Source organism: Salarias fasciatus, chromosome 12 (assembly GCF_902148845.1).
Source record: "Salarias fasciatus chromosome 12, fSalaFa1.1, whole genome shotgun sequence".
Taxonomy (NCBI): domain Eukaryota; kingdom Metazoa; phylum Chordata; class Actinopteri; order Blenniiformes; family Blenniidae; genus Salarias; species Salarias fasciatus.
Genome location: NC_043756.1, coordinates 20751043 through 20895221, shown reverse-complemented (window position 1 = coordinate 20895221; position 144179 = coordinate 20751043). Strand labels below are relative to the sequence as shown.

Here is a 144179-nt window from a genome sequence, read left to right as displayed (position 1 = left end):
GAGAGACGTCATGCAGAGGAGCTCAGATAAAATAATACAGAGAGATTCGATGTGCAGCACAAATACTTATAGCAAAGTCTCAGCATTGAAATGTTCATGGATATGTGGATGGGCTGTTATTGAGTTGGCAATGAAGCAATGAAGCAATGATGAATTCTGATTGGTCATTTGAATGAAAAAGACTTGAATCAATCCAGCTTTTGCCAGATTTCTTGTGTGGACGAGCTTTATGACTTGCTGGCCGTGCTGAATGGCAGAATAAGATCTCTGAAAACATTAAAGAATTTAAAAAACAAACATGCAGACAAACAAAGCCAGATGCACAGTCATCATACTTAATCATAACATTACTATATATTACATCCTTTCAGCAATGCAGAATGTCAATGAGGGAGTCCAAACTGCACCATGCAGTGAAAGTAAGAACACATTATCATTTGGTGTTTCTCAAAGTTCAGTGATAGTTTCTGAACTTATTTTAAATTAATGCAAAGCTCCTAATATTGGTTTGTGTTCTTTGTATGTCTTGTCATTTTTCAAAGTATCTGCTGGACATTTTTGAAAAAGATTCCTGGAGCTCAGCTCAGATCAGTGACCGTATGTTTCATCCTAACCATCGGTAGAGTTGTTGGTTTTTCATTTCACCATCAAAAAAGTCTGCCGTCTCCAAGAAGCCACAACAAACAACACCCTTCAGAATGGATGAAAGGTAATAGAGAGCTTTGTATTTAGCTGTGACAGGCCTGTGCTAACGTCTTCTTGATAGGCGATGTGTGATGCACCTCCTCACTTTGTTTTCTCTGTGTTGAGTTCCCTCTAATGTGGCAGGAACATTGTCACAACGCAAAACAACACACTCAGTGATTACAGAGAAATAACCCAACAGCCTCCCTTCAATTTGTTAACCATAAAACAGAAAAAATACATTTACAGAGTTTGTAGGACCTCTCCTCGACCCTGTCCCTCAGGAAGTGATTCACATCAGATTTCTAACGCTTGCAGCAGCAAAGGTTACTTTCATATAATCAGATTCCACAACATTCGCCTTTCATGGTATAAAATAAATAAAAATCTGCATACGTTGTCATACACACCTTTTATGCTCATTCGATTTATAGATAAAAAGTGTTAAATAAGTTTATTCCATTTACCATTCTTAGCTGACCTCTGTTTGGAAACAGACATTGGATAATTTTTCCTGTTTTAAATATTCCTCCAGACTTCACTCAGCTTGTCTTTTTTTTTTTTTTTTTAAACACAAAATCTGAACCTGGCAGCTGGAAGCATGTGCCAACATGTGAAGGACTCCTGCAGTATTTTCACACAACCTTTAACACTCAGATCATCGGTAATTCTCCCAGGGAGTGTGCGCATTTTACAGTTTCTATTTTTAATCTAGCAGCACATGGAGCTGCTCTCTCCAACCGCTGTCTGTTGTCATGTTTACTTCAGTGGCAGGATAATCCTAAATTACGATGAATATAAATAAAATCAATCAGGTTTCTGGTTCAGATTCATAAGAAAAAAAAATCAGCATTCTGCCTGTAATTTGACACCAACCTCAGAGTCCAACATCAGATGCCACTGATTCTGATTTCATTTAAAAGCATCTACATTTTTAGCATTGACATTTAGTGCTTACAGCGTTGGAGTCTGACAGTAATGGGTGTGCATCTTTACAACATACAGTAGGCCTGTATATCGGCTACATGAGCCACTGTTTGTGAATAAAACTTGAGCTCAAAACATTGAGAAAATATAATGTGAATTATGTTCCAGACAGTACACAATAAGTGATGGACTTCATACCTAAAAGGACTTGACCTGTAGTGGAGCCAGAGTGGAGGCAAGGGGGCGGTCGCCCCAGGGCCCACAAGGTCATAGGGCCCCGTTTCATGTGATGTGTTCACATTTAGTCGGAAAATAAATTATTATAATAAAATGTGCAGTGTGTGCGAGAAGGTATACGCATATGATTGTGGGCTCCAATGTGCCAATTCTTACATTACGACTGTCCATGAATGCATCAGAGCTGTAAGCCAGCGCTGATTGGCTGTGCGGCGTTAACGAGTTTTTTCTTTGCACATGTTCTGGACTCTTTGGAGGGAAGTTAAACAGCTAAACACTGCTAGCCGCTAGCGGTACTACCCAAAACCAAACATCGGAGCCACTGGTGAGTCAGTGAAACCTTCAAAAATATTATCTTTATCAGAATGCTGTGGTCTTAAACACCTGCTTATTTGAATGTGCCTTGTGTTGCTCTCAACTATAAGAGATCACCGAGTCTATTTTTTTTTCTAATATACGTGAATTCCAAAAGATATAGATAGCTTTGTCAATATCTATCTGAATAGATTGTATAATTTTAGACCAGCTGTGTTCATTTTATATTCAAGCTGTATCAAAGATGGTACAGATTTAGCCAGTGACTTTTTATCTGAGATTTCAGCACCATGGACAGCGGACGCTCTGCGAGTGACACCGAGGCTGCGTTTGTGTTTGTGTGTGTGTGTGTGTGTGTGTGTGTGTGTGTGTGTGTGTGTGTGTTCTTGTATTTCTATCCTTGTCGGGGCCAAATGTCCCCACAAGGATAGCAAAACGTGGAACGACGTGCCTTGTGGGGACCTTTTTCCGGTCCTAAGTAGGAGAAACAGTGTTTTCTTGACCATGTTGTTGTTACTGAAAAAAGTAAAAGTGCAAAAACATTTCTTTAGGGTTAGGCTTTATTGTGGTGTGGGTTAGGGTTAGGGTAAGGGTCAGGGTTAGGGGCTAGACATGAATGGGAGTCAATGGACGGTCCCCACGAGGATAGAAATACAAGACTGAGCGTGTGTGTGTGTGTGTGTGTGTGCGCGCGCGCGCGTATTTGTATTTACTCTTCAGAACAAGTTTGTGAACTGGTTTGTGACTTTATTCTGCTTTCTGAAGCATAGAGGTTTGCTTGGCTCAATAAAAGTGAGCATTAGTGTGTTGTTTGATGGCAGCATGAGGGATTGTTTCAATGGTAAAATTACTATCATGAGGGCCCATCGAGAATGCTCCGCCCCCTCTGTACTGAGACCCACACCCCGCCTCTGGACTTGACTGAACCATGGAAAAGGAAAAACACCTAAAGAATTGAAGTCATTGTATTAATATTTTACTTTATTTTTTTTCAACATTGAAATTGAAAACATATATAAGCTTGTTCCAGTATCACTTCAAATAGCAGATATGATCATGCGACAGAATTTTTATTGGTGAATCATATTTAGAAAAATACATTCAGTGGTTCAGTCTATACGTCAAGTAAGAGATCGAAATGATCTTTCTATGCATACACAAAAGACCGTAAAAGAAAGTATTGTGGAACATATAATGAGACATGCACAATTCACCGGCACCTGCTGTAGATTCCAAGTAATGGAGAGGGAACACGGTCCAAAAGCCAGTGAACCAGATAACACATGAATAAAGCAGCAGGGAGATGGATGGAGCGGGGTCTCCAGTCCTCCCTCCCCTCTCATTTCCTTTGGAGCAGGTTGGGAGGCATCCTTGGCTTTAATCAGGCTCACCTAAGCATACCTCAGCACTGCTGTGGAACGATGATGGATGGCCCGGAGAAATACGTACCTGTAATGGCAAGCTCCGAGCTCCACTTTGTATTTGGTGAAGCAGGCGCTCGCTCGCTCGCAAAAAAAAAAAAAAGTGCAGCGGTGAGTGAGCCCTGCAAGAGATGAAGACAGCTGAGCTGCGTGCCGAGTCCTACACTGTTTTTAACATTTTCACCCCCGTTAATTATTGCAGTTCCCCACTGTGCCGTGTCTGTATCTGGGGGAGATAATCAACTTTAATGCTCCAGCCTGATGCCTTGAAGAAGGAACGCAGCTGAGAAATGCAGGCTTTCAGGGCATTTGTGACATTTTGTGAGATCCAGCACGCCCCGCTAACGTGTGTGTCACTCCGTCTCGCCTCCGGACTGACATCGTGTAGGAATGATAGAAAGATGTCTTTTTTCTTGCCTGTGCTTCAACGATACATTTTGTTCTTTTGAGCGGCGCCAATGGCTCAGTTTAATCTATCCGCACCTCTTTTTCATGGTGTTGCCTTAAAGGGCCGAGGCTGCCGCTGCACACTGAGCAGCTCTTGTAATTGTAATAAATAATGTATGATTAATATGGCTGATTAAACAGTCTGGGAATCCTCTCCCTGTGGGCGACACTACTTCTAGCAGAATAACAAAGATTACCTTGGAGCTTTCCGCTCCTGTCATGCGATTGTCTGATGAGGAGTCAGACAGCCGCTGCTGATCAAAGAACACCTTCTCTCAGAGAACCGCGCAAGTTCAACTTCAGTCCATTTGGAAGTCCTGGTAAGCTGTGGCATTTCACGAAGAGAAAGTTTCTTAGCAAACCTTTCTGAACTAAATTGAAAGACACGGGTATTTTTACACCACCTCTATTTGAAATCACTGGCAAATCAAATCAGTCTTTTAAAGTGAAATATAATGCCACTTCAGTATCGTTTTTCTTCAATATGATGAGGTAGTGTTTCCAATCAACACGTCTGCAAAGCAGTTTTCAACCAGAATGAGTCCATAAAACTGACAAGGTACGCAAACCAATATTTAATTGATTGTCACTTCTGGCTTCTTCAGCATAATTAATATTTTATGGGTACATGTCAGCGCTCACAGTGTGACATATGATAAGTCCGTTGAAGTGCGGACAGGCTGGATTCAGCTCTGCAAGGCATGGGGCCGAGCTGCTCGCTTCCAGAAGAAAAACTGACCTACTTCTTCTGCTTTTGTGTTGAGTTAAATCTCACTTAACTCTGACAAACACACCCATGACTCTCTTCACCATGCAGGCTGTGTGAAAAATGGATTTGATCATTGTGTGGGGAAATATTGACCGCTTGTGGTTTGGGAATAATATTTATGGTGACCTCTGGAAGTATGTGAAACCAAAGTGAAATGACGTTTATTTAGATGCATATAATTTGTGTTTAACACAATTGGACACAGTTACATAACGAAAAATATAAAAATCATGTTTTAATAATGATGTTCCTCATAAGCTGCACAGAATTTCACCTGTTTGAGAATACAACCTTCTCCTGTTTCCGCAGGGTACACTGGTTTCCTATCAAAATGTACATGCATGTACAAGGCAGTATTTTTTTTCCTTTTATAATTACAAAAAGCAGCAATACTATCTGTCTTTTCTCAGTAGAGAGAGAATGTTTCAGAAAAGACTTCACATGCCACAACCTTGTTTTCCACCTGAGTCATCCAGGTATAAAGAACTGCTGCTGTTAAAGAAGAAAGAAAGACAGAAAGCATTTTAACACAGCAACAAATGTGAGTAATGCCTCATTTTACATCATTTAAAGGTTTGGCATTGACTTTAACACATGTAGACATGTTTTAGGTTTGTAGGGTACACCGTGTCTGACTTTTTCTAATCCACTTTAGGAGTACTCACTACCATTTGTAGTCCAGTAACGGCACTAGAAATCCTTTTTATTCCCTCCCTGTTGAAATCACCTGTTAGAAAATTGCATTTAGCCACTTCACTCTGCGGGCCATCTGCCTCCCGTCCACCCTTGAGTCTGTCCTTCTCCTCCACCCGCTACTCCAGGCTTCTCCTGGAAGCGGCAACACATCATCATTACTTGCTCTGATAGAAAATTTTGGGCCACGTTTCTCATTTTGAGATATATTTTTCATAGCGGGAATCCTGGAGTGCCCCGCTCTAAAAGCCCTCCGATATCAGGCGCAAAGTGTGAAAGATTTCATTTCCTGCTACCTGATGGAAACAGCACTGAAACTTTCTGGTGATAAATTCTCCTTTAATGTCAAATTTCCAAGAGTTTGAGACAAGGTCAGAATCTTTGTCCACAATGGGTCCCTGATGTAGGAGGGGAAAATGCTATTACAAACCCAACATCTTTAGAGGGACATCGCCTGTCTGTAGTTGGGCTAATACACCTGACGGGACCACTAGAGCAACCGGTCAAGCGAGTGAACAAATGGCGTATTTCTAATTTAAGTGCCATTGTCTCTGACAGGCACTGACCTCTGGCAGATAGAGGTCCTTAGACACTATTATAGGCTCTTTTTTTTTCCTCCCCCAGGAAATGGAGGTTGTTTAGCTTAATGTGTGCACAGGTACTCTCAAACACAGAACACTACAAGCTGTTCTCAACACAACTTATTAACAAATGCCTGTTGTGTGATCTCTCGCTGAGACTACAGCAATTCAAAGTGATCTTGGGGCTCGAAGCTGAAGACCAGCTGTTTGATTTATGGTAATTGAGCCTGGTTACCTTAAAGGTTTCCGAGGGAAGATCAGTTTTTTTTCCTGCTGAGAATAGCGATTATTAGGTTGATGCTCCAAAGTGAGGCCAACACAAATGTTCAAAGAGATATTTTAGAAATCGGACACTGTTAACAATACTAAACCATCAAGAAGAATGAATGGTTGAGAAGCTTTACTCCACAGTCACCAGCTAACCACTGAGGGTTTTCTTCCTCGACAAGAACAGACTCTTCATTTCAGCTCTTTAAAAAAATGACAAATCAAACATGTATAATTATCGCAAATTTGACACCAAACAAACAAAACACAATTGTCATTATTTATCTTGATTAGTAAAGTGATTAACGACACAGCCACAGCTTTAGAGATTTCAATTCTTCTATTACAACAAACGATTAATTAAGATGAATGTATTAATTTCTATTGCCCGCAAGAATTTTGCAAATGGATTAAAAAAAGAAACAAAGAAATATTTGTTTTTCTATTCACTAATTTAAAAAAAGAAGAAAGAAACTGCCAGCAACAGATTAATAAGTAATGTGATCAGAATATGAAAACTCTACTGTGCGACTGAAAGAAGTGGCTTGCTACTATTAAACAGGTTGAGACTGCAAATGCAAATATTTTTCATAAATAAACTACTTGTGAGAGTCTGTGTGAAGTCCAGTTACTGGTTGCACATAAATCAGGGTGTCTTGTCGTGGTCCTGGAGGGCCGCCAGCCCGCCATCCTGCATGTTTCAGGTTTCTCCCAGCAGTAAAACACCTGATGGCGACGACATTCTCCTTGTTGGGCTTTTTCACAAACTTTGATGACGACATCCTCATTATATTGAAGAGTGCTGAAGCGGTGAGACATCTAAAACATGCATTAAGGTGGCCCTCCAGGACCAGGATTGGACACCCCTGTCATAAATCATACTCAGAGACAACATGCCATCCATCCTTCCTCGGTGCTGCTGTGTGCAACTCATCGCTGGAGCCGATCCCAGCTGACAGCTTCTGCAGAGGCAGGTCAGACTGGATAGATCACAGGACTAAGAGAGACAGTCACACCAGATCTCTGGGTAACTTCAGAGACGCCTATTAGTCTCAAATGCATGTTTTTTGACTGTGAGAGGCAATAAAATCTCTACACAGAAAGGTCAAACCTGGATTTGAATTCATGACCTTTTTGCTTTGAGGCAGAAGCATCACTGCCCCACTGTATGACCCTCACAATGAAATTTAAAAATCCAAACTTTTAATTGAGCAAGGATGATTTTCCTCAGAGGATAAATGTGACAACAGCCTATATATATTAATAAATATCTTATTCCCCAACACAGCCCATTCAATATGAGTGGGCGTGTTTGGGATCGCTTTAACAAAACTTTACTCACAATCTTCCATCAACTTTTCATAAAAGTGTTTATTTTATTGAGATGCAGAGAGGCTGCTTTGTTGCTTCCTGACAGCACATGAATACTGTGATACAATGACTGATGCTTTCCAGGAGCAAGCTGATCTCAAACCAAGCTCCAAAGAGGAACATCAGATTAGATAAACCTTTATTAGTCCCACTAGTGTATAAAAAAGTGTCAGAAAAGGGTTGAAAATCTGGCAGATACTGTTGCATTTCTTTACAAGACAAAACTATAAGTGAATCAAGCACTGAAGATGAAGAATGTCTGTGATCTTCTTAACAAACACCAGTGACATGACTGCAGCGAACCTTTCTATACACTAAATTATTCATTCCCTTGTTTGTTTGCACAGGCTTGAAATATATTCATGCGTGCACCGGGAGAGACTCCAGCTAATAAGAGCACTGGTGCAGATTGACAGTCTCTGAAAACTCTCTGTTTTGGACAAAATGGTGATTCTCTCACAAGCAGCCTGCATGTGTTTGGATGAGAGCCAAAAGATATCCACACAATTGTGGCAAAATATGCAAATGTGGTGCACTAACAACTGATCCACCATGTCACAATTTTACATAAGCAACCACTTAAAGTTGGGGTATGTTTTTTTTTTTTGGTACAGCAAATTCTTTAAAAAAATTCTATAGAAAAACATGAAGGACGGCAACAAGGTTAACGGCCTGACTTACTATACAACTCAGCAGGATGATTAGTTTTTGTGGTAATTTGCTGTTTATATGAATAGTAGAGCCTATAAATAGTGCAGCCTTGCAGAGTGACAATGTGATTATGGCTTTGGCAACTCAAGATAAGCAAATCGTGTTGCTCTAAGTAAAAGCTTTCCAGGGCTTCACTTTCCTTGACCTAGAAAGTCCCGTCACTCCCACTCATCCACACTCTTATATTTCCCGCAGGATGGTTAAAGTCAGCCAGTTCTGCTTCGAGGCAGCAGGTACGTCTGTCCACGGACAACCCGAGCAACCCAACAGTTTTATTTATTTATTTTTTTGTAAATAACATCTACTTGTAGATACTTGCATCCACTCACTGAGGCGATGATATCAGAAAGGCAACATATTACTGAGACAGCTTAGTTCAGGCTGTGTGTTATTCAGTTTGTAGTTGAGGGTGCTTGTCAGACAGTCTGAGCACAAATCTGCGATCTGGGGCTTGCTTGTGATTGTCAGAGAGCATTGACAGTCCGATGCTTGATAGACACACAGTTCTCAAAGAAATAAACTCAGTGTTTGTTGCTGTGAAGGAACACAGAAGCCACGAGTGCAGCATCTCGTTCTGGGCTCAGACTGAAAAATCTCTGAGGTTTGGTAATTGCAACAATGTCCTCCAGAGGACGAGTCGGATCACTTTGTCCACTGCACAACAATTAGGTGCAGTGAGTGACGTGTTCTGATAACTGCCTGATGGATGACGGCTGTGAAGTTTGGTACAAACGCTCCGGTGTCATTATGCACCAACCGGTGATCGCTCACTAACCCAAAGGCGCTCGTGTTTCCATGGGGTAAAAAAAAAAAAACCTCTAAATTAAGGTCATTAATCAATAGATTTTGAGCTGATGCGTTTTAGGGTAGACTATAGTTGGGGTTTTATTGAGACTCTGCAGGAAATTAATGTTAGTTAATGTAATATCTCTGGAAGGCATGGGAACGTAAAGTGTGTGTGTGTGTGTGTGTGTGTGTGTGTGTGTGTGTGTGTGTGTGTGGCCTTGTTCTTAAATCCTGATGGGAACCTAAAGCCATGGAGACTCATGTCACAGTGGGGACAAAAACGGTGGTCCCCTTGAGGTAAATCATTAAATATTTAGGTGAAGACGTGTTTCGGGCCCGGGCTATGATTAAGCTTACACTGGACAAGTGGTGGATGCAGGAGAATTTAGAGTAGGTCTGCGGGAAAGGATAGAAACAGAGCGAGTGTGTGCGTGCATGTTAGTGCACGTGTGTGTTCAAACCGCAGCATATAGTCAACCCGGCAGAGCTGCATTCATAACTCTTGTTCTTGTTAAATGACTACTATTATCCCGCTGTGCCACATAACTGTAAGCGCTCGGCTATTACTTCACTCCAGACGCTACCTGACCTGTGAAACACAGGGAGGAGATGTGCTTTAATCAGGGAGAGGACTCTTCAGGGCACAAACTGTTGTGCTTGGAGAAAAAAGGTATGAGTTTATGCGTCTATTAAGAGAACAATGCTTCAATTTCCAGTGTGCCTTTAACCAAGGCTAACTCAAAGTTGTTCAGCTTCTGAAACACATTAGCTCCGTTTGGAGTTAAGTGTCTGGTTGCTGCGAAGAAGCTTATTGGCGTCTACCATGTTATTAATGACAAACTGTGGAGCCACAATAGCTTGATTTGACTTGGTCCTCTGAGAAACATGCACGATTTTCATAAGACGCCGTGCATTCGTCTCTAAAGTGAAAATCTTCTCTCTCATCTTGGATCAGAGCAGTTATATAATAAACATGAAATAATTATGCTGCATAACTTAAAGACTAAAACTTAGTGAGCGGGCTGCATAAATGCAGCGCCGCTCGGCACAAGCACACTTTAACATCATTGATCATGTTTCTGAGTCAGAGTGCTCTCCGGTGCAGCGAGCTGCTTCTCGTCGTGGGATTTGTCCATTATCTGTCGCTGCTGAATCTGAGCAGGGTTGTGGGGGCAGCGGAGTCTATCTGAGCTCAGTGCTGAAATGACACCATGGAGTATTACATGAAAGAGGCTGACCATGCCTCGGGTTTTACAATAAACTCAGCACCTCAGGTTGGAAACACATTAAAAATCTGCTCACAGTGGAGTGAATCCATTCACTCGGGGAAGGGGAATCCTAATGAGCTGAACGATGACTTTACTCACTGTGTACATATTCACAGTTAAACATTTTCTTTCCATAATATTGCCATAAAAAATTCACTTTAATATTCAGCACCACATATCATTGCTACATTTCAATATGTGCACGCTGTCTGCATGGGGTATATAGTCCATCATTATGTTTGTCAGCATATCACAAAATAAAATGTTATATATTTCAAAGCTAAAAGTGAATTCTTTGCCTCAAGAATTTGTTTGAGACCATCAAATGTGCTGTATCCTGACACAGTACAGGACTACTAAGATAATAAACATGGAGTGAGTATGATGGGATTGAATCAAGGCACCTCTGTGCAGAGTTTTTATGTTCTCCTTGTGCAAGAATGTTTTTTTCCCCCCAGGTATTCATGCTTGTGGGTGCAAATGTGTGTGTGTTTGACTGTCAGATTTTCTGGTTTGTCCTGTGATGGATGACAGCATGCCCAGGGTGTATTCTGTGGTGTTGTGTTTCTGCCGAAATTACAAAGAAAAGTCAGTAAATTAATACAAATATGTGATATATATATTTTTGCTTTGTTTTGGTTTGTAGAACAGGTGACTTAAAGGTGCTGTAGGCAGGATTTTGCTAGTCAATGCTAATTTTTCTGTGTTTTCTTTGGATTAAATGTTAGAGTATCCATTGATAATCCTTTAGGAGTGTAGCATAATTGCACTACCACGAGGGCGCAGCATTTCTATCTGTCTCTGTTCTGAGCTGAAAAGGAATCTCGACAGCTCCAGGTATCTTTGACCAATCAGAAGAGCCCATGAGGCTCTAACCGTGATTGGTCGAGGGGCGTTCATCACACGTTCTTGTGGGAGGGGCTTAACTTGCGTAAGGGCGTGAAGTCAGAGAAAACAGGACAGAATTGGCTGTGCTGGGTTTCAAATCACCATCTTAGATGGGTCAAATCGCCATCTTGCTTAGGTAAACCTAAGCAAGATGGCGGCGATGCAGAATCCTGCCGACAGCACCTTTAAAACAAGTGAACAAAACACAGAACAATGCAGATGAAATTCTGATAGTGTTGATACTTAGGTCCAACTAAAATATTGGTGATGCCTGTAAAATCCTTTCAGTTGGTCTCACAGTCTTCTCATGTTTTAATGTATCTCGAAATATTTTTAACAGCGGATTGTTGGATTCCAGAAGACACTCTGTGCTGTGTGGACTTACTTTATGCTCAAAACGTAGCTTTTAAAAGTGTTTCCTTAATTTGCATACAAAACACAAGACTGTCTGCCAATCAGGCATTATATGTGTTGAATTGACGCGAAAGTGTGACAAAAACCTGAACATGTTTCGAAACCTAGATTTTTGTGGGAGTGCAAAAATGTTTCACAAAAACACTTGAATCTTTTTTTTTTTTTTCCGAGTGGCTCTTCAAGCGTCTACCTGATGAGAGTGGAGTGATCAATCTGCCCCCGTGTTGGTTTTGCATCTGTGACAATCTCCCAATCATGGTCCCTAAATGACACCCACAGATGGCAACTGTGTTCCAGAGCTGTTTAATGTGCTGTTTTACAACCTTCCCCATCAGGCTTCACTTTCCATCAGTACAGTTTTCAGACGAGACAATTAAATGGAAATTTGCCCGCTGGATCAGTCCACCTCTTCTTAGATGTGGATGAACCTGATTGCCAATGACGGCACTCCGAGGACATTTAAGGTCTCAGGGTATTTGAATGCATATTTTTGCAGCAAACTTCATTGGATTGCGCTTTTTGTTTTTAAGCCAGGACCCATTTGTTTCATAGCAGTGGCTTTTAAGTCAGCTTTATTTTCACACTACCAATTGGTGAGTTACACAAACTCCCCTCCCTGCAAACGGGACTCATCATTATTCTGAATGCCCTCTATCAGTTTTGCTGCTTGCAAATTTAATGATGCAGTCCTGATCATATTTTGCAATGCAGTCATGAGTGAAATGCGAATATAGGGAAGTGAAGTGAGGCTGCACCTCTGGGGTACACCTGCGTTCATTACCTCTGCAGCTGAAGTGAAATTATTTCTTCTCAGCTCTGTGCTCGTCCAGTAAAGAGAGGAACAAAAGGTTTGTGAGTGCTGTGATGTACGGAGATGGTGTGTATTGTGTAGTCAAGTGTATGACAGATGTTACGTCTGTTTGATCTTTAATGGAAGAACTATCAGTTCAATCAAAATGCCGATGCATGCACGTATATGTAATATATTTTTAGAGCATATATTTCTAATACACACACTAACAGACCTTGAAGATGCATGTTGCAGAGCAAAATACATCCATCAATGTTCACCTGCAGCAAAACATTCTGAAAATAGTATCACATATGACATTTATATGTTTGACAGGACGAAATTCAAATACTGGTAGGTGATAATGTGATTTTTCACGTACGACTCCATGCAGTATCCCCTCTTCCTGGCCCTCCATCCCTGATTGATTGCAAAGGGAGTTTTGTAAAAAGCTACACTTATGCCAGTCGCAACCTCCAGGGGTCACAGTAATTATGAAGTAGTTAAGGAGTAATTAAGTGAAGTGATGGTTTCTAATGAGCAGCAGAGTCCATGTAAGATGGATGTTTAGGATGCCTGGATGGAAAATAATCCAGGGCTTAATATAAAGTGTCTGCAGGGTGTGTGGGGGACAGAAGTCAACAGAAATCTAAAAATATACATTTTGCACAAGTTTTGGCACTTAAGCCAAACGCTGACATTTTTCAGTAATGATTGCAAGAGACACTTTTACACATTTCCAGATGATTTAACTGTTGTGTAATTTTGTTGAAAGTACATACAGGTTATTTAGAGGAGTTTGTCTTGGCTGGTGTTTTCTGACCCTAAGGTGGCGTATGTTTGTTCTTTTCTTTAATCCATGTATTTTGCACTATACTGAAACATTTTCTGAATTTGATAAAAATTACTATAATATAAATATTCTGATTGATTGTGCATTCAGCTGAAACTGCACATCCTGAGTTTATTTTAAATTAAATCTCAGTTTTTTTTTTATCTGACTAATGAGTTTGGTTAAAAACAAACAAACCAAAAAATGTTAGAAGTTACTGAATTGAAGAGTTTGGTTTAATTAAATGCAGCTAGTTGAGCGTAACAGAGAATATTTTTCTCTCCGGTTTCCTTGTTTTGTTTTTTTTTTTTTTAACTTGTTCTTTGTGGTTGTATGCTGTTTTACTATTTCAGGTTCAAACTGCACCATATTTTCACTCAATACATTAAAAAAATTGGTGCGATTTGAAAGTTTTTTTGTCACGAAGAGGTGATGGGACTGAAGACAGACAACTGGACAAGTTCTGATTTTAAAGAACTATTGAGCTCATCGATGGTGTTTCGGGAGAGCACTGGCCTATAATCTTTGCCACTGGAAAAATATAAGCAGCACCATCATTATTCCTCCAGGAGATCCCTGGATGAAAGTCCACATCAGACTACGGGATCTCAGATGGCTCCTTTCCTCATTTTTGTGATCAGTGATGGTGAACCAATTAAAAAAAAAAAAAAAATCAATGTAACATTGATTTTGCAGGTGATGCCAGTAGGAGGGTTATTTTTTTACCACTTTGAACAAAACATCAATATTAATTACTCTGTAATTACTGTATCACTGATTGAAGTTCAAGATAAAATAAGAGATGCATGCATATTGGTTGAATGTACCTTGGACACATTGGGCTAGTTGTTTTCCATTGATCAGTTGACAAAAGAAGTTTTTCCTGGCAGTGTCACTATGACCAAACTTTCAAATCATTCTTCTACAGACATATCAGACAATGAAGACTAAAGTAAAACCAGACCACTGTTCAATCCACAGGTTTCTGATGGTGACCGTTCATTGAGTTTTCATCGAGTCATACAGCAGAGTGTTGACATAAATCACTGAGTCTGACGGTTAATGGATTCAAGTCCTTTCGGAAGAAACTAATTGAACCCACCTCAGTAGGAAACAGTCACAAAGTCACGTAAAGCTGCTAATTTTCCAGCTCTGCATCAACGTCACTCTTGACAGAACAATATAAGGAATTTAAAATGAGTTGATAAAAGTTTTATGTAGCTCCTGAAAGCCGCCCAACATCTTTGTAAGGAAGATAGCGAGCTGTCTCTGGGATTGCAGGTGATAGTTTGTAGAGTAGTATTTTATAATATGACATCCAGAAACACTAATCCAGGAAGCTTGAAACCATTTAACTGGTTCCATAAAAGACTGTCTCAATACAATCAAAGAAGTTAAAAAACCAAATCTGATTTTGTCATCTTGTTTAACTATGATGCTCTATTTTGATTTTAGTCAAGAAAAATGACATATTTCATGTATTTATAATAGATCTCTGAATTCATTTTCACAAAATTTTGAGGGTCACAGATAATTTTCAGTCTCATATTTCTGATAAGAACTCTGAAGAGCACACTGTAAAGTAGGTACAATAAGTCATTTTGCAGAAAGCTTTTGAATTTCTGGACAATTTTACATCTACTGAACTCTAAAATATATTCAAATGAGTCACTCTGGCGGGGAAAGATTGGAAGCAGTGGTAACTCAGCCACATGCTGTGGAAAGCAGGCTTTGCTGGGTGAAAAATGAATATATTAATCGGATGGCTCTGGAACCGAAGAAAGAAGGTGTGTCGGCAAGCGAGCCAAGCAACAGTGTCATGTTGAAGATTGCTGCATCTCAAGGAAAACAAGGCTTTGTCTTGTTTTGAATCTTTGCCACGATCTTAACTTCGTCTCTCTTTAGATTTCTCTGGCTTGCTTCCGACATAATTTCCACGAGCTCATCCGAACCAGATGTCGCACCCTTAGCAAATGTCGTTGCTGCAAAAAAAACTCTCAATATCACTCAGAGCCAATTCCAGGTTAACAAGGAGATCGAGGCCTGCATGGGATGATATTGTGGGATGAAGCCAATTTTCCTATATATTGCTATTTTAATGCCAAAAAGCTCCATATTGCAGCTTTAGCAAATGTTGCTCCTGGCTCAGCCTTGGCCAATCTCCAGATCTTAAAAATAAGGGGAAAAACTGTTTTCTCAATGGTGAGAGCATCAGCACGCTGAATCCAGGAGAACGGCTCCAAGACGTCAAAAACTGGCAAGAAATTTGCTTCACGCATCAGTTTACATTTTCCACCTTCCATCTTCTCCGTGGCCGGCCCACAGAAACAGCAACATGCCGCACAGAGCCAGCCGGCCTCCAAACCATTGATTGACCCGACATCCTGAGCTCCCCGTCCTTCACCTCCCACTGCAGATTTCCCAGCCCCTAATTGGGAGGCCGGAGCGCTGATGGCACAGATTGAGCCAATCAGGAGGGCTTCTCCTCCACAGGAGAGAAGCCCGCATGCTGGCTGTGGGGCTTGTTAAAGGGTAGTCACTGCTGGCATTGTGGGAGTTGGAGGGAACACACACACACACACACACACACACACCACCAAGCACTAGGTGGAAATTTAATGTGGTACATTTAAGATATAAGTCCATAAAATAATCATGAAACAGCTTTATAGTTGATCATATCACCTTTAAAACTTCATTTATTTTCAAGTCAAACCAACATTTCACGATGATGGACTTGAATACAATAAGGGAAAAATGAAATTCCTGTGACTTTATATCTCAAAAAAATATCATAAAATGATGATCAAGACTGAACGCTGCATCCCAGAACACTTCAACTCCGGAGTTATTATTGTTTCACCAGCTCTACTTCATGGCCCCATATTCTCCCTATGAATCAAGAGCGCTATCTAATGACTGAGAAAATGAGGATAACAGTGAAAATGAAGCATTAGCATTTAAAGGAGGGTGTGTTAAGTGACTGAGTTTGGTAGAGTTGATGAAAAAGCTGGATTTCAAGATGACTGACGTTTGTGTCCAGCTGAAAATAAGCTGTTTTTCTGTATATTCTGAAACAATTTATATTAAATGTCATTGACGTTATTATCCAAACTTGATAAATGAAGTGCCACAACTAAGCTGAACTGTTTGTGTCAAACCTCTGACAATATTTTCATTAATATTTGCTACCTACACTGACAGCATTTTTGCTTATCCCTCACATAGAGATGAAAATGTTTGCACGATAGGCTGATGCACAGTGTTTTCTTAGATGGAACATTAAATATTATTTATATTTTACACAAAGAGCTAGCTCAGCAGTAGCTTTATAGAAAAATCTATGTTGTTGGTTTTTTTTTAACAAGTGATTGTTACTGGGAAACTGGTGACTGTGACTGTGGTGAGCCTCGTTTTGAGGAAGAAAAGTTGTTCCAAGATACGAGTTCTAGCTTCAATTTAAGACAAGTTGGACCAAAGAGAGAGACTGTGGCTCAGCTCTCGTCAGATTTCACTGTCTGAAAGAAACAATGAATTACAAAGACCAGTAATGAAACCTGTGTCAACTCCTCTACTAATCTATTCACCCAGTTCCAACATTAAGAACTGGCTATTCAATATCTCATTATTCCAATATAGAGGTCATTGTTGAAGAAATAGCATATAGGAACTTTAAAAGCTCTAAAAAAAAAAAAAAAAGAAAAAAAAAAGGATCATTTAAGGGTGATAATATAGGGGGAGCAGAAATTACAGTATTGGAACAACGAAGGTGTGATTTTAATGAAGGGGTGAATTATTCCTCCATGACTGCAGACACTATGCAGAAAGACACACTAATGGATGACAACCTCACAGGTCCAACGTTTGTTAACAAAGTTTGTTAGAAGTGGATTAGCTCTTTTAATCATGTAATTTCGAGTGATTTTCATAATTTCATAACACTCAGCAGCTGGCACAAGCCTACATGTGGTGTGTTGATAACTTTGACTATTTAGCATAATGCATAACAACCCTGGAAGCAACAGGGAGGCCAGATGTCTCTCATGATATGAAATAACTACCAAAGACCATGGGGATACTTTCCGCTCTCCAGCAATTATAATGTGGGTGAACTTTTTTCAAAAGCAACGGTCTAACAGCCGCACGCTTTTAAAAATGGAAATGAGAGTAGTGGGCTAAACTCTGCCATACTGTATAACAGCGTGTTGCAGCACATTTGAGAGCTGGCTGGTGGGACGTTTGGGAGCGGAAATAGTTTCTGGGAACATGTGCGACGCGCAAAGTGACTGGAGCTGGGAAATCCACTTAGTTTTCAAGCTTTCATTTGTCTCGCAGGTTGTTGTTGGTGTTTTTTTTTTTAAAATGAACAAATTAAATTAAATTTTTAGCTGTGAATTGGTTGAGATTATGAAAGCAGCGCCCTTTGACATCATGCACTGGACAGTGATACTTTTCTTTCTCTGGTAGCGGTTAACACACAGCTCTTAGAAACATCTCAGAATCGAGTCTGCTTTATAGTTTTGATGCTTAGCCCTCAGTGCTTAAGTTGTAGAGGTGGTACAAGTCATGTTCAAGTCAAAGTGCAGATACTTGTTTAAGACAAAGAAAAAAAAAACCTTGGCAAAAGTGTGTATTCAACTTCTTTGCTTAAGTAAATAAAGCACAAGGTTAAAGACATACTAAAGCAAGCATAAAGAAAAATTTTTTTCGGTTAATCTTTGGTAATAACAGAGATCATCACTAAACTTGAGTACATGACTACAGAATACACAGACAGAGATAAATGTACATCCTGGGCCCTCTACATTTCAGAGACAAGTGTTATAGTGTATTACACCCAGTTAGAAGTGTTTCTTTAGCCGATCATTAGGTGTACAGGAACCTCAAATTCGCTGCTTCATTTTTCACATTTTTTTTTTTTTTTCCCAGTACATATTTACTTTGGGAACAAATACATTATTCTGGCATGCAGTTACATTTGTGTAATCTCTTTGACACTCATACTAACAGTTACAGGAGCTGCTCGCAGATCCTGTGATGAAACTGTTCCTGCAGAAATCATGTGTCATCAGACGCTCTGCTTTTGGCTTGAATTGTCCGTGGCAGCCAGTCCTGAACAAACTGGCAGCCACTTAAAATCCATGCCTCTTGTCACCGATTTTCTGTACCGGCCGAATGACTTATTTGAAGCAATTTGGGAATCTTTTTAAAATCTCCTGCCAGACACCTTTGGCATCCGCAGTCCCGTTTCTGGAGTCCTTGAAGAGCTTTTTAGATCTTGGCATGATGATAGCACAGACTTCAATTGCAATGAAAAAAGGAAACCTATATGTCAGAGGTTTAATTGAGATGGCTCCACCTGTCACTTCCTGCAGAGAGCCTCCCTGAGGACAGTCCAATCACTGGCACATTATCTGAAAATCCAGTCGTTTGATTTTAGAGTCTGATGAGTGAAGGAAGAATGTACGAACTTTTCTGGGTTGTTCGTCGAATTTAAAATTTGTTTCTCAGAAGGTTTAGAGAATGTGTATAAAATTCTTTTCTGGCTTGGGCTGGCTCTGCCATATGAATACAACCCAAAGGGAACTAAGCATGCCAAATAGAACACAAAGTTATAAGCGACCTGTAAGCTGTTATCACTGATAAACCTTACTTTATTTCAGGATCGTCACCATTAAAGGGTGTGTTGATCGTCAGGTGGAAACCGGGAAACTATCGATGGTCTTCTCAATGGTATTTTCAGCGGTCAGCACTGTTTCCTGCCATACCTGCCGGGCACTGTCACAATGAAACATGCGGGCCATAAGAAGCTGCTCCCACTGAGTTATTTATAGGAGGACAGTGGCGCTGAAACAGTAAAGCTTCAGGCTGGACAGCTAATCGATGAGCTGAAGCTCACTGTAAAGTCAAAGGGATTAAAAAAAAAAAGAGAGAGATATATATTAAAACAGAAAAAAAAGCAGCTATCTTCACAATGCTGCCATGTTGGCATTTAATAAAATCTTGGTGTTTTGGATGGTATTTTAGTTAGCTCTATCTCCACATGCACTGGGGTTTTCCAGTTTCTCCAGTTTACACCCACAGTCCAAAAACGTGTGTTTGTGTGTATTTGTTCGCTACATGACAGGGTGTGAACATCAGTGTGTGTAATGTGTTTTTTTCGGTGATGAACTCAGAACTCATCCAGGCTGCTTCCTGCCTTTTGAAGCAAACGAGCACTTTATTAAGTCATCTTTACAAAACCTTCAGTTTTGCACATTGTTAGTCTTCATTAGATGCAGATTTTTTTTTTTTTTTTTTTTTTTTTTTTTTACCTTCCCTGAAACTGGATCAAAAATACACGGGAAGATTTGACACCATTAGCAGCAACATTAAGTGTTAACATTGAAAAGAGCTAATTAAAGTCTGTGTCCTTCCAGGCAGCGGCTTTCAGACACAACACAGGGAGGAGAGGGGCCCTACTTTACGAGTAGCAACTTTACTGCATCTTAAAACTCTCAGCCTCATTAGCGCTCTCCCAACCCGGGGCTTTTTTGCACACTTTCAAAAGGCAGTCATCATTTAGTCTTGCGTGACAGATGTCTGCACAGGGCAACACGTTGCACACAGCACAGTTTATTAGAGCCCCACCGCTCCCAACACTGAGCCGATCCCTCTCTACACAGCATCTGAAATGTAGCATGACCTTTCCGGTCCCATCAGAGCGCCGGGCTGTCTGCTTGATGTGTTTAGGTCCAGTATGTGCTGACAGGAAACCGGAGGAGGAGCAGAGCGGAGCCAAATCAGAGAGATGTGAAGGTACTTATTCAGATCCTGCCTGTTGTGACAGTCTCTCTCCCCTCCTGTGCCCCTCGATTCGGGGTTCCTCTTTAAAAGTCACCTTGCTTTAAATGTCCTTTGACGTTGAATGATCGGTATGTAAAGGATTCAGACGAGTTGGAGCTGAAGTCTTTGATCAGGAATTGAAGAGGATTGCTCATGTATGATGATCCATGAGTTGTCAGCGATGGTTTTGTAATAAGTGACTCATTTTATCTCTGAGTAACACAACCAAAGTCTTTAAAGGGCACCAAACAAAGATAATCAACATTCACAGAGCATGCAAAGTACAGCCTCATTAGAGTCCGTCTTACTTTATGTGTAAAAATAATGGGTGAGCACACAGACTGTGTCCATGTTTAATTTGTTTAATTTAGGTGTTTTTTTTGTACTTGAGGTGTTTGGTCACAGGCTGTTTTCAAATCTTGTTTACCAGATGATTACAAATTATGCAGAACAAATATCTTATCAAATTCAGCATTTCAATATTATTGCTCTCTGATTCAAAATAAAGATCAGATTTGCTGTGTTGCCACCTAAATTATTAAAATCATCATCAAAGATGTGATGCAAAATGAGAAATGACTGTTATTTTTATTTATATTTTCCAGTGTTTTCTTTCTCGATGAATCTACTTGTTTCACTCTTTTTTTTTCGTCCTCGTGTGCCCATATAAACCGATTTAAAGATGGTTCTGTTCAGAAAAAGACGTCAATCGAGCTGCTTGGGGGCGACAGGAACGAGCTCTTGATACTTGATTATGTTGACTTGTCCAGTGTTAGTGCCAGCTTTCTGTGATTTATTGCTCGGTTCTGTCTAATATGGTTGAGAGGAGTGCCAGTAAGGAAGAGACTCTGCCGCCTCGCCTCTGTGTGTCAATGTCATCAGAGCGATAGTAACACACACACAGAAGCACTATAAGAGTCCACTTCATTTAAAGTCAAAACCTTACTTAAGCTACTTATTCATCTTATTTCCACCTCGACCCCTGACACTTAATTTTTTTGGTCTCCTATCTCCCGACCAGCATTTGCCAGCTAACCGGCAGAAATGATTAAGTATTCAATTAGATCAAACTTTCACCGTGGTCTCGCAGTTTGTCCTTAAAGAAACACACTGAAGGCTAAACGTGGCTTATTCATTTAACGTGTTTCTTTCTCTTTTTTTTTCCCCCCACACAGTGTTTGTCAACCAAATTATTTGAGGACAGGCGCATGAGTAGAAATAACATATATTATATCTAATAATAGCTATATTATCAGACAATGGGACCCCGGGCACAGCTGAACTGAAATTCCCCCTCCTGTCTCCTCCGTCCCGGAACAGCAGGACAAGCAGACGGCCCACATGTACTAATATTGAGGGGAATGACTAAGCTCTCTCAGTGTGGAACAGCAATTCAAAATAACAGGACGGGAATCTTTGAAAGGGGTCCGTAGATTTGATTTCTACTCAAACTAATGTATGTTTCTTCAACAAGATGGTGGAATCGCTGACTGAATCATCCTCACATCCATGCAGGCTAAAAGCTTGTGAGAAAAAGAAAAAAAAGAAAATTCACAGTGGGGTTTGACCGTGTGCTAAATTGACTCCAGATACAACAAGGGGTCCTGAGAGACAACAGGAGCAGCGTGATCTGGCCTGGGGATCTCGCTCCGCGATATCGATCGGCTGCCCACCCAGAGCAAGTGACCAGCAGGTAGTAAGTTGTACGGCGTGAACCGACTGCCAGCGCGGCGATAACTAGACAGGAGAGAGTCTGTTCGACACTGTTCTGTAAGGAGGTTTGAAGCTCGGCAGACTTCCTCCTCCTCCTCCTCCTTAATGTTCGCTGCAGACGGTTTTTTGTTTTTTTTTTCCCCCAGTACAATATTTAACCTCCAGCCCTGAACTCAGCGGCTGAGATAAAACTAAAGAGTCTCCACTTCCCCTTCAGTCTCTCTGCTATTCGTTGCCGCTGCTAAAGAAGAGCCTCACCGCCGGCTGATAAAGCCTCGGGAGCCGGCGCAAACACATCAGTGGTCTTTTCCACGTTCCTAAAGTCCTAATCTTCTTCACTGGCATTCACTATCATTCATATTCAAATTACAACTTTATGTTGAATTTCTAGCTTGTTACCATTTGAGGATTGTGTGAGAGATGAGTGATATAATGATAAGAGAGTAGGGAAAGTCAGTATTTTTGCTCCAAAATAATTTACTTGGGTTCAGGTTTTGACCTTTTTGAAAAGTTTGCGATTCGATTGATGAGATAAACTCCTTATTACATTAATGGAAACTAAACTAGCGTCATCACGGACCAACGTTTCCACCCCTGAAGTACATCTGGACCCATGAAATACCCTCATATTTCCTGGTTGCTGTGTATTCGTGCAGAACAAACAATGGAGTTGATGACTCTCACCAGATGGATGCTCAAACCAACACAGAAGTACCCTCATGGCGAACGCTGGAAAACAGACATCATAGTTTAAATGCATCCTTTGGCTACCTTCAAAATCAAAACTCTGCGGATGAAAGGATGAGTCATTAGTTCCTCCTGCATGAGTGTCCCTGGGCCTCTGCTCCTCAAACTGCGGCAGGCAACGCTGTATTGACCTTGTATACGAATGATCTTCAAACTCTTTCAGCCCAGCTTTTGGATGCTGTGAACATGCAGGTCCGGTGACACTGAGAATGAAGGACTGAATGAAAATGAAATCAGAACAGTCGTTTTTCGACAAGGTGTTTTATCGGTACTGTCATTATTTTGTAGTCTGTAATTTTCAAAGAGAATGTGTTTTATATTGCATGAAAACATGTTTTCCTGCAATTCCAGAGGAATATTGCTCCTCCTCATCATGCCTTTCTGCTAAACTCTCACAAAATAACATGAAAACTGCTTGAAATGACTATGATTTTTTTTTTTTTTTTTTGTATTATTGCTTCTTTTTCTCTTTTTTTGCTGTTTCGACTCACTTGAGTTCTGAATTGTATTTTCTATTTCATGAAGCTGAGAACATGCAAAGCATCTTGTTTAGTGGAGCTTCTGACATTTGAAACCAATATTCAGTTTGTTTTTGATAAGTATGACATCTTCAAGTCTCCATTCCTTACACACATTTGTTTTGGCACCTTGCTTGTTTTGTTTTGTTTTTTTTTTAATTGTGTAACTTCAGTCAGTGAAAACTTACATCTCTGAAGGGAGAGACTGTACAAGCATGAATAAGCTTCCCACTATAGTTATTAGGAAGTTTTGCTTGTTTTACAATATACATTTTTTTTTTTTGGGGGGGGGGGGGGGCAATTGATCTATAAAATGACTTGACATCTTCATTTAATAAGAATGAACTAATTTTCATTTGTTTTCCTCAAAAGGCTAATAAAACTTCATTAAATGCCTAAAATCAGTTTACAGTGATTTGAATAACTGGGATAGTAATGCCAGTGTGTGAATATTAACTTTTTTTCTTAGTTTCTTTCTTGATATTGAAGTTAGCTTGTAAGGTTGATGAGAAATATATAAATAATGATATATAAATAAATAACATTAGGAATACCCCCTCATTAAAAATGCATGTACGACTACTGAATTTGATATATTCATATATCAAGATGAGCCTGAGGTGAAATCTCTCCGGTGAAGCACCATCATCACATCCATCCATCTATTGATTAGCCATTCATCCATCTGAAGATGCCACTTCGTCCAGATCAGGTTTGCTGGGGCATTTGGTCTGATCCCAGCTGGCATGGGACAAAAGACGCAACACAACTGGCAGGATAATAAATCTGTTGTGTGAATCCTTCCTTTCTACTGAATTATTTCAAAGGCAGAGAGGTAGAAAATGATTACCTCTACTACTGAAACATAAAAAACTGAATGTATTTTTTTTTTTAGATTAACATCAAGCAAAACATATAAGGAAGCTTGCAAGTAGCCTACGATTCTTCTCCTAGTAACTCTGATTAAATGCTGGGCGTGTGCTTTAATAAAATGAATATTAGTCTAACCTTCACCTCACCCCCACCAGCCTTCAGATACATTATGATTTCCTATCTATCCCATCATCTCCATCAGTCCATCCTGTTGCTGTTAAAGCAAGATCGCAACAGCGCCTTGAGGGAATATCCGAACTGATGTAATGATGAGAATGTGGCGGACGGAGTTCAAGGTCGCGTTCTGCGCCACAAAAAATATGATACAAGTCTGGATATTTCCACCCGGAACGCCAGCTCTGTGCTCAAAACTGAAAGATTTACCCAAAGAAAACAGCCATGCAAAGAAGCCCGGCTGAAATACAGCTCTTGTGCTGAAGCTTATGGTGTTTCACAGTAATAATCCTGTTATGTTAGTCAAGAATCCATGAATACAAAGAAGGTGCTTGCTTTGATTTCGAGTGCGAGGGGAGCAGTGGGATATCTACTGTTTGAAATTTCAATATCTGACACCTTGTCATTTTGATGTAATTTGTGTCATTAAGTACAGTCACAGGCCTTTCCTTCTCGCCAAGGGCTGCACTCGGCACCTGGAATATATGGAGGCTTAGATTACATGACTGCACATTACTTGGTTCTGTTATTGAAGCAGCAGCAACTGGAAAAACAGACTTGGTCACAGTCTATTTATGTATTTCAGTGGCAATTTTTTTTGCACTTTGATGTATGATAACATTTTTCCTTATGCATATTTTTCACCATGATGCCATCAAGGATTGATTCCACCACCAAGAAGCTTAACATGGATAAAGGAAGTACACACATGATGATAAGATTTATATTAAAACGAGTAATAAATAGTGTCTTAAAAAATGAGGCTTTCAAAGAATGACAATTTCAGTTTATACTGACAGGATGAAAGCTATTAAAGTCTTTCATATTAATATAAAATACTTAACATCACAAAATGTTATGAGAATGAATACTCAGTATTTGCTTTATGTATGGATCTAACCGTTAAATTGTTAGCTTCAGTTTCAGCCATAGCTTTATATATCTCCCGTTTACTGGCAAAACGCCCCATTACTTCTGAACAAACTCCTACTGACAGTCAAATGAACAATGTCTGATTGTAAGAAACATCTTTCACACATTTAGCCCATTAAGAGCAGCCTGCTGGAATCGGCATGTTGGCTGTTGTTATTTTCGCTGCTTTATTGCTGCTGCTTCTTGTAGCCATTAGTTCGGAAATCCATTTCTTTCCAAGCACAAGTGTTATGTATGACTGCCGAAAATTGTATCTCTGTCGCAAGAGCACTTATGGTTGAATGCAATGGATGCTCGCTTAAATCAAAATAAAATATCTGCGCTGTCATTGGGCTTCCAACTAACTGATGTAAGTCAAACAGGAATAAATGAGTGAATTGCTGCATCCTTTTTCTGTAACTTGCACGACATTTCATATAAAGGAAACAAATGTATTATTTATAATTGTTTCTGATGAGAGAGCCGTGTTCGTGTTCTGGCTGCTCTTTTATATTTAGTAACACCCATGTACCGACATGGCCTTTCTTGGTATTTTCCTTCCTCAGAATGGAGAGAATAAGAAGGCGAGTTAATGTAAGGATTCCAAATGGCCTGCAGTGACCTCATTCCATCATATTTCCGAGGCTCAGCCCGACACCGCGGGTTAAGAATTGAGGCATAATTAGCTGCAGCAGTGGCAGCTTCGGTGAAAATCCTCTGTCTGGCCCACTGAATATATATTCAGCACCAACAAGGCCTGAATGACGAAGTGTTGTCATTTGATTGGTTGATTAGCATGAGAATGTTTTCCGGTATGTGCGTGAACTATAGAATTCATGGTTTATGACTTTTTATCAGAGTAATCACCGACTACATTTGCATGTATTAAACACTGTTTCTACATATATTTGACGGCGGTGAGTGACTAAATGAATTTGCTGACATTTTGGGAGGCATTCAGTTTGGTTATTCATAAAAACAATGTATTTGTTTATAAAAGTTGAGTCTGAATTGACCTCAAAACTGTAGAATATTGTTTTGTGCTAAAGCAGTTTTGAAATATATATTAAAAAAAAACTCATGCTGCTGATGTGCCCCTCTTGAAGCTCTTTACCAGCCCCAAAGGGGGGCCGACGGAAAACTCACAGGTGTGTACTAAACCTGACTTTCATTTACCTGGATGTAAGTTTGCATTCAAGTTTGAAGAGAGTGGTTATCTCAATACCAGAGAAGAGAATCTGGCTCTGTTCCTTTAAGGGTTGCCATTATTCCTTATCAAGACAGCTTGCAATCTCCATTTAGTTAGCGGTACAGTGTGTACATTCACTACCGAAAGAATGCTTTCATCTTTTCTGATATAATCAGAAGAAAAAAGCGCTCATGCGCCGGCAGAATGATAAATACGGAGCAGCTACAGATGGATTGTATCAAAAAAGGGACTATAGCAGACGCTCATAAAAGTCACGCAGTCCTTCTTTTCCTTACATAAGAAGAAAGAGGCTACATATTGACAATGTGCTGTGAAGCTGCCTTCACACCGCCGCTGAGGAGGAGAATTATTTATCCCTGGCACTATTCCTGGGAGGATACTGTTGACAGCGTCTCATCTCACTATCTGAGAACCACTGGCTTCCATTAGGGAGAGGAATTGCATTGCGATGTCTTTGTGAGCGAAGTCACCGGTTGAGCTACTTTAAAAAGGCTCGGGAAGCAGCAGAGTCAAAATTTCTGAGGCAAAGAAAGAAAACATTTATTGTTCATGAATGTGGTGTCACACAGATCCTGTCAGAAAAGAACAAAGAGGTGAGGTCTTGGTTTGAGGTCTCTGAAGTAATCCTGCCTCCCCTCGTCTCTTTCGACAGGCGGCCGGACTTTGGAGTTGCTCCGCTCCCGGGAGCAACCAGCACATTCGTGTAAAAGCGATACATTGCGATTCGCAAAAAAGACGGTCTAACATTCCACATGACGACTAACTTTTACATTTGTGATGCCACTGTAGTTTATATATCCATATAAAAATGTACAGAATAACATTTTTGTGTCTCAGTGCAAAAGATATATTCCAAAAGAATTTCAGAAAAGCCGTGCCCTTGGTAAGTGTCCACCCGTGTGCCCCTTCCCCTGACCTGTGCCCCTACGGTAAAATAACGGGCCTGTTTACAAAGACCACCAATAAATAACCAACAGAAGCAGTTTTACAGTCACCGTCAGATAGCAGCAGTGTTTCAGCTTTGACTTTAAATACATATTCACAAACGACAGTGTGACACTGTACACCCACAATTCATCTGAACTTTAACTAGAGATAATAATTATAATTACATTTGTATTGATAGTAATTACCATGACAATATCAACAGAAAAAAAAAAAAAACTCCAGTGTGTCACATCGGCATTAAAGTATTTACATTGCTATTTCAAGTTCTGTGGCTTCATTTCCCATGTGTGAATTTCCCAAGTAAAAGAAGGCAATGTAAGTGTCTGTAAGGTAAAAGGCTGGGAGCGGGGAGTCTATCAGCTGGTACAGATGCTGTTGATTGAGATGATGGCCGGGTCCACCAGGCCCAGCTCCTCGTGCTCGTTCACGCACAGCTGATAGCCGCAGCCCCGCCGGCGCTTCAGCGGGGTCACCTTGGCGTCGGGCTTGGCGCGCGGCGGCAGGAGGAAGCCCACGCTGCCCGCGATCAGCATGTGCCAGATGCTGTGAATGTAAAAGTAGTTCTCCTCCGTCTCCACGAAGGCGTAGAGCGCCACGGCCGACGTGGCGATCATGGTGCCCGGGAAGAGGAAGAACACCCAGCGCTTCCAGGTGGGCGGGTAGCAGCGGCGGCGGCGGATGGTGCGCACCGTCTGATGGACCAACACAGACAGAAAACAGCGATTTCAGTGCCTCTATTTCCATCTATTCTTTAAGTAACACAGTGGAGTTTGAAGGTACTACGTTTTATTGCAGTGTCTTGACACGTGTCCGTACCTCGAAGGAATGTGCGTCAAAAATCAGAAAATGCAGCCTTATTGTCTTAAAACCTGGTTTTAGTTTGTAACAACTGCATCAGTCTGAGCAGCAGTGTGTCTGTTGGACTGAAGCATTTACTTCTCGGCATCGATGATGTCGCTGGTTCAGTTTTTCTTCCTTTGTGCCACTTCTAACACTGAAGTGAGGGAAAAAAAACACTCCAGATGAGCTGTACATTGAAGATGCTCTGATTCAACCTTCCAGCTATAACAATGTGACCCTCCTCAAACGGAATCTGTCTTTTCTTCTTCGAGGTCAGTGTTCATCTATTGCCTAATATATACCACCCTGATCATTCCTCCACCTGTCGGTGGTCATAATGTTAAATATTACGGCAGCACAGGAGCCTTCAGCGAACCGCCACCTGAAAGAAACGGATTTTTCTTTTTTACGCTTCCTCACTGTGTAGCACTAAACATTTTCTGTATGAATCACCTCCAAGGCCACATATTTCAAAGCTCTTACTGCTTTAATTTAATGAACACCTTTTTCTTTCTTTTTTTTTTAATGTAGAACAATATTTGGTTTGGGCGCTCTCACAAGGACGAGCCGTTCAAAAATAGACACGGACGGGTTTTCACCGAGGAACCGGCAGGCACCTCGATTTTATTGGAGGAACACGATGGTAACGCTCTTCATAAATCTCTGCTGGTTTTACTGTCTGGTCTTTGCCTTCGCATCTTCACGCCGCAGTAAAACTCCATCACACTAATCATACTTAGCTGATAGACTGGTGATTGGCCGCTGACTGCTTTGTCTGTCTTCTTATTTATGCTCATGTTCCTCTTGGCAGTAACAAGCTATGATGTCTCTGTTTGTTAAATCCACAGAATGTGCTCATTCTCTCTGTAAGTATCCCCAGAATGGCTCCGAACGCGGCACAAAGAGAACCCGGCGTTTCGTTTCATTTCATTCCGTCACTATTTTCATCGCTTCATAAACACTGATTGCTCGCATTATACTTCTTCCCTTCAATTGCAGACTTCCTGCTCCACAGAGGGAAATGGAAGCCGTTGAAGAATGGCAAAAATAATTACATGTATTCGAGCAGTAAATGGCTTTGACGGAATTATTTAGCTGCATGCATTTTTAGATTAAAAACTAACCTTTTCTGTGAAGACAAGTAAAGATCAACATGAACTGTTGGTTTCCTGTCTCACCTCCTTCCATTTTTTTTTCATGGCTTTGTTTGGTTAAGGCAAACAATCGCACAGATAGACCATCTTTTCGTGAATCGGGGCCCTCGTTGAGCTTGCAGAATTACGTACGTGTGGCATTGACAGATTTGAACTTCTCCCCTTCCTCTCACTGCTAATGACACCCCTGCACGGCGGCAGACGCTCTGTGCCCTCCGCTTGACTGATCTAATTCGGTTGTGTCTGGGAACATTCAGAATGCCAAGCTTTGCAGAAACATGACAAGCTGAAATGAAAAGGCTCTTGTAGAAAATGTGCGGCTCTCGAACCCGGCGGCGCAGCGCCGAGGAATGGATGTCGAAACGCAGACAAACGCTACCGAGCCGGTGATGAATTATGGAGTGTCAGGCAATCAAAGCGTGAGCCGAGGTTTACCTTTAAAAACTGCAGCATAAGCAGGAGGTTTAGGGGATTTCGTATAAGGGAACCCGCGGTGTGCAGTTTATTCCTGCGGCTAAGTAGCATGGAAACATCATAAGAAGATCAGACGTTATCTGTCTTTGTTCCCATTTATCACAATGTTTTACAGTAATGAAGAACTGGATTATTTATGACTGAATTCCCACGAGGGGAAAGTCCGACTTCACTGCTCTGAATAGACTCACTCTTGAGATGAAAAATCTCTGTGGCCCTGAGAGCTGCTATATATCCACTGGCTGGTAGGGTCAAAAATAAGCATCCTGGACTGAACCTCCACACTTTATCCCACACTTCCTTGAGAATCAATAATGGACTGTAAGATACCGGACGGCACATTGCAATACAACATGGATGAGAAATGGAATTGGGAGGAACTGGTGCCTGCTGAAAGTGTCCTTTTGAATGATTCTGTCCTGTGAGGGAGAGAAAAAGAAAAAGGCCGCAAAAAATATTGAAAAAGACAAGAAAACCAGGGGAAGGCTTGACCTGTTTATCGTCCACAGCCGACTCCAAGGTTCAGCTGAATGTAAAGGAAACTGACAGTCCTCTATTGTTTAGGCTCACATCAGACAGTACAATGAATGTAATCACTTTATAGCCAAAAGCATAATCACAAATGTTAATTTCATTTCATTGACAAGTAGAATTTATAAAAACATACAAATATTTATCATTTATTACTTATTTGGCATTTTTTTATGTTTTCTATGTTGCTTTATACCGTTTTAGGTTTAAAAAAAAAAACTAAACAATTGTTTGAAAGAAAGAGTTGCTATTTTGCAATGAAACAAAACATGTTACATCATCATTAGTTTTCCATGTAGAGTAGAAACTTTATCAATCCCGGGGGGGGGGTGGGGGATCATTTACAGTAAATAGGATAAAAAGGATAAGATATTTGTTATATTGAATTATAGAATACAGCAGAAAATACAGTAACATTTGTGAATTTTAAATATGTTTTAATATCTAACAGCATGACAGTAAATAATGAAAGAAAAAATAAAAAGATTGTTTACAAAGAAGAGTTGAAAACATCCGTCGTTTTCAAAGAAGTGTATTTTCACTTACTATAGAAAGTGGTCTGGTGGATGTTTGGAGCTCATGCTTCAAATTATCATTGTAGGTATGAATTGTTTAACACACACTCACACTTAGGTGCAATTTAGGGTCAGAAATTAACCTCACATGCATGTTGTTGGTCTGTGGGAGGAAACCCACAGCAGCATGGCGAGGAACACACACGCTCCACTCAGAGAGGCCCAGGATGGTGTTTGAACCATCCTGCCTTAAAGCTATTCAGAATAAGCTTTCAATGTAAATTTCTTTCTTTTTTTTTTAAGTAAACCATTTCATAATATATACCGTTTTACCATGAGATTGCTCCCCCAAGAACCTGTTACAACCAACACTGTCCAGTTTGCAACAACACATAAGATTGACAAGACTGGCTTATTTCAAACTGTGAAGGCATTAAACTGAAAGAGGTTGAAGCTTCTGAAATACATTGATTAAAATGCCACAGTTGTCACCAGTTTCGCTACATCAGATCATAATGTCGTCAAAGGGTATATGTCAACAAGCCAGTGTTGATTTTCAAATCTGCAAAAGCCAAAACAAAATCAACCAAATAGCAAAAAGCCAGAGGGTTTACAGGAATCTCCTCGAGCTGTGTGCATTAAATTTATGACATTGTTGGTAATCAGAGAGGAAAAGCTTTTTCACTGTGGTAAAATATACTGTTCCCGGTTTTTTTTTTTTTTGGTTTTTTTTGTGCTGAAGCTGGAGGGTTTACATGGTGGAATTAAACAGCACTTCATCCTGCACTGTTTCTGCAGGATCCTCCGGCTCACAGAAAGATAACTCTCAGAGCTACAACTCCCACACTTTATTCAACGCAAAGCTTTCTCCAAGGAAACCACAAACCTTGTTTTCAAACTCATGTCAGAGGTTTGGTGTTAAAGGCTTTTTTTTTCCCAACAACCTTGCCTGAAAGACTATTATTTTTTATCTTCTCAGTTCAGGGAGCACATTATGACTCGAAGAAGAGTCAGTGAAAGTACAAGCTGAGTTATAATGGAACTACAACCCATGACTAATACCCACAGGCTGCAAAAACTTTTAAAGCCCCCTTTCTGTGTTAATGTAAAATGGCTTCATTGGTCAGAAAACCACAATTTCATTCCACGCACGTGTTGTGGACCCTCTGTTTGAGTGACAGATTAAATGCCTTGACACTTATTGGCATGAGGAACAACAGACGAGCAGTTCAGTCACATTACATATGTATGTTTGAACAAACTCCTCCATGAATGTTAAACACACATTTGAACAAAAATCATTAGTTTTATCTTGTGTCAAATAGCCAAACTGAATGAAAATACAGAAATATTCTTCCACCTTGAAAAATGAAGGCGAACTCTTTCAAATTGAATTTTTTTTTGTACATGCTTTCCCTGTTCGAATATCTTTTCTCAGCCTGTGAACCTGTTGTTTAGTGCAGAAGCAACATATCCGTTACTCTTCCAAGATTAATTACGATTTGTTTGAAGAGGCTCTGCTGTGGACTGCTCTCCTGCAGTGTGGTGAGAAGTGTGTGTTTCTCTTACCCAGGCCACGGCCATGATGCCCAGAGCAAACAGGCTGGGTCCCAGCAGGTTCCACAGACCGTGACGGTCCAACTGCAGAGCCATGGACAGAGACATCGCCCCGAGCAGATACAGCACCTTGACAAAAACCAAATGGATCCATGAGTGGCCTCCGTAAACACTGACACTCCTGCTGCATCCCTCAGTAAATGCTTGGGCTACTTTGTGTGGTCAAGCAACAACACTCCTCCGCGTTTATTGAGCTTAACATCAACTATTATCTCAGTTTTGATGAAAAACCCCAGCACAAAAAAGAGGCTCATAAACAGTCCAATAAAAAGTATTTATTATAATACTGAAAAATGCAAAACACCTCATGCTGTTCAACTATAAATATGAGCGTAAGGACTGTGCAATCTGTTGCTGGCGTTGTGCTTCCTGCTCATTCAAAGTTTCAGTTTTTCTCTTTTTGACAGAAACAGTACAACTGAAGATTTCCTATCTTCTGAGGGAACATGCAGATTTGGAGTGAAGCGCCAGAACAATGTGTTCTACATTGGTCTAGTTATCCAATTCATTGATAATATATGAGACATTAAATATTTCCAGCCTCATTCTGAAGCAGTTTGTGATAAAAGGTGAAGTCTTACAAGGAAGGATGCCAGCAGTTACAAAACAGTCAACACAGACAGCATAATCTTATTATTTTGTGAGAAATGAAATAAGATATTTTTAACTATTATTGGAGTAAATCAATGGAATAAATCAGGTGGTCTGGGGATGCCTTTCCAGCAAACCTTCTTTTTTTTAGCTACGTTATGAGACAAAATCATGATACAAAAAAATCAATGGAGGGTAAAGCTAATACGTGTTTTATTCAAGCAAGGTGAGGGTGGAGGCACTCATCCTCCCACACTTCGAAAATCTCTGTTGTCGACACACTACACAGCATTAACTCTCTGTATGAGCGAGCGCCACAATATAACAATGAATACTCAATACCAACAATAGAGCTTTATGCTATAAATAATACCATTTATATATTTTGCCGTGCTCACAATCGGACATAAAGCCACGGGATATAAAGGAGACAAAGCGAGGGAGAGAAAAATCAATAAGCTCTGCTACACGTGCTTTGGGAGAACTTAAGACTGTCCAAGAAGCCTGGGGTGTGCATTCTTCTGTCTGGTGGGCAACCAGACAGGAGAAATTGGGCATTTTTGAGCCGGGAAGCGATGACCCGCCTGCAGGAGAATAGGACTAATTGGCACAAGCCAAGGAGGAGCGGAGCAGCATGGTGCAGCCTGAAGACTCGGTGCAGCCACAGTCATCAGTCATTCTGCACGGCCGAATCATACAGCGGCGCCTAAACATGAATGCACTGTATGCAAGGCATGAATGCACCGGCACTCTCAGGGAGGGGTTTGGCTGTAATGAATCATTACGTGTCACTGTGACAGACGAGCTTGGAGGAATTCTGGGAGGAAGTCTATTTTTATCTGCCACATATATTTTCACGCCTTCCAAAATGCAGCAATAAGCTCATGCTTCATTTGTGTGGATTACAACGTGCCTATTGGTGATAACACTGAGCAGCCCGACAAGGACTGAATAAACATGCCTGAAATTAAGATCATTTAAGCACGGGCACAATTTCAACCACTTTAAAAGAGTATAGCATATTCAACAATAAGAAGCACAACTTGGAAAACAGAAAATGCTGCTTTTCCATGAGATCCAGGGCACTATTGTCATGTGACAAGGTCAGACTCACATGAGTAAATGAAGGCTGGTCCCAGGATGGTATTTTGGGTTGCAAGCTGGCAAAAAAGGCTCTGCTATTGGGCAGGAAGATGGATTGATTAACCTGTTTTAGTTCCTGTTGTGTATGCAGATCCTGGGTCAAAAAGGGGCCAGCTGAGTCTCTTGTAGAGCAGCAAGGCTTTCTTTATGGATTTGCATGAGAAGGTCGTGCAATCTTAACCAAAATAGATAAAGCTGCTACTAGAAAATAACTGAGCAATGCCGATAGAATCTGTCTAACAGGTATATATTACAGCGGGCTCAGTTGGAATGGGTCGTCCTCCAATCCCGCCTCGTCCTGTTCATATCTCTGCGTGTGAACGGGTTAATGCGATTTGTAACTGCTGAAGCGGTGAAACTTTATGTAAGTAAAGTGCATTTTCCATTTGAATCAAGAAGCCGGCAGCTCTCACAGGTGAGTTATTGCAGAGCGGTATGAGGCGGTACTTTGCCATTTTAATTATTTTCCCGGAGTAATCTCCTCTCATTGTTTCCTAATACACCCTGCAGTAAAGAGGGGCGAAGGTAAATCCCAGTTGCTGTCTGCATAAATGTCTCACTTCAAAGAATCATGAGCCTCAATAACACCTCCAAACCATTGTCTTGGGTGACATTTTTTAGCTTATAAGTAGACAGAATTCCACCAACCTATAACCCAGAGGCACTAACCCAGTTTCTTAATTAAAATAACACAGTCTTTAAGATTTTTTAGACAGTTTGCTTTTTATAGTTTATGTATTGGATTCAGCATTGGAGTACGAATTTCTACTCACCTTTTAAATACACCTGATGGATATTTGTCCAATTCAAGACAATTCAAGTGTTTTTTTCCTATGTTTTTATTCCCTGACAAAGTGGTAGAGAAAAGGTTCATGTCTTACTGTTGTGGGAACAATGCGGGGTCCAGTGCACGTCTTTCTGAGCCCTTAGGTCAGAGACTCGCATTGTTCTAGAGTCTAAACCACATCTGTACATTAAACCAAACCAAACCATAATAAGTCACTTAATTATTAAGAAAAATACACTTTTTATAATCTGGAGCACATGTAGAAAACTTCCCAATGCTTTATTTGGAACGCTCCTTATAGCAACCAATAACGTAATGCCTGCCAATAATGATAAAGAATACTGCATAGCAGAAATCTTCAATGAATTAATATGACTTCCAATTTACCTTTTTTGATGAGTAAACAACAATAAATACTGCAAAAAGCATCTTTAATGTCATAGTTGTGTTTTTCTGAATCATTCGGTGCATGATTTTTTTTTTCTTGAAATAAATATATTAACAAAATCTTTAACTTAGGCTTTCATATACTGAAATATTCAGTTGTACTCCTGCACAGTCTTATGTATACCCATATATCTGTATTTTCAATTATATAAAATAGGCATGTTATGGGGAAAAAAATATTAAATTGATTTTTAGTGATACTTCTACAATGTATTACATTTTTGGCAAAACATTACTACAATACTGAATCAAAAATTTGATTATGTTATTGGTCTTATTATTTTAAAGTGATCCTGATTATTATATTATTGGTAGTTATTACATTACTGGACATTAAAAAATAACCAACGCTCATGTTGGTGAGAGCGTTAGCGGTTGCTACCATTTGGCTTTCATAATGTTTTGGCAAATCAGAGATTGGAGACACGAATCCGACGCCTTTCCAAGAGGGAGTCTGGATGGGTTTCAAGGAGGAAAGGTTAGAAACTACAATCCCATTGCACCGAAACTCCCATTTCAGTGAGGACTTTGCACAAATATTGATAAAATGCCAAAAGCTGCAGACATTCAATGAAAAACATGATTTTCCTTTCAGGTGATTTATATGATTCAGATACGATAACCTTCAGCAAGCTGAGACTAATAAATCTCATCAAGTTCTTAAGTTTTGTGACCCATCACGGAGTCCTTGGAGCTTTTTCTGCTGACCGATCTGTGAGGGCTGAGACCTTCGAAGGTCCAAAAGTCACATCATACTCACACAATATCAAATACTTCTGGGTGTTTCTTACTCTAGAGTTGTGGCCATGCACATAAAAAAAAAGAAAAGAAAAGAAAAAATCCACACACCTAAAGAAAACAAACCAATACATACACACAGTGTGTCTCCACAAACACACACAGCTCTACTTGCCAGTCCCGTCATGTGCGATTTGATTAGCGACCGCGGACTGCAGTGCTAAGCAAAAATGAAAACTCTAGAGGACAGCAGATGTTCGTATACGCTCCCTCCCTCGCACTACTCCGCCTCCCCTCTCTCTGTCTCATTTATGGACGTGGACACATACACTCACTCATACACATACACTCACACACATACACACACTTTTCCTGAGACTGCTCCATCTTGGTGTGCAGCCAGAGAGTGACCCAGGGAGAAGGTGCACCTGTTAGTGTTTACCGTTATCCACTGCAATATGTCCACAACCGGAGAATTCACTGTCTCACACTGCTGATTACAGCATGTTGATCTTTTCATTTATAAGTAAAACACTGAGGCATATGCGGTGCTCATTTTTAGCTCTTCTGCTCGGCTCCACAGCTTCCCAGTCCTCGAAACGGCTCTCTGCTTCGGGGCTTTTCACAAGTTGTCACTCACGACTACTGGAGCTCTCAGTTTCACGTGCTGCCAGACGGCGCAGCAGCAGACACGCGAGGACGCCCGGTTCCAGATGTCTGAACTGCTGCCCACATCGAAAATAGTGACAAGTAAATCAAACAGGTCGAGGTGATCCCCTGAATGGCTGCTCCGTTCGTTTAGCACCGTAACTCAGACAATCAGCACATCCGTGGGTGAAGTCGGAGGTCGTGACCTCTGCGGCGCTCCAAAGAAGCTGAGCCGATGTGCCGCTTGTTAGCTCACAGCTTAGGGCGGGAAGAAATGGCGGATTGCAGCGCAGGCAATTTATGAGGTGACAGGTAGGAGCAGCTGACGATAAAACAACGGGAGGTTGTGAAGATGGTGTGAGCAGTGTCGGCACGACAAAGCCATGTTGAAACGCGTCTCCACAAATGGTGAATCACTAAATTTCATGTACGGTATATAACAATAATATTTCATCATGTGAATAAAAGACAACGTACAAATATCAGAATACATTTCGATGTGGCTATGATAAGACTTTCTTTACAAGAGGAGAGTAAACCTACCTGTTTTATGATGGATTTTAGCCGGGCCATAGCGATGACAGTGACCCACACTGACATCAGTGACCCAAGGAAATCACAAAACTGGAGAACATCGTACTCCATGATGCAGAAAACCACAATACCCGGCTGGTCACAGGCATGATAGAACTGTGAGGGGAGACGAGGAGGAAAGCAGATTAAAAAAAAAAAAAAAAAAAAACTGTGTTAGTAAAAACCAGAACAGATGGATGTGCTTCAGCCTTTTTCTTTGTTATCCAGCAGCTAAGCTATTAGGCACACCGCAGTGTGATGAGTGGTATGTGTTTTCTTTGTTATGTTGTATATTGCTCAACCGAGCCTGGCTATTTGCATGGTGAATAGAAGAACAATCTCCCCCAGTAAAGGGAACTGTTTATCATGTCGTAGAAATTGTGTGCTGACCATTTCTTTACAAACTTTTGTCTGGGAAAATAACTAGAGAAGGGATGAAAACTTATGTTTCCCAAGTATAAAACAGCACTGGCTGAAGATTGCGTGCATTAAACTCCAAGGACTAGCAAACTTTCTTCCCTGGTTTTCATGTCTCTTAAGACCAAAATACACAAAGACAACATGATGACATTGTTTTTCCATATATTTTATAAACGACAATGATAAATCTCATTTGAATGATAATTGAAAACAATCAATAGTTTAATCAGCTAAAACTGGTAAATGTAAATAGCAGGGAAAAATGATCAAATAATGAATCACCAAGTATTGTGCAGGTTGACTTAATAAACATCTATTTTATAAGATCTTTGAAGGAAAACAGGCAGCAATGCACCTATCAAATGCAATAATAGAGGGAAAATATTCCATTTTAAAGTTTAAAAATGCTCACTGTAGATGTCAGTAGGCTTAATAATTTTTATCTGAAGGTGAATCTAGAATGAGAATTCCTAAATAGGACTAAGTCATCTGCATACAGTGAGATCTTCCTTATTATGTGTCAACAATTTTAGTCAACTGGGATTATTTTGAACCCTTTCTACATGATTTATATTTTGAAGCTGATTTAAAAATTATTGTCTGCATTCCTCTTTCTCTTTATGATTTAAACAGCATACAAAATCCAATCAGCTGGATTCCTATAATAGCGACAGAATTCTGTGTTTCATTTTATTGCCTACTCACTCATGGTCATATGTGTTCATATACATAATCGACATTATATCACTCACATTGCATCATGAACAACAGTCACAGATGAAGCAGCTATGCAGTTTCTAAGTGATCTGTGCTGGTTTAAGACATGAAAATATTCTTAGACCGGTCTAGCAGTGACTCACGGTGGAGAAAAACATGGTGAAGATGTAGACCGAGGCCTCCAGGAGGTAGTGGCTTCGAATGGCGATGGCAACGGGTGGGACAAACATCAGATTACTGAGGCAGAGCAGCAGGGTGGAGAGCAGCTGGAAACTGTAGGAGTAGGCCTCTGAGTTGTCTGTGCATCCCCAGCCATCCCACCCTTACACACACACACACACACACAAAACATACACACAGAGTGAATAGCCTTGACTTCAGAAAAAATAGATAATGTGTTATTTTGTGTTGATGGGATTCATAGATTGTAAGAAAAAAAAAATGAAAAAGAGTAAAATAAGTCCTGTCTTTGTTGAACTCTGAATGAACTTTAGAGCAGACATTTGAAATATTTCAGTTGAAGAGTGAGGGGAAACTCTCTCACAGATGAAACCATCTTATCCTTTGAATTTACTGTATCTCTCGCACTGTATGAAATATTTATCTCCTGACAAGATGAATGCTTCATCAGCCATCTCTCACCAGCAGATTTTTCGCTTTAGAAAAAAAAAAGGGAAGAAGAAGGGGTAAGGAAAAAAAATGTTTGAAGTTGTTTATCCTGCACAATGGAGCCTCCTGGTGAGCGCTCCCTTCTATTTTAAAGCACCCCCACTTTGCCACATTGGATCCTTATCAAGGGGTGTATTGGATGAGACATTGTGAATTAGATATTCGTGAGCACCGCTGAACAGAGGTTTTGCTGTGTGAGACGGGGCCAAGGGCAAGTGCTGAATGCAAAGAGCCTGCCAGGAAGCAGTCACACATGTGAAGTATGACAATGAATTTAGCTGAAGAGAAACCGGCTCCGATAAAAGAAGATCAAAGGCAGGATTTTAAAAAGCCTCAGAGGACATGCTTTGTTTGGTTTCATAAGCTCATCTTTTATTGAAAAGCTGCTCGTAATTAAGACCCTGTTTTATTGTCTTATTCAAATGGCGTGTATTAGAAGATTAATACCGGGCTGCTGAGTGACTCATTGGCTGGTGGCATATATGATCTCATTGCAGAGCTGTCAGATCACTCATGGGGTACGACCTGTGCTGTCCCACCTGCCTCTCTCCCATTTTCTTGTCACTTTGCATGATGTATTTTCCAGCAAATTAGCAATTCTTTGCGGCGGTGATGATAACCTCATTCCCCCACGGAAAGTTTAATCTTATCTTGTATGTAAAAAATCCTTTTGACTGGTGAAAAGGAAGTCTAATCATCATTTCATAGTCACACTTTCCACTAATTATTAAACACAAATTAATAAATGAGAAAATTATTCATTACATAAAACTGCAGTTTTACAGTTCTATTAAGTAGCTTGGAGCTTTTTCTCAGTAATAGATTGATATTAAAAAGAATATTATGAGAACATTAGTTGACCACCTAATCACAATTCAGATCCGTGTGCATCCATCCATCCATCCATCAATCCATCTTAGTCCTCACTCACATTCACATCCACAGGCAAGCCTCCAACTGCCTCAAATGCATGTTTCTTGGAATATTCAAAGAAACTACAGTATCCACAGTAAAAAAAACGAAAAAAGTCATTCACGACCAGGGAGAACATGCAAACTGCCAACAGAGAGTCCTCCAAGCCCAAGTGGTTGAAATCAAATGGAACAAGTAAAAGAGCTCTACACTGGCACCTGAAAACTACACCAACAATGCACAATAGTACCTGATTTGCTCTGATTGTGCTAAAAGCGTGGTAAGGTGCACTTCCACCTGAATAGATTGCACTTTCAATTTGCATTTGCTTTGTGGGTGATTTACTCTGAGCAACAGTGAGACATCTCTTGCAAACAGCAGTATCTCAATGACTGTTTTTGTGTGCTTCTGACGCTGTTTACATGAGAATGATCTGCTGGAAGAAGCAGAGCTCCTGTGCACATTTGCTCGCAGTCAACAGTGAGAGATTTGATGGCACTCTGAGATCCTGCTTACACAAAATGTGGAGTTGCACATGTAGATGGAGAAGGATACCAAACTTATTCTTGGTACGTTTGTCAGACCCCATCATCGTCTTAAAATCACAACGTGCACAATTTCACATTTGCACCTTTTTTTTTTAGATGTGCAAATCTTTATTAGCGCTTACCTGCTTTGCATTCACATGCAGCGTAAAGGTAGTTGTTGGTGCGGAGGAGTTTGCACTGTCCGTACGTCCCACAGTCGTTGATGCATGGAGTCAGGTAGGAGCGCATGTACACCTCTGCAGTGATATTACTGCACGCTTCAAACCTGGAAAAGCCACAAACAGGCAGTTAAATGGGAGTTTCATCTCTCTTTGGGGGAAAGCTACTTGCATAAAGTACGTTCAGTGTGCACATACACTCACTGGCTAAATTATCTACAGTACAACTGCGATAAATTCTTCCATTACAAAGATAAATATGTTCAAGATGTGCTTCAAAAAGGTTTTAGTTAAAATATATGTACTGTGACACAATAAACTCCACACTGTCTTGTGTAGGTAATGGAGCAACCTGCTAAGGCTGTACTCCATTTGCCACCATTAGCTGGAATTGTCTCCACTATATGTGATACTTGGATGATTTTTACCTGGTCCACAACCTTTTGACCTTTTGAGAGTGAGCCTGAAGCAGATCTCAGAAGCTTTTTGCAGTGAGCTTTTTGCAGTGAGCTAAGACTGATAAACACATTGCTAAACCTCTCATTTCTATTAATGCAGGGCTAAAATATTCACATCAGTTTTACTCAGTTTTTTTTAGGAACAGCTTGCGCGCTGTCCCAGCTGTTTTGTCAATGGAGTTACTTGTTAAAAATCAGTGTGCTGGCATCGCCACGCTGGCACACTTCACTCGGCGCCCTGGCAAAACCCAGACTGCTGTTTTAGTGCCTGTAGGCTTTCGCTCTCTTTGTTTTGTATCCTCGGGCACAGTCGTCGCCGCAGCACATCAGAGATTAAAAGGTTGTTTTAGGTCTGTCAGATGTCAGCAACTTCATTAGGCCTTAGCTTCCTCCAACTTCACAAAAGCAACTAACAAACTTTTATTTTTCTTTCCATGGTGCCTCCACAGATGCTTTCACAGACCAACAAGAACTGTGTGGCGTCATCATTAAATTTAATTTGGTAATTCACTAAGCCCATTGGAGTTTTTCCACATCACTTTGCTTACAGAGAAAATATCTTCCTTACTTTTGTTTCTCAAGCAATTTCTTTCCAGAGAAAACATGCAGTCCTTAGATGTCACAGACTGGGGTCATGTTTTATGCAGTCTTCAAACTAACAGCGAGACGCGGACCTCCACATAATTTGCTTATTTCTGATACAGCCCAGGAAGAAATGAAACAACAACCTTGTATTGAATCTTTCTTAATTACTGGCTCCCACTATCAATTACAGAGAACGAAGCTCCAGGAGGTAACAAATGTCTTTCTCATCTTTTCCCACAACACATTATTTTAATTGACACAGCTGCTCGTTTCTTTATTTCTATGTTGTATCAATCAACTTAATTCTTGCTTTGAGGACCACCTGTCATTCACACCACAACTTTCACTCTCTAACAAGACCAACATGATTTATTATGTGCATATGTGAGGAAATCTGACACACGGCAAACTCGACGTTGTCCACATTTTCCTACCTCCACCAAGCCTTTGGTGTGAGGACGGCTTCGTGTCCCACGCCATCTGTTATTATCTCTTATTCGAATGCAATCCGAGCTCCCGATTGGCCCCAGAAAAATCTGCCTAATTTCATTCTGTCCACATTCTCGTGCCATTAAGCGCTCAGAAAAACAGCTCAATCTGCTGAATAGCTAATACTTATGAACTTGTGAAAATCACTGCTTTGGACAACTTAATGGGAAACTTCTTTTAGTGACATTTCCCACAATGACTCTAAACAACCTGAGAAGGAAGGTGGTGAATTTATTGAATTCATTTCCGGATAAGAAATGTGTCGGGCTGGAGATTACAAGATATTTTCACGTCCAAAAAGGAAAGAGCGGTGCCCTTTAAGAAAGATGCATCGTGTTTAGTGGCTATAACACGTCATGCTCTGCTTCATGTGTTGTAGCTGAAACCTCAAAATAATGAATATTAATGGGAAAAAATTGGCACGAAACAATATGTAAGTATCTCCTTTCATACTTCAAAGGAGAGATATTGGAGGAGGAGCAACCCCATGCAGCGCCTCCCCACCTCTCACATCACACATGCAGTGCCAAGCAGTACTTTCTGGTTTTATGCCAGATTTAATAATGTCTTTCACATTGAAAAAACACTATTATTATTGAGTATTGCGATCCATAGGCAATAAAAATCATACCTCTTCTGGTATCACTTGGATGCTTTTGATTACAAACACCGAGTAGAATTTACAAAAAAAAAAAAGAAAAAAACCAATCACAAAATTCAGACCTTTAAAACATCTAAATCCCGTTTTCCTTCATGTCATATGTTAGCTTGCCCTGGAAGCACGTATGTGAAGCCGGAGCCAAACCGGTCCGCTGAGTGGCAGATGGGAGAGGATGTGGCAGCTCGGGGGCGGCTGCACCGTCCAAACACTGGACAGCCTTCATTTGGCCACTGAATTATTGATTTTGGTGAACAAACTAGAAGTTGTTTGCGAAAGATGAGTTTATAAGAAATATTGAATATCCTGTTTTGCACTTGTCTTCCTGTAATTGGCAGCAAATATTGTCTCACGGAGTTTGCTGTGGGGGGCTGGGACCGAGCCTGAAAAATGATGAGACTTTAAAAAATTTATGAGAAACAGCCATTCATGTGTTTTCTGCAAAATTCTTCTTGTAAACGATGTTTCCAAAACTTCCTGGCTTGAGTGCTCCAGAGAATACAGTTTACACAATTGTTTCCAGTGGAGAGATACAACCACACATCTGATAAAATATGATTATTTCATTCATTGTAAAAAAAAAAAAAAAGTTGGTAGAGATGACAGATGAACCTCCTGTGTAGTGAAGAGATTTTCTGAACAGAGATAAACAAACACAAGTTTTAGCTTAAGAATAAAAAGGCTACTTAATCATTTGTTCACTTTTACAAAATTAAATTAATTTATTTCTCTTTTTAAGTGATTGTATGTTCATAACACTTTCTTACAAGACTATTACTCAGTGACAGTACAATTAATATTAATGATGAGGCTATAAATTGCATTTCTACATCAAACACAATGGGTCATAGTATTTTACATCTGAGACTATGAGGATCAAACATCTACTATGCCTTTATCACTGTCTTCAGTTTTTTTTCTTCCTGAATCATAAAAAAAGGGGAAAACATCCAATCCTTTCCTACATGTTATGACTGGATTACTGCTCTTTTGCCGGAATATTTTTTTGATCAACTTACTAAAGAGCTTCACCTGACGTCGGATGATGCTACTGGCACACTCACTTGGACTAGGAAATGTGAGCATATCTCAGCTGTACTTGGCCGTCTGTACTGGCTGCTTGACAAAAATGGAGTTCATTTCAAAGCACTTTTAACATTTGAAACACTAAACAGCCTTTTTCCTAATTCCCTCAAGAAATTAATTGCGGCCTATACCCACCGAGAAGCCTTTGTACGCAGAGTGCAGGTCTTCCTTTGATACAGAGTTCATCAAAGAGCACGAGAGGAGGGAGATGTGTTTATCATCAAAGCCCCTTCTGTGGAAGAATCTCCCTCTCCACCCTCAATTAGCAGACCCCCCTTTTTTTTCCTTCAGGATTCCTTCATTGTGCATCCTACGGTTGTAAATAATACATCAGGATCTGGCACCTGTCAGCCTCTCCCTCTAGATAAAGAGGTAGACGGCACACCGCAGTGACGTGCATGTCAAATCCTTTGTGTATAACTGATATTTTGCCCATATTTTTTTCTCATATTGTAGGACACGTGCCTGCTTGTGGTGAGTGAGTTGTCTTCTTGGCTGTAACACTCTCAGAGGAAGCCAATGTTGTAGGTTTTGTGAGTATTTTCAAAGCCTCTATAGTATCAGCTCCACTGTGCCACCATGGAGACGCTCATCTATACAACTGTAGTTTCAAAACCAAAGGTCCGAAAAGTCATGCCCCCCAGTTTTTATTCTATTAGTTGAATAAATAATGAAAACTGAGCTATTGGTGAAGTCTTTTTGATCTCCTAGTGAAAACCCCTGGCCCACCAACCTGCTTTATAGTAATTTGCTAAATAGCACATACACTGAATGATTGGTCATACTCACACATTTGCACGCACACACTCCAATGCTGACAGGTGGGAGCAATATGAGTTTAGTGTCTTGTCAGTGGAACAAGATGGGAGATCAAACACCCAGCACTGGCATTGTCTCGTTCTTCCAACGGGGCTCCAGTCACCATCAGGTATCAAACAATGGTTGTCAATTTCAGCACCTATTTCTGTACAACTTTGTTCATTTTCCCTCTAATTCTCTCTCTTACATTCTCAACACGTTTTTTTGCCTCTATTTGCTAAGCAGATGTGACGTATCCCTTCAGAAGCTTTGTCCTGCTCAAGCTTTCTTTCTGTTGAGAAAAATGAGTTTTCTTTCCTCTCCCACCTTTGCTTTGGTATTTGCCTTTGTGGTATCTTGAGATAATGCCTGCTGCAACTGGCACCGTATGAATAAAACTGAATTCAATTGAAGATTCGCAGCAGCATAGAATATCTACATTAAGCTAATTTAAATGTCTTCAAGTGAAAAAAATTGGATTTAAAAGAGAAAAACCTCCTTTTTTTCGTCAGCAGATAAGTGAAGAAGGATTGTGGCTCTCACCCGTGTTCTGTGGCGCACAGAGAACGCAGACTGAGGTACCAGGTGCCTGTTTGTGGGTAGGGAATCCTCAGCTTGGTGATGTTGGCGGAAGCGTTCACAGAAAGGAAAAATCCGGCCACAGATTCTGCAGAAAACCGAAGAAGAGGAAAATGAGGCAACTCTACAAGAATGTTCGCTTTTAAATGGACACAGTCTGACATACCTGACTCGCATTTCAGCGATGAGTTTTCACGTAAGAAGAGAGGCATCCCGTGGTTCAGGCAGCCGAACACCGTGACATTCGCTCCTTTCAGCGTCGACTGCGGGACGAAGCACAAGCGGGCGTCATTCATCTGTCCAGCCATCAACCATCTGCCGCTACCCCACCGGTGAGCTCACTCCGCTCATCATTACCTCAGGTCTCCCTCTCCCCTCAGCCGTAAGATAGTAAACTTTAAGAACTAACAAATCAAGTGAAACTGCATTCTCTCAGCCTGCCTCAGGCAAGCAAATGAAGATGTTGGCAGTTTATCTCCTTAAAGCATCAATTATACATTAACATGCTCATGCATTGAAAAAAAAAAAAAAATCCATGAGAATTATTCAAGCGTTGGGAGCTGCATATGCTTATCCGAATTGCCTCATTCTGCAGGGGTGAACAGAGGCCACTGACGTCCAATTCAGTCTATCAGTAACACAACAGCAGGAGGACAAACAGCAGATAAACATTTGGTGAGTCAGAAGCATCAGGAAGGATTCAAAGACCTTCCCAAGTATCTAAATTCCTTCTGACTTAATCCATCAGGAGCACTCAGTCCTTTTGAATGAAGGATAGCTGCAGCTGGACGTGCGGAGGTTTTGTAGAAATGGCCCAACTAAATTATGAAGTAGAAAGTACACTGTGGGTTTCGTTCTGTTTCATCCTACTAGAAGAGGATTCAGTCCATTACAACCATTTGCTTTGTCTCTAAAGGGAGATCCACATGGCGGTGAGGGTAACTTGAGGCAATTATTCCTGGAATAAATAAGATTTCTATCACCCCCTTAGCACAAAATGAGCATAATGTATATGCAGGGAGTTGGCAAAGTTGTTGATTAATGCAGTGACGAACAAACACTTTGCCAGGTGCTGAGATTTCAAGCTTCCTAAACTCACCATCTGGCATGCACTCTCTTGATAGTAAGACTAAATCACGCCCACTGGCATTTTCAGATCGTCAGCCCTCCCTTCTTCCCCCCGTTCGTCCCCAATCTCCCCTACATGTCTGAAGTTGAAGGATTAGAGGAGAAACACCAGTTTGAAAAACTGCAACACCGGGAAGTGATAAAAAGGAAGAAAGATGGACAGCGAGGACTCGAAACAGGTCTGTGCTATTCACCGTAGTTCTAGTTGACGTTTTTCCGAGAACATGGATATGGAATGAAAAGTCTTTATCCGTCACACAGACAATGTATCACAGTTCAAAAGTTACCGAGACAGAACCTTTGCGAGCCCAGAGAGAACATGCAAACTCAATCAAGACAGTTCCCGGAGACCACAGCTGAGTCCGGACAGAGACGGATGGAGCCACTGAGCAACACTGTGGCCCTGCACACCAGCTTTTATCGTGTTTTATCCAAGCCAGAGTCAACAGGGCTGGAGATGATGACAGCTGTCAATCTGCAGAGGCGGGGCTCAACCCCGGACGCGTCGCCAATCCATCACAGTTCAGACTGAAGCTGTTAATAACCTGAAACACCTTCTCAGACCGTGAAAAGAAACTGACAGTCTAACAACTCACAACAGCCAGAGGACAGCTGCTGATGGGAATCAACTCACACATACATCCTCTCAGATTTGACATTGATATCTTGGATTATCAAGGATTATCAGCAGGTCAAGAAAGACAAGAGGAAGTAAGCTCAAATTAATGCCAGCTGTTAATTCATGATTCGACTGTTTCTGCTTCCACACTGTTTTGCAATTTGCAAAAACTAGAGATGGAACTAAACAGCTACAATGATATTGTAATAACAGCCACTCAGTCACCAGGGGCTCTGCTCGCAGCTAAAATGTAGTTTGTCAAGGTTTAGTGAGGATTGAGTTGAATGTCATCCCATAAAAACTTACAAATCCCAATCTGGTGTCCCTGCCCCACCTCAGTGCTGCTACTGGGACTGCTAGTTGGTTAAAGTGTGTTATTTTGGCTTTAATCCACATAATTCTCACATCTTTACACTCGACTGAGCCAGTGAGGAGAGGAAACCTATGTCACCAATAAAATGTAAGAGTCTACATTGATGCAGTATTTAATTATGTCATCAAGGCGATTGGCTTTATCTCAGAATTAAACTTTGACTGCAGTGTAAAAAAAGCACTCATCAGAATCAGTTTTTTTTTTTTCTTTTTTTCAGGGCTGATGTTCCTCCCCACCTGTAATTTTATAATGAAGGATCATTACTCCTTGTTACCACGTTGACAAATGCTCCCTTTCGTTATTTGCCCGTAAACATCCTGATTCCCCAGGAAATCACGATGGATGGAAGAAAGATTATCTTGTGATGGAGATGATTATTTTGTGATGGGTCACGATCCCGTTTCACATCTATCATCTCAAACATTTGTGTACCGGTGAAACCAGGAAATTCCTTTGTTTCCTCTGCTGCCTGTGCCTCTCTGATATATCTGCGCGCGGCTGAAATTAAGATTTTGCCGATAACTTTTGAGGCTCAATCTGTTTCCCTCGTCTGCCTCGTGTAATTTCCCCCACAAACTGGATGCCAGCTGCTTCTCAGCCTCTCTGCTGTCCAAAGCCCGGCATTTTAAAGGAGATTTCAATCACCTTCAGTTGCATAATGGGAGCTGTTGATAATTAATGTTTACTTCTTGTTCCGTGTTAAGCCTTAATTTAAATTCATGTCTGGAATTTTAATGTTAATTTCCTATGAGTTTTTATTTACTGCCTTCAGGTGTAAAGCACTCGGTAACATAGCTGCGAACACTGCAATATTAATCATGCTTAATGTCATGATTTATATGCCTGTTCCATTATACAGCTGTTAGTTGTGGCTGGTGAATGTGAGCGGCAGAGGAGTAATTCAATCAGGAGAGCTATCTACCAACAAAGTAATGCTCAAGGTTATATAGGGTCAAGAAAACTACAGCCTACTATTGCAAACATGTTTTTTTTTTAAAAAAGCATCACTACACCAGCATCAACTCTCCATGTAAAACAACAACAACAAAAATGGATGGAAAACTTTCAACGCATGCCAGCTTGTCACTGTTTTGTACTGATGTGCCTTTTTGCTTTGATCCGCGTTCCAGGAGTCACGCTCATTGCTGTATGCCAACGAGGACCGAACGCCAACTGATGAGAGCCGAGATGAAGCGAACATATGGGCGGCACATCCCTCCGCCGTAACAAGATTTAGCCCTACGAGGGCCTCCGTGTTGACCTGTGAACTCTTTAGCTTTAGGCACACAGCTCACCAACTGAACAATAACAACATTTCAAAACCATGTACATCTCTTTTTCGATTAATTGTATTGCAAAAATATGGATACTTATGTATTTTAAAGTAAAAGTTTGTTTTTTGCGTGAACGTCCAAGTTTCTGACTACTTCCACAAGAGATTGGTGAAGCTGATCTGGCTGTATGAACGCTCCACACCTGCTGTCACTCACGATCAAGATAACAACTCACAAATCCAAATCTGGTATTGGAAATGCATGAGGATATAGTTATTTGGATTCAGTCCACATAAATCTGACATTGCATCATTAAACTCTACCGAGAGAAAGTGGGAAGGAAAACTATGTGGCCAATGAAAAGTAAAAGTTAAACTACGTAGTTCAGGTGATTGGTTGACAGCTAACACAGCCATGTTAAGATCTGAGATGAAGAATAAGAAAGAACAGTGCTTCAATTGGTGTTCTTTTAACAGGGCTCTCCTGTTATTGAATCAGATATAACATTAGTGGAATCATGCATCACACAACAGATAACAAGTTACTTCAGATTAGATGAGTTGACTTTTCTTACATTGTGCGTTTTACTGCTGCAGTAGGTTTAACATACTTTGCATGGTCCATCACGTTCAGCCATTCACACACTGATGGTGACGGATGGCATGTACACCACGCCACAATGTGAGCAACTTAGACTTCAGTCTCTCGCCAAAGGACACTTCCCTTTGACAATAGGCCATAGTTCATGGATAAACTGATATATTAAGTCATATTTTAATCCTAATGTGTAACTTCACCTTTTTGATATTAGTATGCATTGGTGATTTATTGATGTTTATGTTTAAATTTACTTAGTGCAATACTGACTATGCAATCTACACATAAATCCACTTACATTATAAAACACAATATATGTAAATGCATGCACAGCCTCTTCATCATGCTCATTGATCTCATAACTTATTTCACTATTCACTTCTGAGCGCTTGCATTTTGAGTATGGTTCCTTGTTGAAAAAAAAAAAAAATCAAAGAAAAAGGAGGACTAACACATAAAGGCAAAACATCAAACACTGATATGGTCTCAAGGACTAACTCCCATTATAGTGCTTACAATATCACTTTCTGCATAAGCCCGAGCAAAGGGAAACTTTGAAAGATGGCTCTGAAGCGATTAAATCGATATGCTGCCAGCCGAGGTATCAGTGGAAATAAAAAGCCATATGCATTCCTTTCACACTCTTGCACAGAGAAGTGATGCAAGGCAGACAAGCAGCTCCAGCCATTGTCTCCTAAAGCCCCGCAGATCTGCCAGAGTCCCGCACTGGCTGACTGGCCGGATCCTGCATTTGTGACAAGTGACAGATCATCGCCGAGGGGGAGGGATCCGCCCGTAGCACACACTGTGGCGCTACATGTTGCAGATCCTGCAGTGATGACACTGACAAGGGGTCACCGAGGCATACGGCCGTTACTGTCCTGCAGAATGCCGCACCTTAAAACCCCGTAATCATAACCACACTGACCTGAATGTGAAAGGCGGAACAGATCAGATCTAAGCGTGCACGCTGAGGCCCTTGTTTTCTTATTGCAGGGCTAAAACAAGTGAGTGTGTTGGATGATGCACACATGCATAAACATGAAGATCCAACAGTAGAAGCACCAGGGAAGAAATGGAGGTGGCCACATCAACCAGGAAGTCAAATACCCTGTTCAATAAATTACAATCAGTTATTTTCATTTCCTTAAGTCTATTGTGTGTGCTACTCTGTGACATTTGGGAAATAACACTGTGTGTTTGTGTGCTGGGGATTTGATGAGACGACTGATCATCAATTTCCTCTCTGTGAGTTGAATAGAGATGAAGGGTGTGTTTAGCTTCGCTCACCATAGACTCGAAAACGTCAGGGAGAAACAGCATGGGAGCTGAATTTCAGCAAATATCTCACAAGTGAGGCTGCAACTCAAGATTATTTTCATTAATAATTAATGTGAATGATTAACCCACTGATCATTGTGTCCATAATAGCTGGAGCCAGGACTTTTATGGTAAATTGACTTGCTCAAGGGCACATTTCTCTCCAGTTTCCAAAAGCCCGTGTTTCTCCCTTTGTCAGCACTGTAGGCTATAAATGTCCTTGACCAAAATCTTTCCGAATGCAGACAGATGAAACTGATATCAATCTATCTCAGGAAGGAAGAAAAAAAAAAAAAACTGTCACATTTCCCAAAATGTCAGGATATTTCTTTGAAGCAAACAATCAAAGATATCTCTTTGGATTTGTCACATCATCATCTAGTATTTCCAACACTGTCTGGCTTGCTTTCTATGAGCAGTGAAATGTTTAACAGTCCACCTGGCAGCCTGCAGCTCTCCAGCCTCTGCCTCCCTGCAGACCCTCCAGGTGCAGTCCTAATGTCACCACTGTCTAAAGGACAGATCAACAAAGACATATCAAATCCTGCTTTTGCATTTTGTTCACTCTCAATTAGAGACATATGCCACAAGCCCGGGCGCTGGCGCCGGTTACGCCGTGAACTTTTTCAGCTCCCACAACAAAGTCCGCGACCATACGCACATCCATATTTAGCAGGAGAGCTCAGCCAGGAAGTTTGTGGGCCCAATTACGTGCTGGTGCTAGGTGGGGGGATTTCCTCCCCACTCACTGTTGCATATTTACTTTCTCTGATTGCAATCTGAGGCCTGGCAAGGGCGAAGCACGCCGCATGGGGATGGTCATGGTGGGAGCTGATCCTGACCAGCATCTTGGACCGAATGCCGTCGTCAGAAAGCAGTTCAGGATTACAATGGCGAAAAAATAATGATAATAAAAAAAGAACGGTAGAAATTTGTGTTTGGGAGATTAATAAATAGCACACTATTAGGATGAGTGATTACCTCCCCTCTGAATGATGGCATGTCTTTGAGGGATAAAGATTTGTGGGATGAGAAGCAGAGCTGAGTATGTGGGCTGCACTCATAAAGAAAATGATCAAATATTTTCTGACAATGCCACACAGCTTATTCTGTTATCTGCTACTATTTGCAAGACATATTGGCAATTTAACAATATATTTATTTCACAGACAGACGCCTCAGCAGTGTGTAGAAAGAAAATCTACACAGCCTGGCGCTCGCTCCTCGTGCTGTTCATCAGCCAGCGTGCACACTGCCGGGGGATGGCGTCCCGTTCTCCAAGCTGAATTCGCCTCAGTGTGGTTGTGTTGGTCATTTTGGTGCCTCAATAACAATGGCTCATTCTTCAAAATCTGCTGTTCTGCTCATCCTGCAGATGCAGCTTCCTTACAATTAATTTTATAAGAATAGGAAACACACACTCATGCAGCAGCTGTCTGATCTGCGGGACTCACAATGTTGAGTTTCAGCTCCATGTTGAGGACTCCTCCGCTGTCCAAAACCGGCATCAGGTTGATGGCGAACACCGCGGCCCGGTCCGGCGGGATCGATATATTCGGACCGAAGAAGACGTAGAAGTGCACGGAGAAGGTATCAAGCTCATTGCGCAGCGTGGGGCGGATGGGCCAGCACTTGTTGGGGTCGGCGGTGGGGGCGAGATAGACGATGCTGTCCTCCGAGGTGTGCAGGTGGCTGGTGTTCTGGGACAGGCCGGGCAGGGACGCCATCAGGAGCGTGTCGGACAGGGAAAAACCCATCGCCGTGCCAAAGGACTGGGGCATGTTCATGGAGGAGCTGGGCTGCGCTTGGTCCTTCGACAAAGTGGGTTTGGAACAATCTGTTCAGGAATGAAAAGAATTTGATTCACAAAGAAAATCAATTGAAGAAATTTGTGTAGGAGTCAAAGATCTTGGTGAATGTACACCGGCTTCAGGCTTGCAATATCTTGTGAAATGTATGCATTTGCTTAAGATTCATACGATAAATCACCACAAACAAACTGGTAATACCCAAGTCAGTTATTTTACATGTGCCATAATGTATGTTAAGCGCTCCGTTCTTTGGCAGATGTTCGAAATGATCCCCGTCGGCTGGCTTACATTATGTACACAGCGAGGTTCGGCACCATACGCTGCTTTTTAATGAGACAAAGATTCACTGTAATTGCAAAGGGTGCGCTTTCACTCAACAGAGAGCAACTCCCTGCAAAATGGCCATTGATGGCAACCGGCAGAGTGCTATCAAATACAGCCAATCCCCGAGGGAAAAGGGTTTCAAAGGCTTTCCTAGCCTTGTTTGCATAGCGTTGTCTCTGAAAGGGTTTGAAGTAGTTTGATGTCCATTCAAAGTGCCGAGGCACTCCTAAAAATACCCAAACACCAGACAAAAGTAACTTTGGTGGGGAAAATTGGTTTAAAACCAGTCGAGATCTGCATAAATAGTCCTCATGTTGGCAAACAGGCGTGTGGGTGGTGCAAATATCGTGATTCACACCATTCATAATCCACAGAATTAGCTTTCTGCTTCCGTCTTAAGACACGAGGGGGGAAAATGTTTTCAATTTCCCCTATTTTGTGATTTTCAATTTACTATGCTAGTTATTTATTTACACTTTTCGATATCAATTTAGATTATAATTCATCAGCGCGTCTGGCTGTAGTGCAAACAAGACTATTTTATGGGAAAAGACAAACTGAGAAGATATAAAAAATGGAAAATAGACGATGTTTCTGAACTGAAAAACAGTCTGTGTGATAAGAAAATCAAATCATTTGCCTTTTTCATTGGTTTGGGTCAGCATGGTGGTGAAAGGATCTGAGCTTGAATCTCAAACTATATGAAGGCAGTCAGAGGCACAGTTCTGGTAACATGGGTGTGTTGTGTTTCTCTTAAATCTCTTAAAGATTTATACTCTGTGGGCAGTTTACTCCCATTAAAATAAAAGAAAAAGATCTTCTCTCATTCAGTCCTGACCAGCTTTATAAATCAGAAAAAGGAAAATGGAAGAAAAATCAATGATGGCATTCAAATAAGAAAAGAACCCCAAAAAAATCATAACAGTAATAGCAACAATGGATGAATTTCTGACTCCACTTCTCAGAAATTCCTCTTATTGCTGGAGCAGCAGCATCAATTCATAAAGAAGAATGAAACATTTCCAGCAATTCAGAGGACACAAATCAAGGTCTCTAAAAGTCTCTGCAGGGGATTCACAGTGTTTCGAGTGCGACGGTCACACAGCAACAAGTCCTATCGATTTGAACAAAGTTCTACAGGAAATTTAATTCTTAATTATGATTTAAGCAAAAACATGTTTATTATAACTGGGTGGGAGGTGGGGGTGTATTATGCAGACTCATGACCTTAATAAGTATGATAAACCGATTCAGGGCAGAGGCTCACTGTTTAACCAGCACCTGTTAATAAATGTCATTTCATTTAGTCCCCTTTGGCTCAACTAATCAAGCAGAAGGGGATCGTCCAAAGAATCAGCAAATCATAGCCTTCCAGTGCAAAAAAAGAAAGGAAAAAAAAAGCATGAATATGGTCAAATTGACACACTTTTTTCCAGTAATCAGGGAGGCTAATTCCATCCTTTCTGACAGATCCCATCTCCGATCATGCTGAGGTCCAGTTTTTAACCTTCTGGCTTTCGGATGACATCCCCTTACGTGAAGGACAACAGGTACAAGCCTTCCTCCTTTGTCTCTAAAGCCGTTTCCCTTCTAAATTCAGGACAGGAAAGGAGGAATCGTGCCTAATTTGATTATGTGACTTCTAACAGGTTGGCAGGAACTTATAATATGCACTGATCAGATTTTCCTGATCTTGTCTTATGGAGGTGATAGGCTGTTAGAGCTGACCTATTCTGTTTTATTTTACGATTCTATTGAGTTGCTGCTGCCGAAGTTGTTCCGGCACACTGCATTATCCCTCCCTCTTGGATATTTAACCGTTGCATCCCATGTATCTTTTTGTATGCCACGTGTGTATATATATATGTGCGCTCCTGCAGTTTTATACTTTGCTGCAACACCAATTGCCCCATGGGGACATAAATAAAAACTGAACTGAACTGATCTGGAATCCTACGCACAGGATTTCTGCAGTGTTGTTCACATGTTGTACAAATTCACCCTTGTGCTAATTGGTGCTAATTTTCACTTTATTATCACTGTTCTCCTGTCAGTGAGCATTGCTGTATCCAAGTGTCAGTGTTAAGTTCTAATATCTACTCTGAAACGCTTTTTTAAATGCAGTTTTTGGTCTTTGCTATTAATGCACTCTCCGTTGGGTCAGTTTTGGTTCTCGGGCCGCATGTTTGGAACCCTTGCTGTTCGGCGCTCAATCATCTCCTGGGGGTCAGGCACCTTTGCAGAAGCTGCTGTTTGGACAACAAACATAAATAATGAAGTGCAACCTAGATTTACCACAGTCTGTCTAGCCAGCGACCGTGATACTTGTAAATTGGACCGAATTCAGAACAAAAGCAACGTATTCAAGAGGCGGCTCGATAACAACGGCGCCGGGCAGGAGCGCACCAGAAGGTGAGGGACTCCAGATGGTCCTCTCCCTGAACCTGAGGTGTTCCTTCAATTTAAATCCACAAAAGGTCAAGTAAGATCTGCCTGCCAGGCTGGAGGAGAGACAGAGTGTGAATAATTAGTGTCTGCGTTGCCATGGCGACAAAGTGCACTATACAGTGTTGAGCGGAGAGAGAGAGAAAGAGAGAGAGAGAGAGTGAGAGAGAGAGAGAGAGAGAGAGGGGGTCGCTGCACAGGACCGGACTTCCCACAGACTTGTGAGCCATCCCCGCGGAGCGAGCACGAAGAATATCTCGACTCTCTGCAGCCCCAAAACAGCAGGCAGCACTTAAGCGCGGTATCACCGGCCGCTCCGCAATCCCACATGAATCACCTCCGTTTGGGCTCCAGTCTTTTCTTCAACAAGCCTTTAAATAGTCCGACTGTGCCCGGCTTCTCTCTTCCCATCGAAACACATGTCCAGAGAAGCCAATTTCTGCACAAGCCTCTTGGATACGCTTCATAAGAAACATGGTGTTTCTTTTTTGCTTTCATGTAACAAGAACACCTATAAAGCTTTTTTTTTTTTTTTTTTCCAGGAGCACCTGTGCAAATTGGAAGCTGCCATCTTTTTGTATTTTGCCTGATCCGTTTCAGATTCAATATGTGATACACTGCAGAGATCTACTCCCAGCTTTTGTGCGGCCTAATTTATGAGTTCTCCGATTTTCAGAAACCTCCCTACCATCATCTTAAATTACACATCCAGAGCAGCAGGAGGAAAAATAATTTTAAAAAAAAAAGTGCTGAAAGCAGACAGCTCTCAGATTGAGGTATTAAACACCACCACAATTTATGCACAAAGTAGTCAAAGAAAAATAAGAAATAAAACACACTGCCTTTGATAAATTGGTAAATAATTTGGTTTAATTGGCTAAATTGGGAAAATGCTCTCATTTACAAAACAGTTTGCGCCTCAGTATGAAAAACCCTGGTGGGAATAAACCAACCACAAAAAAACATTGCCAGTAATCTTCAAATTATGACAAGAAGCAAAACCACCAGTGTGGTAAAATATCTTTACTCTATTACGATAAAAAAAATGAATAAATGGAGGATAATATTCTGTTCAGGGAGTCTAAGTTTTTAATTTGGCAGTTAAAAATGTAAAACTCCCTTACTTTCCTAGCTCTTCTTTAACTAAAAAAAAATCTTGGGACAAGGATTAAATGCTTATAAACATGTAATAAAAGATTTTAAAGCACTAATGAGTGGGATAATTTTCTCTACTGATTTTGAAGTCTGGTTAACAGTGAAAACAAGATGTTTTGTCCGGAAGAGTCTGATCATACTGGAGTGCTTCCATTCTTTCATGGTCTGTAATATGGTCTGAAAAATTGCAGAGTGGTTTAAAGCTTGAAAAATGTTTATATCATAATGTCTAACAATAACAATTTATTGAACTCTTGAGTCAATATTACCCTAGTCTGTTAAAAATGGATTCAACTGAAACACAAACTCACAGGGTGATGGAATCCCGCTGAAGACTCACCTGTGACCTGCACCCCGATTCGGAAGTAGACGTCAGAGTTGCTGAGGTATCTCTCCACCAGGATGTAGTACCACTGCTCCCAGGCCGGCACCAGCGTGACTAATTCACAGGGGTTCCACTCCCTGCAGTCGAGGGCACTCGAGTTGTGCACCGGCGGCGCCCGCGCTCTTATCTTCAGCACCACGGGACAACTGTCGCTGCTCTTGTTCTTGGTGCTGCAGTTCACCAGCTGAACCTTCACCTTCGATATATAATTGGGAATGAAGACTCTGCACAGGCACATGGAGAGACACCTGTTTCAGGCACTGCACCGTACAGCAGGAAGAAGCACGCTTTAGTGTGAACCTTTCTAGGGTTAATTGGATTACAGACTGGTAAAAAAAAAGTCAAATAAATAATTTTATTGGACACTGACCTGTTAATACAGGAATAAACTTTTGCAACAACTTTATATACTGTCAGTTTGACTTGGGGAAAATATATCTTTTGGATTTTTTTTATGCACTGCGATAACAAAGTTATATGATTTCCATATAAACACATGCAGTTCCTATACAACCAGTTTTTCATGGCACATTCACAGTATACCGCCTTTCATTTCCTGATGTACTGCAAAGGCAAAAAACGAGAAAAAAACATAAAAGCCTTAAAAAATATATATATTCAAATCGCACTGCTACCAAAGTAGAAGGGGAGGCAGTTGATAAAGGTATGCACGCTATAAGCACACAATGAAATTGCATCTTTTCAAAATGAAAATGTGAGATAAGCTCAAGGAGAAGGCTCAAGGAAAATCACAACTCAAGAAGCAGCTGAGGGAAAAGAGCAAGGAGACATACCGCGTGAAATAAAATCCACTTTTCTCTCCATGTGGGAGATTTCAGAGTAAACTCCTCCTGACTCCGAAACTCAGACAGACTCACTTGTAAAGTGCAGATCTGTTGTGGACCGGAATCATCTGGTCAATGAAGTATCCCGGATACAGCACAGAAATCCCGATCAGCTTCTGGACGATGAGCTGAGGCTGGAACAGATACTGGCATTCCTCAGAGAGGCCCTACGGCGAAGATAACAGGGCAGCGGTTTACATTTTTTGCGGTTAACTCAACAATATTTCTTAAAAGCTGGTAAGGAGGACATTAGATATCATTCAGACTGACTGAAAAGTCCTAATGGACTGTGTGCATTAAGCCTGTCAGCCTCCTGGAGGAACATCGCTCCGTCCTCCCCCTCCCTGCCAAACAGCGTAACATGCACCCACTATTTCACTCGTTCTGAGCCATTACTGCTCGATGTGCATTACTTTGTGAGATGAGCCGAGCAGACGGAATGACTTAGAGCCCGGGAGAGCGTGTATTGTTTCCACACATGATCTGCTGTGAAATTTGTTTGCAGAAGGAAAAAGGAGCCTTGTGCACTTGATTCAAAAGGACAGGTGTGAATGCTAAATTAGGTCCTTCATTCCTGTCAGCTGATCACTAACCTCTGCTGCTCGGGCCACAATTACCGTGGCATGTCATTAGTCCAGGAGCTGCCGGGGTGACCCTTTGATTTATTACAGCCTGTCAGTTGGACCTGCACATGCGTCTCGTGGAGCGACTTCGCCTTTTAATTAAGGCTCCACCATCGTGAGTTTTTGAAGACCGATTCTTTCACGCCGAGCACTCAAACAGCCTTTGACGGAGTTCAGTAGCTTTTAATTTGACCATCTTCACACCAAAAAAAAAAAAAAAGGTTATTACATTAATTTCCCCCAGAATTTCTGGTCTTGGTGAGATGTTAAAGCCTGTAAAAGTCAATTGAAGCCATAAAGCACTCAAACTCCCCAATGAAACCTTGACTAATTGCTTTATTTTAGCGGCCTCAGTCAAATTTGCCAGCAGAGACGACGCCATTTTAGGGTCAACTCGGGGGCATACAGTGCGTTTCTGGTTTATTACGTATACCTGAAGAATCTAATGCAATCCGTGGCAACACCGCTGCAATAAATGCAACCTGAAGCTCAGCTCTTTTGTTTGGACTGGCTGTTGTACAGTAACAGTGGTTAGTAGACTGCTCTACAGAAACATGCAGTGATTATAACTGTGGATCAATTCATGCATCTGAGATGGATCCAAATGGAAATTTAATACATTGTAGATCATTTGTTCCGCAACCATATGTTTTTTTTTTTTCAAGAGTTCAGTCCAAATGCCAGACTAACTCACGAACTGACATGTTTCCATGACGACAGTTCATGTTGACATGGGAGCTGCACGTTTTCATGGTTACTACCTGGTTCCCCCCCAGACCACTTTGTGCTATTTATCAAACCACATTTTCCTTTTCTGCACCGTTACTTCCTCTTTTATTAAAAGCATCATGCAATTAGATATATTCTATATTCAGCTCTTTGTCTTTAGTTTGGTGCGGTGTCCCGTCACAGGATTCATGTTGAAACCAACCGTGCAACAATCCATCCCAAAATTCAACATGCTCCACCTACAGTGTCAAAGCACGAAAAAGAAATATTGAACAAACAGCGATGCACTAGACTGAAGTAAATACGTGAGCTTATTGTGGATTTTGCAGCTTCAGACAGTTGAATGCGCTCACTTGCCAATTTTTTTTTTTTTTTGATAAAAAGCCAAAAAAACAAAGCTGATTTCAACACTATGTCAAACCCTAATTTCAATAAGCGTCCCAAAACACTGAATCATATTTAAATAATGAATAAGCGAATGAAATAAACATAAAATCGGGTTTAAAAAACGCTGTAGTGGTTAGGATTCTGTCCTCACAGCAAAAAACAGCTCCGGCCTTCTGTGGGGATTTTCAGTGTTGCTCACTGGGTCTGTGTAGGTTTTCTTCCACAGTCTTAAAACATGCATTTGAGGTTCATTGATGACTCTCAAACTGTCCATAGGTGTGAATATGTGACGATCTCTGTGTTTATCCTGCCCAGGGGTCATCAGGGATATCCTACTTTAGATACAGTGTTGAAAATGAAATATTACCCCAGGGAACTTCCTGTACCTGCACCAATCTGAAAAACAACTGGAGCCACGTTTTTTTAAGTTGTTAAAGTTCTATTAAAGAGGAGGTTTAGTGTTTCAGTGACTGAAATGGATCTTTTATCTGTGTCGGGCTTCATTTGTGTTGTAAGCAGTTTAGCAGAGTTGCAACGAAGAATTGTAGAGCAGCCTTAATACTATTAGTGTTTCCTCAGGCTGTTATTTACTCCCTAATTAAAAGTTTTGATTAGGCAGAAGTGAAAAAAAAAATGTTCAATTGTTTCAGATCTCACTCTGGACTGCTAATAGGAAAAAGAAGGTATTTTGGTTTTTAAAATTCCCCAATGCTTTGTTCATTTGCAAAACTCAAATGTTCAATTTGGAGAAGTCACTGGCTGAATTGGGTGACGGCTCAATGGAGGTATAAACATCAAAAAGAAAGACTATTCATATAAATGGAAATATGGATCATTTGAAAGGATTGTGTTTTGATTTCATTTGTTTTCCAACTCTTCCAGTGGGAAGTTCTGAGACAGCATTTTCTCACTGGTAAAAGAAACTTTTCCATTTTTCCTATTGGTGCATAAAGTCTTTGCAAAACTAATAAATCGCAGTGGTTTTCCAGCTTGATGTGCACCAAGAATATTCTTTCTCTCTGTTCTAAGAAAATATGAGCAGATTTTAAGAAGCAGTTCTGCAAGAAATAAAACAGAAAATGCAGCTTTTCTCCTTCTTCTGTGAGTTTTTGTTGCTAAATCCTTTGCAAACTGTGTACCAAGTACCTAATTGGAAATGTCCAGAATGCATCTTTCTCTTTCATGTGTGTTTTTCCTCTGAACTGAATCATCTTTGTAGCTTGAAAATCATTTCTGAAAGCAGACTTTGGAGGAAGTATGTTATTTCCGCTCATACAGCGGGTCATTTGAAGCCGGTCGCTTCTTTAGCCACGGCAGCCTTCCACCCCCCACCCCCCCCCCACCGGAGCAAACCAATCCTTTGGTGCACTCCATGGTGAAGGCAACTTTTGATGATATGTTTGATTGTTGTGTATTCCAGGTGCACTTTTGCCAGCCGGTGGCAAACCACCAACGAATCACAAGTGAACAGTGTGCCAGTGACAAATAAATTGCTTGAAATGGAAATCAGCAGGTGTTTATGCAGCCAAATAGGAGAACATGATGAGATGAAAAAAAACTCCCTGACACTGTTCTGCCTTTTTAGATTCGACAGCACAAGCTGGAATACTAATCCCGCCATAAACTTACATGGTTTTTGATCTCTCTTTTCTCTTCTGTCACAATGAAAAACTAAGGAAGCATGAAACATAATTAAGATGTAGATCTCATTAAGGTTATGTTATGTAACACTGTCAATGACAAGTGATACACGACAGAGAGCGAAGCCGAAGCTGGATGGCAGAGTTTCATCATCCTATCAGTCAGGCTGTGACAGGAGGCTAGATTTCATCGCTACATGTGTTTTTCTGCTTTGTTTTCGGGCTTTGTTTTTTTTCATTTGTGATAAGTGTTTCCACTCACCTTGACTGAGATCTTGCCTTCATCCTTGGGTAAATGCGCTGCGAGGAACCAGTCCCCGGGGAGCGGGCTGGTTACGTTGAACGCTCCCGTCGTACGGTTTGGGAGAGTCCAGGTCAGAGTCACGGCGAAGGAACCCGGGACAACCGTGTCCCGGGGGAAGCGGGTGTACAGGGGGTTGATCACTGGAGGAGCCCCGGACCTGAAGTACCTATTAATCACAAAGTGGGAGATTTCAGCCGCCGTCAGAGTCGATGTTTTCAGAAACAATCTGCAGGAACTATAGGAGCAGCTGACAGCGGGAGCGCAGATGGCGGTCTCTTACTTGAAATATGAATAATTCAAACAAAGAACATTGATAAGCTGCTGCACACATTTGGATAGAAAAGCCATGTTCGTCATGTCAATCACAACAACACGGGGATGCGGAGCCGCCACCCGAGATGGCAGTTCTCGTGACAACAGCCGCTTATCAATATGATAAAAATAGACGTGCGATATTAAAAGCTTAATGCAGCTGATGCTTTAATGGCTGCTCCTCTATAGGAGCACGCTGCCAGTAATATTTGTCCCTGCGAAGGTTTAACCGGCAGCTATAAACAATCCATGTTTATTATTCTGTGTTGACGCCCGACAGAAACAGGAGACTTCAGCAACAAGCAACTTCGGGCAAAAGCGAAAAGAAGAGAGGGATCGGCCTGGTGTCAGACTCACACAGTCACGTTGCGGTTGGGGCAGCTGTCTCCGAACGTGCCCCCTTGCTCCTTGAAGGTGATGAGGTTCCATACGGCCATCATGGTGTCGTCAGGCACATTGAAGTGGAACAGTTCCACACTGGCGAAGGAGTTGAAAGCGTTGAGCTTACGAGGCGTGCGGGTGAAGTATTCAGTCACAAAAAGGCAATCTGCGGGGAACGCAATCAGACGGAAACATTCCTGAATATCACCTGTGACAGCGATGTTCAAAGAGTGGGGTGGGGGTGGGGGCGGGGGTGGGGGTGGGGGTGGGGGTGGGGGGGGGTCAGGGGTTTGCCCCTTCTTCGAGGATTCATCTTTTTCTTTCAGCTTTTCAGCAGAAGAACCAATGAAAAGAAATAAGTGGGGAAAACTATTAATGGAGTTCATCTATTAACTAAAGTTGGGAGCAGGGTCATACCTCCAACACGCCCCGGATTATTCTGCAGTCTTCTCATACCCCCAACAGCTAAAAGCATGCCCCCCCATCCCTAATTCCCTCCATACACACACTCATTCATCCTCATCCCACATCCCTACCTTACTCTATTCATCCTCATACAGCATTTGTGTCCTCCTTTATACCATTCATCCTTATCCCGCATTCCTCACTTCATCAATTTGCCCTTTTCTTCCCCATACGTCTCTTGGTTGCTGCCTATCTTTCAATTTCTTTTCTTTTCAGTTTTTTTTTTTTACCTACTTCCAGGTATTGGGGGGGCCATAGCAGGCTAGAGCAAAAAGCCAGACCAACCTGCTCACCTACAAAAAAGCATGAACCGAGAATAATATGTCTAACACATGAAGAGTTGTCTTTTGTTGCCTTTGGATACAAACTATTTTCTGCAACAATATATATTTAATATGTAAATAAAGACTAAGTCATCCCACACTTTGAAACCCCCTCATCCATAATAAAAGAGGAGCATTGACACAGTTGGTGACACACTGATGTTTCTAATATTAGGTTTGTCATTTTCCTCAAATTAGCCTTGACAGAACACGTGCAATGACCTGTTTGTGATTCTAACATGCTATTGTTTAATCCAAGCTTTCCAACTTAGTTTGACATCTGCTGTTGTTGCAATACACACGAGGTGCAGCTGAGGGTGAGGAGAATGTCATCAGTGCAAGTGTGAGACAAATTGAAATCTGACCTAATAATTGTGGGAGAGGAAAGCTCAGGGGATCGCCCAAGTAATTAGGATTCATCCCCTGGGAGGCATGGGAGCTGAATTTCACGCGATAAGTGAAAACTTTGACCCGGCGGTGATGCTTGATTAAAAGTGATCACCAAAGTCATCAGTATTCATTCAACAAGGAGCATCAATATCCGTGCAAAATTCCATGCACCCAGCCAAAACCTGACATTGGGCTTTGAGCCAAACACACAGAGTGTGCATAGATTAACCCACAGACCAACAATTCAGAGGATTAAAGTGGGATGTCATGAGGATGGGCATTAGAATCTAATGCACCCAGATCCAGGGGGGGATGCAGCGACATCCGGTGGATATAGCAGTAATGACAGCAGCAGGGTGGATTAGATTAGATTAGATTAGATTAGATTAGATTAGATTGCCTTTATTTTCACTGCATGCTAACATGCAAATAATGTTGATTTACAACTTTATTTGGTGCAAAATATAGAAAGACAAAAATGTTTTTTTTAAAGTATAATTGTCTGATAAAAATAAAACTTGATGTTCCTTAAATATTCATGTCAACAATAAGCTGACATGTTAAAACACCACCACAGTAATTACCGTTATCATAGAAAAAAAAAAAACAATTTTAAGTGTAATATTCCCCATTTTTGATCCTAAACCTGACCGCAAAGCAACGTATATACATCAATTATGAGCTGATGAGGAGGGGCAGGTGGTCTTTTCTACTGAATATCAATACAGCAGATGGACATTATCGTCACTGCAGTGCCATCATACGGCAAAAACCATGATGGATTTTTGTTTCCAAAGACTAAACTTCAAGTGTAAACACGTGCCACTTTCTCCAGTCCTGTAAACAGATGTATAAACTGCCTCTCTGTCTTAAGTCCATGAGCTGCTGCTTGAACTCTGTAAAGAGTTTGCAAAGAGCTAGACCGTCTTAATATGTGATCGCAAGCTTTAGCTCCTCTTAAAGCAGCCGATGGGGAACGTATGCACGCGCGTATGTATGCATGCAGGCTCACTCATGTCCCCGAACAATGTCGCAGCGCTGGATTACATCCGCCTGCAGCCCCTGCATATAAAAGCAGCAGTACAAGTGGCAGGTGTAATCTGCCACATTACCTACATGCGCTGGGCTGGCATGGCATCAAGCATGCCCAGCAGGTGGCAAAAACCGGAGGGGGAATTGTGTGTGAGTCATTTAATTGCTATACCGGTACATGCAGCCTGTCATACATAGGTGTTATCAGCGAGATAAACAGCAGTGGATACTGTACAGGAGAAGGCGTCAGACTTTCAAGCGAACATTGCACAAACACCTTGATGTTTCTCATTTGTAGCGCCATTTGCTTTTGACCGAGTCGAGCATTTCTACCTCCTGTGGTTTTATCAACATCTTTTACTGTTTGGATTTATCTCCACCTGCAATTTGTTTAAAAAAAAAGGACATGAACGTTTCACAGCACGTGTTTGGAGAATGCGATGAAAGAGAAATGATGACACAAAGCGGAGAGAATAAAGTGACCCTCCAACGCTGGCGGGTCGCGTAAAGGCAAAGGTTTTTCCTTGAATGTGCAGTGTTTTCTAATGCATGTGTGGAAAAGAAGAAGAAAAAGAGGGCTCTTCTATGCTCCTCCTACACACTCACACACTTTCACCAGTCCTCAAAGCTTGCCTTGGCGCTCACCTATGGAGGCAACCTTGAATACTAAAGATGTGGAATACAGCAAAGCAAAAACTCAAAAGAATGGAGAAATCTTGATATGTGGAGCTGGAGTCGGCTCCCAGAGAGCATCCGGCCCTCATCTTTCGTCTCCTGGTTAAGGCAGGCCAGTACATCCGCATCGTGTCAATACTGTGACACGGGAATAGATTTCCCTTCAGGTTTTATATATTGTGACATTAGGCTGTATGTCAGTGGTATGCAAAGTGTGGGTGGGGAGGGGAGCGGTGGGGGTGGGGGTTAATCATTGAGATGCAACCTTGATCAAGAGAAATAAATGGAGGGGAAGCTATCAATTATTTTTATCAATCTACATATAGCTAAAACTCATTCAGAGAAGTCAGCTTTCTTTTTTTTTTCAAGAAAAAAAGTTCAAAATTTTGTCTTCCAATGAAATGCATCCATTCAAAGGTCTGCTCGGGATTTAAATTAATGCCTCTGCAGGTGAAAACAACTCCAACCTGTGTAATAAAGACACATTGAAACCAAGGAGTAGTGCCAACAGCTTCAGACTATATGAAATCTCATCCTCACACAACTACTGCCATTATTTTTGTTTTTAAATATTATATTGGATAACTTTACACAGCTTCACAGCCATTTTCCTACTTTGTAACATTCCAATTCATTTACCTGCCGTTGTTCCTGATACATTATATATCTATCGACATTACTGATTGTTTAAAACACACATAGTTATTCCTATGTCACTGCAGTGGCAGCATGGAAACCTACCACGCTGTGATATCACTCCCAGCTTCTCTGTGGACCAACATCTGCATTAAACACGGGGCTCTTTTACTCAAAAGGCTTCTCTTCGCCCTTTAATTACACGAATAACTATGACGGAGGTCACAGCCTGAAGTGCTGTAACTCAAACGGATGAGTTTGGCTCTCGCACTGCTGGAGTCTGCAATAATAAGCCCACTGTATGTTCTGCTTGTCTGATTAGAAAGACACAGACAGATTTCTTTTTTTCCCCCCCTCGAGCTGCAGATACCAGCTAACACCGCTAAAAGTTAATAATATACTGCAGCTATAGCTAATTACCAGTTGGTCAAAAAGGATCCGTGAAATAAAAATAAGGAGCGTCAGAATCACATGGTGATTAAACTAGATTGAACTACTCAGGAGAAGCCTTTAGATTGTCTTCAGCCAGCTTCTGCAGCAAGCAAAGACTCGGGATTTCAACCTTAACCCTCAAAAAGGACCTCATGGAACAGAGAACATCAATATCTTTGATCATCTCATCCCCTTTATCATTAAATTATTGGAATGAAGGACAAATCACTCAGCTTCTCGCAGACAGACACTATGTGACAGGGCTTGCAGGTAGATCTTATTTCTGAATGTACAAAAGAAGAAATGGTGAGAAAACAGCCTCACCGGCTATATTTAGGTTGAGATGTACCAAACAGTACTTGCTCAGCAAACCAAATATGCATTTTTACTATGAGCAGAATGTTATTCTTGCTGTTTTCATTCATGTCACTTGACTCTCAGCAATACGGATCTTGAAATCTACATTTTCTCATCAAGTGTCACAGCTTTCGCATCGGCCAGGATTCACATCACACTTACATCCTGTCCTGGATATTCACATGCGTGTGTATAAAGCCAAGCAGGCATTGGTTTTAAATCCCCGATGCGAAAATGCAATTCTGTGAATGAAATATATCCAAAAGACAATCCGGCAGACACACACACACACACACACACACACACACACACACACACACACACACACACACACACACACACACACTGTGAGGGTGTCAAAATATCCAGCTAAATACAGACGTTGCATTTGAAGATAAAAGCAGCAGAGTGCTTACAGGCTTTCTTACAGCACGGCTCTGAATTCAGTAATCTCCTCAATGAGCACCTCCCAACCACTGTTTTACTCCGTTAGAGGCTTAATATAGACATAATCCTGCTTTTTGTCATCTCGACACGAGATTTATCCTCTAACACTTCAGCTGAGTCATTTTTTTACATTTTCAATTTTTCTGAAAAAAGGTAAAAGCACCTTACAGATAATATTTTTGAAACATCTGGATCAACAACAACGTCGACTGACATGCTGGCTTTAACTATGAGAGGCAACTGGGCTGCATTCTTAGCCATTGTTCTCAAATCACATGCATCAACAGGAGCAAACACCTCGAAGATAACACACGGCGAGGGAAATCCACCCTCAATTCTGAGTCTCAGATCTCAATTACCATTCATTCTCCACACTACATGCCATATCTTAAATCACAAATCCAGACTAAGATCAGACATCTGGCCCTAACTGTGACCCTAGCCTGACTTTAAGAAAACTCCCTATTTGCTTTGTGCTGCACTTTAATACAAACAGGTTCAATATTCAGTTACAAAGAGAAATAACGGTAAGGGTTGGGGCAGTTTTCAACATTTTCCTACAATCTAATCTCAATATGTTTGACACAGTGTCTGAGATAATTTTCCAAGCACATAAACAATAGAACAGACATGATTTGCAAGTCCAGGTCCAAAGCAGAAACAGCAACAAGTCTACTAAACATCCCGAGACAGCCCTGAAAGGTCCTCAGTGACAGCTGCCAGGACAGTGTGTGCTGCAGGTTTGGACTCATTGTTGTCTCACCATTCAGCACCAAGGTCTCTGCTTCTCCATCAGCAGCAAACACATTTTAACATTTTGATGGGCAGAAATATAAAAAAGAAAAAATAAGAAAAACAACTGGTAGCTGTTAAACCTCTGTATTTCTTTTTAAAGGGAGGGAAGATGCTGTACTTTTTGGCCACGTTTTATGAAGCAAAACGCTAAAAATAAAGTCATTCAACACCAACTACTTCAAGCTGGATTTTTTTTCCTTAATAGTGTAGAATTAAAGTGAGAAAGCCCAGTTCTGACTTAGACATCCTCCTTTCATTTGATTGATCTCCTGATGTTTGGCTTTTTTTTTTTTGTCTTTTGTTTTTTGACTTCACTTCTGCCCTCGCCTCTAGTATCAAAGCCAAATTAATATGAGCCACAACCACAACAATGAGACGCGTTTTGTTTTCACGCGTCTGTCAGCGCGCTGCGTGCCATAATTAGCAGCAACCTTTCCCATGCGTCACCTCAGCGGAGCCCGAAAAGCGAGCAAGAGAGTGGAAAAGGACCGAGAGGAGAGCGGAGGATGTTCGGGGAGGCTGAATCCACAGCCTGAGACCGGCTGCGGGGATGAGGGGAAGAGATGCTGCTGCTGCCGCCGCCGCCGCTGCTGGGAGCGTTTCAGCACCCCCACAAAAGGGACAGCTCCGCGAATCAAAGCAGCAAACACACTCACTCTCTCTCTCACACACACACGCACGCACACACACACGCTCAGTGAACCGCAAAGCACTCACCTCCAACAGCGCTGAGAGAGGTGTAAACAAGCAAGAGGAGCCTGGGAGGGCTGCACCCTGAGCCCGCACGCCCCGGCTGCCACATCGTTTGAACGCGGAGGATCGGTGTTCGGAGGAAGGGGCGCTCCAGCCCGGCTGCAGTGGCTGTCGGTCTCTGTGCTGGTCTACATTTTTTCAGATATTTGCCAACGACCAGCTGTTTGTGCATGACGTAATCCCGACGAGGACGGGACGGCGCCTCCTCCCCGCCTTTCATTTGACAAGCTCAATATGTCGGCGCGTCTCATTGGAGCGCGGCCGCTGTCAGTCCCGGGGACGGCGCGCACGTAGAATGCAGCAGCGGCTCGTCACTCCGGCGTCCGGGCCACCGCGCGCACAGGGAGGGGGGGAGAGGAGGGGAGAGGGTGGGGAGCATCGGGGGCTGCGGCCCCCTGCAGCCCCAGGACCCGGGACACGGCGGGGAGCCACCGGGAGCCACCGGGAGCCACCGGGAGCCACCGGGAGCCCCGACCTGCTCTGAACTCGCCCCAGTTAAACTGAGCACATGTTGGTGTTACAGAGCTGGGGGGACACTCTCACTGTGGACCGACTATCTGCAACCTTCTGACTCAATTATATTGTATAGGCTATTATAGAATTATTAAATATATAATTAATAATCACATAAATAAACTAGATGTCCTCTTGCTTGTTTACGCCTTTCTGCTGTCGGTGAGTGCTTGCTTTGCTTTACAGTTTTTTTTTAATCCGTTCCTATTTATTATTTTTGCAATAGCTGTTTAAATGATTTTTGCCAAAAACTATCAAACCCTCATAATGGTTAAGCATTTTTTAAGCAGCTTCAGCTTTTGAATGAGTGAATGAATCACGTCTGGACATAATTCAACACACGGAAACTGCCAACACACACACACACACACACACACACACACACACACACACACACACACACACGCACAGTCTTGTATTTCTATCCTTGTGGGGACCGTCCATTGACTCCCATTCATGTCTAGCCCCTAACCCTGACCCTTACCCTAACCCTAACCCACACCACAACAAAGCCTAACCCTAAAGAAATGTTTTTGCACTTTTACTTTTTTCAGTAACAACAACATGGTCAAGAAAACACTGTTTCTCCTACTTAGGACCGGAAAAAGGTCCCCACAAGGCACGTCGTTCCACGTTTTGCTATCCTTGTGGGGACATTTGGCCCCGACAAGGATAGAAATACAAGAACACACACACACACACACACACACACACACACACACAGCTCTCTCCACTCATACAAATACTCTGCTGTATACAAACACCACACACACTGAAAGCTCACTTAGCAGATGAGTGCAGATAGGAACCCTTTAATGTTTGTCATCTGGAATAAAAGACAAAACATTTTTGAACATTTAAACAAGCAGAGAGTCTCACTAACAGAGACACGTGCACACAATACAAGTTCTTCACCTCTCTCAATCTACTCTGATAAGACCTCAACATAGTCTTCAATCCACAATCAGTAAAGCATCAAACAGCCGTCACTGGGAACCAACAGATAGTCAAGCAGCACATGAGTGACTTCGGTCTTTGCTCTCGTCTTCTCTCAAAGAGCACATCTTCTTCCCAGCAGGTCACCCTTCCTTCCTGTTCATGCTTAGATTAATTTTTGGCTAGTAACTCAGTGATTAAGGACATCTCGGACATGAGATTCAACCCATCACAATCAGTGACCATTCACCTGTGGCTCTGACTGCCCCCCGCCCCCCCAGAAACAAATGACCTACCTGCTGTCTCTCCGTGTGTCCTCTGGGAGACGACACCAGTTCAAGAAAGGCAAAATCATTTCTTATTCATCATACAAGACTGAAAAGAAAAAGAAATAATGGAAAAAAGAATTAGAAGATAAAATCAAAACCCTGGAGACAGCTCGTGTTACCTTCCAGGAGGAGCACTTGTTGACTGAGTTAGGAAAATTAAAAATGGATTTAAATAAAGTAATTGAGCAGAAATTACCGTTTCAACTGAAAAGATTACACCTGGATAACTCTGAAGATGGGAAACAATCCAGCAAATGCCTAGAAAATCAGCTGAAATGAAATAAAGGAAAAATTACAATTTCCTCAGTTAAAACTCAAAGTTGTATAATCACTCATCATGACCCTCAAGGAATAAAGAATACATTCAGAGAGTTCTATATAAAGCTGTGCTCTTTGTAGATAAACTCATCAGAATGTGGTATAAAGTGTTTTCTGAGCACGGCTGAAAGATATTTTTCTTTTGGTTTTGGTTGTAGTCGTTTCAGTTTTTGCAGTTTTTACACTTTCAAAGCTTTTTAGTTGGACACACACACACACGTTATCTATCCTCCTCTAACAGATATGAAGGCTATTGTACTGTCAAATCTACTTTAAAGCTGGGGTCCAAACTGGTCAACACTGAAGCTAAAAGTCATACCTTGAGGTCAGACCTTAGTCAACACTAGATTTTGTTTTGCGTGAGCCTCACTGAATAATTTTACATTCAAAGATAAATACAATCAAAGTTATCATCAGAGGTGAGCTTGTTGACTTTGAAAATGGAATTTTCAATGAGCTTAAGAGAAAAGAACATAAATTAAAGGCAGTGTTTTATTCATTAGACACTGTTTGAGATATGTTGCAGTGGCTGAAGAGACACAGAGCGGCCTCGGTGTCAGGGGAACACAAACTGTCTATTAGGATATTTGCACTGAAAAGAAATGGTAAAATGATTGCATTATGGTTTGTAAACTCAGCCAGATGGTGGTTTAGTGGTTCAGATGCTCATGTCCAGCTCCTTTGTGGGTTTTCTCTGGCTTCCTTCCCCACTCCAAATTGCTCTTGGGTGTCTATGTTTGTATGTGTGTGTTCGCTCTGTATAAAACATGGCGGCCTATCCAGGGTCTGTTCTGCCAATCGCCCAAAGTCAGCTGGGATGGGCTCCAGTCCTCTTTGTCGCTTGGATAACACGGATATGGAAGATGAATGAATGGTTTGATCTAATTATTTCGTCGCTGAATAAACAGAAGAATGGTTCTCTGCGTCACTGGAAATACTAATCCTCCCTCACATGTTCGGTAAGTGAGAGGCGATGGGCCGAGGAGAGCAAATAAAAACCAGCCATGTCTGCGTCGCACAATGATCCATTTACCTGCAGGAACTGAACATTAAAGCTGACTCAAAGCCTCATTTCTGAGCTGTGAGGTGACTTCGACATGAGTCATAACTGCCCGGGCAGATCTGATGGCGAGCGAACGAGCTCCCGAATCAGGTCTGATAGCGTTTATTTGCAATAAATACATCAGTGTGTGAAGCGCGAGAGCTGAAACCGACAATAAACATGTGGATGCAAAGAGGCTGTTTCACCACGTTCTGACAAAAGCCGCCGAGCCGCTTTACAGAATAAAGCCGTCTCATCCTCCACTAACTCCCAAATACTTAAACAAACCCAGCTCACCGGGGGAGACACGTCTGTTTACGTGATGAATTTATTCACTGCTCAGCAAATCGAGGCTGCCTGGAGTTTTACTTATAACCTACCTGAAGTCTATAGATTTTGTCTAATTACAGCTCATTTATGAGATGTCAGAGCAGGCCGGGGACACAGCAAAAGTTTGAGTGTTTCAAAAAATAAACAAAAGGGAAAGTTTGATGTGTTCTTGAGAAATTTACTTTCCTGTCTCCACAGCAGGGCCAGGAGTTCAGTCAGCGAGAGAAGAAAAGAAGTGAGCATGAACTGAAGAACAACACAACTTCTGTGTAGCCTTTTCAGCTGGTGGGGTGCAGAGTTGAGGCCATTTCAACCTTATCCTCATCATGTGGAGCTGAGCCACAATACAGCGGAAAAATAGAAGGATCACCTGGTGGCTGAATGACTCCGAGCAGCAAAAGCTACTGCTGGCATCACTGGACTCAGTAAATATAGTGAAGACTCTTAAATCAAACTGAGCAATTTTTGACATTATCACTATAGATAAACACAAAAATACTTTTATCAGACATCAATATGTTAGATATATTGATGTATTTTTATGTAAAATGCAGCAAAAGAAGGATTTAAATCTAATTTGGTTCAAACAATTCATGAAGAAACTGAAGCCGAGTCGAGTTTCTTCCGGCTGCAGTGACTCCAGATTCCCTGGATACCGCCACGAACGCATAGCAACCCATTGCGTGCAGCCGGCCTCGCCACGGCGAACCACGATGACCTGCTGTTCTGCGAGCGTGCAGCTTCAGAGACGACCCCCAGCACCAGAGAGAAGGAGCACTTTAGATTGTTCCCATTGTTTTTTTTTTTTTTAAGCACACTATAAATATAAATAATATATAAATCATTTCTAGGGGGCAAAAGAAAAAAAAAGTAAAGAAACCCTGCAGGCACAGCAGCGAAAACACGCAAACGTAGACTCAGACACATCTCCTGCACCACCGCTGGACGTGAACGTCTCGGTGCTTTCCTGTTGGCAGCGTCCGCTGATTGCAGTCAGGTTAGTTCACAGCGTGAACGCTCACAGCAGCTGTTAATGAGCGTGTCAATGAGTTTGGCAATTTATCCCAAATGCCTCTTAATCCAGTCTGTGCTCTGAAGAAAAAAAAAAAAAAAAAAAAAAAAAAAAAAGCCGTGATCCCCAAAGGCTAAACTGTGTACAACAGGTGGAAAGCTTGCCAGCAGCTCTGTCCAGACAAAAGCAGAAACACTCACTCGTGTAAGCAAAGCCTGGAAGACACCCAGCGAGCCATTAGTGCCGCAATTAGGGGCCATCAAAGTCAGCGACAAAGGTCAGATCAGTTTCAACAAAGACCGAACGGAATCATCAAGTCTTGTAATTACCAGGGATCGGTTTCTTTCACTACTTGTACGTAAAGTCATTCTTCAGGTCTTTAAAACCTCAGCGAAAGCCAAAACTTTGACGATCCCTTCCTGCCTCCCACAGTGACATTTGGAGGAAGAAGATGAAGCTATCAGCGCCGCAAGAGTTTCACAAAACTGCTATGAGGTGGTGAAGGATGAAGGTGAGTGGGAGGCTCCCACACACACATCCATGATGCATGTCAAGGCCCGAGTTATTCCTGGTTTCCCTCAGGGCCAGGCTCTCTGCATCCTCCGTGTGGAGCACCGAGGGCTCCCAGCTCAGCATCTCAACCAGCTGGCTTCGTATACGGTGCAGCAGCAGCACCAAATCCCCCCCGTCTCAGAGAAACTCTGCCAGGGTGAACTCTGGTGGTCCACACCAACACAGAGAAACACTCTCCACGAGTGAGAGAGAAGAAGCAGGGGAGGAGAGAGCGACGTTAACAAAGAGGGGAAAAGAAAAAAAAGAGGCAAAACAGAAGGTCGAGAGGAGGGAAATCAAAGAAAGTGGTTCGAGAGTAACCATGAGCGAGTTCAATGAAAAGAAAGACATGAAAGGGAAAGAAACCTAAATACAGAGAATGAAAGAAACAGGAGAGAAAAAGACTGAGTGAGTGAGAGAGTGATGGGGATAAAGAGTCAAGGGATCAGAGAAAGTAGAAGTGGAGGCAGAGGAAAAGAGAGCAAGATTATAAAAAAGAAAAACAAGTGTGCCCAAAAGAAGGAGAATCATAATAAAGAGAGAATGAGTGGTTTAGCGAAAGTGACTGGAGGGAAAAGAAAAAAACAGAATCGGGGACAGACAGAATGAAAGAAAGGAAAAATCATAGGAGAGAAGTGTGAGAAAAACAGACTGAAAAACAAAGTACACAGGATTTCAGAAACTCAACACACCTCTCTACCCTCCACAGGTCAGAGGAGCGGGCAGTCCTGATCAGACACTCCAACCAGCTCATCTAACTGAAGGACGAGCCGCTCACAGGAGGACTGACCTGCTCACACAGGACGAAGCAGCTCTGAAAACCAGCAGTTCAACCGGCTCTATCCACCGTTTGATTCATTGATCCTGAGCACTGATCATGAGCACATGCAGCAACAGTGATGAAGACTGGACAGCAAAAACAAAAAAAAAAAAAGTAAATGTAGTTTTAAATGGACTGAGTGTGCCTATGGAGTGGCTTTACTATGAGAAAAGACGTCTTCCACAACAGCAACTCCTGTGTTCTGAAACTCCTCAACAAGTCCATGAAATGCCTCTGGTTTCCCCTCCAAACCAAACTCAGCCGACATTCATGGCTCAACAGCGCCCCCTTTAGAAGAGAATCCTTCAATTCTGACAGGGCTCTGAATGAAGAGTGATGAAAAACTGAACTTTTCCACATTTTATTATTTTTTTCATTTACAATCTGTGATAGAAAACGAACGTCCATCCAAGGCGGACAGCTTGATAAGTTTACAGCTTCATTTACAAAAGGAACAGTAACAGTTAAGGCACAGCTTCACCAATGGGAATGTCCCACAGCCTGAAAGGTCATCATGTGTGATCAGTCTATCTGAAATTCTTAGTGTTACTTTTTTTTTTTTCTGGTGACACATCAAAAATCAACTCCACAGAGGCTAGGACAAAATACAGCGCCACGCTGAGGGTGCTTCACATCCTGAACACGCCGAACCGGGTCTTCTCTGGTGGCGCGTTGAGTGCGGCGCTGATGCTCAGTCCCAAAACCATCCTGGTATCGGCGGGATCAATGATCCCGTCATCCCACAGTCTGTAAAAATAACAGAGTGCTCCACGTTATTAGATGGCACATTACACTTCAGTCATCGGACGGCTCTCCGAGAGCTCGTGCAGGTCCACAATCAATTACTTTAATAGAGTGTCAAGACTTTGTGTTCGTCTCTTGGTTACTCCCTCGCTCGTCCCGCAGCTTTAATACACTTGCAGTGGTTTATCGCTCTGGGGCCTCATTTCGCTGATGCTCCGGATCACTTACTATATAGAGAGTTGCGTAACTTCAGTGTCGCAGCACGGAGGCGAGGATGGGAAAACAACAAAGCCGTGGAGGTGTACCGTGTCTTCAGACAATAGCCTAAGGCCTCAGGTAACAAACCGAAGCATCGAGCAGAGTGCTTCATAACGACAGGAGAGGCCCGGCAAGGTTACAGGTGAAAGCGGCTTTTATATTCGACCGGAAGCAGTTTTCCAGCATAGAAGCTTAAATCAATACCTCTCAGGGTTATTAGTTCTTGTTCAAAGTTTGTTAATTAATTACATATTATGGTGGTACACAGTGGTGAAGCCTCACGACAACAAGGAAGCAGTTCCAATCGTCCTGTTTCGTTGGATACAGTGAAAAAACAAAAATTAAAAAATTTAAATGAGTTAACTTTGAAAAAAGCTAATTACACTACATACACATATAAAGGGAACCAGTTGAGTGTCAGCTAAGGATCGCTGTCAATTCTGATCAATCTGCCCAGCAGTTTCCTGAATAATTCAACCCACAAGATAAAAAAAAAACTACCGAGAACCATGAAACATGTAATTCATGGTAAGTTTAAAAAATAAATGTCTTATTGTTATTATATGAATCTATTTTAACACAGAGTGGAGATGATCACGATGTTGGATGCTTTAATTGCATAACTGCAGATGCAATTCTGATAATTTTCAACAACTTCAATTGTCTCATGACCGGAATAATTCATAATTACTAATTGATCCATAGATGACACTGACAATAGCTGTAACTTCAATAAAGACTTGATTAGATTAAGGTATTTTCCAGACCACAAGTCACACTGTGACTTCTATTTGATGTCAAAACTATGGGTAATTACCATCTACACTGATCTGTCCTACAGGTTTTAGCTCCTCGTGTTGGTGTCGTGGTGCACCTGGTTTGCATGTTCTCCCTGCATCAGCTGCATGCATGAGAGATGGGTCAGGAAAACACGTCTATAGTACCAAGACGAACACAAAGTCCGACAGCAACGCTCTGCTGGTGATTACTCGGTACGAAAAAACCTGAACTACGGCGTGACGGCAGTCATGACAATCCTAACAGCGTCCTGGGGAGAAGCCAGTCTCGAGCAATCTGGCTGCACTTACAAGATTGTCACTTCCTACTCTTCTCCTGCAACTTTGTAATTTTCTCACAAATGAAGTTTAATCTCGACTGTCTTGAGCGGCTTGACACTGTGACACAGACGCAGCTGCTGTGTGCAGAAATGACACAAGATCACAGTGGAGGAGCGCTGGCAGCGCTGCACGATGGATCAAGGTGACAACAGGTCCAGCTTGTTTTTCACTCACTTCAACGTTCAAACTGTCTCTCAGATCTGCAAAACAAACCGTTTCTCACCGTGTGATTATCTGAAAGAGCTCGTCTGATGAAGCACACACACCATGAATGCTTCATATTAGCAACACAACAGGAAACACGGGGGAAAAGAAACACATCTGATACACATCCCAGCATCGCTCTTCATGCATGAGGAGATTCTCACATCGCTGAGAGGCGAGACCGAATAAATTGTGCGAAAGCTCTAAACTTAAACAATGAATTAAAAACGGCCTGCTGGTGGCCTGTTTGTAGTTTACCTCTCGCCAACACCGACGCGGCCCGGACGATTTCCTGCATGAGCAGAGGTAAACTCTGATTCAAAAAGCTCACACTGAGCCGGGGCTCCGCAGCCTTTTATTTTATTACACCCCTCTCAAAGACATATTACAAGTGTCACGACCGAATCTCACCGAGCACTCGAGAAGTACGGATTGCCTTCCTCTTCGAACCGACGCACGATCGGCTCCTTCATGGCGGCCTCCTGCTCCGCGGTGAACTGTGAATAAATTGTGAGGAGAAAATTAGGAAAAAAGGACTCCGGCGAAAGGAGCTTTAAAGGTTGTCTGAAATATTGAAGGTGGAGTGAAGTGTGAGGCTGCACACACACATTTCATCCGCCACCAAGGCCGCTTTCCTCAACTATTAGAGAAATATGAAAAAGGCAGGTCGTTTGAAAATATTAAAAACTGATGGAAAAACTGTAAAGCCCGTCTCTACTGTCACTGAAATGAAGCGGATGAATGGCCATAAATATCAGGAACACTTCAATGTAATTCAGACAAAATCCAGCATCTGAAATGAAAACTCTTCATTTTTATCAACACAAACTGAACATTTAGATTTTCTGCAGGCCTGCTGTGTCACGTGTAACTGTCACTGAAGAAATAAGCGAAGGGCAGAAGAAGACTATATATCTTCCTTGATAGAAGATTGACGAGAAAAGACCAGTTGTGTTCGTGAATCCTGACATTAACAGTCCAGCATTTTACTTCTGCCCTCAAGCAAACAGAATGTGTTTCATAGAAAGAGGTACGTCTTGCACAGAGATGTGCACAAACACATGCGCTCGCAGATAAACCTGTTAGAGACATAATCCATTAAAATGTAAAAGCCCCTGGCTTCCAAAGAGAATTAGAGGTGGCTCTCTGATTGGTTTACGCCACGCCTCGTCTGCATTCATAGCCTGTGATCACGTTCCTGATGAAGTTCATTAGTCTGGACAAAAGTGGGGGAAAAAAAAAAAACATAAACAGAAACTTCCTGACATCCAACTTTAGACCAAAAACATGAAAATGACACGAAAACTACGCAGCACCACGACCGAGACATTGTTCAAGGCTGGGACCAAAGCCCTGCTGGGATTCTGGTGACATTCATTACAAAAAGCTCTCTGACCTTATCACAGACACAGCTTGTGAGTTTGGACGGCCCCCAGAAATAAAGATAAGGAAAGAGAAAAAAAACTGCACTCAGGCTGCACAGTTCATTATCTTTTCTTTATGTCGAGCCTTGATCCATCCACCTAACAGACTTTGCAGTCTGCCCTCCCCTCATCATCGTTCAATGTCTGATTGTAAATAAGAGACAGTAACCAGGATTAGTTTATATTTCGGAGCTGAACCGTCCTAAACACGTCTGCCATCAGAGGACTGATGTGAAGTGTCATTCTGAAGCTATAAAGTCGCTGCGAATAAACCTGTAACAGCAAACCAGACAGTTTAATTACAGGCGGGGGTTTTTTTGGCTGCACTGTTCAGGATAAGTAATCATGATACACACTTAACACTGATATAATTTCATGCTGCTGTGTCAAACCATCACTGAAAGAAAACTGCCTTTTATAACGTTTATGCTTTTGGCAGCAAGTCCTCTAAAGCCAATTCCAGCCCTCTCAGTGAAGCGCAGATGGGATGATTAATGTGAATAATTACCTCTTTTCCCTCGCGTGCCCTCTGATCCTTGGTGATGGTGGCCAGGACGGTGGCTGCCTGCTCGCCGCCCATTACAGATATTCGGGAATTCGGCCACATGTAGAGGAAGCGGGGACTGCGAGACGAGAAGCCGGAGTCAGATTGATTGCGTGTGTTCAACCACAACAGACACAAATAAAAGACGAAGGAAACAGACAGGTAGCGTGAACCCCGAGGATATACAAGCAGCAGTAATATGAGCAGTGTGAAATCTGCAAAGGAAACCAGCAAATATTGACCACAATTATGCTTTTCCTTTTAAAACACACATTAAAAAAAGACAAAATAAATTACAAGCAAAACAGTAAAGTGTCACAGGTGCTGTAATTGAAGGCTGTATAGAACAATTCACTGTGTTTTTCACTGTGAAAGCCTCTAATCTGCACACACCAGTCAACACTCTCCCACCGTCCACGGATGCCAAGAACTGATAACATCTTTCAATATGAAAACTGGCGACTAAATTCAGCATTCAGCCAAAGATTTCTACTTGGTCAGGGACAAAATATGAGGCATGAGAAGAAGATGATGTTACAGTCCATTACAAGCTTCACTCGGGATGCTTTTCAGTTGTTTTCCTTGCATTCACAATAAATGTAAAATATATTTATTTCAGGTGTTTTCTACAGTTTGTTGTTGAAGATCATTTATTGAGATTCCAGAAGGAGGTGATCCCTTTTCACCATGATAATGATTCAGCATTCATTAGCAGGCATCACCCCAAGAATCGGCGTAATCCTTTCAAACGATCCATATCAAGTATGATCATGTCACAGAACGTGTGGAGCTTCTGATCACGAGCCAATCGAACCCCACCAAGCAGCAAAGTGGTGAAAAATTGTTCAACAGATGAATATAATGTATATATTTTCAGCACTGAAAACCTTCATTTCCTTTCATCCTGCTACAAAAGCTCACTTAAAACTCACATATAAAAAAATCCAAGGTCATCTGGTTCACATCAGATGAAGCACACACTCTCATAAAGGCATGCGCCGAACATTTTGTACATTTTATTATTCCCGGATGCAGCTAATGAGCTTAATACTTGAACAAGAGCTCATGGCCGATCTAGTCATTGCTGTTGTTCCTGTTGAAATGCTTTGATTCACACTGGCCACCCATCCCCGGCGCGAGGAAGCCGTCTCTACCTGTAGGCCCTGCCGCACATGCCGTAGTTTCCCGCGCCGTAGGAGCCGCCGATGACCACGGTGAATTTGGGCACGTTGGCGCAGGCAACGGCGGTAACCATCTTGGCGCCGTCCTTGGCAATTCCTCCCGCTTCGTACTCTCTGCCCACCATGAAGCCTGAAATGAAGACGGAGCGAGAGAGATAACAATAACTAAAAAAAATAAAAAAAAAAATAAAACTGGGTTGCCTGTGGAAGCCTGCGAATCTCCTGGGAGACGGTTAGGTTGTGTTAAAAATAAATATGGGAAAGTGGAGGCACTGTGGAGGCACGTTTGAACAGCATGTTGTTAGATCTGATTAGGACGGAAACTGTGATGTCGCACTTTTTCCTTTTAGCGTATTTTTTACCGTTTTACTAATTGGCAAAGAAAGGAATAATAGAACACAACTGAAACATTAAAAACACAACAACAGAAGCCATTTTATAAAAGACAATAATCCCCCCAAAAAATCAAAGGCATTCCCACAAACCTGTTATGTTTTGGAGAAAAATAAGTGGAATGTTCCGTTGGCAGCATAATTCGATGAAATGTGTCCCCTGAAAGGAAATTCAAACACTGAGTAAAAGCATATTTTCATGAGTGCGGAACAAGTGCCCAGAGGTAAAAACACAGACATGCATTATCAGCACCTTAAAATAAAATGATTGAACAGTAATGCTCTTTTTTTTTTTTTTTTTTTTAAAGGTGGGGGGGGGGGGGGGGACGTCTCAAGAAATAAACAAGAATACAAACATTTAAATGAACTGCCAAAGGAGAAACGGGAGAGAATATATAAGAAAATATATTCAGAGCACACAAGTGTACACGCTGAACGGCTTGAGGTGGTGTCTGGGAAACATCCCTCTGAAATTACAGCGTCTGGGCTGCGTGGAGGGTTTCTGTGTCGTCTCGAGAAGCTGCAAACGGCATCACTCCGGGCTGAATCTCGCCTGAAGTGATGTGTTTGAAATCTCCCTACTGATCAGTCTGTTTGATATCTGGTGATCTGGAATGAATGAAAGCTGCCTGACAACTAAGCAAGTGTCCTTTCCTCCTCCGTCAAATTCATCTCCATGTAAGGCGAGACTAGTCGGGGCGGAAATGAGTCACTTAGGGAGAGAGAGTGAGAGGTCAGCCGGCTTCACGCTGGCTTTTGATGTGCTAGATTTCAGTCTGAATATGAAGGAGCTGAATGGCCTTTAAAAAAAAAAAAAAAAAAAAAAAAAAAAAGAAAAAGAAAAGAAGAAGAAGAAGAGTCTCTGAGCAACACACAGCTGCCAGGAGCTATTGAACAGGCAAACAAGCACCAAAGACGCGCTGTACTGTGTGGAGAGAGCTCATTTCCATTTACTTTGTAAAGCTGAATTACTCAGGTGTTTTCTTTATTTTGGCAGCTTCTCTGCTGGCTGTCTTTCAGCCAAGCAGCTTGCCTCGCGCTGCAAAGCGTAAACACAAGTTGGGAGACAATGTGAAAGACGGTTGCCTATTAGAAACTGTCACTTGGTGAAAAATGATCCATCAGTTTGCTCCTGAACGTGCGCACAACAGCAGAAATGCAATATTTTCTTTGTTACCGCCACGTTTCGCTCCCCTGTACCCGAGGAAAAGCTTTTAACAGTTTACCAGTTAACATAACGGGAGCCTGCGCCTGTCTCAAGCGATGACAGCGTGTCTCAAAGAAGCATCTCCAAACACAGGTGCTGTATTGATTTTCCCTGAAAAAGCTCCCCGAGCATGTCTGTTCCACATCTGTGTCCGTCCCTTTTGACAGTAATTACACTGATGAGATAGCCGACGCTCACGCCGTCACGTTGAGACCTCGCAAAAGAAAAAGGAATCAAGTCTTTTTTTTCCTCTCTCTTCAGGTCAAGCTTGTAATCTAATTCAGAGCGTGTTTGGAAAAACTTATTAGTCTTTAATCACAAATTCAGCTCCTCATCTTCTCTGAGCCTGTGCAAAGTTCAGCCCTGCGCGAGGCGAATCGGCTCGCAAATTAAGTGAATTATAGGAATAATCAGCGTCGCCATCCATGCTTTCTAAACGTTGTGTTATTACAACACCATTCATCAGGGCGCTCATGAGACGACGCAGACAAGTGCAATCGCAGCGCCCGTCGTATGACAGAAGCTCTGCACTTCGGCGGCGATGCAGAGTACGAGCTACAAAGCCCGAAGCTCCCCCGAGACACAGATATTGGTATTCAGCGCTGGGAGCGGCGAATTTCGGTTGAGAACGCCATCTGAACCGCTTTCTGTGCCGCGTTTCAAGTCCTTGACATTTTCAGGAGAACAAAACTAGCGCGGTGCTCGCTCTTGAAACTTCTGCACAATCAGGAGGCTCAGCTTTTCTCTGTGCATCGAGCAGCTCTGTAGGGCAGCAGGGTGGGGGGGATAGCCTCCTCACATGCAGGCATGTCGTCTCAAGACAAGGTGCGGATTCTGTTTGATGTCATATTTTCAATGTGTTTTCTCATATTCAAAAATATTGTTGTTAACGGTTATTGCTGAGAAATTAAACCTGCTATCGTGGAGTTAAAGGGTGAAATAATTTTACCTTAAACCTTTACCTGAAAACTGCTTTACAATTCAATGTGTTTTTGTTAGTATTTACCTTTTTAGCAGACTCTGAAAACAAGACTCCATTGTTGCCAATGATTCCCACAGGGTAGCCAAATATCCTTGAAAATCCTGCACACGTAATTAAACGTGAGGTTACAATTAATGGAAGAAAAAAAAAAACAATTTACAAGAAATACAAACAGAGAAGGTATTTTCACAGACCTGTGACAAGTGTATCGCCATAGAATTCCTTGAATTCATGAAATTTACTTCCATCTACGATTCTGGCAATGACCTGCAAGCCGACGAAAATGGAAAGATTTATAAAACAGCATGCAGTGCAATGGCTTAAAAGCAGGGCTGGTGACAGAAAACTGAAGAGACTTGTGTGACAACTTCTTTACTTGAGTGATTTTATTTAAGTGATCTAAGAGCACTCTGAGTTGAAAAGTCTATTACAGTTGAAAAGCCCCTAAAAGGAGGGAGCAGTCAGTCGGTCTTACAGCATAAATGGACTGCCAATAGTGTTCTACACTACAAACATTTCGTTATCTCTGGAGTCTGCAGTGGGTTTTTTTTCTTTTCTGCTCTTGGGTCCGTATCAAAACTCAAAAGCAAAGGCTTTGCACAAAATGAGAACATGTGGGAAAACCCTGCCAGAGAGACCAAAGGTGAAGTGATTGATGGCAGCTGCGCATTATCGACTGAGCCGCAGACCGAGCGCTGAACGAGCTTTGTTTGAAGGGCGCCGTGAGCCTGTAAAATATCGTGCTGTGGAGTCGCTTTAAAGTGAGCTTCATGTATTCCCATTTAACAGTGACCTAAAAATCCACGGGCATGTATACAGTTACATGATATTTGTCTCTATTCTAGTGGGAAACATGCAGATCAGTCACAGACAAATACCTCTCTGACATCGAAAGTGCGCTTCAAGTTATCGCCAACTATCCCGTAGAGTTCATCTGCAGGGTACAGAGGCTCCTCGCAAGGTTCGACGGAGACCTGGCGAACAAACTCGGAGTCAAATAAAACGGCAGAACAGGAAGCTTCACTGTAACTGGTGCGGTTCACTGCGACTGCACTGACCTGAATGTCTTTCCTGTAGTTGAGGTGTCGGACGACCTTTCTGGCCAGATGGAGGGCGTGGTCGTCGTCTAAAGCGTAGTGGTCGGTCACCCCAGATTTCCTGCAGTCATGAGAGCACGTGTTGTAACACTTTGCTTATAAACGACAGCAAAAGCTGACATACATGTTTTAATTGTTTTCCTCACACTTAAGGACAATTCATATCCTGTGATCTAAACTACTTTTAAAATCATAAATCAATTCTGAGTATTTGAAGCAATGCTGTGGTTTACCATGTGTATTAATTTTGGAGCAGCGTTTCATCTTTTCACGGCTAATTTAAAGAAGAAGATGCACGTCGTCACAAAACACTCATCATCTACAACCACTATCTGTTTCGTGATGTAACAGACACACACGAAGCAACCAGACATTCCATTGACATGACCTCTGAGGGGTCATAAATAAAGCTTCACAGCCGCCTCCAATCATACTGTCATTTCACAGAGATTTTTCATGACGCGGCTTTAACTGAATCAGTGGTTCATCTAAATGCTTGTGGTCACTGGAACCGCATAGAGAGTGATTTTAATGGACCCAATAAAACTCCACGGTCATCAGACGTCCAATAGAGCACCTTTGGGATGTGTTAAATTATTGATTGTGTTGCTGATAAATCTTCAGCCTGAAGTTATCCAATCAGCCCATTTATGTTTGGGTTAGTTTAAATTAAATCACACTTGATAAGTGTGAATGCATCTAATGAAATATGCGCTTTGTGCCTACTTCATCATAACAAAATAAAAAAATAATAATGTGCTCATACTTGCAGTGCAGATCAGCACCTCCAAGATCCTCTGCGGAAACTTCTTCACCAGTGGCAGCTTTGACCTGAACACAGGCCGGAGTAACAGCAGTCACACACAAAAAAACTGAAATTTATTCCTTCATTTGTGTGAAGTTCACAAAAAGGTCCTGATTTAAAAGAGGGCAGTCAGGTGCAAGAACTACAAATTAAACCTTCTTCACTTTCTAAAATTACACAATATGTACAGATTTATCACACTGCCAGTTAATTTAATGAATGCCGTCTGGCTCACCAGTGGAGGTCCTCCAAGAAAAATGGTTCCTTGCTTCTTGACAATGATGCTCTCGTCAGCCATGGCCGGAACGTACGCTCCCCCGGCAGTGCATGATCCCATCACAACAGCAATCTGAAGCACGAGGAGAAAGTCACTGCATAGTATTAAAGATTTCCCTGAGGCTAATTCAAAGACATAAAAAAATGTCAAGTTTTGAATAATAATTTGCGTCTCGTATGACTTATCTCTTCATAAAATTTAAATTATCAATTCTAAAATTAAAGTGTTAACAATGATTTCTCCTCCACTGAATAATTCAGCTACTATTCTACATTAGAAAAGTTAAAACACTAAAAAAAAGGTTTTGTACATTACAAAGACTCGCGAACACTACAACTCTCAAGGGCTTTGTGCGGCTGTCAAACTAGCCGTGAGGACAGCAAAAACATACTTTCCACAATGAAAAGAACGAGTAGGAAACAGTCCTCCAGTGCCACATAGCGAACACACAACCTTCAGCACAGTGAAGGTCAAATAAGGTACGGGAACATTTTTATTAGAATAATTCAAAAGGTGACCCCCGCTTAGAAACGACCTTCAACACAGTAAAGGTCCGACCAAGTGTGAAGGAACGACCAACACTTCACTGAACAGATGGCGATTCAAGAAAAATAAATCACAAAGAGTTGAATAAAATAGGTCCTTTCCTTTATGTGACTGTATAATAACTACAATAATAAAACTGACACCCACTCAGTCTTTGGAGGCGAGTGGACAATTAACAATCACAGCTTTCACTACGACAGATTCTACCAAAAGACTTGAATGACAAACGAACATAAAGAAAACATGTAAGTATTACAGCTTTAGAGTTGTATGTTCATATCCAACTGTGGTTAAACTGCTGAACACTGAACTCAAAAATGGATTAAAGCAAAAGTTCAGGTTGCTGCTTTCAGCAGATTTGCATGAGCAGACATCAGCTCGTCATATACATTCCACAGTCAGGTGGAAGCAGGTTTTCAGCGAGACAGAAACTGAAACAGCTCTATTCAGTCTCCTTTCCGCCTTCCCCGGGTGGCGGGGTTCACCACTGATGAAATAAGGGATCATCAGATCAGCTGCAGATTCAGACGGGCGCCGTCTGTAACGCACTCGCTTTACTAGATCGTAGCGGTGAGGACAGATGTGAGCTGTAAGGCACAGCTTTGTGTTTACTGCCACGCATCACCTCCAGTCATGGACGGGTCACGACTGAAATACTGACACTGCGGATACAAGCGGCTATAATCAATTCTCACTGCATGGCAGGCCTCGCTTTTTGTGACAGATTGCAGAGCTCTGCCACCTGGGAGAGCCTCAAAGTCAAGCTGCTCCTCCTCCACATCGAGAAGTGCCAGCTGAGGTGGTTCGGGCGTCTGGTTGAGATGCCCTCATGGTTGCCTTCCATTACCAAACACGGTAAACTGGAAAGAGGCCCCGGGTTTGGCTGAAGACCTGCTGGAGAGATTAGATCCCTCGGTCGGGCTTGTGAGTGGCTTAGGATTTCCCTAAAGACCCGGAGGAAGTTAAGAAAGCGCAGATGTCTGGGTTTTTTTTGGCTTTCTACTGCTACTGAGACGAAGAAATAAGATGAGAAAAAAGCATTGAAGTGTATTCTAATTTGTATTTTGTATTTTAGAATGAATGGATAGATGGATGTTTAGTTTGGTGAAGAATTCATGCAGCTGTGCATCGATGTGTGAGCTGATGAAAACAAACGCACTGAACCCATACCAACACGATGGATTTTAGTTGCCTAGAGAACAAAGTATTTCAGTTTACCAGCTCTGCTCTCATGTTACTCTGAAAAAAACTCAACCACAATTCAAGGTAAAAAAAAAAACAAAACAAAAAACAAAGCAAAAAAAAAAAAAAAAAACGTAATTACAACAAATTTGCAATCACGGGCAACAACAGCAAGCTGTGGTATGAGACGATAAGCTAAAATGGTCAAATCGAGCCATTTTTCACGCCACTGTCGTCATCCAGCTCTGCTGCTTTAGAAGGTGGAACAGGGTCAACCTGCAGAACAATGTTATCAATCTGACACAAGCATCACCTGTGATATCCCCTGTGAAGACAGCCTGGCCTGGTTGTAGAAAATGCGTCCAAAGTGTTCTCTGTCTGGAAAGACATCAGCCTGTCGGGGTAGATTAGCTCCACCGGAGTCCACTGAAGGAGAGAAAAAAACATCTGTTTATCGTGAAAACTCAAAAAAGGTTATTATTGAAACTTTAATATTGTGATCAAAGTTTTAGTTTTGGCTTTATTACAGACTCAGAGTCTCCAAAGCCTGTTCTCTTTTTCCAGAAGAACTCAACAATTGAAAACGTACTGACCGAGGTAAATGCACGGCAGGTTGTTCTGCTGGGCGATCTCTTGAGCACGGAGGTGCTTCTTCACTGTGATTGGGTAGTACGTTCCCCCTTTGACAGTGGCGTCGTTTGCGACGACGACACACTCCACACTACGAGGCAAAAAACAGAAGCTCACGTATTAAACTTCACTATATTTCACAAAATTAAAATGACTTTTTAATAATTTCTGCCAAAATTAACAGTTCACTGCTTCATTACACGAAACAGTAACTGCACTTGTGTTCATGCCTGTTGAGAACATTTATTGAGGCAAAGAAGGTGGTAAATGTTAGATATGATAACAGCAATTACCCTGAAACCCGTCCTATTCCAGTAATTATCCCGCCTGCTGGGACTTCCTCTTTCCCATACAACTCGTAACCGGCGAACTGGGAAAATTCCAAAAATGGGCTCCTGCAAGAAAATCCAAATGAATAAAAACACAAAAAAAAAAACAATACAACATTGATGAGATTATAGATAAAAACTATCGGGAGCTGTGATATCTATCCTGCTTTCCAGATGATCACAGCATCAGAGGCGATAACTGTCTTCAAACAAACTAAATTGCGATGACCTGTTGGTGTTCATGCAAATTCAAATCTGTCCAAATCCAAAGATAAAGTAGATGAAAATACCCGGGATCCAGCAGTCTGTCTATACGCTCTCTCGGCAGGAGCTTCCCGCGAGAAATATGAAGCTTTCTCGCTTTCTCTCCTCCTCCTAAATTAATGAAAAGCAGAAAGATGGTAAACATCCCAGGCTGTGAACTCGTGCCAAAGTGTCCATCCCAACCTGACTGTAATTAAAAAGCTCTGAAGTAAAACAAAACTATTTCATCATGCAGACGGCCTGAGCCCTGAAACTGACTGATAGGATTAAAGCACAATGGGACGAATTTATCTTGTGCACTGTGTCATCTGTCGCACGGTCACACCTACCCAATGCAATCCTCTCTGCTCGGCTTCTCAGCTCATCAACCAGAGCTTTCATCCGCTCATAATTCTCCTGAAAGACAACAAGAGCACAGCCACGTTTATTCTCGTCGTCACGTTAAGTCGTTTGCAGTGAGGACGTTTCCTGACACACGGGCAGAGGCATTAAAGTTACGGGCTGTGATGTCGAGAAACGATCATTGAGCGGAACAAGATTATGTTCATAACGCCGCACATTAATTGTGAACTGTGAATGACAGAGTCGCATACGCGATTAATGATTCGATCAAGACACCACTCAGCCTCGACGCTGATCTTCAAAACCGAGAAACCTTCCAAACAGCTCTCAGCCTGCAGCTCGCCGGAGTGGGGGAGCATCATAAATAAGGCAGGTTTTGAATATGGAGCTAATTAAATTGTGAAATTCATCTCTTAAACTTCTTGCAGGAGACAAGTTTACAACTCTCTGAGGACCCTGTCACCAAAGCACGTTTGTCAACAGGAAATTAAAGAGGGACACAATAGTACTGGATATGATTACACAAAGACGTGTTGATGGAATCCTTTCTGAATGATCGTGGGACATGGTCTGTTACTATCGGACGTTTACAGGCGCTGACAGATGTAGCAGAAACAGCTGTGTGATTTGTTTGGAAATTGGTGTACGGAGAACTTGAGACATCTCAGAAAACACAATACGCACTGTACAGGAGGGGAAGCAGGAGATATTAATGATGTACATAGAACGGTACACACAACTGTACATCTACAAATAGATAAGAGGTTTGGCATAAACTTTTTCTTTTAATAATACGATTCTAAAAGGAAGGATCACTGAAACACAACCACTGTGAAAGACTATTCTTAGTATGACCTTTAGGTCATCTCAATCCAGATACTACATACATCAGAATCCTCATGTTTGTCATAACAGCTAGATATAAATCCCATCACAGCAACAATAATCAATCATATATAGTGCATATTGATTTTAAGTTATTCAAGACAACTGAACAGCATCTAATTAAAAAAAAAACAACTTTTTTTGCAGTAAATACTTCTGGTTATCAGGATTTCATGTTGCCTTATCAAAAGCAAAGAGTAGAACGCCCCTTAGTTCAGTCCCCTTTTACAAAAATGTTCTAACAATAAATGTTCCCTCTGTTTTAATATTCATCTTCAAAGCAGCAAACTTGATAAGTACAGAAACACTAAACATTAAAGTCCTAATAGAAAAACTTTTAAAGAGGGATTCATAAGACTGAAAAGAAGGTAGCATAATGCAGGTTTTACTTCTGTCTTAACCATAACCCTAAGGGCTCAGTTCATTTTTATTCACGTGCTTCTATGGAGAAATTTCACTCTTTTCTGAATACGTTTGATTAAAAATGAATAATCAAGATGCACGTAAAGAGTGCTGATGATACTGGGTGTAATCACAGTCTATGGGTGTAATTGCAAACCCTTGACGCGCTATAAGTTCATTTGGATAAGAAAATTAACCTGTGGCGCCATCTGGTGACTGTTCACAGCGTTGCATCAATAATGGCAAAAATGTTTACTGCCAAAATGTTGCCACAATAGCAATAACAGTGGCAAAGATGAGCTGTTTACATTATTTTGTAAAAATGGAAGGAGACTCCAAGTACATACAATTGATTTCACCCACCAGAGTTAAGAAGCACACTGTACAGAAAGATCCCAGCAATATGAATGATGCTGAGATGAAACAATTCTGTTCAGATGGGTCTGGTGTATCCCAGGAGGGTAGTGTCTTCATTGATGAGACACAGAAGGCCAGATGCTGCTTTGAAAAGCAGTGATCATAACCACATGCAGCAGCCTTCAGAGCAAATATATGAAAACCTCGGAGCAATAAAATATTACAACATATTAGGAAAGAGATTAAAGAATATCTCAGCATGCCAAAGTTCAACTATCCTGTTTAGCCACTTCTTTCACAATGAAAGACAAAATTATCAGAAATTATCATTCTTGATTGAGACATAGTGTAGTTTAAAAGTAGAGTGCTTCATTTGAATGCATTTTTACAAGCAGCTGCACTCTTTTGCATTGTTCCAATTCATTATTCTTACCCGTCTCCAGATTGAGTCCCCTCTCTCTCTCTCGTCTATAAAATACAGATGAGTATGATAATAATAACCATTACCATCTATAAGCAGAGACAGTCTGTCTACTTTGTCCATCATACCTGGGGTACATTTTCTCCACCCCCACTGGCAGCTCGCAGCTCAGCTCGCACTGGTTTTGACCTCTGCAAACTGTGTCTTGCAAACAAAACGACCCACGGCCGTCATAGGAGTTATCCGAGGAGTTATTTTCGGGTCTCCTGTCGGATGACAGCCGCCTCACCTCAACGACCGACCGGAGGACGATTCGAGGCTCCAGCTGTGCTAGCACGTTTTAGCATCAAGCATACCTGGTACTCTGAGGAGTGTTTGTCCGGCGCGCTGCCGAGTCGAGCGACTTGGTCGCTGTGGTAGGTTCTCGCACAGACCCGGGGGAAACTCCTGCATCGCAGCAGCCAAGGTCTGACCGACTGAAGAAGCATTTTGACGCTATCGAGAAAGGAAAACAATGTCAAAGTTAAAAGAGCTAGTCCGCTTTCTTCTTCTGCTGCCTTCAGGGTCAGAGGCGAGTCAGTGCGCAGCGCCACCTACTGTGTGGGAGTGGGAGGACATACGGCATTGTTTTTTAAATTCATCAACAAATAAATGAATTATTAAATAAACAAAGGAATTAATAATACATAGCTATTTTTTAAATGACGGAGGCAGCCATAAATTAACAGGTATTTATCTGACCCTAATTTTGTCACTCTACCATTTTCAATATAATTATACAATATTATACTATTATACTATGGTTATACTTCATTGTTTAAACAGGGGACACCAGCCCATTTTACTTCTGGGGCCACATATAGCACAATTTGATCTTAAGTTGGATGGAACACTAAATATTACTCTTGCTAATAGAAAAGAAGGAAAATACAATAGATACTTCAATAATCTGCAATCTAGAAATACCTCAAAGCCTAAATATATGTCTTTAGTTCAACAAAGCATTACTATATCATATTTATTTAACTATTATTTTGCAACACATTTCAAACTTGAAATTTGAATCAAAGAACAGCAATTTCAGCAATATTGTTGCAAAATTCAGCCAGTTCCTCTTTTACACATACCTTGCAATTTACAGACCACAGTGGGTTTTTAATTTATCTATCTGACCTAACCTTGTAAAACTAGCTAAAAGCAGATTTATGACTATTTATATCTTTGAAGACATAAGACATTTGGTAAAATGCAGGTGGAAATCAAAATATTGTATAGCAAGCTTATTCATATTATCAGAATCAATGGTCAAAATCGCAAAATTATCAATAATGAACACACACACACACACACACACACACACACACACACACACCTCTATATCTCTCTAGTAATCCAGATCACTTGAACTGACTCACCACATAATCCAAACAAAAGTGGAAAGAGGATGAGCTATCCCCCTCTGTGCCCTTGGCCAACAAATATATTGCAGTTAAAGTCATAATTGCCATTGTGGGGCAGGTTACTTTTTAAAAGTAATTAGTTATAGTTACTATTTACATCTTCAAAAAGTAACTGAAGTTACAATATTTTAAAAGTAACTAATTACAAAGCAAAATAACTATTGCCTCACTTTAAAAAAATACTTCAATATCTCAAAGAATTTGAATCTCCTCATAATGGAACTTCAAGATGCATGTTCAGTTATTTATTATAAAACTGAATATATGATTAATGAAACAAATTGACAGTTGCGTAACAAACAGTAAATGCTGGATTACTCTAAATTATTAAAATGTTGTAGTGTGATAATATGAGACAGGGCACCAATCAAATTTCATGTGTAACTATAGACAGTATTTCTACATTTGTAAAAAAAAAAACAACAAAAAAAAACAAATAGTAAAGTTAAAAGAAAACAGTTCTATTGAATCTTAACAATAGAACAAAGTGACTAAAAAGTAGGCCAGCTTTAAATTCAGTAACTCTACCGTTATTCTAACAGACTGCACATGAAACATAAAAGTTCTACACTTAGAAATTAGTAGTTACTGAACTGTAACTCCAGTTCTACGAGTAAGTGCGTGCCCGCCTACGGGCTTAGTGGCACACCTCCATCTCTGTCCAATCCACTGAGACTATACAAAGCTCGACACACCAATCCTCCACTCGCATGGCACACCCTTCACCGAGGGTACATAACCTCGGACGGCGCTACAGCAAAACCCTTCTTCTGGCGTCAGCAAAGCAAGGGAAGCAGACAGCTGGGCCAACAGGTAGGCCGGCACGCACTTACTTGTAGGACTGGAATTATATCCAGTAACTACTAATTCTACTTTGCCCACCTACGGGCTTCGCTAGTGGTACTCACCAAGGTGAAGGCCGTAGGTCGATGAATGTACTCCCAGCTGGCCTGCTGACGGGATTGGTGTGTAAGACGGAAGTGAACACATGTGTAGAAGGCCCAGTCGGACCACTGGGTGTGCCGCGGCCATCAAACCCAGGACGGTCCTGATCAGTCGAACCCCGACCAGGGGTGCGGTCATTGCAGACCTCAGGGTTGAGAGAAGGGAGGTTCATCTCTCCTCAGAGAGGCGGACCGTCATGGAGAGCATGTCCAGCTCTAACCCCAGATAAGCCATGCTCTGAGCTGGGGTGAGCGCGCTCTTGTGTCGGTTCACCATGAACCCCAGGAGCTCGATGTGGTGCAGGACCTGGGTCGTGTGCAGCACAGCCTCCTGATGAGAGGACGCCAGTATGAGCCAGTCGTCGATGTACGTGAGGATCCTCAGACCACGACGACGGAGGTCCCCACAGCAAAGCGGAGGAAGGCTCTGTGCCTTCTGAGAATGGGGATGTGAAAGTAGGCGTCTGTCAGGTCGATCGAAGTCATCCAGTCCTCTGGTCGAATGCTCTCCAGGAGGTGTTTGACTGTCAGCATGCGGAACCTCCTGGTGGCTATGTGAGTGTTGAGGACCCTCAGGTCCAGAATGGGTCTCACACCCCCGCTTTTCTTGGGGACCACGAAGTAGAGGGAATAAAAACCCGAGTGCGCCTCTGTCGCGCTCAGCTCCGTGACCGCGCCCCGGGGGAGGAGTTAGGCTACTTCCGCCCGAGAGCAGCCGCCCCCGCAGGGCATGCGAGCCGCGTACCAAGGCGTTGAAGAGAGGCGGACGACAGGCAAACTGCAGGGCATAACCGTTTCTCAGCGTCCTGGGCAGCCAGGGAGAAAGCGGTCCCAACATAGCACGCCACGTGTGAACCCGGAGCGTGAGTGGCTGTACCACGGCCAGCGGGGACAGCCCACCCGTCCTCCCGGCCTCGGGAGACGGAGGGCCCCCCAGCGAAAGGGCTGTGGAGGCGCTTTGCTGGGGACTACCCGAGCAGAGGCAGCGCGATCCCGGAGTTTTCCGGGTCGCTGTCCTTGGTGCTGAAGTCGGAGCCTTCCGGGTCGCTGGCCGTGGTGCTGAAGCCGGAGCGGGGACCAATGACGTATAGAATTACGTATAATTCTATACGTCATTGGCGGGGACGCTCAATAGCGGAAGCCCGGGACGGCTGCTCCGAAGCTCCGCCGTGTCACCACACGGGGAAGCCGAGAGAGCGCTGCCGGGAGCAAAACGAATAAGGCCAGGATCGGGAAGCTCTACGGCGTAAGCCCGGGCCGGCGTGAGCCCGCCGCTCGGCGGAGAAACTCCGCTGGAAGCGGCATGAGAGGCGCCGGGGCTGGGGCGCTGCATGTCGGCAGCCCGGGGCGCTATACAGCACCGCCGCTCTGACGCCTCGTCATGCTAACACGAGCAGGGGCCGGCGGACAAACGCTGCTAAGAGCACTATGGGTGCGGCCGGGGCCGGCATGCCCCACGGCGGGGACCTGGACCGGGACGGCGCCACCGCTCTGACGCCTCGTCATGCTAACACGAGCAGAGGCCGGCGGACAGTGCAGCCTGGAGCGTTTGCGGGGTGCCGGCGTTGTGCCGAGTTCTGCATGCCTGCCGAGATCTGCATCCCCTGCTTAACAGCAGTTAAGGGGGAGGATGTATTATTCGACAGGACACATTTTGTCTGTGCCGAGATTTGCATCCCCTGGTTTTCTGGGGCCAAATAAGTTCCACATTTATATAATTCACATGGTTTGGTGAACGTGAGACTTACTTGACCGCCCTCCAAAAAGAAAAAAAGAAAAAAAAAAACAGGACACGCAAATGGCAGAGACGTAGTGTGTCCTGCCGAACAGTGCATCCCCCTCTTCATTAATGTTATGGACATTTTTAGATCAGATGATACAAAACACGTTACAGATGCGGGTCTTTTCATCAAACCACGTGAATTAAATAAACGTGGAATAAACTATGTTGTCTTTACTGTAAATAAATGAGCTTCGGACACATTTTTCGGCATTACATTTTGAATTTCGAATCTGAACTTTAATTAAATGCTTCAACAGACTGCACTGCGAAGAAATCCAAGCTTTCATATAGCATCTTTTCATTATCAAAAAGTACTTTGCCGTAGAAAACAGTTTGGCGTCTCATAGTTTCCGTTTTAGCGGAGCTGACGTGCTCCCGCAACCAGGATGCAGATCTCGGCAGGCATGCATAATTCGGCACAACACCGGAAGGACATCGGCAGCGCACCGCTTGCGTGGCGTGCACAGCGGGAGAGCTAGCGGCCCCAGCGCGCCGCTATGCCCCGCGTCTATAGCCGCAGCGCGGCCAGAGCGCGAAGGAAGCGCCGGTGATGAGGCGGTTCCATCCGCATTCCACACACCATTCTCAGCCGCCTCATCGCGGAGCGGGAGAAAGGAAGGAGAAGGGCCCAGCCGGGTTTTGCACTTTTCAATCATGCTAACACGGGGGAGAGGAGGGACTGCTGCTCTTTGGAAGATGTAACGGGCCTGACGGCCTTTATTTGCATGTTTGCTGGCAGGTGCGGGTCGAGCGGACGGGGCGCTCCATGTCTCAGGAGCGCAGGACCGTCTGGGTTGATCGGCGCCCCGGGAGGATTGGTGGGAAGACGGTCCGGTCTGTCCAGGCGCCGCGATGCTCCAGGGGCCTGGACACCGCTGGTCCGTCGGCGCTGTGGTGGTGGCTCACGGCGGGGCTGTTGGTGCGGGGTGAGCTGCTGCGAGCCCCATGCTGCTGCCTCCAGACGCTCGATGATCACCTGTATATCGGGCCTAAAAAGAGAAGAGGTGGACAGGGGGAGTCCCAGGACGCCCCGCTGGTCCCACTCAGACAAGGAAGACAGACCAAGTCACAGGTGCCTCATAGTGAGCTGTGCGTTGGCCATGACATGGCCTCCACTGACGGCAATGGCTCTGCACATGCACATCAGGACTTCAGCATTACTTAGGACTTCCATGATGTTTTCGGGGGAAAGCTGGGACTTCTCGTGGCAGATCTTGTCCACCGAACCCAGGAGGAAAGTCATGTTATTGGCAAGGGTGAACATCAGGTTGCCGCTAGCATAGCCACGATCCAGGAAGCTCGCCATGCGCCTGTCCCTTTCCTACGGCAGCACGGGCTTTCCACCGGGCCAGGCGGAGGATTGGGGGAGGAGGCACAGTCGAACGGAGGCACTCCAGAGACCGGCGGCCAGCCCTCCACACAGGAATACTCTCAGTAACCCTTCACCGTGCCCTTGACGGCAAGTGGCGTACCCCAGTCCCGCTGCACGTGAGCTTGAAACGACGGCACGGTGGGACATAGCACCGCAGTCCAGGACCGAGCCCGGGACTGGGTTGCCAGGCCGAGTGCAAAATCACGCTGCACTGGCTCCGGAGGCTGCGACGGCAGCGCGAGGCCGGTGCGCTCCGGCTGAAGTGAAGAGCCCTGCGAGGTGCTCCACAGGCTCGCGGGGGAGACGGTGGAGGCGGAGTCGAACCGAGTCGATCTCTGTGACACCGACACGCTGCTGCGACTGCTGCTGCTGCCGCAGATCTTGGTCCAGTCGTAGGTGGCGGCGGCGGTCTCCTTGGTGTCGTCCTCACGGGCAGGAACTGGGGAGGTTGTGCCTATGAAGGCTGCTCGCCGCTGGCTCTCTTTGAGCGGCATCACGAGGCAGGCCGGGCAGGAGGTCCACTGGCGGTGATGCTGCCAGCCGAGGCAGAGGAAGCAGAGCTCATGACAGTCCTGCACGATGAGCGGAATGCTGCAGGAGCAGCAAGAGAACGGCCTGACGCCTGATGGCGACTGGTCCCGGGCCGGTGAATCCATTCTTGTCGAAACTTGATCCGGAGAGGAGACGAGGGCTTCTACGTCTCATGGAGAGCTGAGAAAGAAGAAGGGTTTGCTGTAGCGCCGTCCGAGGTTATGTACCCTCAGTGAGGGGCGTGGTGCTGCGCCATCGCACGTGAGGGATTGGTGCGTCGAGCTTTGTATAGTCTCAGTGGATTGGACAGAGATGGAGGTGTGCCACTCGCGAAGCCCGTAGGTGGGCTAAGCACTTACGAAGTAGAACTGTTATTACAAATCTTGTTATAGTTTTGTCTGCTCAAAATTTTCACGAGAAAACCTCGCTGCACACAAAATACAAAGGTTTTTGTTGTCATTTTATCCTCCTTTGACCTCAAATCAATATCTCTTATTCTTATCTCTTATTCTGTGTTACTTGCTTTTCACAAGATCCAGAAAAAGCAGTTATTTACAATTCCTTTAATTGTCTATGCATCCTTTATTTCCTTGACTGATTAATCCACACTGGATGGGAATTTGTCCGAAGAGTTATGAAGTGTTTTTCCCTTACATTTTCCTCACATTGTTCAACACTTGCAATGCACTGCAGTCTCCAGTTTTTCCCAGGTCTCAATGATATGAAATGACTATCAAAATCAGACTTTATATCAATTAGTTAATTCCAATTTATTGATCATTTTTAACTGAAAGATTGCTTTTCTAACCTTCTCTATTCCATGCTGCGGGGGCTGTACTACTTTGAGACTGTAGGTTTCAAAATCTTCACCCTGGTCTACATGTGATAAGGGAAAAAAGGACCAGTTGTATATAATTTTTCCAAAATGTCTCTTATCTATATGAACCAGGGTTGTTCATTTAGCCCTGCGGGCATGGGGATATTTTTAGGTGGAGATGAAAAAAGTGAAATAGCCTGTGGAGCTTGATATGTTTAAGTTGGGTGCATTTGATGCTTGAGAAAAGATGTCCAGCAGAATATCACCATCAGAGCTGCCTTCTGCGGAGTTTAAGAGCAGCAGACTTCATCTGCATGTGCAGGAGGTCCGGGCGTCACTGACATCCTTTAATGATGTACAGGCAATCTTTAATGATCATTTAGAGATTTTTTTTTTAAGTAGAAATTATGAAATATAGGCGATTTTTCAAAATTCATTGTCTACTTAGATGTGATTTTTTTTATATATATACTGATGTTGGATTTCAAGTTTTTAAATAAAAAAACATCCCTTAACACCACCTCACCATGAACTGCTGGGAATTGTGTACCCTGTAAAAGGTTAAAAGTTAGGGTTAGGGTCAGGACAAGGCGAGCAGTGACGATGATTATTTGGGTAAATGAATGATTCAAGTCATTGTAATATTCTTTGAATTGATATAAGCTCATCTGAATTCATGTGAAAATATATTCCCTTGACCTCAATTCAGTCTTATTGGTCACAGCGTAGTATGAGGAATCTTAAATTAAAGTTTAAAACCAGCCACAATAAAGTCTTTATTCCTTCAGTGAGCTGAATGTGGAGAACATTGATCTCAGTTACTTCTCAGTCTGACTCATCATTATCTGAACTTCACAATGTGATTTTTTGACAGGGTCATTGTAGGAAGAATACTGCATTTACTATATTATCTTTTTTGGGACTCTCAGAACATTGACAACTGTATTCATAATCCACATGTGTGAGCAGAAAAGTGTTACTCCACAGCACGCCACCGAAACACTGAAACCAGTGCAGAGAAAAGGCCTTGTCTTGTATAGAAATGGGAACTAAAGTTGGTTTTAAGTGGGAATCAGAGTTAGCCTAAAAGCTTCAAAAAGCATCACTTCTGACCCGAGTGCTTTATTCCAGATGGAGTACATTTGGCAGAGTACGGGCTGAAGAGCATTCAAACCAAGAGCTTTTAGTTCATTCGGTTTTAAGAGGCCTTTCTCCTCCAACGCTTCCACCTATTCTATCGGCACGCATGGAAATGTCCGTGACCTCCACTCAAATGGCTGCTCCTGTTTTCTTAGGAAATATGTAATGCTCCACTCTCTCTGTGAACTTAAACCCTCTCAATCACGCAGCTCTCTCTACTTCTCTGTGGCCTCTGAACCTTCGCAGCGGCAGCTGGGGAGTGACAGAATAGATGTTGAGGCATGAAAAGATTCTTTTAAAAAAAAAAAGTCAAAATACTTTCATAATGGGGGGGTGGGGAAATCAAGGAAAGCACATGGACTGATTTATAATATATAAAGATTTATTTTTTTTAATTTTCTTGGCTTTAGTCAGGCATTTATGTCTGTATCTGCTTGTAGATAATGTTTTAAATTTGAGGGGAGTAAAATCAAATCACTTTTTAAAACACTCAATTTCACTAAAAGAGTTTGCATGTTGTCCCTGTGCATGCGTGGGTTTCCTGCTTTGCAATGTTTCATACCAGCTGCAAAATTAAGTAATGAAGAATAATCAACTGATGGTGAATTTTAATTGTAAATTAAGAATTTTAATTGTTACCAGCATTTTTATTTTTAACAAAATTAAACTGTTACTCTGCAAAAGCGGCCTCTTACATCCTCTACCTCAGGCAAAGCTTAACACACACGCACACAGAAACACACACACACACACACACACACACACACACAGATTCCTCCCCAGTCTTCATACAAACGAAGCTGAAATCTCTCATATCTTTCCCTTTCTGGAGAGAGATAATGATGCTCGTTTCACAGCTCAAAGAAGTCATTAATGTGTGACACAGCCTTGAATGTAGGATATCAAAGCCCTGCAAAGTGCACCCCCTGCTCTCTCCCCCCACCTACTAACAGGCACAACCTCATTAAGGCGGCACAGACATGAATTAATCATCGGCCCACCCTGCAACGGGGCAGGAAATTGTTAGCAGCATCAGCTGTTGCGAGAAACGTCCCTTTGAATCGCTGGGAAGTATAAAAGCTCCTCGCAAATCTTTTATCTCATTACGGCATCACTGTCGAATTACTTCAGCATGATAAGCTGATGGACGTGCCCCCCTCCCCCCCCTTCCTCTAAGTCTTTCACAGATGTGACGGCAGCGGCGAGGTGAAAAATGGGGCGAAAGGGAAATTAGTAAGTCAGATATGACAAGGGCAGATTTTATTAAACGCAAGGCGAGGCCATAAAAAGGGAAAACGCCTCAGTATAAACCTCATAGCTCTCATATAATCCTATTAGAAGAAATCCAGAATCCATTTCTGAGGCTTGAAATGCTTCTTACCTGTATTTGTGCATAACATGTACTAACAGGTTGTCAGGGAAATTTTTTTCTCCATATTATTACTATATTATTGGCCCCAGCTGTAATTCCTATTTTCTATAGTACTATTTTATGATGGAGGCCCGAAAATACGCTGTAACTGATCCACAGGAAGTGTCACTACTATTCAGATATGATGCAGAATGTAGAAAAAGTTATAGCCACAACAAATTGACGAATTCGCCAAAATCGATTCTAGCTGAATAAACAGACCATTAGCAAACTATTGGCTCAGAGCTAGTGAGGAATCCTACTTCTCATTTGCCACTTTATGGCCTCGCGTAAACATCCACATGTCATAAAAATGATCTCCAACATCTCTGACTCTTCTTCTTCACTTTGGCTCGTCACTTCTCTCCCCACAGTGGTGTCAAGAACACGACTTCAGTGACGATATGCTTCGTGAAAATTCCTCTTGATGCTGTCTTCTGATGTCACCTGTTTGACAAAATCCCCCCAAAAAGTGTTCAAACACTCTTGGGAGCATTGTTAACACTAAAAAAATGATATAGAGAACTGTGTGAAGTGTGATAGTGCGCATTTGTTCCTGCTTAATGTCAGCAGTGGGCTCTTTTAAACTCTGAGAATCTGCTAAAAAATCATGTTGATTTGCACCACTAATGGAAAAAAAATTAAAACTATTTGCAGCTAATTTTACAAGACAATTTTTCAAATTTTAGCCCGCAATATCAGCTTGGTAAACACAGACTGAGTGAAAGAGTGTTAACCGCTGCGCCACTGTGTGTTCTGGCTATAGACTCATGATTCTGTTAATTACTTTTTGTAAAGAGCTGAGCTCTAAACGAGAGCTTCACATCCTCTGTTTGGAAGAGCGGTAAATATTCAATGTGCTGCATCCATAATCCTCCTTCAGAGTCTCGGGAGTGTTCTGTCAGAGCTGCGAAACAGTGAATTCATTAAGAGCGATTGTGACGGGGCTCTGAAGTTAGCGCAGTGTTGTAGTGGTTTGGCAAAGTGGCACTTTGCAAGCATTACGCCAGCAGACTGTGAGGTTACTAACACCATCGCTGAGGGTTTTTTGGAGGGACAATAGAAGTGGCAGCAGTGGTCACGGACGCACGCTTTCAGCTCCCAAATCTGCAGCGAAGTGAATGAATGTCTTTGCTGCGTTATGAGACAAATCCACATGCGGCATCATGCAGCAATGGACGCTAACGCCATCTTGCTATTGTGTGGCCTGTTTGTTTAATCCAACTTATGTGTCTGTCAGGAAAGTGGGCAATTTGCATGCCGCAAGTGCTCTTAATGTAAAATGTTGAAGTAGGGTGGCTCATTCCCACATTGCATCCCCACCTTTCCTCCTTCTCTCCCTCTTTGGGCTGCATGAAGTGCCGGTTGGAGAGCTGTAACAGGAGTATCATTCACTGTAATGGCGGAGCGTCCTCCTCCACAGCCCTCACTTAGATCACTTAATCCACTTTAGCGGTCCAGCGCCGCGCTCGGCGTGAACACAGCACGTTCACAATGGGAGGAGAGACGGAGACTGGCGTTGACCTGTCAGCTTGCACTAAAATGCCACACTAAAAAACTTGAAGCCCTCGTTTCTCGTGGCGCTCTTAATGTGGATGTTGAGTGCGCCTGCTGCACGCCGCAAGGCAAAATCTGAAGCCTTTGTGTAGGCAGAAAAGTTTGTCACATTATACTTTACAAATGCAAATGGTTTATTTAAATAATAATTGTGTCAAATTAGTGGAGAGGTTCAAATCCTCTTTCCTGCCAAAGAACTTAAACAACATCCCTCGAGCAATAAAATGCATTCATCTCTCTATTATCATGTGGATGCTTTAAAATATGCTTTTTCCTTTTTTTTTTTTTTTTTTTTTTTTCATAATAATCCGCAACGGTTTCACATTGGGCCTGTTTTACCAGGATCCTCCTGAAGCGTCAAAACTTCACGTGCGTCCCAAAAGAATGCACTTTCAGTTATTGTGCTTTATTTAATTGATCCACTGAGAATAGCAGTGTATTCAAATAAAGGTTTTGGTTGCATTAGGTCCTGTAGCCACTAATCTGCTGGAAGCTGAGTAGCTTCCATGTTTGCCTGCGTGCCTTCATATGGAGTGATTTGACGGAGAGCTGATTCTCCACAAGCACAAAACGACATGGAACGGGTGGTGTAAGTGTGTATGTGTGTGTGCACATGTTACGACCCAGGGTCGTTGGGAGGTCACGGGGAGTGGTCTGTTCTGCTCTGCTGCTGCTCCTGCCTCTCCCCTCTGCACAGGTGCTTCGAGTTACACTGATTGCTCTGTGGAGCAGCATAAAAGCCAGACCGTGCATGCGCTCGTGGTGGTCATTGTCTGGTGGTCGTTGCCTGTGGGTCGTCGTCGCTGCCTTGCTCCTCTGCTTGCTCCCCCCGTTCCCCCCGATGACGTCCTCCTGCAGGGTTCCATTCCTGCTTGTTGGCTGTGGGCTTCGGACCTCCTGATGGCCTCCTCCTGCGGCGTCCTGCTCCTGCTCGTCGGCTTGTGACCGTAACAGCAACAACTCCTTCTGCTGTTCAAAAGTTAACATGGCACCCGCTGATGCCCCAGGTGGATCCACGATTTGCTCCTCCTTCAACACGCCTTTCTCCATCAGAGCAGCTCTCAAAATTCCTCTAACCTGATCCACACCTTTTCTCAAATCCCCAACATCCACCTGATAATGCCTCCCAATGGCAGAAATCTGCTTTTTATCACAAAACTCCAATTTACCAATGCTTGGCGACGCAACAAAAGTTTCCACAACGTCATCCATGGCCCAACAAACCAACCTGGAGACCAAAAAGCTCAAGTGATAACAACCTGATGTACAGCCAAAACAAACAAAGCCGAGGATATCCGCTATCTGACCAAAAAAAAACCTAGGCTAACTCCTCCCTAGTCTTCTGGAGACGTGGCGGTGGGAATTACGTGTTGCTCGCAGTGGCGAAAACGCCCTGCACACACCCCGAGCCGATGTAAGGGAAAAGGGAATGGATGCTACAACCCGCAGCTTGTCTCCGTCCCTAAAACCACCCACTGCGCACGCTCTCCTTGTGAGAACGGAGCCTAAAGCCTACAAGGATAATCCTCGTCTTCTACAACCAAAAACAAAAGCTATACATCAGAAGTAACACACTTACCATAATGTCTCCCAAACAGACAAGACCAAAAACCACGGATGACTTCACAGCGCCACCAAACCCGGAAGCGGAACGCACTCCCAGCCGTGTCTCCCCAAGAGCGCAAACAAATCCCAAACAAGGGCAATGACGTCACGGGGGACTCCCCGACCGCCAGACACGCAGACACAATCCTGACCAGAGACCAAAAAACAAAACAAAGGATTGCTCCACGGTCGCGCTCAAACTCCAAATCAACGCAAACAACAAACCAAGCCGAAACACAACCAAAACAAAATGCGGATGAAAACTCCCACGTCTGCCACACGTGAGCAAACACACCGCCGCTTGATTGGACGAGCCCCCACGTTTGTTACGGCCGGCTCAAAGCCGCAACAAAACGAGGGAGACAGAGACTGGGGACTGTGCGTAAAAGGAAGATTTAATGAAATAAAGTAAACAAAAGACCCATTAACATAACCAAAAGGTGAATGGTGGACGCCAACAGGAAGGCCGAAGCCCGCAGCCGACGAGCAGGAGCAGGACGCCGCAGGAGGAGGCCATCAGGAGGTCCGAAGCCCACAGCCAACAAGCAGGAATGGAACCCTGCAGGAGGACGTCATCGGGGGGAACGGGGGGAGCAAGCAGAGGAGCAAGGCAGCGACGACGACCCACAGGCAACGACCACCAGACAATGACCACCACGAGCGCATGCACGGTCTGGCTTTTATGCTGCTCCACAGAGCAATCAGTGTAACTCGAAGCACCTGTGCAGAGGGGAGAGGCAGGAGCAGCAGCAGAGCAGAACAGACCACTCCCCGTGACCTCCCAACGACCCTGGGTCGTAACAGCACAATATCAAGTTTATTCCTGTTTTTACACCTGCAAACATTTGGCACATCAGACCCTTAGAGTTTTCTCTTATTTTATCATTTCAATTTGTTTTTATTACATTTCCAATGAGTGTAGCTCCTCTCCCAGGTGGACTCCAGCCTCACATTTCAAAAACCTCTGCTTTCACAGATACAGCGCTGGTATTTTCTGCTCGGGTGTGGGAGGGATTCTGAGGTTAGATTAGATGTTCAAGGATAGGTTTAAGTATCGCAGGGTGTTTAAGTAGATTTACTGCCAAATCCACAGCTGAAAAGTAAACAAACCAGTAGATATAAACTAGAAGCAATTGTTGTGATGGTTTTTTCTTCAAGACAGAACACAAAGATTTTCTCAAGGATAAAAGACTCCACTGCCCACACAATGTCCGCTTTTGGCTGGTTGCAGAGTGTCACTGTACAGGTACAGCAGCAATATTACATTGTCAGGGAGCACATTACAATATTAAAGCCCCAGGCGTGCACAGAAAATAGTTAGGTGGATAATGAGGCCATTAACGGGTTGCCATACACAACTGTGTGAAATAAAGAATGAAATATGTGGAGACACGTGGGCAAGTCAAGTGTTCTGTCATCAGCATTTAATGTCCTTTTCACCGGAGGGAATGAATCCGCTGCCAGTGAGTGAGTGAGGGTTATCCCGTTACACGTCCACCACACACACACACACACACACACACACACACACACACACACACAATCTGCACCACAATAGCGTCTGCCCGAAGCAGCTTGTTTTGGAGTTGCTCATCTGTGTGACATTCACTGCAAAAAAACCAAACCCCCCCCCCCCCCCCCCAAAAAAAAAACATTATATTACATAAAACACAAGGACATTTCTTTGAGTTTTTCAGCGGTCGAGGTCACTTTGACTTCATGTTCCTCTCATTCTGCTGGACCGAAAAACACCTCGAGTGAATTTGTTCGACTTTATGGATTGTTGTCCACCTGAGCCTGTGGAGGACATTTTGATAAATGTTGAGTTTGACTTCTGAGAAATCCTTTGGATTTGTATTAAAACACAACTCATGATGAAATCTTCACTAAAGGAGAGCAAACTGATTTTTCCACAGTTATTCAGATGATGGCCTTACCTGTGGCGACCACATGGTTGCTAAAATGTGTTGCATGATTCCTGGATCTTGACCTTGAAAATACAGATGCAACCCTAAGAGTTATCCTTTGAACTGTGAGATTATAATAACTTCAAACTTCGTCCATCGAGTTGTGTAGATTTTGAGATGGAGCAGAGAACGACGCTCACACCGACTGCTTCACACAATAATTTAATAAAATCAACCACAGACTAGAAAAACAGAGCAAAGGCATTTTGTATTGAATGAAAAAAGCTCAACTAGTAACAGGAAAGTTCTTTCTGCTGTAAGCTTGAATAATTACATGTTTACAGTAAAGTTATAATACCTTCATGGGCTCAGTCAAGCTGGATGTTCTACACACCATCGTTACATAACACAACTCTGGGGCCAGTTCATGTTCGCCATCCAACTTCAAGCTCTCATATGAGACGAGCGGCTTTCTGCTTGGGGTCCTGAACGCCATCAGCCAGTTTTTTTCCTTATTGTCACATGAAGTTCGCAGAGTATTTCATAAAATGCACAACAGTGTCGCGGGATTTCCGGGATCTTTCTGGAGCGCAGATCACAGCGGAGCAGTCAGATATGAATGAATTATCATCTCAACTTGAAAGCGTGGCCGACCGCAGCAGAAAGGTTTCAGATTGAGAGAGAACACGGGGTAAGGCAAACATTGTGAACAAAGCAAACCAGTATCATGACCTGTCAGAATACAGAGTCTGTATGTGGGAAAAACGTTGAAATTATCCATCATGAAGGCTCTGGGAGAGCTGATGAAATGATCCTGAGCCTGACATCTGAAAATCCAGTAAATACTGCAAAAACATCACATCGCGTTTAAGGTCTCTCGTCCTTCTGCTTTTAACTGAAGTGAAAAAAGAAACATTCCAGTTCAAGGCAACACCTGCATATCAGAAAATATGTGGAGCAGTAATGAAAATAAAAGTTAAATAAGTATTGGTGTCAGTCTATTTCAATGTTGTCTTGCTTTGATTGACCAGTTTTTGTATTTTATATCGTCTCATGGCTCCACTGTGACATTAACAGTTAAATGGGAGGAAAAACAGAGAGAAACTCCACGGCTCGAATCAACCAGGGGTGTCAAGCTCATTTCATTTGGCCACTTTGACCTAGAGCATAAGCCGGACTGGCAGATTATAATCTCTAAATGATTAATGAACAATCCAAAGTGTTCCTTTCTTCTGTTTATATGCTACGAAATAGAAGTATAAGAAAATTTATTCCATCTTTTTTTTTTAAACTGCAAAAGTTAAAATTTACAAACAAAAATAAGAATAATTTCAACATAATGCAATTTTAAGAGCCTGGTATATATATATTTGGAATGTTTCATTCTCTTTCGATTAAACAATCTACTAAATAAACAGTGAGTTTCTTTTTACTTTTTTTTTTTTTTTTTTTTTTACCCTTTGCGGAACCCTTCAGTGGATAAGACGCTTTGGTCATATCTTTGACACCCCTGGCTGAGACGACATCCAGGAGACTTGGTTTATACACTGCCAGTGAAGTGATGCTGCATCCACTGGACGTTTCTCCAGCTTACTTATTTAATAAATCTGCAATGATCTGAATAAACCTTTCTGCAGTTGGTAGGATTAAAACTGGTGGAATCTGGATTAAAGTTTTGACACCTTCTTCTCTTAGAAAGTTAGAAAACAAGCATGAAACTAGGTTTAGGCACAGAATCAAAATACTACTTTCATAAATGGGTCTAATTGGTCATATTTTGTATGAAAGACAAACGAGGTTTAAATGGAGCTTTAGGGAAACAGAGGGAGTGTGGTCAGTCACAATGAGCTCATTTGTACTGAAACTACTGAGGAGTTGTGTTTTTGTATTTAGATTTACTTGGTATGGAAAAACAGTTTCAAAAATATCACATCAAATATGAACAATTCTTCCTCATACCAAAGTTTTATCAGGCTGAAGCCACCAAGACTCTATTTCGAGTGTATGCTTCATAAAATAACTCAAATGAAGAGATATCCTGTCAAAGTGACGTGGATTCTCTGGGGGATAATTTGTTCTGCTGCTGATTACTGACCTTTTTTTTTTTTTTGTTAAATATAAAATTCATATTTATATGTAGCAAATGTACACTCAGAACCACTCAGGTAGAAGAGTCTGTCACCTTTCAGCTCTCTGTACACCGTCAAACACTCGGCGGAGCAACGTGGGTTCAGACGCGCAGCAGCATAAAGGCACTGGTATTTCTACAAGCCGACGGAAACGAATCCAACAGAAACTATGATACGATACCGCTGATCACTTAGTTTTCTAAAAACCTGGGGAATCCAGCCAGGACATGGAGGTGCGTTTCACTCAAAAACACCAAATTTACTGAAATCTGTCAGAAGGAGCCGGCGATCATTCAGAGGAGTCCCGACTCTGCCAGGACAGAGTGCAAAGGTCAGGCAGAGCACAGAGAGCAGTCTGGTAGGCGGTGGTTAAAACTCACACACACACACACACACACACACACACGCGCACGGACAGATTGAGCACACGCCTCTCACAAGTTAAATGTCAGGAAACAACAAAAACAATCGAAAACAGTTAAGGAACTGAAGTACTAAACTGTGATGACTGTAAGCTGTAATAAAAAAAATACTAATAATGGAATTTTTGTTTTTAACAAAATTCAGACTGGAGTTTGGTGTGAAGTATAACGGGACCGCATTGCAAAGTGTAGAAATTACAGTGAAAATTTTCAGTAAGACCTTGGATTAAAATACAGCCGCATACTGTGAGGGTGGCAACAAATTGTGCAGCAACAAACTTCAGTTTACACTGTTTTTTTTTTAACAAAGAAAACTTCATTAAATTTGGATTTTTCAGACATGTTTTCACCAAACTGAAGGAAAGTGATCAAACTATTGCCGTAAGAGGTCACATGTCTGGCTCCTGCTGTTTTACTGAAGCCTTTTCTTTAAATATTGTGGAAAAACAACAACAGCCTCTGCAATGATTAATGTACGTCTTCATGCTACAATTTTGCAACTTGCAGTCAGAACCTGAAGTGATGCAAAAAATAAAAATAAAATGTAAAAGAAGAAGCAGACAGAACACACAACAGAACGTTTTTCCGCTGTGATACTGACAATAGAAAGACATCAACCCCTTCATTTCCAGCTGTGGTAAACCTCTGCAGGAGCTTTCTGTAGGGATGTTCTGGAGTTACTCAGGAATGACATGAATCCCATCTGCCACATAGTTTACATATCTTTTTAAGCCTTTGGCTAAATGCAAATTACAGGGCAAAGTCACTGCATGTAAACAAATAGATAAACACAAAGGTTCAAGTGAAAATAAATCTTGAATAAATGGTGACGGCATCCACTTCAGGTATAGTGCACATGGCCGTTCTCCGATCCTCACAATAACAAAAAAATAAAGACACTTAAGAAAAAGGAAGGGGGAAAAAAAAAATAAATCTCTGTGCTTGGCTCTGCTTTTGCGTTTTGATCCACAACCAGCTGAGGAGTCGACAAGTCCCGGTCCAAGAAAGAGTTTGGTTTGTTCCATTCAAATTGATTTTATACAGGCAGCTGATGGAGACCTCAGGCTCGGAGGGAAGGACGACTTTGTACTTCAATGACCACGGCTCTCGCTCTCCTAGTAGATGACCTCGTAGACGGTTGCTTTTTTGTCTCCTGAGCCCGTCACGATGTACTTATCGTCTATGGAGATGTCGCAGCTGAGCACTGAGGATGACTCCTTTGACTGAAAGAGGAATAAAAAAAATTTAAAAGACCATGTGTGAGACAGGCGGGCGCTCAAAAGAGAAGTTTTTTTGTATGAATGTGAAACAAGCAGAAGACTGACTGATGTCTCGGTTCAGTCACACGTCCCCTTTCTTTTCAAAGTGCTGATAAAGGCTCGTTGAATTATATGTGTCCTTGATATACAATATTGTCACAGAATGAGAGCTAAGCATGTGGCGACGCTTTCAATTTTAAGGATTTCAGACTTTTTCAGACTCAAAGGGATTACTTTATATTTCAGAACTTACTCGTTCCTGTTTTTCTTTGACCGTCTTTACACAATAAATCTACATTAACTGAGCAGAGAGGTTTTAGGTGCCCTTTTGAAAATATTTCAATGAATTCTCTGCCTTCCGGGCAATCGGATTGTGTTATGTTTGGCCTCTCCGCTCTCTGTCTTGCACACTTGCATTGTTGTGGTCTGCTCCGCCGCACTCACCTGGAAAATGCTGGCTCCGTATGGAGTTCTCCACGCGTTGAGCAGATTGTCCTTTCCTGTGCTCACAAACCACTTTCCTGCAGAGAATGAAAACGTTGTGAGGCTACATCAACGTTTACCGTGAAAACTGTGTGATGTGGGATCTTGGATGGGATTTGGATTCATGGAATTAAAGTTACATACACATGAATGTCATTAACCACATTTCCCTAACAGACTGCTATCAAATTCACCTCTGCCTCTGCTATTTTCCCCACAATGCATCCTGACATCTCCTCCTGAGGTAAAACCAAGAAGACAAGCTTTAATGGAACAGGAAGTCTTCTTTTCTTGCTCCTGTGGAGGTGTTTTCAACATTCACACTAACTCCTTTAAGGCCAAACAGCATGTTTGTCAGTAAAGTGCGGTGCGCTGTATGTTCTGACGCCCGTCTATCATGGCCTGAATGAAGGTTAACAGCAGTTCGTGCTTCAGTAGTTATTATGTAGGATCTGACTACACGGGTCAACCTTTGCTCCACGCTTGCGTCAATGAACCTCGGCACCTCAATGCTGCCTTTCCGTCCTTGGAACCCTTTTAAAAGGTGCAAAATGCTGCATGGAAGCAACACTTGATAAAACCCCGTGCTGCGTAGAGTCTCTGACCCGGATCACGACAACACATAAACAAGAACCGACACGTTATGTTGAGGTATGTATTCATTTCATCGCTTTACGCCGTCTGATGTCAAGTCTTACCGCAGTGAGCAAATCTGAGCGACAGCACGCAGCTCTCATGCAGATGGAGCTGGTACTTGTCAGGTTTGGTGACGTGCAGCACCTCCACGTTGCTGTTCTCCATTCCCACTGCCAGCCATTCCCCCGTTGGACAGTATCCAAGCGAGAAGATCTGCAATCAAACCCAGCAGGCACATATTAATGGCATTTATACTCTCTACTTCATCTGAATAAAACATGTATGAGGGATTCTTGAACGCATGTGAGGCTGTTTTAGTCTGTAGGGTCTGTGCCGGTATTAACATGTTGGCAAATGTCCAAACTGTGTTTTCTTTATTCGTCCATGAAAATGGTGAATAAGATGTTTCACTGTATAATCTATTACTACGCACGACAAACCGTTTGGACAGGCATGACGGTAGATTAAAATCAACTACATGCTTGCAGCCATGAAATTACAAACATTGAATTAACCTGACAAACCAAAAGTATCGACAATATTTGGATATATTCCTAAATTAAGTGATGTTTGTGGTCAGCGTTTGATAATGCAGGCTGCTGCTGGTAAGAGGATAACAGTCCATCAAAAGACCATGTCGTTATTAAATATCAAATACTGTATATTTGGTTGATTTGTTTTTTTTTTAAATGTTGAAAAAAATGATGAACTGTGTGGGTTTTGTTCCTCTCCGTCAGCCCTGCCTTCTCTCCAGTGCACACTCGCCTCCCTGTGTGCACTGAAGATGTGAAATGGGTCTATTCGAGAAAATTGCAGTAAGGGTCTATTATATCTGCTTTTCTGCTCCGTCTAGGGGGGAAAAAACCCGTAAATCCTCACTGCAACTATCATTAGTTAAAAAAAGACAGGCTGAAAAAAAGAAAAAAAAAGAAAGCTCAGTCTGGCTTTTAGTGTGAGTTAAATGTTGTGAACATGGCTTGTACTTTAGTACAATAAATCAAACCTTCACACAGTAATCACACAAACTACAAATGGCAAAGACATAACCTGTCACACCATTTCCATCAATCTGTGGCATTTTATTTCACCTTAGTGGCAAAACACTGCTAATAACAGTGCGAAATCATGCTTTTGGTCACCGGCTAGCTGCTGGAAGGACTCAACAAACTTCACTACATTTAGATTACTGAGGTGAAAAAGGCAGATGTAATGTGTTTGTGAGTTCTCCGCGCACCTGGGAGGTGAAGTCGTGCTGCTGGAGCTGCCGTCCCTCTCTCAGGTCCCAAGACCGGACCGTGTTGTCCAGACCTCCGGTCCACAGCTTGGTGCCGTCATTAGAGATGTCTATGCAGCTGGCTCCGTCCGTGTGGCCCTGAAACTGCCTGAAGAAAAACAAACACAATGATCGTCTCATTTAGAGTAAACACTGCTGAATATAGTCAGGGTCCTTCATGAGAAACCTTTTTTAGTGTTTATAATAAGTCTTCATTTTAAATAACATGAAATAAATAAAAGTGATGCTTCTCTTGTATACAGGTGAGAATGTTGAATCGCTGTTGGCTCTGTTAGCTGTAGTGAAACATTTCCTATCTAAAACATTCATACCTGAAAGCATGCCGCAAATAGATTCATAAATATAGATTTAAATATTCGCAAGTGTTCGGAATTTGAAATAAATGTTCCACAGTTTGAACTCTGGGTATGTTGAGAACACTGAGGATAACCCCGATGTCTACTTGAAACTTCTCTGAAGGAGCGTCTCTGCGTTTTGTCATGTTTGGAGACTCTCTTCCGACTGAAACAGGCCTTCAGTAACAATTCAGTGTCAGAGCATCTTAAAATGCCTCCATCAAGGATTACCGCGTGGTTGAGAGACACCCAGGAGTACCTGTTTTCAGACTTGGAGATAAGTGATGAATTTTTCTTTCCACTTTCAGGGTTCGAGGTTGAGATTCAGCGCGGCGTGGGTTCCTACCTAACCAGGGTCTGGTTGTGAAGGTCCCAGACGGCGATGTTGCCGTCGGAGCAGCAGGAGAAACAGACTTTGGAGTCGGGGCTGATGGCCAGAGCGTAACATGCCGGTGCAGAGGAGGTCAGCTCCGCTTTGATGCGAGGCGTCGGTGTGGCCAAATCCCAGATGGACAAAGTGCTGGCCTCGCCCCCGACGATGAGAGTCCGTCCGTCCGGAAGCAGCCGGCAGGAGCGGATGTAGTTATCTCTGTTCTGATGGGGCAGACAGGAATTACCAGGAAATCTTCTTCAATATGTAGCACAAGTGCAGAGAGAAAGTATTGATGTGTTAGATTTACCAGACAGTCCAGCTGGGAGACCGGGGTCTTGTTGCCGGGATGACTGATGTCCCACACTTTGACGCAGCCTTTGCCGCCAGTGTAAACATGGCGAGTCGGGTTACTGATGGTAACGGCGCACACCACCTCCCCGTGGCTGAGCGTATTGATCTGTCGAGCGTGGCGCGGGATGCCGGGGCCGATCAGCGCGTCGGGGGGGAAAGGCACCGGCTGCATCTGTCCATCAGCGCTCACATGAAAGGAATAGGCCCTGGAGGAAAAGACGAGGGACGCGCAGAGGGATGAAGAGCGGCGAGAAGAGAGAGGGTGAGGCGCTGGGAGAGGCAGAGGGAAGAAACGGTTCGTTAACAGCTGGAGAGTGAGGGCAGGAGACGTACGGTTTTCCACCAGGAATGCCGGACAGGTTGGGAGGGAGGCCAGGGACACGTATGTGATGGTGAGGATCGAATCCCACCTGGAAACCAAGTCAGCCAGACACAACCGTTCAAACAACTACAACTGCAACAATACATGGAGGAACAGGTGCAGGACAGGGGGGCGGTTCCAGACACAGACGTCATATAAAAGATAAAGACATCAGTCCACGAAGGGCCTGAAAGAAGCACGATGAATTTCTGCTCATGCAAATAAGAAGACTGATTACATTAGGCTCTATTTACATGAGAATAAACTTCTGGAAATTATATTGTCTCTGTGTTTGTTTGTTCGTTTGTTTGTTTGCTGTTGAACCCCATAACTACCTCCTAACTGGCAAGGTGTGCTGTTAGTGCGTAACCCTCGTACCACTTGCGTGCGCCCGTAGGCCGCCACGGCAGCGGCGGCCACAGCACTCATCTGCGGGGAGATGTTATGCAGGCCGGTGTACGCCGCTCCGGCTCCGCTCAGCTCGCCGTTCATACCCGGGTGAGGAACCATGCCGAACGGGCCGGGGTAGGAGCACGGCACGGCCAGCGGCGTGCGGAGGCCAGAAGCTACGAGGCAAGATGGCCGACATTAGCGGCGGCGGAATGATGACACTTCATCATGAATCCCGTATGAAAGACTCACCCAGCGTCTCGACGCCCGCAGGCTTGCTGGGCGCCGACCTCAGGCCCGGGGTGGAGGTGCTGCTGGGGGTGGGGGCTTCGGAGCGAGATGTGGGGGTGCTGGACTTGGACACAGGAGTTGTGGACTTCTCATTCTATGACACAGAAAGTAATGTTAATATTAACCTTTCATCAGGCAAGACACGTTGATATAAAACAATTATCAATGGCATTTGATAAGACGATGCCTTGTATTGTGTGGAGAAGCAGGCCCGATGTTCTCCTTCCAACCCTTTTACTTACAGTTTTAGACAATACACATTTTGTCATCTGTAGGAATCATTTTCTTTGAATTATATCTCATCTTCACATTTTTCCGAATGCCTAAAATAGATAAGTTCCCCGAGAAATAGCGATAAAGAAGATCAAAAGGCTGTAATTACCCAAATGACTTACCAGATTAATCTCTTTGGACTTGGAGGAAGGTGTGCTGCTGGAGGAGGCGACGGAGGAAGGGCTCAGGGGAGCGTCTTTCTTCAACAGTCGACTTTTGTCCAACCCGTTCTCCCGAGGCGAGTGGGCGGGACTTCCTCGAGGGGACGCCGGATCCTGCCATGTGTGAAAGATGACAGACCGGCGATTGATTTCATGACCGGGTTACAATAAAGAGAAGCGGCTGGCACACGGGTTCCGACCTCGTTGGAGACGTCGACCACTAAGTTGTCGTCGCTCTTCTCTGCATCACTTTCCTGGGATTTATAGAAACAAGGACACATCGTTTTGCGTTGTAATTTTCATTGTAACCAAAGAACAGACTTTCTTTTATTTTCATCCGTGCACAAGAAAGTGAAGTTGACCGTCTTCACTCACATAGCGTGTGGATGTCAGCTCCTTATCCTCCGTCTTCTGCTTCTTGCTGTCGGACGAGTAATCGCTTGAACTGCGGTGCTTTTCTCCCGCCCGGAAACTTGCCGATGGAGACACGGAGGAGCTCTGAGAGAGAGGAAAAAGAACAAAAAGCAGAAGAATAGCAGAAGCTTAACAGAACAGGCATTGACTTTTCAACAAAACCTCAGTTGTGAACAGAAAAAAAGTGTTAGAAAATAGGTCAATATAGCAGATATTCAGATACTGTCTCTGTATTACTTGCGTTTTTTTAAACTGGATCTTCACCATGAACCTCAAACCCAGCAGAACAACAGGAACTATGTGACTATGTCTCCACCTCTAAATCATGCTGTCGCTAAATCCCTGGACATTGAAGAGGTTCGACTCCCACGCTGTCTGAAGAGTTTAATGAGTAGAGAGGCTTTGTTAAATGCTTGAATGCCACAAAATAGCAAACTGGATCCTACTGAAATTCGCAAATACTGTAAATCTGAAACCAGATGAGAAACACTGTTGGGGTTGTTTGACTGTTTTTAGATGTGAATAAACTTAAAGATAAGCTCATGTGGACTAATCAGATCCATAAAGTGCGTCTTTGGTCTACGATGTGAAGTGAAACCGTCAAGGACAAAGTAGGTGGAAAGAAAATGAAAGGTTGAAGCAAAATATTCGGATTTTTCCCGAACAGGGCAGAAGGCTCCAGCTTTCACTGTAAAAACCTTTTCAATGTGTTTTATTACAGTTAGTCTGGAGTCACTATGAAGAGTTCAGAGAAAGACACAGAAAGGGGAGCAAAGAGCAGCAGTTCACACGACTTTAAAAACTCCTCTGCCCGTCAGACACGTTCGGTTTTCACAGTATCAAAGGAAACCAGAGCAGCGCCGCATCCTCGGCGGTCTGACTGCACCGCCGCGCCGTTAGAGGGAGTCGCTCCACTGTCATCTCTCTCTTAATCAAATATGGCATCCTTTAAACGCCATTACTGAGGGATTAATCTGCTTTGAGGAGCAAAGATCAAAATAAGGTCAACCAAACATTTCTCTTCTTGCTCCGCCTGTCTCTGTTGATCTCTCTCTCTCTCTCTCTCTCTCTCTCTCTCTCTCGCTCGCTCGCTATCTCATTGGGAGGCGCTCCTCACCCGGCGCACGATGGACAGAGAGGAGGAAAAAAAAAAAAAAAATCAAGCAGGACCTTTAGCTCGACCTTTCCACTAACTCACGCTTGTAACCTTTCCCGTGCCCTTTGCCGTGCTGCAAGTGTTGATGACAGAGATTCTGTGGGGGAGGAGTGTGTTTCCATGTACGCCTGCATGCGTGTGTGTATTTGTGTGTGTGTGTATATGTGTGTGAGGTTAGGAAGCACTCGTAGCTGTTTACATTTTAGTACTCCAGGCGTGCAAATAATCCTGAGATTGCCCGTGTGTGTGTGTGTGTGTGTTCATGTGTGTGTGTGTGTGTGTGTTCGTGTGTGTGTGTGTACAGGCGTGTGCCTTCTCCTGAGTTGAGCCCCTCACCTTCTCCCTCGCCCTCATCGCAGCCTGATTAGATTAATTAGCCCGCAAATTAGCTTTTTCAAAAACATCAAAGCAAATTAATTTTGTTGCGGAGACAAATGAAGGCGCCGCCGGCAGCGCGGGCATTGTGACTGCGGAGAAGAAGTGTGAGCGGCGCGGCTGAGTGAAAGTCTTCATTTCCATGCACATCATAATTATATTTGCCTCCCACTTCAAATTGATTCTGCACGTCCTGATAATGCTATCTGTAACCTCCACTGTGTGTGTGTGTGTGTGTGTGTGTGTGTGTGTGTGTGGGTATTTCTCTCTAGTGGTTTCAGGATAACCACGCTTATGATATGAATTCAGTTTAAAACGTTATAAATTGAAGGACAACATACGTAAAACCCCCCCATCACACCCGGCTACCACAACTCATGACTGAGTACACAAAAAAAAGAAGACGAAATACAAACTAGAGATAAACGTCACTTGGAATCACACTGAACTGGTATTTTGTCACACAAATGTTGCAAGAATGTCTCTCAAGTTTGGTCGAAAGACACTTTATTGACATCTATTTTATTTGTCACGTTTTCAAATTCTCTGAAACTTTGCTATTTTTGAACATGTCGTGAATTTTTAAAACTCTGCCACAGCACAGTGAAACGGAGGCTTGTGTGTCTGAGTGTGTATTTCCACTGACTGAGAGTGAAATTCAGCTTTTAAACGCCACAATCAAGATGAAGGCCTTCATAAAGGCCTTTGAATAAATATAAAAATAATGTTTTGCAGTAGATACTTTACTTTGATCCTCAAAGGCCATAGATGAGGGTTTTTGCTTTTCATTGAGTTTCTCTTTGTACGACTATGTACAATCTCATTCTTTTCAAGCTTTAAAGATAATGGTGAGCTGAAGTAGTGTTCAGTGTAAGGAAATATCTTTACGTTCAGTTCACTGCCTTCTAACATCAACACTTGTGAACTATTCTCTCATCATCCTGCATACATCCTTCCTATGGAAGCTCCATAGTCGACTTTTCAGTGAGGATTACCGACCTGCTTCATTCATTATTAGTGCTCAGTGTTTGTATAATTTCTCAAAAACACTGATCTTCACAACAATTTCTTCTCTTTTCTACAGAAGTAGAGATTAATTTAATGATTTGTCTTGTTTGCTGCATTATGAAAGAAAGTGATCGGAGCTACCACAATGTGTAAACTCCAGCAATGTTAACAAATGTAAACCAAAAACATTATAATACAATAGTGCAGCACACACACGCACACACATATTTTGGTAATGTTCCCTAAAGTCTTGTTTATCACGTGAAGAAAAGGCGAACATCAGAAATAATTATATTTTTCGTAACAGTTTATCCCGGTAAAAGTTTCTTGTGCTTCTCCTGAAAGTCGGTTCGAAACTTCCAGAGTGCAAATCTGAAAAACCACAATTCTATTAACAGACCGATTCAAAACACTTTGCCGAGGACATTTTTAGAAATCTTTTTAGTCATCCTTTCATAATGGTAAAAGAAATGATGTCAACAACTTTAAAACGTCCAAAGGAGGCCATTAATGACAGAAAACAGATGCTTGAAAAATGCATATTTACAATAAAAAGAGGAAAAGTTGAAGGTTTGGGCCATTTTGGTGCTGTTGAAGAATATATCTCTGACTCACATTATGAGGATGGCAGGTAAAAAGCTGTATATGCTTCATTCAGAGCTTTATACAAATAACATTTTACACATGATCGCTTCAGGAAATTCAAGATAAATGTAGCAGCATGAAAAAAATATGCACCAAAATGTGTGTTTTGATTTTCTTTTCTACTAGTCTGAGAGGAGGCCAATTATGGTAAAATATCTTTTTTTTTCTTTACTGTAAATGATCAAAAACTCTTTTTTTTTTTCTTATGTGAAAACATGCTGATCACTGAGCAGCTCCAAGCAGGAGGAGGGCCGCGTCCACTGACTGGTAAAAACAAAAAAAGGTTGAAACTGCTCCTCAAAGCATTAAATCTCCACTCTGATTGCTTTCCTTTCTGTTTTTGCTCCATTCCTGAATAACAAATGACTTTGGCCAAGTTTTGTTTCAATTAAGGCCGCTCGCAGTATTCGTCCAGTCAGATTACTCCCAAACTTTATCAGAGACAAAGAAAAAGTCAAACTTAGAAGGAGCTGTGTCCACTGTGTGGAAATGCTGTGTTTTAGTGTCTTCGCTCTGCAGCTTTGTTCTGTCACTGACACACAAATGGTATCGGCACAAAAACCGAAATCTTCAGAACTTTTAGGTTGAAGTCGTTTCGGTCTAATCCGCCTTTCCACCCCGTACAACTCAATTAGTCTGTGACTCCGCAGCCAACACAGCATGGAAGGCCGGGCTGCACGCTGCATTCAGAGCTTTTAAAAGAGGATCCCAGCATTTACAACAAAAACAAGACGGCGGCCGCAAGGCTTGTTTACCGGTGGCAAAAAAAAAAAAAAACCAAGGAGTACAAAGTGAGTCTGTGATGATCAGGCGGACGGCAGCCTGCAGTGAGTCTACTTCAACAGGTGAAAACGGCCTTGTTAGGGAGCCGGTCCACTTCTTTTCTTTTTCCAAACATGCAGCACATACATACATCACAGATGCAGACATTCAAAGCAGTTAATCAAATTTTCAAAAAGACCTGTCGATTGTAAGAACTTTGACTGATTCGCTGTGTACTGAAAGGGATATCACAGAAAAAAAACGCAAAAAAAAAAAAAAAAAGGCATTGATGTTTGAACCAATCATTAGCTTCATTTGATAAGTGTACTCAGTCCCACTCCTGCCAACAAAAGGTCTGAGAAGGTGCAGTCCTTGAACACACCGCGACTACATAATTGACTGGCGGCACCAGCAGCGTTAGTATGCACGCGCACGCGCACACGCGCGCCGCTCACACCCTCATACCTTTATCAGCGTGTGAGGTGCTAACGCCAAGGACATTAAGGCACAGATGTTCATACAATTCACACCCACTGTACTCTGTGGACTGTTGCCAAGGCAACTGTAGACCACTGACAAGGGACTTATTGGTTTCATGAAGTGACTGTTGGCCACATGTCAAAGAGCAGCTCCGTGTGTGTGTGTGTGTGTGTGTGTGTGTGTGTATGTGTGTGTGTGTGAGTGTCGTCTCGCAAAGCGCTAATGAAAGGCATTCATCATTCTGGCCTCTATCTTTATCGCTGATTTCTGACGACCTCATACACACACACACACACACACACTCATGCACGCCCGCGAGCGCATACACGCGCGGCTAATCGGTCCCATCATGGTGCCAGCACATCTGCTTGTGCAGCGTGTGTGTGTGTTGTGTTTGTGCAGGAGGATAAGCTGCATGGGGGGCAGCAGATAACATATTAAAACATTCCTCCTGTTCCCACCTACTGCAACACACCATAAAACACACACAGCCTGCTAAACTCATGCCCGCGTGTGTGAGTGTGTGTGTGTGTGTGTGCTCGTGCACACACGTGCACTCTGGCGCTGCCGGTATAAAGAAATGCTAATGTGCTCATTGAGTATTCAACAAACCAAATGTTTGCCTTGGGAAAAAAGCTCTGCTTAAGGGACTAATTACTACAAGCGGCGGATGTAACAATGATCTGTTGCGTTGCCTCTTCCCTCCTGCTCCCTCCTTCCTTCGCTAACCAGACCGGGCTTTTATGATTCACTCGTTTCAGAGCTCCGCTTTCAGCCTGTTTTGTTTTTGTTTTTTTTTTCCTTTCATGTCATTTCCATTTGCACACGTCAGACATTTTAAACACACGCTCTGTCAGTATAGCGCAAATGCAAAATACATTAAAAACAGGCAAACATCAAGCGCCTCAAACTATAGATGTACACAAAATACATGTCTGATGACGATTATTAGGATTTTCAACTATCAAGATTTTGCAAATGCATATTTTAGCTTTTTGTGAACTTACAGATAAAACATCTTAATCTCTAATTATATCTTACACACAAGCAAGCGCTAAAAAAATCAAACAAAATACAAAATATGATATATTCACACACAAGTCTTCATGATGCATGCCACATATTGACATGTTCATGTTAGTCTGAGTTCTGAGTTAACTTTGCGTTCAATGTTCATCTTCCAGCAAACTCCACTCACATCACATAAAATGCTTTGATCGCTCTAAACAATTAATTCTTTGCAAATTAAAAGTGTTAATGACAAAAATAATAATAATACATCAGAAAGAAAAGACACCAAGTTAGTTTTTAATTCACTTGTCATCCTTTTATGAGTGCAGATGTGTTATTTACCGGAAAGCAAACAGCAACAAAGATGTGAAGATGAGCAGATACGAAGCTCCGAACGCGTCTTTTATAGCAAAGGAAAGAAGAAAGACTTACCTTGACTGAGTCTCTGTCTGAGGAGGCGGAGGGCATGAGACAGAAAAAAAATTACAGATTAAAGCATTTAAAGTCTGAAGCAAAGCGAAACGTGTAAAGACACACACACGCACCACACACACACACACAAAATAATACTTTCTGAAACACACACAGAATGACAAAGCAGTGCTGCTAAAGGTGGATTTGTGCTACGACTGGCTGTGCTGTTTGATGAAGGTTTTACACATCAAAAGTCTGATCTAACTGAGATCCACTCTAGTTTCCTCTCTTTTAAAAGGAAACAATGGATATGACAGATCAGGAACATTTAAAGCTCCACTTCTAACCCCCGAGGAGCTGGGGATTGAACCATCAACCCAATCTGCTCCACTGAAGCTCCAGTACAAGTTCAAAAAAAAGCAGTGGCGTCTCCTGTAAACACGGGTCAGTGACCACGGTCTAGAAAAAAGTAAACTTCAAACATAATTGCTGCTGTTTTGCTACGACTGTTTTCTTTTTTGTATTTTTTTTAACGTAATCCTACGAATATTTGTGATTTGTTCTTGCAGTTAGCGCTTTTTATTTACTACTCCAGTGTAATCTAATAATGTACCTGGCCAGAGATTACAAATCCCAAAAAAATGTCGATGTTTGACTAAAACTGCATCCAGTAATTAATGCCATCTTGAGTTTAAGAGGTATAAGTTTTCTGAATTTTTTGGTTGCATTAGTAAATAAAAAAGGTGAGTCAGCATTTAATACATGTGCGTCGCGTCACGAAACTACAAAGTTTAAGCATTTCCATTAGTAGTGTGTGTGTGCGTGTTTTTTTTTTTTATGTATTATATACATATAGTCGATAGTGGGAGAAAAAATATGAGTGCATCAGGCTGAAGAGACAGGTGAATTAGACGAAAGGAAAAATGCGAAGGTACCAAGAGAGTTACATAGAATATAGCTTCATCAAAGCGATGGACAAAGTCAGAGCTGAATGCACACCAAAGAGTTCATTCTCAGTAGACAGAACTCATCGTTACAGAATACAAGAAACTGTATTTCACATAAAATGTAATGAGGTTTCATTGATTTTTTACCATTTTTTTAAAATAATTGTACAGAAACCAATATAATAGTGGCACGGCCACTTGATGAAGCTCTACATTTTGAGTAGGTTTTAAGTGATTGTTAATAATATATATCACGTTACCGGTTAAAGAGGGTTGGACTAAGCAATAACACATTGCTGTGCCACCCGAGTTAAAGTGGGCACGGGTCCAAAATGAGCATCTTTTTCTCTGGCCTACTTGTTCCATTAAAGTTGATCCCCGACGGGAGACCGGAGCCGGGCTCCTGATGTGGATCGCTAATTGGAATGAGGATTTACTGTCAGGACGGGCATTCCGTGTGGGACCAGGGTTTTTTTAGCTTTACTGAATGGATTCGACGTGCTACAATTATTTCAATATAATCTGATTACACAGGTTGAAAGTGGGACACAAACAGGTAACGAGAAGGTGTGTTTGGAGAAGCGCTGTATTGAGCGTCTGTCTTGATGAGCCCAAAACTGAGTAAAAGGAACCTTTTAGCCCTGTTCTCACCCACCTTTCGCTGCAGGTAATACCTCAGTTAGTAGCCTGGTAGCTTTACTGCAGCTCCAGGGCAAGGTTAACAGTTTAAACCCTCACAGCCACACTGCCGCACAGTAATTAAGAGCTGGCACACAAACACACACACACACACACACGCGCGCGCAGCACAGTGTCTATGAACAGTAATTAAACGCTTGAGCTCAAAGTCAGCTCAGAGAAGAATTAGAGCCCTTCTGTGTGTACACTTGGAAAACAGCATCATGGCGCTGGTGTATTGCTCCCTGTTAGACCGATTAAAACGGCATAATGACAAATCAATTTTTAATAGTTTTAGCGGCTGTTCATTCAAAGCACTAACAATCAGGCACAAGCCAGTGCAAATGGTGATATAATTCATAATGCTGGCGGAATATTCTGGACGTGTAAACCTGGTTTGGGATGATTAACCTCTCAGCGGCTCCAGGCCTCCCTGTTTATGTCCATTAAACACGTTTAACGTCTCCTTAAGAGTGAAATAGACCGGCACGTGTCGCTGCACATGGAGCCGGTGTTACAGAGGCTGGTGTAGTGGTTATCACCCCTTCTCACGGAGAGAAAGAGCCAGGATTCGAGTCTGGGATGCAATTATACATAATTATAGTAATCTCTTGTATACGATCGCAGTTTTGCAACAGATTTTAATTAAATAAAACAATGATGTTGGGTTTTTCTGCATTATTTGTAGATTCAATTGTGCGAATCTGAGAGTAACCCATTGAATTGAAACGAATGAGGTGGAGCATTTCGAGGATCCATTAATCGAACTTCATCAATTGAGTGCACACGCTGTATAAGCGAGTCGGGGTTTACCTCTCGGGTGTTCACTGTTGTTCTCGTGGTGCTTCCTCTCGTCTTTCAGGGGCAGCTGGTGGCTCAGGGCAGAGGACAGGGCCAGCAGGCTGGCAGTACTGGCCCCGGGGGGCAGAGGGGGCTGCAGGCCTGCCGGATGGGGCGTGAGCGGGACGGGGATGGCGTGGCCGTGGGACAGGTGCTGAGCCTGAAGCTGCTGCTGCTGGAATACACAAAGAAACTGGGATTTAATGCAATGGAAACGGAGGTGAGATTAATGCTGTAAACACAATATAAACTGATGCAACTGATGCAAATATCAAAACAAACGTACATCTTGAAATGTCCAAATGCCTGGTCCCTAAATAACCTGCAAATACAAGGTTTCAAAACAATTTATCTGTGACTGTTGGGGTGTGTATAACAATCAAAAAATAAACTGAATTTAATGCCGGTTTTAAAACCTCATAAATAAATAAACTGACTGACCTTCAATGAATGGATGGATTAAAGCCAAAGAGCCTCACTGATTATTCGAGATGAAAGATATTCTGAAGCACTGATAGCTTAAGAGTGCACTTTAGTCTTCACTTTAGACTTTTCTTTCTCCAGCACCTTTTTCTTCCATTAATTTAGAGATAGAGGGGGAAAAAGGTAAAACAATGGAAATAAATTTTGGCTCTGAAAATAACTAAAGCTTAAATGGAAAAAGGGACTTATTAGCATTGAGGTATTCAGGGCTTTTTTCCCCCCGAAGTTTTTTGTTTATTACTTAAGTGGGAGGGTTGAATGCAGCAGAGGTTGTGGTGGAACGAGGGGGAATCACTAAGCCCGTACGTCTGAGAGGCTGTCATGACTTCAAGTAATCTCCAAAACCACAAGGACACCTGACTGCATAAATTCTTCTGTACTTTCACTCCATGTATTTATGTTTTCGGGAGTGAGTTCCGGAAACGAATCAGAAAATCTGACATTGTCGTTGCAGTTTGAACACAATTGTGCTCCTATTTGTACTGATTTGAAAAATCTCACCAAAGGACAATATTTGAAGGTTATGACAGTAAACTAAACAACAAATATATATTTTTTTTAAAGAAAAATAGTGTGTGTCAGTCTTAATTTTTTAGTAAATGCAAGTTTCTTGTTGCATCGGTGTTTCAATGTCAGTGTGTCCAGCATGAGTTTCGATTTGGTCTTTTTAGTTGGATTTCTCTTTTTTTTTTTAAAGGTTGTTTCTGATGGGTATGTGTGGTGTGTGCATGCATGTGTGTGCGTGTGGATTCCACCCACTCCTATGATGGCGTTGAGCTCAGCCATGGTGACCTGCTTCGCCCTCTCCACGGCCTGCACCACCTGCTGCTGATGCTGAGAGACACCAACACAAACAATCAGGAGACAAACCGGGAAACGGCAGCAGAGACAGAGGAGGGAAGTCAGACACCCGGCTCTGGAAGAGGTATCCTCCTATCCATGGAGGAAAATAAATACATGACAGTCCTTCTATAGTTTTCCTGACGTATGACGGCCAAATAGGAAAAGTCAGATCAGTATTCTGGTTCAGATAAAATGTTAACACTGCTTGATTAGATAAAGCAGTACGGAAGGTGATTCCAATAAGGGCTTGTTTGAGCTCAGAACTAAGTAAAAAAGCAATTAAATTGATTCAATATTACATTTATACTGAGGTACAACATGAATTCACTTGTCTGTTTCCTGCTCCATCTCGAAAACGGTGTAAAATGTTAACATGGATGTGAGTGTGTGGAGAAGGAGGCAGGGAGCAAGACATCATGGGTGAGAGAGAGAGAGAGAGAGACAGCAAGCAGGGCAAATTTACACAAAGAGCACAGAGAGAGGAAGACAGATCGGGAAAAAGAGCAGCAAGATTCAACCAGGAGCGCCAAACATCAAAGAAGGCCAGAGATGAAAGAGCTTATCAGGTGTGGAAATGAACCCGGCCGGCGAGTTCAGGTAAACCTCGCAAAACTCAGTTAATGCTGCGTGGATGTGACACACACACACACACACACACACACACACACACACACACACACACACACACACACACCTATCGTTATCAGAAATTCTTTGGGTCTTTAACTCGTGTTTGACCCCCCCACCCCCCCCCCCACCCCCCACCCCCACCCCCAAAAAAAGTGCCTGATTAATAACTTGCCCACAGCCTCTCGCTGTTTAATGGTTGACATCAGAAAAAAGTAAGAGTTATTTCTCAGCCACCACAAACAGTATCGCCGCTGAATCACATATTGATGGTTGCTAAATCGAAATTATTTTCCACATTACTGACAGTTCAGGTCATTTGAATCGTGCAGATATTTCTACATTTTCATGTGGAACCAGCGTTGCGGTGAATATCAGCACTCGTCCAGACTGCGTCCGTCCAAACAGATTCTCCGGTCAGGATGATTTTATGATTGATTTCACATCATCGCATCACCGGCAGCACCCGGGCATTGCGTAGGCGGGATGTAAATAACATCAATTAAAGTTAAGTATGGCCGCCACAGCAAAATGAATCCTGAGTGTCTTCAGCTTTCTATCTTCTTGCACTGTTGTATCTATGTATGATGTTACACAGCGGATCACCAGAGGTAGAAAACAACAAACTGCAGACACTGTTACTGCGCTTCAGGCATTGTTGTATGTATCTGTACAATATCAGACTCATTTCATGACAAATTCGAACTTCTGAATTGTTGTAATTGCATTCATCATATTTTATTTTGCTTATAACATTGCTACATTTTTACTTTACTCAGTAAAGAGTAAAAACAGCTTTTTCCTCTCTTAATAAAAGATGAAAAAGAGAAGCAGCAGGTCATAATGCACAGTGTGGCAGAGCTCTGTTAATCTGACGACGGTCTGCAGGTTAAAGCAGCGTTTTGTTGTATGATTTGTACTGGATTTATTGCCGATCAGCAGGTTGGACCATCATGTTTACTGTCTGTTGTACAACCAGAGGCTGCAGCTGTATCACCATGTTTGTGTCGTTACCTCCGCCTGGCTGCAGGGATTTGTTGAAGTGAAGACGCTTTTGCATCAATACAGAGCCGCTATGAACAACGTGCACGGCGACTCGCCTGTCGCTGCCTTCCTGAATTTGAATGAACCTCCCACCTGTTTGTTCTGCTCGCTCCACCTGTGCACTGCACTCTCCCAAAAGACATTATAATAAAAATATCCGAACACTGTCAAACATCTTTTTCGGTTGCAGTCTTTATGCGAGGATCACTGGAAACTTTCCTTTCAGGCTGTGAAAGAAAATACGACTTTAAATGTTACATGCAGTTTGCAAAGCAACAAGACTACAGCTATTAAAAAGGGTTGGTAATTATCAGAATGAAAGGTTATTACTTCAGTCTGAGCAAATTATGCCATAACCTCCTCAGAGGTAACTAGTTTAGTAAAGATTAATGAGACTGATGTAAAATAACAAGCACTCGATGCTGCGTGCCGATGGCAGAGGACTGCTGGGGTCTGAAGGAGCACCTATCGGTACAACATATGGTTAATAAGAATAATCAATTACTTTTTTAGGCAGTGAAAAATCAAAAAACTCTTTGAGTGAAGCTGCAGAGTATGAAATAAAACATCAAGAAAATGAGGGCAAAGCTACAAAGTGAATTGACGGCAGCAAAAATTAAAAACAACCTGAAGTTTCAAGGAGGTGACCAAATGAAATTACATTTTTTTCCCCCAAAAAAACCCACTGCACCACCTTGTGGTAAAAAGTGACATTACATGACTAATCAGGCTGAAACTAGCTGGTGACTTTAATGACATTCTCTACAATGTTTTTAATGTTTATTTTCAAATCTTTATTTTTGACAAAATATGGACCCTGCTAAAAATTCAAATGAAGAGATAACACATGTAAAAACAAGCAGCAGAGATGAAGGAGAGGTACATGCATGCAGCAGGGACTGAATCAATCAGTCAGTGCTCCTACAGCACCTTCCAGAGCGTAAAACCCACCTCTACATGATTCTCAAATGATTGGCAAATATTTGCAAACATCAATGTCAACACTTCTCTTTTGCTTCTATTTATGCTATCAATTTTGTATGCAGCCCTCCAGAGTTCAGAGCTGCACTGAAAATAAGCTTTCCTTTGATCACACAGTGCAGATGTTGATAAAATCACACATCAGTATTATTATTATTATATTATTATTAATTAATAGTAAAACTATTATTAAAAATTTAAGTAAAATGCACAATATACTGAACAAATATGCTAAATAAGAGGGTAATATGTAGGCAGAGTGAACTGGAAACACGTGGGTATGTGGAACGAGCAGATCTGAAGGACGGAAGCCCTTTGAACATCTGGTAATTGATCATGTGTGACATTCAGCGATACAGTTAATACGCCGCTAATATTGATGTGTGACTTAATCCTACTTACGCAGGCAGGTGACATGTTTCATAACATGTCTGTGAACTGAGATTTATAATGTGATTAGAAAAAGAAAAAAAAACCAAAAAAAAAAACGCAGCCATCAAAAGAAAATTCCCAAGAAGAGACAATATCAGAAACGGACAAAAATAAGAGTCAAAACAAAGAGCCTTTCGCAAACATATGCAGACACAGTCGATGTGATTTGCTGCACAATAATAATATGAGTGTGTTCTTATTTACACGCAGCAGACGAGGCTGTGCATCAAAACAAAGCGGCTTCCTCTCCCCGGCTCCCCTCTCTGCGGGCCTCAGGGCTGTGTAGCAGCTCTGCAGTCTAATGCCATTATTCCTAATCCACCCTAAACCCTCCTAATCCATGGCTAATCTGGAGGAGAGCTTTTGGAGTCCACACTCACTCCTTCCTGCTGTTCCCACCCCTCAACACACACACATACACACTGTCAACTCCTCAGAGGGAGGATTTATCAGCTAAACACACACACACCTAAGGATTTCGTAACAAACACACTGCATAAAACACACCTCTCACACCTACTGCTGTGTGTGCATGCAATCGTAATGTGTTTTAAGAAAAAGTATTTTTCCCCTCACACACACACACACACACGCAGCCGCTGGCTCCTGCATATGTTAGTGGGAGACATTTGATAAGTTCAGAGCATATCTGCCTATCCTGAGCCGAGAGGATTAGCCCAGGATAATCTGTGTGTGTCTGCGCTTCTGTGTGTGTGTGTGTATATATACACACTGCGTGCATGCACGTGTGTTCATATTTGTCTCTTTTTCCTTACAATCCACCACACACTTCTCCTCCTATGTATTTTGTCTTCTCTCTCTCTCTCTCCTTCCCCATTTTTCTCACCCACTTCCTTCTTAACTCACAGTGACAGGCATTTTTGAGTCTTACCTCCTGAGAGAGGAAAGGGATGACTTGGGCGCAGATTGCGTTCAGCCTTTTGACGATCTCCGCCTGCAAGACAGAGAGGTGGGTGCAGAGAGCACAATCATCCTCAAAACTCAGAAGCAAGACAAGAAGGCGTCGTCCCACTCGCACGGCCTCCAGATGCAGACATCTGCTCGGTCTGTGTTAGAGGAGTGCGTCTTCGGGCTCACGGCGGTGCAAATCAAACAATATCAGCACATTTATGACTAACTGGAAACATAATGAGCACCTGCAAAAATCGTGTTTGGACTCTTGAGTGATTTTTCTAAAATGGACCTAATTTAATGAGGCAGAGCATGTGATGCAGGGATGGAAGCAGGATAATGGCCAAAGATTAACATAGGAAAAAGTATTTTTCATAAAGGAAGGATAAATATATATAAAAAAGAAAGCAATCACAGACGGAGATCAACAGCTCATTAAACAAGGGAAGACAAACAGGCTCGTCTACACACACAACTTGACCAGGGCAAGCAGGGCAGACAAAGACAGCGAAAACACCGAACTGAACATGATACCAGGCATGGACTAAAACCCGAAACTTAAGCCAGAACAAGGTCAAACACATTAACATTGCCTGACTACGAAACATGAAGAATTAAGTCATAAAACTGAAAATACCAGAGCCATGACATCCAAGACAAAAGTCTCCGCGAATCCTAAAATGAGACCCATAAATACAAAACATTCTGCCACAACTGGAAAATGCAATCGATTTGAAATTACCAACAGATTCATAACACTGAATCACTGCAGTAATTACACATAACAGTTAATTACTAGTTACAAGCAATTTTTGCAGGGTGCACCCACACACACACGCACACACTTTTACTTCCTTAATGTCAGGTAGCACCACCTCCATCACAGCACAACATCTGCGCCGTTAAAAGTCCTTCTGCTGGCTGCTCGTGGTGTTGGTGGTCCGTGTTAACTTATTGTTAATCAAAGCTGCTTCCTGTTAACATTCAGTGTCAATTCTGCTTGAGATGCCACAGACCCACCGTGCGCCCCGCAGTCTAATCCATTCACCACAGAATAATGGGGCGACCATTAGAAACCCTCTTTCCCACCAGCAGAGAACAATGCGACTGTTTATGCAAATGGTGCTGATAGCAAGCAGGCAATTCCATGCAAACATACTGGTACGTTAAAATTAGGTTTGCATCAATCTAGTATTACCTCTCTCATAACTGTCAGACCCATAATGAGCAGATTGCGCAGTTACATAGCTACGCAAACCATGTAATCATTATGCCAGTCCATCAGAATATACTTTGTGTTTCTGCATAGCTCCTTCTAATGAATTATTTTTATCGCTGTCAACTCTCATGCATTAACAGTGAAAGTCATGCATTTTGCCTGAAGATCACAGTCGTCTGTCTCACACTAAGTACACAATAAAAAGGATTTGCAGAGTTGTGTTTATAAGAGGCTTTTACTTCAAGTAAGTCAGGTTCTTACATATATATGTATGTATATGTACAGTATCTTCAAATGCCATAGCTGTTAAATAAATCATAATCGCCACACATGCAAAGAACATGCAAAAAACTGTATTTTGAAGTCTCCTTCAGCAACATACTAGACCTCAGATTGCAAATCGTGGCTGAGCACTTTGCATAGCTCTGAATGTACGGATGCGGGTCCAACACTGTTTAAGAGGCCAACCTTTTTTTTTTTTTTTTTTTTCTAGCTTGTAGCTCTAAATGAATGTCTTGCTAAAGCAACATTTCAAACTCTGACTCACTGACACAACATCCTGTGATGCATCAATGTGTGTGTTTCTCTTCACGGTGTGGTCAGGTTTTGGATTAGCAACTGAAGTACTCTTCAATGTTTTGCTGAAAGCCAGGATAACGAACAGCTCTGCTAACCTTCCTGCTTTCACCTCAAAGTTGTTTTATTTTTTTTTTTTTTTTTATCATCTTTGGGGCTGTCGTCTTCACGACCAGCCAACACTGGGATGAGTCAGAATTTATTGGACTTTGCTCATCTCCCTCTAGAGCCACACAAATCCCTCAAACACCCCAAAACTTCATATCCAGTCGTGCTCCCAAAGACTGGTAAACATGCTGTGATGTGGAAACCACCTGGATTACCGACAAGAGCACAACCACGATCACTTGAGCTGTACATATCCGAGATAAATTAGGAGTCGTTACAGGGCAGGGGTGTCAAATATATGGCTATTTGAGTGAACACTGACCTGGCAAAGTGTAATTATTACTAAGAAAATCCTAACCCAACTGCTCTTTCTTATTCATTACCTTGGGATCACTCTGTTTTTGTAGGTATGGCTGACATACCATAACCCCCAAAATTCAAAAAGAACTTATAAGAACTTGTCCAAAAACTTGAGGTTTTTGGACATTTTACCTCGTTCCTCATTTTACACCAGGAGATAAGCATTAAAACAGAATAATACTGAAATTGTACTTGTTTTTCTCACTTTGCTCACAAAGAAAGTTGTGCAGTTCGAACATCACAAGATCTAAATGAGGTGTGTGTGGCTACTGAACTGACATATCTGCGTTACAGTCTATGGTTACTACACAAGAACAGAGATATTTGTTCACAATCCCAGGGCTGCAAGAGACAAAACCTTAGCCTTAACCTGATTTGGCAAAATATTGAAATCCAGTTGTTGTTGTTTAGTTTTCTTTTTATTCAATTCTCAAACTTTGATGTTTTAAATATTATTAACAGCTTCGAAACTCGTGTACCACTGAGACCACTTATCTCTCAGAATCTGTGAAAGGTTATTTTACTGCAGCACTCGCTGAACATCAATCAACATCAGCCTAATGGACGGTTTGTAAATAGAAACCCCGGATCCGGCCCTCATGAGAACGTGGCGCGGCGCAGACACCGGCGCACTCCAGCAGGCAACAGAAAGAAAAACGAGCACAATTTCTGTCGACTTAATCAGCCGAATGAACAGTCACCTATTGGAAAGAGCCTCCACTGACTCAGATAAGTCCTTCAAGTCCAACACGGGGGAGCTACATCTACAAACGCGTCGAGCACTTGTTTCGTGTGTAACCTTGGCTGAGGTGAACTTTGCTCTGGCATCAGAGGAGCAGAAGCCCCCCGAGGCAACGGCAGCAAACCCACAGCCGCACACTGATCCATCAGAACGTAGTGAAAGCAACACTGCAGCAGGACGGCGCACATAAACACAACCACAGGCACACACACACATTCACAAGCTTATAGACACCTCCACACTGCAACTTCTCTGTATTCATCTGATGCCTTGACTGAACCCAAGAGTTGGTTTTTAAAGATTCCCCCCCTTCTCTCTCTCTCTCTCTAAAACAGGAAATTGCCTGATCCAACATCCCAAAGGGAGTGCTACAAGTACAAGTTATATAAAAAAAGACACACCTACAAATCGGCACATATCACCTTCTATATTTGTAACGCTGAGTGTCTACAGCGACGTAGCTGACTCCATTTCCTTTTTGAATTAACTAGTAACATTAAAACAACGCCTGCTGGAGGTAAATATATGTTGCAACTGCAGGAAGACATTTTCGAACATTTACCAGTTGTGCATCGTGACCTTTAGCTCATAAAAGGGAGGATAACGTGAGGTGTAGTGATGGACTTAATTAAAGGTAGAGATTTGCAGTAATTCTAAGTAGTTGGATCCATAATGTAGTCTTTGTTTTGCATTGTTTCAAATTTTAGTGCTTGAGAGGTTATTGCTTCTATTACCCTGTAAAACGGTGCAACATTGGGTGAGAGCAGCAAAGCTCATGAAACAAATTAACTGAATCTTCACAGTCATGACAACCTCTCTCTGGTACTGACTCTTATTTGGTGGATTAGACGATTGAAATCTGGTGAAAAAAAGACATAACTGGAATTAATCAATTCATCAATACACCAAAACGTTCTGAGTCTTCGCCACACTCTGACAATGCCATCCGGGCGCTGAATGCAGAACCTGGACTCCCTGCTGACAGTAACATTCCTCCACATGATCAGGTTCCTGTGCATGCGATGCCAACACCAGAGCAAACTGGCCTCACAGTGAAATGCAGTCGAGGCAGACCTGCTGGCAGCCCTGAGAGACTGACGATCGGCAGTCTGCTCTGGATTGACTGGGCATGGAGCCGTCGGCCATATCGTCTTGCAAACCTTGACTGCTGGTCTATAAAAGTCTGTCCATAGTTTCTGAGTTCTGACGGGATGAGGAAAGAGTCTTTTTGGGGTCAAATCATCTGTGCAAAGACAATTAAAACAAATACTTCAATACAATGAAATAGCCAGACCTTCTATAAACAGAAGCTGCTCAGAAAAACTGTTGGCAATGGCAAAGAAAATATGGCAAAAAAAGAGAGAGCAGTTCTGATGGATGAACCTGGAAGCTATAATCACAACGTCCTGTGGGGAAAAGGCTTAAAACAGCTTTTTGATTTCTTTTGTAGTCTCTGGGCTTCATGATGCACTAAACTGAAAAATAAAAAGCCACTCCGGCCAATGGATGACATAACCCGCAATCACAATATCACGGGAGAGGAACTTTGAAAAATGCTTTGTGCAAAAAGCAGTATAAAAACAAACCCTCTTAATATTTAAATTTTAGACCATGGAGTCAACAAATATCTAATATGAATGCTTTTAGAAATGACATGAACACATATCAAACAATTAAAACTGTCTCACTGTCCTATGATTTAGTATTTCATATGTCATTGTGTAATTCCTTGGGACATTTTAAAGCACCACAAGTTAAGAAAACCTCACACATTCAGACAATTACTTTGCCAATATAGAGTTCTATAAGAAATGTGACCTTCGCATGTCTGGTTCCACCAACCTGAATATGAGAATAAAGGTAAATGTGCTGTAAAATTAGCAGCATCAGCTTCAGAAAGATTTAGCCTCTTTTGAATAAATATTGTGGAAAAAATAGCCATCAAAAGATTTTAAACCTGAAAAAAAAAAAGTCAGGCATAGGCAGTTATCTCTACATGTTTGATCTGCTCCAGAAGATCAATATTGGTTAAACGGTCACTGACAAATGATTCAAAGACGACAACACCTTTCAATCAACAGACTTAGCTGTGTTTTATATTCAAGTGCTCTCAATTTCTCTTATGATGCTTTTTTTAAACGCGGCACTTCAGAGTCCATGAATAAAGTATTTTTGTAAGACGCAGGATGCCTGAGCATCAACCATCACAGTTCGGGAGGCATTTAGTGTCAAGTAGACGGGGAATTCAAGGGAGGGTTGCTCTTCAGTTTACCTGCGATTAGCGCAGCGCTGAAGCCCCACACAAACACACACACACACAAACACACACACACACGCAACCTAAAACACTGACATTTTATATTCACCGTATATCCTGGGAAGACGTCTTGAGCATACATGCCCTTTTTCAGCTCGGTTCTTCTTCACATTGCTGCACACCAGAGAGCTCCCCTGCACATATTAGCCTCTGAGATACTCCACTGAAGCTGTTGGTTGGTTCACCTTTAAGTGCCTTGCTCAAGGGTACCTTACAGTTAAGTGTTGCGGGAAGAAGGAGGCCTTGTCCGGCATTTTTTTATTTTTTTTGCAGCTGGGAAATGATTTGGTGATCTTCCACAAAGCGAACAACAGCCTCCTCTCTGCAGCTGAAGAGAGGAATGAACAAAAGAGCCGCGTCTTCGTTCAAGGAGGCAGTGACTGGATGGCAGAGCGCTACAGTGTTGGGGATCATCAAACTGGCAACTTCAGCATGCCCTACCCATCTCAAACCACTGAAAGTTCAAGTGGAGTCACTGTTATTCTGGGTTTTTGAGTTAATAGCAGTGCTTTGAACGCCTTCTAATGAGCAGTGGAAAACTGGCAGCAACTGTTAAATGAACTGGCGAATAACTGCAACATAAACCGAAGAACCCGTTTTGACACCGCTGGTTCAATCTTCATCTATTCCACAACATCTTCAAACATCACTGCAAACCATGCGATGCACCAGTCAGTCTTCTACTACAAGGTATGATATTATTGTGTCGGGACATGCGTCTCTGCTTTATGCAGATGATGTCCTTTTTTCTTCAACACTTGGAAAATGTAGATCAACACTTCCAAGTATGAGCCTGTGGTCAGGAGTGGATCAGAAATGGCCTATCCAAGTGTAAGAAGTTAAAACCTATCACATATGGAGCAGAAACATTACATATTGGTGTCTTATTTATAAGTGATGGGAAGGTTCAGGGGCTTGTCGACAGATTCAGCCATACAGTTGCAGTAATCCAGTGTCTGCTGCAGGGAGCAGGGAGCTGTTCACTGGTCAGTCTCCGTGCACATTCTAACCTTCATGACCTCTGGGTCAAAACTAAAAGACCCAAATAAAAGCAGTCTAAATGAGTAGGGTTTTGTTTCCTGGTGGTGTGCCTCGCTCGTCGTGATAGATTGAGGAGCTCGACCACTCAGAGAGGTTAAAAGAAGAGTTGTGACTCCTTCACATTGAGAATCCGGTTGATGTGGTTCAAGTGTCTGATTAAGAAGCGCCCCCCACCCAACCCCACCTCTGATTAGTGGTCTGCCAGACAGATCCAAATGGGACGAAGCCCTGAGGTCAGCACGGGACTCGCTCTAACGATTATATCCTTTGATTGGTCTAGGAGCAACTTGAGGTTCCCCCCGAGAAGAAATTCAGAGAATTGGATTATCTTCTCACCCAACACCCAATACTACTAACATGCATTATAATCAAATTGTGTTTTTATTTGAAAAAGGTTAAGAAATACCAATGATTTAGAATGTTTTCATGACAACTTATTTAAAGTGAGAATGTAATCCTAAAGTTAGATGAGGTGTAACAACGCAGATGGACAGAGGAGCTGACTGGATTTGAAGAGCTGTGCCGAAGACGTCGGGATCGAAATGGAAATAAAAGCGTCGGAGCAGAAACGGAAATCGAGCCACTTTTCCATGAGACAACACAACCAATTACAGGTGACATTTTACATCAATGGAAAACCATCGCGACTGTGGAACAAAGAGCAGGGATGTCAGACAGTTTGGCCAACACGCCTCGGCACAGCGAAAATACCAAAGTAACAAAGTTTATTTTTAAATTAAAAGCTTTCCTTTCTCTTTTTTCCTTGCTTTGTCCTTGCAGGTTGTGTGCACCCAAAGATTCAGTTTCCACAACGATCGGGACTTTTTTTGGATGCGGACCTGTCGCCGACTTGATGGGAAATAAATAATAAGAAACGACTGACCAAAGAGTGCTCTAAGGCGAGGACTCAAACCGGGTCAGTCCGTAGAGCTCACTGCTAGATTAGAGGACTCTGTCGTTACATGAAACGGCAAAAACCTTGGAGGGCAGACCATGTGCACTGAATTTCATTTTAACTCTGAACTTGAGGTACAGCAACCCTGTCCGGACAGTAGGAAAAAAGAGTGAGCAGTCTAACATCAAAACAGGGCAAAAACAGCCTGATCTGACTGAGGAAGTGAATTTTAGGAGTCAAAAGGAAGCTTCAGCAAAAACTGCTACTGGATATGATTTTTTTTTAACTTACAGTAAGCCTTCATGTCATGTATCAACTTGTTGATGTCGGGGCTACAAGCGAACAACACCCGCAACACAGATGTACCTTTAAAGATGTTGTCCAGAATGAAAATAACGATAAAAAAAGAAAACAAGAAAGAGCTCAAATACTCTCACTTTAGCTTCTAACAGCAAAGAAATTAGATCAGGCAGGAGCCCTGGAGTCAGATTGGGTCAGATAGAAGATCAAATGTCCGCCTCCCCTGTGGAGCTTTGTAAGCACCGCATCAGCACCACTTTTCACCACCAGCTAATACGCCTAATGGACCCCACTGTATCAAGGCTATATTCCCCCGTGACAGTGTATGCGTGAGAGTGGGTGTGTAAAAGACACGGGGAGGGACAGCAAGAAACAACAAAAGGCTTAGTACGGACAGGCTACAAAGAGCCCCGGCTGCAAAACCAAAGCTTAATGTAAAGATTCAGTGCGGTATTAATACTCTGATGTCCTCCAGGCAGGATTAGTAATGATTATATACACTGTTTTAGGGGGCTTTAAACCAGCCTATCTAGCCTGGGTAATTTTGCACATTTGAAGCCATGTATCTGGTGGGATTTCTTGCATGATGTCATATCCTCTGCTGGTAATTTCACCATTCATTTCCTGTACCTCCTGTGATTCTTCACCTACCCCAGCTGACGTTAGAGGAAAAACAATGGATACTTTGAAAAACTTTCCAGTCCGTGACAGGGTAACATAGACACAAAAAAAATAAGAAATCACCCAGAGGATGTCGAATATGTTGCATTGAGTCCAATGTGAAACAACAAGCAAGTGCAAACATTGAGTATCATAAAGATGGAGTTTATATTGTTGTTGATTCTGTTAGTCAGCATTCATACTTGGCATGTGGAGTTGGCTTCAAGTCAACAAAGGGAGGATTGCGGTGTTAGTACGTTCCATATGTGAAAATGTAAATGCTGCCATTTCCACCCTGGTACACAGTAAACAGCAAAACATGCTGACTGAGGCTACATAAAAACATTTTGAAGAAACTCTGATGACCGAACTTCAAGTCTGAACACAGTACAAAGCAAATTGGGACAGAAAAAATATGATTGTGAGACACGAGGTAAATCAGCTTTACATATTACAGATGAACTGCTGTATTTCCTTGACCTTTTTGAGTTTTAGAATTGGTCACTATTTTTAAAACTTGAATATCTTAGCTGGTGAATAAAGGTCACTGAGAATCATCTATCAACAAAGCAAATGTAGCACACTTAGGAGACAACTGTAATAGACATTTTTAAATACAGCAGAGAAAGTATTTATTTTCTAAGTGTGTTCCAAAGGTTTAAGAACTGCCTCGATGTTGCAGAAACTTCTATTCTTCATGACACTGTTGGGGTGAACCACAGCATTTCACAGTAAAGTTTAGTTTGGAGACTCACAATCAAGCCAAGAAAACTATTCTTTTCATCATAGATATCCAGTTGTTATGTTTTGCTTTGTGCCCCTGTCCCATGATTGGTTGTGACACTAGAAATGACTGAAGATGAGGTTTTTTTTTTTTTTTTTTTTAATCTTAGACACTCTGGTCAAAGGATGACGTGACCACAAGTGAATACTGTCTCATCCCAAACACAGGACCAGATCTACTTTAGAATCACTGACTCTCGCAGGTTATTGTGAATGATGAAGAGTTAAACTACGTCTTGTGAGGGTTTAATCAGTCAACATTTAGCATTTTGGTTACAAAGAGTAAAATTAAAACAGTGATTTCTGGTGTGCTTAAAGGTTTGAAGTTGTAAATGGCCATAAAACATGAAAAACTAATTACAGGATGGAGGCTGATTCACTGTATCGTAAAGGCTCCACTATGGCTGCACTCTTGCTTTAACAGCATTCTCTGTATGTCCAAATCCAAATATTAAAGCACCTTATAAAATAAAGAGTACGTGACCAACATTGTCAAAATGAAACAAATGGCTCCCTCCGCACAACAGTGAAATGAGCTGTCAGAGCTCATTGAAATCACCGCCAGTCTTCACTATCAAAACGTCTTATTACTTCCTTCTTTCGGCGCGTTCCCCACCCGCCACCTTCCCTTTTTTCCCCCACATCCTCCGCTTGCTTTATTTCTCTTTCAGCCTCGCTAATTTGCAATTGATTAGCTGTCCTCCAGCTCAGTTCCAGGCCCACCCAGCCTCCCCCCCTCCTCCTCCTCCTCCCACCCCAGACCCCGCTCGCTCACTCCTCCTCCTCCTCCTCCTCCTCCTCCTCCCCGGCCTGTCCTCTCCCTCCGTCTACGAGTCAATTTCTCTTTAACGAGCGTTGGTACATTTCACTCCCCGGGCACCAGAGCCCTTCTGTGTAAATAAAACAGAGAGCAGAGCCAAAAATCAATGGGCCTATTACCCTCAGAAAATGCTAAACAAGCAATATTAGCGACCGGCTCGGCAGCGGAGGCCGACTGCCTTAATGGCCCCCGCCTCCACCTCTCCACACACCCTCGACGGCTTCACCCCTCCCTCTCCTCAATCTCGGCATCCACTCAACCAGCCGCATGCTTTGCATCATCAGATCGAAAGCCAAGGATAGAAAATGCACATTAACGCCCGGGCACGCCAGCGGAAGAGTCATTTGCTCCCAAAACTCACACACAAATAAAATATGAACACACACAGTCGCACACACACACACACACAGGCGGAGTATGCACACAAAGAGCGCTGGCAGAAATTAGGGATTCACTCTCCTGGCAGAAATCATCAGGCACCACACAGAGCTACAGGCAACGTTTTACCCCTTTTTATTTAGCCTGACTTGCCCATGTAAACACAACGCGCACAGACACACACACACACACACACACACACACACACACACACGTGCAGCGGGGAACGAAGACTTATAGCACACACACGAGAACACACACTCAATATTTCATCAGACAAGCCTGATTAGTCTCCCAATAGCTGCACATGTGTGAAACATTCGCATCCAAACATGCAGACAGAAACCAACAAAATCCACCGCACCCAAGTAAATGCCTACAAAACACACACACACAAATGCACACACACGCACAAAAAGCTCGCCCAAAACTAAATCAACACTAACAGAGTGCCGATAGACAAACACACACAATCGCACACAGAGTGTAAACATGTACAGTATGTTAGACACACACACACACACACACACACACACACACACACACACACACACACACACACACAAACTACTCAGCAAAGTCAACACACAATATAGATCCAGAAAAACACACACGCATGCACACACAGCAAGACAAAGTCCAATCATTTATCACCTTCCCCCTTCCTCTCACACACACACACACACACGCACACACACACTAACACACACATCGAGGCTGGCGGGAAATGAATGTGTGTAGCTGGTTAGCTGTGGTTCATTTATCCTGGCAACTGATGTGTGGTTAACACAGACATTTATGCTAATGACCTTCCGTGTTTAAAAAAAGGCAGCAATAATGTAAAGGCTCGTTAAAGGCCAAATCCTCGCTCGCTCCAGTCATTTTTCAGCCCATTTTCTTGTTCAATTAAACTGATGAAATTATTATTCACATGTGAAACGGCCATTCAACCTCACGAGGCAACCAGGCACTCTAAAATAGAACAGATGAAGGATGGGGTCACATTGTTAGCCACGCTTTTTTTCCAACCCATGTAAATATAGCAGATTATTGAATACATTTCATACGAAGCTCGTTTCTCAGCCTCAGATTCGGCTTCTTGCTGTTTAAAAAAAGACTCCTCAAAAGGCTAAAAGCTGATTGGTAAAATTTGATGCTGTTCTCAAGAAGCTGAAAAATACATTTTGCCACACATCTTAATGTAAAACAGAATAAAAATATTGACACAGAAATCCTAATACTGAAAACTGTTTTGTTTGTGTTGAACAAGGTAAACAAGGTGTATTTGGCTTATTTTATCTAACAAGCAGACAGTTGGGGGTTTTTTTTAGCTACACTGTATCTCCTCTTTATATTAATTTTGTAAAAGTGTGATGATCTTTAGGGAAATCATAACTGTAACCGCATGATTGATGACAAAGCTAAGATATTAGACAAGAAATACTTTGACCAAAAACAGGTAAAATATTAAAAAGAGGAGATAAAACCATTCAAATCTCTTGCGAAACAGAACAAGTGTCAAGAAATATTAGTCTTTGAAACCCTCTGAAACCTGTGACTCAGTTTTAAAATTCAGAATCTCCCTAAAGTTGCAGAAGTTCAGCGTTTTCTTTGATAATTACTGTGAAATAATTCTGAAAATCTCCAGGTTTCCTGAGCTTTGGCTGGGATAACATCCCAGAAGTCGACAGCATCTACACATGTAATGCGTATGTTAATCCCATTTACACATGTGCTCCATTTTGACACAGTTCAGTCTGAATCAGTCTCACTTCGTCGAGCATGAACCTTTCTTACCTGCTTGTGCATCTCGATGTTCAGTCCGTATGACATTTCGTAGTACTGCATAAAGGAAAAAAAAAAAAAAAAAAAACAACAACATCAGAGGGGGTCAATCGCACATTTCTTCTCTGCTCGTCCCTGTTTGTGCAGACAAATGGACTCACCATCACATAGTGTCTCTGCATCTCTGTTTTCTCGCTGGCCAGTTTCTCACATTCCAGTTTCAGGCTGCGAGGCAGATGTGAAACACACATGATCAAAAAAAAAAAGTGCGACCGCAATCACACTTTGAACATACGATTGATCCTGGTCCATTCACTTGCAGAGTTTTTTTTTTCTCTCTCTCTGTTTAAATGGGACGTTCTCAACATGAGTGCAGTGAGAGAAACAAAAGAAAGTTGTGTGGATCCCAGCGCTTCCCCCTGCAGACACAGGCACTTACTCAGCAGGTGCAGCGCAGTAATTAATGGATCAATGGACGACCACACAAACCTCATCATACATTCTTACAGGGGAGGCAAAAACTGCACCGTCAACAAAAAAAAAGCAGCCTTATATAATGTGGATCCATTTTACACAAAAGCCACAGTCTCCGAAATGTTGTGTGTAACAGGAAGTCTTTAACGTGTCTCTTTTGTGCATCTTTTAAGAGAAGAAAATCATCAGGTGCATGAGAAACTTCTCTAGGCAGATTCCAAAAAGCAATGAACAAATCGGAAATTTTAATATGATGGAATATAATTGTGAGGATTAGATTTAGATTTAAAAAAAAAAAAAGATGTAATACATCCTTTCTTGTGGAAATAAGAGTCTGGGTTTCAGATTGTGAATGAACTATTGTTTGCAGTGTATCAATTTAAGGGTCTATTATTCTCATCCAGCTGGCTGATAATGCTGTCAGACATCTAAAATGATATTAGGTGTGATAAGAAAGTGAATAAAGGTTGAATAAATCATGTTGAAAATAAAAGCAAAACATCCTTTAAAAACAAATGGAGAAAATATCCCAGAATAAAACTATTTTTGGACCAAAGGCGTACCCAACCTGCCCTTATGCCACCGCCCCCCTTTTTCTTCTTCTTCTTTTTTTTTTTTTTTTTTTTTAACCAAATCAGCACCTCCTTGTTTGGGTTCCAGCGGTGTGAGACGGTTTGATGTGGGCGGCTGCAGCATTAAAGATGCAGCACACTCTCCTCGGTTCAACCTGTTCAGCTCCGGGATTGGCCGGCCAGACTGGACGTCTGGTTCATCTCACCAGGTGATTGGGTAATAATTACAAGGTGGCCAGAAGTGAGCGATTATTATGCATTGGTATGGCGCTTTTGGTTCTGCCCTCAGCAATGTATTTCACACTTCATCATGTTGGGTGAAAAAGTATTTCACACCACTTGCACTTGCAGAGAGAGACGCACACACACACCAAGGTCGATGAGGTTTACCTGTGGCTGGTCACCAAGTGATAGATGGACCTGAGACAAAGGTGGACTGCTGGGGTATTAGTGCCACTAAATAGTGTTTAAGGGGGGGCTGCGTCAGGAATATTCAGGTCCAAGTGGAAATGTTTCTTATTTCACTCCAAAACTTAAACAAAAAATCAACTTCTGTACTGTATTTCATGTCATTGCATCATGCATTTCCCTAATATTTTGGTCATACTTTATGACTCACGGATGACTGGTGCACGGCAGAATCGCACAGATCAACCTTTTCAAAAATGTAAGTCTTAGTGCGAGTTTCATGTGGACACTGAGGAAGAAGGCAAATGAAAAAAAAAATCCATTATTGGCTGTTCTACTGATCACTTTCTTATCAAGCACTGGTCTGGACTACAAATGAAAAAAAGGTCGATTACAACTTCCTCTAGCCCAAGGTCACTTTTACAGTGTCTTGCTATGCTTGATCAAGAGTCTGCAGCCCCTTTTTTCTCCACAGAATGGAAAACAAACCAGAAGTTCAATTTCTTGAAGAATGGAACAGAATTAATTTAGACTCAATGGCTAAACTCTGCATTTCTGTGACGAGGAAAAGACATTTATCACTCTTCAGATTAGTAAATGTATTCATATCTGCAGCTCTAATGAATGGGTTACACCGTTATCTATCTTTAAAGACTCATAAGTATTCTGTCCTCTGGCACGTGAGCGGACATCCCCTCTCCTCTCCTCTCACCTGTGATACTGGGCTTGCAGGAACTGAAACTCCTCCTTGATCCGGTCGCAGGACTCGGTGACCGTGAACTTGAACGGCTGTCCCGGCTGGTGGGGGACCTCGACCCGAAGCCGAACGGCGTGCGTGTGGAGTGTGGGGGGGAAGAGAGAGGAAGAACTGAGCCACCAAAGTTCAGGGTCACGACACACACACTGGCGGGACTGTCGCTGACAAAAGGGCCTCTGTGAGACGGATGGCCCCCTCGGTTTCACTCGGTCTCCTCACACGTTAGCCCACGCACACTCACAGACACACACACACTCACAGACACACACACAGACACACACACACACATGCACACGTACACACAGCTGCAGCAGTTTAACAATGAGCGCAATTGTGCGTACGAGCGCGCGGTGGCACGGAAACTCGATCTAAAGCGATTACGCATCAAGCGCGCGGCTGTTAATCTGCTCTGTTTTGACACAGTGCCTTTTTGAAAGCTGCTGCTCTGTAGCTACTTACCGGATGCCGTGCCGGGGGGTACATCTTGCTCAGATCCCGAATCATTAAAAATGTATTGTAAAGTTCATCCACGTGAACACGAAAACAAAACGAGTTGAAGCGATCAGTCCCCCGCGCGTAAAAAAAAAAAAGGTCAGTCAGTGGCTGCTCTGCGGTCCGCGCGCACGTTCCGCGAAGAGTGGAAACATCCTTGTACCTCTGATTGGAAGAAAAAATATTTTTTTCAAAAGTCCATTCAGTCAGGTAATAAACGCAGAAGTTGTCTTGTCCAAAATCTCCAGCGCTTTTATTTTTTCTCTCTCTCTCTCTCTCTCTGCGCACAAAGCTCAATGTTCACAAATCAATCTTCTTATTTTCTCTGATTTCCCACACGGAGAATCAACTTTTGCCTCATCGTGACCCGGCTCGTTCGCGGCTGAGCTCGTTCCGTCGTCACGCAGTTGTGGCTTTGCTTTTCCTCCAGCCTCCTCCGGCTCCTCTCGCATCCTCAGACCCGCACCGGCCGACGGAGAGAGACCACCTTCCCCGACTCCCGCAGCCTCAGCCTGCCCCTGCGACGCCAAATTTACAAGCAACCAGTCGTACGAGAGCGCAATTACATATTCACAACAATTACATGAGCCTGTACCGTGACGTCGGGACGTGTAGTTTAATTCATATTAGTCGATAATAAGCCCTACAGATGTGCGTCTGCTGGAAAGAACTACAACTTCCCGGCTCCTGCGCGAAACACCCCCGAAGCCAATGGTGTGTGGTCTCAGGGAGGGGCGCCCATTAAAGGCAACCAATGGACGCGCAAAGGTGCGCCTGCTGCGCCTCATCCTCCTGCCAATCACGCGTAAATTGTCCAATCGTGTCCAACAGGATGCAATTTATGCAGACGCCCCACGTGGGGGCCTCGATCTGGTACTAAAAGATGTCACAGGGATTAATCTGGAAACTATCTGTTGACTTATGTGTGTTTTATAGAGACTTGGAGGCAGACGGAGCATATGGCCCCAGGTGCTTCGTGTTTTCTGCTCGTATTTTTTTTTTTTTTTTTGTTTTAATTGAATCATCTATTAGACAGTCTGCTATTATGCCCGCAGATTGCATGTACAAACCTGCAATTAAATTCTCATTGAGCTCTCTCTTATGCGCCGTGGCCTGCTTGTCAAGGATGTAAATCATGTAGGAAAGACATAATAAGGTGTATTAGTGTTATTTAGGGAACGCCGTGTTGTGTTTTGCAGTATTCACAATGTTTTATTCAATATGAGCGCTTTTACTGATTTATGTAACCGCATTGCATTAGTGGAAAAAGTATATGTAAGTAGAAGAGCTGCTGGCAAAAACAAGTCATCTTATGTTTTAAAGAACAACTAACAATGTAGTGATGTGTCTATTAGTGTTCATTGACTGCAGACTGGATGTAGTGGCTGAAGGTTCAAGCCTGAGTTTGCATGTTCTTCAGACATGTCAGTGGATTCTCTCTGGTTCCCTTTTCCTAAAACCATCCCTGTGGGGTTAACTGGACGTCAGTGCGGTTGTGTCCTGTGTTTGTCCTGTGATGCTCTCACAGCTGCACCCCGCTTTCACTGATCCTGAGTTTGATCAAACTGTACAGAACACGGCGTGAAAGAAAACACACACCGGCCTTTCAGCAGCTTTTTATTCCTCCCTTTGCACTGATACACTGTTTTACTCATTGACGGTTTTAAAAGTGTGTCTGTTGAATTCTCTCACTTTTCTTTAAAGAAAAGAATGTCTATAAAGACACCAACATACTGACAACATCATTTCCATCTTGTTTAGAACGTGTTGATTATATTTTCCATGAAGGACAATATTTACAGACATAAAATGAAAAGGTAACTAATGTGAAAGCTGTATTTTGCTGCATTTCTCAGCATAAGACTGGTAAAATTGCTTTGTGATGTAAATAAAAGAGGAATATTACTGTGTGACTCAAGCATATTGATGAAATTGCATCAAGGCCTAGGTATTGTGATAACATACAGACTCAGTAAATACAACAACAACAACATACCACAGCTTAAGTAATAACATAATTACTGCGCCATCCTGAACTCGTCACATGAATGATTTAGTGCATGCATCACTTTTTCCTTTCAGAATTTCTTGTGCTGAAAACTCACTTGCAGAGACGTCAAGAGGAAACCCAATATTTCCCCCGGGGCTCCTCCAGTAAGATTTTAGAGGTGTGTAACATTTATTTTCTCTTTTTTTTTTTTTTAACTACAAAAAAACAAAGAAATATCCTGAAAATGAATGGGTACGAAATGTCCTGCACTTTATGTTCAACTTACTCTCAAGTTGGAGTTTTCTTTTT

The 144179-nt window shown here is 42.4% G+C and overlaps 3 protein-coding genes across 4 annotated transcripts; all 3 read right to left on the bottom strand.

The window, feature by feature from the left end:
* Positions 1–26896: 26896 nt before the first annotated feature.
* tmem8b (transmembrane protein 8B) lies at positions 26897–68576 on the bottom strand. The gene is made up of 13 exons (XM_030104675.1): positions 68378–68576; positions 62085–62274; positions 61374–61581; positions 57766–57899; positions 56843–57111; positions 52222–52604; positions 45623–45719; positions 45421–45544; positions 40768–40910; positions 38660–38838; positions 37350–37496; positions 32405–32521; positions 26897–28013 (listed from the first exon to the last, which is right to left on the bottom strand). The coding sequence occupies exons 1-13, from the start codon at positions 68460–68462 to the stop codon at positions 27678–27680; spliced, it is 2412 nt and encodes an 803-aa protein (XP_029960535.1). The 5' UTR covers positions 68463–68576; the 3' UTR covers positions 26897–27677.
* Positions 68577–74753: 6177 nt separating this feature from the next.
* On the bottom strand, positions 74754–90410 carry mccc2 (methylcrotonyl-CoA carboxylase subunit 2). Its single transcript, XM_030105376.1, has 17 exons — positions 90213–90410; positions 87779–87845; positions 87476–87560; positions 87150–87251; positions 86820–86947; positions 86540–86652; positions 84457–84570; positions 84183–84247; positions 83378–83477; positions 83198–83293; positions 82514–82586; positions 82344–82420; positions 80224–80290; positions 79712–79868; positions 78522–78636; positions 77001–77086; positions 74754–75012 (listed from the first exon to the last, which is right to left on the bottom strand). The coding sequence occupies exons 1-17, from the start codon at positions 90342–90344 to the stop codon at positions 74895–74897; spliced, it is 1695 nt and encodes a 564-aa protein (XP_029961236.1). The 5' UTR covers positions 90345–90410; the 3' UTR covers positions 74754–74894.
* A 17482-nt stretch (positions 90411–107892) lies between these two features.
* On the bottom strand, positions 107893–142106 carry LOC115398168 (transducin-like enhancer protein 4). 2 transcript variants are annotated; one of them, XM_030104826.1, is made up of 20 exons: positions 141848–142106; positions 141344–141441; positions 139339–139402; positions 139190–139234; positions 127174–127236; positions 123114–123188; positions 121845–122043; positions 119425–119441; positions 113517–113639; positions 113342–113395; positions 113103–113255; positions 112669–112801; positions 112405–112592; positions 111999–112075; positions 111622–111871; positions 111288–111535; positions 110547–110694; positions 109375–109525; positions 108638–108714; positions 107893–108157 (listed from the first exon to the last, which is right to left on the bottom strand). In XM_030104826.1, the coding sequence occupies exons 1-20, from the start codon at positions 141890–141892 to the stop codon at positions 108050–108052; spliced, it is 2316 nt and encodes a 771-aa protein (XP_029960686.1). In that variant the 5' UTR covers positions 141893–142106; the 3' UTR covers positions 107893–108049. The 2 variants fall into 2 exon arrangements, with proteins under 2 accessions (XP_029960686.1, XP_029960687.1); XM_030104827.1 differs by having other exon boundaries at positions 121845–122046; positions 141344–141429.
* Positions 142107–144179: the final 2073 nt, after the last annotated feature.

Excerpts from the sequence above, each read along its gene's own strand:
- mccc2 (XM_030105376.1), bottom strand. The coding sequence starts at position 90,344 with ATGCTTCTTCAGTCGGTCAGACCTTGGCTGCTGCGATGCAGGAGTTTC. Across the intron at positions 83,294-83,377 it reads ACTACAGGAAAGACATTCAG|GTCTCCGTCGAACCTTGCGA; the intron begins GTCAGTGCAGTC and ends TTTGTTCGCCAG. Across the intron at positions 79,869-80,223 it reads TTTTCTCCAAAACATAACAG|GCTTCATGGTGGGCAGAGAG; the intron begins GTTTGTGGGAAT and ends TCTTCATTTCAG.
- LOC115398168 (XM_030104826.1), bottom strand. The coding sequence starts at position 141,892 with ATGATTCGGGATCTGAGCAAGATGTACCCCCCGGCACGGCATCCG. Across the intron at positions 139,235-139,338 it reads TGCAGAGACACTATGTGATG|TACTACGAAATGTCATACGG; the intron begins GTGAGTCCATTT and ends TCCTTTATGCAG. Across the intron at positions 122,044-123,113 it reads AGCTCAACGCCATCATAGGA|CAGCAGCTTCAGGCTCAGCA; the intron begins GTGGGTGGAATC and ends GTATTCCAGCAG.
- tmem8b (XM_030104675.1), bottom strand. The coding sequence starts at position 68,462 with ATGTGGCAGCCGGGGCGTGCGGGCTCAGGGTGCAGCCCTCCCAGGCTC. Across the intron at positions 57,112-57,765 it reads AACAGATCTGCACTTTACAA|AGTCTTCATTCCCAATTATA; the intron begins GTGAGTCTGTCT and ends GTGCCTGTGCAG. Across the intron at positions 32,522-37,349 it reads TAAAATCCATCATAAAACAG|GTGCTGTATCTGCTCGGGGC; the intron begins GTAGGTTTACTC and ends GTTTTTGTCAAG.